The sequence below is a fragment of the Lissotriton vulgaris genome, chromosome 9 (genome assembly GCF_964263255.1).
Source record: "Lissotriton vulgaris chromosome 9, aLisVul1.2, whole genome shotgun sequence".
Lineage (NCBI taxonomy): Eukaryota > Metazoa > Chordata > Amphibia > Caudata > Salamandridae > Lissotriton > Lissotriton vulgaris.
This window is the reverse complement of record NC_141697.1, coordinates 19,646,245-19,790,423: the sequence shown is the minus strand read 5'-3', so window position 1 is coordinate 19,790,423 and position 144,179 is coordinate 19,646,245. Positions and strand designations below refer to the sequence as shown.

The 144,179-nt window shown below is 51.2% G+C and overlaps 1 protein-coding gene across 4 annotated transcripts; it reads left to right on the top strand.

Annotated features, from left to right (window-relative positions):
- The first annotated feature begins 44,774 nt into the window (after window positions 1-44,774).
- On the top strand, window positions 44,775-112,469 carry PSMA6 (proteasome 20S subunit alpha 6). 4 transcript variants are annotated; one of them, XM_086936932.1, is made up of 7 exons: window positions 44,775-44,920; window positions 70,708-70,802; window positions 79,465-79,546; window positions 93,450-93,605; window positions 94,295-94,473; window positions 106,648-106,742; window positions 112,316-112,469. In XM_086936932.1, the coding sequence occupies exons 1-7, from the start codon at window positions 44,845-44,847 to the stop codon at window positions 112,371-112,373; spliced, it is 741 nt and encodes a 246-aa protein (XP_086793058.1). In that variant the 5' UTR covers window positions 44,775-44,844; the 3' UTR covers window positions 112,374-112,469. The 4 variants fall into 4 exon arrangements, with proteins under 4 accessions (XP_086793058.1, XP_086793059.1, XP_086793060.1 ...); XM_086936934.1 differs by having other exon boundaries at window positions 44,805-44,916; XM_086936933.1 differs by lacking the exon at window positions 106,648-106,742 and having other exon boundaries at window positions 112,316-112,460.
- The last annotated feature ends 31,710 nt before the right edge of the window (window positions 112,470-144,179 follow it).

The following is a 144,179-nucleotide window of genomic DNA, read 5'->3' as shown; positions in this document are numbered from 1 at the left end:
CCAGCTCAGCAATCCTTTGCTCACTGTAGAGCAAGTCATTGTCCCAATAAATCCAGTGGGTCCCCGAGGTGTCTCCTGTGCTCTGGGCGAGGGCTTGCTGCCGGAGTCCCTCGAGGGAGGGACATGTCCTCTGCTCTTGTCGGAATTGTTCCTGGGTGGGTCCACCCTCTTGGCGCCACTGGGCTAGTTCGGGAAGGTCCCGGAGCCGATCGAGTCCTTCTGCATTTTGGTCTGGAGGGCTGGCTTCTAGGGTGGCTTCCTCTGGGACAATCGGGGGAGGAGGCTCTGGCCATTCGGTCTCTTCGGAACTGGGGATGGCGCGGGCGGCCATGGACCGGGTCATTACGCAGGCCCATTCAGGGAGGCCCAACATCCCCAGGTGCGCTCTTCTTTCGACGGCGGCCCAGGGGGAACTTTCGAGGTCGTTCCCCAGGAGGCAGTCCACGGGTGCATCATCGCGGACAGTTACTTTCAGCATTCCGGACACTCCTCCCCACTCGAAGGGGACGCATGCCATCCGACACAGCCTTTCTGAGTTGTCGGCCGACCGTACTGGGCAAAGGATGTTTGGCAAGATCTGGTCCGGGGTCACCAGATGACAGCGGACTGCGGTCACACTGGCCCCGGTGTCGCGGAGGGCTTCAGCCCGGCGCCCATTAATGTTTACCCACTGGCTGTATTTCTGCGTGTTGGCGGGCAGGGGGGCCCGCGGAATCATGTCTCTTTCCCCTAGGCAGACCAGGGACATGGCGGCTGGTTCCCACTCGGGCTGGTCTGGCTCGTACTCTTCAGTGTCTTCTTGGGTTTGCTCTTCTCCCAGGGCGGCGGCAGCGACCTGGCGGGGCATAGGGCTCTGGTTCTTCGGACAGTTGGGATCATTGGCGTAGTGGCCGGGTCGCTGGCATCGGTGACAAGTAACATTGGCTCAGAAACCTGGACGCATCGGGGGTTTCCCCTGCCGGCTGGGGGCGGGGCATTGTTGGCGGGAGCCACCGGGACGGTGTCCCTGGTCCGACCCTGGCCTCCTCCTCCCCCTCGGGGGCGATGGGGTCCTTGGGCGGCTCTGTTCTGGTCGCTGGGCCCGTTTCGGGCGACTCGGGTGCTTTCCCATCAGTCAGCTTCGGCGGCGAGTTGCCGAGGTTCAGTCAGTTTAATGTCGAGGAGGTGCTGCCTGAGCTCGACGAAGCAGTTGTTAGAAAGGTGTTCCCACACAATAAGGTCGAAGAGTTGCTCATAAGTGGTCACTTTGCTGCCCTTGATCCACCCCTCGAAGGCTCTGCTAAAAAAGTTCACGTACTCCACCCAAGTCGTACCCGGGATCCGTTTGCAGTCGCGGAACCGCTGGCGGTACATCTCGGGCGTGAGTCCGTATCGAGTGAGAAGGGCGGCTTTCATGTGGTCGTAGGATGTCATCTGATGATCCGGGAGTTGCAGCAGGGCGTCTCTCCCTTCGTTGACAAACCTCCCCCATAACCCGGCTCCCCAGTCGCTTCGGGGAATCCGGTGGGAGGTCATGGCTACCTCGTAGGCTTTGAACCATTGCTGGATATCATCGTTCCGGTAATACTCTCTGACGACATCCTTGGGGATGTGGACCTTTGGGTCTGTAGTGGCAGGAGTGTTCGGGCGCTCGGGGACCCCGAGATCTTTGTTCTGTTTCTGAATCTCTAGTTCCCTTAAGCCGCGCTCATGTTCGTAGGCTAGCTATTTCTCTTCTAACTCTCTCTGTCTTTGTTTCTCTTCTCGCTCCTCCCGGAGCCGCAAGTGTTCCAACGTTATTTTTTGTTCCGCTAATTTAAGTTCTCCATCTAGACGAAGTCGAGCCAGTTCTAATTCATGGAGCCTGCTCTTTTCCCGTTCTCGGACCTCCTCCGGGGAGAGACCCGATCTTCTTTCCTCCGTCGGAGTGGTGCTCGTTTCCGGTGCTTCGAGGCTTTGGTTTTGGGGTACGGCCGTACCTATCTCCGCCCAAGATTCCAGTGCATTTTTGAAGTCTTCTTTTGTGCTCAGTCCTGTGGTAGCAATGCCTAGTTCTATGCAGAATTGTTTTAGTTCTTGTTGGACAGGCCTCGTGGAAGGCCCGCTCCCTCCCCGCATGATAGGGCCCGGACACCGGCTCTCCCTGTATCCCCAGAAAGAACCATCCCGGCAACCCACCGAGGCAACCCGCAACCCGTCCCCAACGGGATGCCTGCTCCCGAACACCCCTGTATCGGCTGGCCCGGGCCTCCATCAGCAGCATTGCCCCGGCCCAGCCGCCATCTTGGACACTGCATCACAAGGCCGCGTGGCCTCGGCTCGACCCCAACCCTGGGCCTGGCCAGGCCCCGACATCGAGGCACCACCACCCACCCAGGAGGTGAAGAGACCACTTGGCAGGTCAATGGGAGAAAGGAGTGTCGATGGCTCTCCCCCGCCAGGTGCCGATCGCCCCCGGCCTCCCCGGGCGCTGGCTCCACCCCCCTGCTGGGTGTCTGGACTCCCTCATCCCGGACCTCCCGACCTCCAAGCGCGAGGGTCCGGACATCAAAGGAGACCAGACCTATAACTGGGGCTGCTCCAGAGCAGGAAGGCAGTTGTATCCTGGAGTCGAGAGACACCTTGAAGAAATCATCCCTGACGGACTGCTGGCGCTGCCGCAGCCTTGCCTTGTGAACCATCTCTGAAGCCTGCTGGCGCTGCCGCGGCCCTCTGCAACGTGCATCTTCGTCTTGGCCTGCTGGCGCTGCCGCGGCCCATCCTTGTGAACCATCGCTCCTGCCTGCTGGCGCTGCCGCGGCCCTCTGCAACGTGAAACCCTCATCCTAGCCTGCTGGCGCTGCCGCGGCCCTTCTTGCTGTGAACCATCATCGTAGCCTGCTGGTGCTGCCGCGGCCCTCCTTGCCGAGAACTATCATCGTCCTAGCCTGCTGGCGCTGCCGCGGCCCTCCTTGCCGAGAACTATCATCCAAGCCTGCTGGCGCTGCCGCGGCCCGACCTTACAGACCCCTGAGCTCGAGGATTGTGAGCTCCTTCTGCCGCCCCTGTACCGGACCGGTACCAAGACTGTCCCGCTACCCCTTACCCTAACAGAGACTAGAATTGGGAGGATCCTCGTGTCCTGCCCACTGTATCGTTGATATCCTTGCTTCAAGAACCCTATATAAAGTGTGTAGATCTCATCCTTGTGTGGTGTCCATTTGTGGGGGGGAAGTTACTTGTCTGTACGATCGCCGGAGACGGCCCTCACCGGAGGCCTCTCCCCCCTGTCCTCGGCCGCCCCTCTGGGTCTCCGTCTAACATTGGTGGCCAGCGGCGCGATCTAAACCAACGCGTAATCGTACAGAGAGTAACTCACCCCACGACTCAACCACAATGACAACAAAAGAGAGCGGAACCACAGAAAAATTCCAGATGGAGAAACTAGAAGAGTACAACCACAGAGAACTAAAGCAATTCTGCATAGAACTAGGCATTGCTACCACAGGACTGAGCACGAAAGAAGACTTCAAAAAGGCCCTGGAATCTTGGGCAGAGACGGGTACGGCCGTACCCCAAAACCAAAGCCTCGAGGCACCGGAAACGAGCACCACTCCGACGGAAGAAAGAAGATCGGGTCTCTCCTCAGAGGAGATCCGAGAACGGGAAAAAAGCCGGCTCCAGAATTGGAGCTGGCTCGACTGCGTTTGGATGGAGAACTGAAATTGGCGGAACAAAAAATAACGTTGGAACACTTGCGGCTCCGAGAGGAGCGGGAAGAGAAACAAAGACAGAGAGAGTTAGAAGAGAAAAAGCTAGCCTACGAACATGAACGCAACCTCAAAGAAATAGAGCTTCGGAAACAGAACAAAGATCTCGGGGTTCCCGAGCGCCCGAACACTCCTGCCACTACAGACCTTTAAGTCCACATCCCCAAGGATGTCGTCAGAGAGTATTACCGGAACGATGATATCCAGCAATGGTTCAAAGCCTATGAGGTAGCCATGACCTCCCACCGGATTCCCCGGAGCGACTGGGGAGCCGGATTATGGGGGAGGTTCGTCAACGAAGGGCGAGACGCCCTGCTGCAACTCCCGGACCATCAGATGACATCCTACGACCACATGAAAGCCGCCCTCCTCACTCGATACGGACTCACGCCCGAGATGTACCGCCAGCGGTTCCGCGACTGCAAACGGATCCCGGGTACAAATGGGTGGAGTACGTGAACTTCTTCAGCCGAGCATTCGAGGGGGGGATCAAGGGCAGCAAGGTGACCACTTACGAGCAACTCTTCGACCTTATTGTGTGGGAACACCTTTCTAACAACTGCTTCGTTGAGCTCAGGCAGCACCTCCTCGACAGTAAACTGACTGAACCTCGGCAACTCGCCGCCGAAGCTGACCGATGGGAAAGCACCCGAATTGCCCGAAACGGGCCCAGCGAACCGAACAGAACCAACCAAGGACCCCATTGCCCCCGAGGGGGAGGAGGAGGCCAGGGTCGGGGCAGAGACGCCGTCCCGGTGGCTACCGCCAGCAACGCCCCGCCCCCGGCCGGCAGGGGAAACCCCCCGATGCGTCCGGGGTTCCGGGCCAACGTTACTTGCCACAGATGCCAGCGACCCGGCCACTACGCCAATGATCCTAATTGCCCGAAGAAACAGAACCCTATGCCCCGCCAGGTCGCTGCCGCCGCCCTGGGGGAAGGGCAAACCCCAGAAGACCCTGAGGAGTACGAGGCGGACCAGCCCGAGTGGGAACCAGCCGCCATGTCCCTGGTCTGCCTAGGGGAAAGAGACATGATCCCGCGGGCCCCCCTACCCGCCAATACGCAGAAATACAGCCAGTGGGTCAACATTAATGGGCGCCGGGCTGAAGCCCTACGCGACACCGGGGCCAGTGTGACAGCAGTCCGCTGTCATCTGGTGACCCCGGATCAGATCTTGCCAAACATCCTTTGCCCCGTCCGGTCAGCCGACAACTCAGAAAGCCTGTGTCGGATGGCCTGTGTCCCCTTCGAGTGGGGAGGAGTGTCCGGAATGCTGAAAGTGACTGTCCGCGATGATGCACCTGTGGACTGCCTCCTGGGGAACGACCTCAAAAGTTCCCCCTGGGCAGCCATCGAAAGAAGAGAGCACCTGGGGATGTTGGGCCTCCCTGAATGGGCCTGCATAACGACCCGGCCCATGGCCGCTCGCGCCATCCCCAGTCCCGAAGAACCAGAATGGCCAGAGCCTCCTCCCCCGATCGTCCCAGAGGGAGCCGCCCTAAGAGCCAATCCCCCAGAACAAAACGAAGAAGGGCCCGTTCGACTCCAGGACCTTCCCGAACTGGCCCAGTGGCGTCAAGAGGGTGGTCCCACCCCGGAACAATTCCGACAGGATCAGAGAACATGTCCCTCCCTCGAGGGACTCCGGCAGCAAGCCCTCGCCCAGAGCGCAGGAGACACCTCAGGGGCCCACTGGATTTATTGGGACAATGACTTGCTCTACAGTGAGCAAAGAATTGCTGAGCTGGGGGCCAGTCGGGTGCTGGTGGTACCCCTCCGCTTCAGAGACTTCCTTTTGAACTTGGCACACGATGTCCCCCTCGCTGGGCACCTGGGGCAAGACAAAACGTACAACCGCTTGGTAACTCACTTCTACTGGCCCAAAATGCGAAATGATGTCTCCAACCACTGCCGGGCCTGCCCCACCTGCCAGGCCAGCGGGAAGAGCGGCCGAAAGATCAAAGCACCCTTGCAACCCTTTCCCGTCGTCACCACCCCGTTCGAACGGGTGGGAATAGACATTGTGGGGCCCCTGGACCCCCGAACGACACAGGGGCACCGGTTCATCCTGGTCCTGGTGGACCACGCCACCCGCTACCCCGAGGCCATTCCTCTTCGGACCGTGACAGCGCCTGTGGTAGGCCGAGCCCTGATGGGGATCTTCTCTCGAGTGGGCTTCCCCCGGGAAGTCATCAGAGACAGGGGCACGAACTTTATCTCGAAGTACATGAGGTCTCTCTGGCAACAGTGCGAGGTCACCTACAAATTCACGACCCCTTATCACCCGCAAGGAAATGGACTGGTCGAGCGGTTTAACCGCACTCTCAAGGGAATGATCATGGGCCTGGAAGAGCCCCTACGTCGCCAATGGGACGTACTGCTCCCGTGCCTCCTATTCGCCTATCGAGAAGTCCCCCAGAAATCCCTCGGCTTCAGCCCCTTTGAGCTCCTGTATGGACACCCAGTCCGGGGTCCCCTCAGCCTGGTCAAGGAAGGATGGGAGATGGCCCCCCAGAAGACTCCTCCAGATGTGTATAAGTATCTCCTGACCCTCCGCAACCAGACCCGGCGATTCAGGGAGCTCGCCAAAGCCAACCTTGAGGCCAGCCAGGAGGACATGAAGAAATGGTACGATCAGCATGCCTCCTCCATCGAGTTCGAACCGGGACAACAAGTCTGGGTGATGTCTCCGGTCGAACCCTGTGCCCTGCAGAACAAATGGACAGGACCCTTCAAGGTGATAGAGCGCAAGGGCCCCGTCACCTACCTGAGCGACATGGAGTCTCCCCGGAACCCCCTACGAGTCCTCCACGCCAACAGACTCAAACCCCACTTCGTACGCTCGGAACTCAGCCTACTGATGGCAACAGATAGTGGGACGGAGGAAGACTCCGAGCCCCTCCCTGACCTTCTGAGAACCCGTGAACAGGATGGCTCAGTGGAAGGGGTCAGACTCTCCGACGCTTTGACCCCGGAGCAACGCCAAGACTGTCGAGCTCTCCTGCTATAATTTGCAAACCTGTTCTCCCTCACCCCCGGGGTCACCCCCTGGTGCCTTCACGACGGCGACACCGGGGATAGTCCGCCTATTCGACACAGGGCGTACTGGGTGCCAGATCGGGTGCGCGCCTGCATCCAGAACGAAGTCACCAAAATGCTGGCGCTAGGAGTGATCGAACCATCCGACAGCCCCTGGGCCAGCCCAGTCGTACTGGTCCCCAAGGCTGCCGCCCCGGGCGTTGCCCCCGAGCTCCGGTTCTGTGTGGACTATCGGGGCCTGAACGCCGTTACCAGAACCGACGCTCACCCCATCCCCCGGGCAGATGAGCTAGTTGACCGCATGGGGGCTGCCCGCTACCTGAGCATCTTCGATCTAACAGCGGGCTACTGGCAAATCGGCCTCACCCCCAGGGCCCAAGAACGATCCGCCTTCTCTACCCCGGATGGCCACTACCACTTCAAAGTGATGCCATTCGGCATGAAAAACGCTCCAGCTACCTTCCAACGACTCGTGAACCAGGTACTGGCGGGCCTTTAAGAATTCAGCGCCGCCTACCTGGACGATATTGCTGTGTACAGTCGCCACTGGGTAGACCACCTCCACCACCTCCGAGAAGTCCTGCACGCCCTCCAGCAGGCCGGCCTCACCATAAAAGCCAGCAAATGCCAGATTGGCCAGGGGTCCGTGACCTACCTCGGACACCAAGTGGGGAGCGGTCTGGTGGCCCCCCTTCAGCTCAAGATCGCTGCCATCCAGTCCTGGCAACCCCCTGTCACCCAAACCGAGGTCCGAACCTTCCTGGGGCTCACCGGATACTACCGGCGGTTTGTAAAGGACTATGGCAGCATTATGGGGCCCCTCACGGAACTCACATCCAAGAAAAACCCCAAAACAGTCAACTGGACTCCGGACTGTCAAGCGGCCTTCAAGAAGTTGAAGACCGCCATGTGCACCGCCCCGTGCTCCAGGCCCCCGACTACAGCCGGGAATTAATAGTCCAGACGGACGCCTCAGATCATGGCGTTGGGGCAGTCCTCTCTCAACTCAACGCCGAGGGAGTCGATCAGCCAGTGGCCTTCATCATCCGATGCCTGCTGGCTCGAGAACAACGGTGGAGCACCATCGAGCGGGAGGCCTTCGCAGTGGTATGGGCCCTCAAGAAACTCCGGCCCTACCTCTTCGGTACTCACTTCAGGGTACAGACAGACCACCGACCCCTGCAGTGGCTGATGCAAATGCGGGGGGAAAACCCAAAACTGTTGCGATGGTCCATCTCCTTACAGGGGATGGACTTCACTGTGGAGCATCGTCCTGGCCAGGACCACGCCAACGCGGACGGCCTGTCACGCTTTTTCCGCCTCGGCGAGGAGAGTACCCAAGAGGATGGGTGACTCTCCCTGCATTCAGCTGGGGGGGACGCATGTTGGACAGGCCTCGTGGAAGGCCCGCTCCCTCCCCACATGATAGGGCCCGGACACCGGCTCTCCCTGTATCCCCAGAAAGAACCATCCCGGCAACCCACCGGGGCAACCCGCAACCCGTCCCCAACGGGACGCCTGCTCCCGAACACCCCTGTATCGGCTGGCCCGGGCCTCCACCAGCAGCATTGCCCCGGCCCAGCCGCCATCTTGGACACTGCATCACGAGGCCGCGTGGCCTCGGCTCGACCCCAACCCTGGGCCTGGCCAGGCCCCGACATCGAGGCACCACCACCCACCCAGGAGGTGAAGAGACCACTTGGCAGGTCAATGGGAGAAAGGAGTGTCGATGGCTCTCCCCCGCCAGGTGCCGATCGCCCCCGGCCTCCCCGGGCGCTGGCTCCACCCCCCTGCTGGGTGTCTGGACTCCCTCATCCCGGACCTCCCGACCTCCTAGCGCGAGGGTCCGGACATCAAAGGAGACCAGACCTATAACTGGGGCTGCTCCAGAGCAGGAAGGCAGTTGTATCCTGGAGTCGAGAGACACCTTGAAGAACTCATCCCTGACGGACTGCTGGCGCTGCCGCAGCCTTGCCTTGTGAACCATCCCTGAAGCCTGCTGGCGCTGCCGCGGCCCTCTGCAACGTGCATCTTCGTCTTGGCCTGCTGGCGCTGCCGCGGCCCATCCTTGTGAACCATCGCTCCTGCCTGCTGGCGCTGCCGCGGCCCTCTGCAACGTGAAACCCTCATCCTAGCCTGCTGGCGCTGCCGCGGCCCTTCTTGCTGTGAACCATCATCGTAGCCTGCTGGCGCTGCCCTCCTTGCCGAGAACTATCATCGTCCTAGCCTGCTGGCGCTGCCACGGCCCTCCTTGCCGAGAACTATCATCCTAGCCTGCTGGCGGTGCCACGGCCCGACCTTACAGACCCCTGAGCTCGAGGATTGTGAGCTCCTTCTGCCGCCCCTGTACCGTACCGGTACCAAGACTGTCCCGCTACCCCTTACCCTAACAGAGACTAGAATTGGGAGGATCCTCGTGTCCTGCCCCACTGTATCGTTGATAACCTTGCTTCAAGAACCCTATATAAAGTGTGTAGATCTCATCCTTGTGTGGTGTCCATTTGTGGGGGGGAAGTTACTTGTCTGTACGATCGCCGGAGACGGCCCTCACCGGAGGCCTCTCCCCCCTGTCCTCGGCCGACCCTCTGGGTCTCCGTCTAACAGTTCTCTGTGGTTGTATTCTTCTAGTTTTTCCATCTGGAATTTTTCTGTGGTTCCGCTCTCTTTTGTTGACATTGTGGTTGTGTCGTGGGGTGAGTTACTCTCTGTACGATTACGCGTTGGTTCGGATCGCGCCGCTGGCCACCAATGTTAGACTGAGACCCGGAGGGTCGGCCGAGTACAGGGGGGAGAGGCCTCCGGTGAGGGCCATCTCCGGCGATCGTACAGACAAGTAACTTCCCCCCCACAGATGGACACCACACAAGGATGAAGTATACACACTTTATATAAGGTTCTTGAGGCAAGGTTATCAGCGATACAGTGGGTTCAGGACACGAGGGTCCTCCCAATTCTAGTCTCTGTAGGGAAAGGGGTAGCGGGACAGTCTTGGTACCGGTCTGGTACAGGGTGCGCAAGAAGGAGCTCAAAATCCTCGAGCTTAGGGGTCTGCAAGGTCGGGCCGCGGCAGCGCCAGCAGGCTAGGATGATAGTTCTCGGCAAGGAGGGCCGCGGCAGCGCCAGCAGGCTAGGATGATAGTTCCCGGCAAGGAGGGCCGCGGCAGCGCCAGCAGGCTAGGATGATAGTTCTCGGCAAGGAGGGCCGCGGCAGCGCCAGCAGGCCAGGGTGAATGCTTTACGACGAGTAGGGCCGCGGCAGCGCCAGCAGGCTAGGATGACGATTCACGTTGCAGAGGGGCAGCGCCAGCAGGCCAAGGCGATGGTTCACAAGGATGTGCCGCGGCAGCGCCAGCAGGCTAAGACGAAGGTGCACGTTGCAGAGGGCCGCGGCAGCGCCAGCAGGCTTCAGAGATGGGTTCACAATGCAGGGCTGCGGCAGCGCCAGCAGTCCGTCAAGGATGAGTTCTTCTTGGTGTCTCTCGACTCCAGGATACAACTGACTTCCTGCTCTGGCGCTGCCCCAGTTATAAGTCTGGTCTCCTTTGATGTCCGGACCCTCGCACTTGGAGGTCGGGAGGTCCGGGATGAGGGAGTCCAGACACCCAGCAGGGGGGTGGAGCCAGCACCCGGGGATGCCGGGGGCGATCGACACCTGGCGGGGGAGAGCCGTTGACGCTCCTTCTCCCATTGACCTGCCAAGTGGTCTCTTCACCTTCTGGGTGGATGGTGGTGCCTCGATGTCGGGGCCTGGCCAGGCCCAGGGTTGGGGTCGAGCCGAGGCCACGCGGCCTCGTGATGCAGTGTCCAAAGATGGCGGCTGGGCCGGGGCAATAGTGCTGACGGGGGCCCGGGCTAGCCGATACTGGGGTGTTCGGGGGCTGGAGTTCCGTTGTGGACGGGTTGCGGGTTGCCTCGGTGGGTTGCCGGGATGGTTCTTGTCGAGAATACAGGGAGAGCAGGGGTCCGGTCCCCGTCAGGCGGGGAGGGAGCGGGCCTTCCACGAGGCCTGTCCAACATCCAGCCAGTTATAGCTGCAAAGTTTTCAGATTGATGATGTGTGACATTTCATGGTTTCAGTGCACGTTTGAGTGGCATTCTGCTGCCCAAATGTGTGGCACTTACCTTTTAACATGTGTGGCACTTTCCTTATACCATGTGTGGCACTTTCCTTATACCATGTGTGGCACTTGCTTTATACCATGTGTGGCACTTGTCTAATACATGTGTGGCACTTGCCTAATACATGTGTGGCACTTACCTTATACCATGTGTGGCACTTGCTTTATACCATGTGTGGCACTTGCCTTATACCATGTGTGGCACTTGCCTTATACCATGTGTGGCATTAACCTTATACCATGTGTGGCATTAACCTTACACCATGTGTGGCACTTGCCTTATACCATGTGTGGCACTTGCCTTATACCATGTGTGGCACTTGCCTTATACCATGTGTGGCACTTGCCTTATACCATGTGTGGCACTTACCTTATACCATGTGTGGCACTTGCCTTATACCATGTGTGGCACTTGCCTTATACCATGTGTGGCACTTACCTTATACCATGTGTGGCATTAACCTTATACCATGTGTGGCACTTGCCTTATACCATGTGTGGCATTAACCTTATACCATGTGTGGCACTTGCCTTATACCATGTGTGGCACTTACCTTATACCATGTGTGGCACTTACCTTATACCATGTGTGGCACTTGCCTTATACCATGTGTGGCACTTGCCTTATACCATGTGTGGCACTTACCTTATACCATGTGTGGCACTTACCTTATACCATGTGTGGCACTTACCTTATACCATGTGTGGCATTAACCTTATACCATGTGTGGCACTTGCCTTATACCATGTGTGGCACTTGCCTTATACCATGTGTGGCACTTGCCTTATACCATGTAACATACAAGTTTAAAATAATTACATGAACATTCCTAGCGCTTTCTAAGTCACAGGCAGGGACCTCAAAGCACCATAAATTAATAAGTCACTATTCCTGTAGGAAGCTGGCTCTTTATATGTTATACCTAACCGAGGTATACCGCGCAGAGTCCAGGGGTTCCCTTACTAGTGGAACTGGGCGTGCTCTGGCAATCCCAGGGTGCTCCTCTAGGGGGTGGTGTGGTTGAGCAGCTTCAGGATTATCAGAGATGAATGTTTGCCATCTGTAAATACACACAATAGTCAATAAACGAGACCCAAGAAGGAGATCCCCACTAATTTATACGAAATAACACATCTGTATATCATTTTAGGGACCTGGCTCATCAAAAGTACTTTTTAAAATAACAGGTTTGAAGAAAACAGGTTTTTGATACTTTAAATCGTAATTGAAGCACTTTGTGTGCAATGTTATCCCCGGAGGAAAACATGCACTGCATACAGTCACTTAATGGCGACTTACGTGACCCTTCCCTGGGACTTAAGGTGAGCCGAGGCAAGGTCCAAGGAAGCGCCAAGAGGTCACCTCTGGAGGCACCGGGCGTCTGGGTGCAAAGGTGTGTTTTTCAGCATCAGGTGATCTTGGAACTTTAAATCGCTATTGAAGCATTTCACTGTGATGTTATCCTACGGAGGAAAGACATGTATTGCTTTTGGGCACTTAACAGTGTCTTACAGGAATAATCTTCTGGACTTCAGGTGAGAAAGGTCCAAGGCAGCAGCAGTCGTTCACTTCGGAGAGCACTGGGGCGGCTGGGTGCAGAGGTGTCTCACCGCGTCGGTGCCCCATTCAAGTCAATGGAGATGTGGCAGTTGGAAAAGAGGCTGCTAGATTGGACTGGGGGACCAGTCGGACTGAACCAACAGGGGGCTCCACTCTTGCGATGCTCGGTGACATGAGGACATCTTTGGTCCTCTTCTCCAGGGGCGACAAGTGCGGATGTGTCTTTAGGGGTTGGGTTTCCGTCACTGGGAGCACTTGCAGTAGAGGGGGCCTGCAAACAGAGGCTGCCTTGTGGTGTCGGGAAGACCACCGTGGGCTTTGTCTCTGGATGGCCCGGGGACCACGCTGGCGCCACTTTAGCTCGTGCTAGGAATTGTAGGTGCAGTGATTACTTTGACTTGCATTTATCTTTCATTAAAGGGGGTGCATTATTAAATATATATATTTTGAAAGCTTCATTTTTTTATTAAACACTAAAGGCCCGATGTAGGTAATTTTATTTTACCACTTTTTAAATACCGAATGATACTGAATCGGTATTTAAGAAGTGGTAAAATAGAGGGGGGGGTGTAGGTAATACTGAATCGGTAAATACCGAATCTTAAGATTCGGTATTTACCGATTCTGTAAATACCGATTCGGTCATGCCCATTGATTCCTATGGGCCTTGAAGCCCATAGGAATCAATGGGCATTACCGAATCGGTATTTACAGAATCGGTAAATACCGATTCCAGCAAGGGTGCAGGGGGTGTCACTTTGACACCCTCTAGCACCCCAAATAAAGGCATGTGTGTCATGTGGCACACAGACATGCCATAAGGGCATGATTGTCTGTCACATGGCACAGGTGTACATGCACAAATGTGCATGCACACCTGGATTCAGTATTTTACCACCCAATTGGATTGGGTGGTAAAATATCGAATCTGAAAGGCCTGTAGCACTACAAACAGTGCTACCTACATCAGGAATTTACCTAATCGGTAAATGTACTGATTCTGTAAAATATAGCCCCCTACATCTCAATCACCAAATACCGGTCGGTAACGGCCGAATTCGGCCGTTACCGACCGGTATTTGGTGACCTACATCGGGCCCTAAATCTCTTGGCATTTTTCGCTGCAGCCTATCTTACACTGTGTGTATTACACTTATAAAACAATGGTTTGCATATTGACAGTGCCTTCTCCGTCGCAGGCTGGGGCGTCATAGCACTATAAATATACACCAGATTATTTCCGACTGCATCAACCAGGATTCAGTTCTGTCTCTCTCTTGTCACACACAGACACCTGCAGTGATTGCATTAACCAACTGAGGTTTCCTAACGTAAAAGAGTGCATTTCCCGATTACTTTAACTTACATTTACCTTTCATTTAAGATGGTGTTATTTTAGATGCGGAATTACCTGAAGGTGAAAGACCAACAAAATAGTTACAGAATACTTTGTCCTTTTCCGCCTTGCTTTTCATCCCGACCCCACACTTTGAAGCGGCCCCTATTGCACTCAGGGTGAGTTCAGTGCCCGCTGGGTTCACCCGTGCCACCCCGTGCCTCCTCGGTGAATGCCAGGCTAAGCCAGAGCATAGCTGGCAAGTTTTCACTTTGCTTATTTGTGTCATTTCAGTGTGCTGGTTGTTGACATTTCACTGCCACCTGTGTGACACGGAGGGACACTTTATTTTGATTAAAAGGTTTCCCCATCACATATTGAGGCAGGTTTCTCATTTTAGCCCCTTTTTAAGTAGTGCTCAGGAAAGGACCTTAAACCCGCTGCAATGCACTTGTTTCAGGTCTTCATACAAAGTCACTAACACATTTGATATTTTCTGGGAGGGTTGTTCTGGACAGATGTTTAGTCCCACAGTAGATCTCATCCTGCTTCTGTCGAGGGCAGCGGCATTACCTCACAACAGCAATGGACGCCTCGCTCTCCTACATAGCTGACGAGTGGCCCCACTAGCAGGAATGAAGTAGGAGGAGGGAATAAATCACCATTCAAAAGCTCTGCAGACCATCTTGTAGCGAGGAGGCAGATTTTTTCTTCTAAAGGGCTGTGCCTCCTATTTCAATGTATGTATGTGAGGTTCTGTCTTCCACTTCACTCACTGTTATAACACTTGAAATGACTGATCCAAGGGAGTCTGTCTGTCCAGGGGTACTTTGGCGCCTCGTCAGTGGTGGTAAGCGCTATATAAATACCAATTACAATTATTGCTGTCTTAGGGGTGATAGGCCCTACTGATAGCAATAAGCCCCCCTGAACCCCCTTCCCCAAGGTGTGAACCAGTGCAGTCTGTCTTGAACTCAGCAGACTGGGAACCAAACGCCCACATCTCAATAGTGTTTCTCTACATTCCTGTGAAGCTAAAGCCGGGCTGCCTGCCTGTTCAAAGCTAGGGGGCGTCACATCTCTAGATGGCACAATACAGCTAATAAAAAGAACTAAAAGTAAAGTTATAATTTGTTCATATTCTTCTCAAGGAATTCCAGGAGTTTCATAAAATGAGTGGAGCATACATGTCCCTTCAATGGACTCCATCTGGGGGGTGGAAATGTTATAATCCGCGTTCATAAACAGTGCCACAGTACCTCAGGGCAGGTGCCGTGTACATAATATGTTTTTTTTAATGATTTTTCCTTCCTCTAAAATCATCTAGGTTCAATTGTGAATTCAATAACACATGTTTGTGTTTATTCAAATGTAAACATAAGAAAAGGAATACTAACCCCTTAACTGCTACGCCTTTCCTCCTATCGGCACATTTTTTAAACTAGACATCTAGGGGAGTCCAGGGTGGTGTGCCTTGCATGGATACCATGAGGCAGGTTTTCTGACCCACAAGGCCCTGCAAACCTCAAACTTTGCCTGAAATCACGCATTTTCCTCACATTTCTGTGAGGGAAAAGTCTGGAATCTGCAGGAATCCACAAAATCCCTACCGCCCATCGTTACTTGACTTGTGCAGATAAAAACGCTGCCACACTTGTGTGGTTAGTTCCAGTGCCCGCAACAGGAACGGATCAAACCAAGGTCAATGGGAGCCCATCGGCTCTTTCTCCCAGGGCGCCAATCGTTATTGCAGTAAAAACAATCCTGGTGCTCAGGAGGGTCTTCCTGAGCCTCTGATGGGAAAAAAAATAAAGAGCCCCAGAGGGGCCTTTATAACTCTCCCGGTGCCGGCCAATGGCCGACAGACGCACTGGGGAGGTAGAGCAGCTGACTGCCCATCTTAAGAGGATAATGTCACTTATGGATTGTCAGTTTCAAACAAACTATAGGCTGAACTGAGCTAACCGGGGTGACGGATCCCCGGGGGTGTGGGGATATGGAGAAATGAGTTACTATAACCCGAGATGCACCTGGCCGGGCTGTTAACAAAGGTCTTCGTGCCAGGCTGTGGTGCCACCGGGCTGCTGACAGTGCGGATTGTAGGCTGAGGCACTTGGGCAAGCCTGCTGGTGATTGGGCTGATGACTGCACGGGCAGCAATGCAGAGCGACCTGAAGGGTGCTCACTGCTTTAGTTTATTATATCCTGCAGCACATTGTCGCACAATATGGAAGCTGTAATATGTTTTAGTGCAGTGATGCGGACACCAGCGCTAAAATGCCGCCCTTCCAAGTGCCACGCATCTCGAGTCAGACTAACGCGAACGCTGTAGACAAGGTAACCAATATAGACCATGAGCGACATTATTTCCGAGGAGAATAACACGAGAGATGTGATATATTACTGCCCTAAATTTGAGTCCCAGACAGGTTATATTTTGATCACATATTGTTACACAACCATCACTAATCAAATATTCAATTATGTCACGATGAATGTCAAGCAAAATAATATGTGTTGACATTTGCAATCTTATATCATGTTACGATATTACCGCTTGCCCTTCCTCTCACCTAACATGTGACAGCTGTATGTGTGCTTTTTAGATTCACCTAATACCTAAATAACTAAATTTTTTGATAACGTGGAGAAGCGAACCTACAATAACTAGTGGATGGATATAGTATTTGTGCCAAACGAATTATGTTTTACACTTCCTATTGTTTAAATTTCACCAACTAGTCTACAATCAAGATGTTAAAATAAAATGAGGTGTTAACATACACAACATTTTTTTGGGGAGATATACTTGTGCTGCCAACTTGGGGCCGCCTAGTCTATCTTCCAACTCTCGCCTGTTTTATTGACGATTTATATACACCTTCATATATTAATAGGATACATATGGCATTTAGACCAACAGAATACTTCACACCATGTATTATGGTATTTATGGGGGAGGGAGGGGTGCCACCATGAACACCCTGGTAGTAGCAAGTTGCCTCTCGGAAAGAGTCTGTGGCTCCTATACTTGGCTCCTGCTCCAAAGCGTCGCTTTCTGCTGCCTGCACTAAACTTGTAGAACGCGTAGGAAGCTTTGTTTACAAAATTATATTGTTAATGTCATCTGAGATACCACATATTTGGAAAACGATTACTTCTAAGATATTTTGAAACCACGAGGGCTGTGATTAGAGTGCCAACTTCACGCTGTCTCTAAGCGCTATTTCTAGTCCTGGGCATGTCACGCAGAAATAATGGCTGCCAGGTGTGTTAGTTTAATTAGGTGATTGGACATTATAAATAAAGAGGAGAGAGTGAGCTGGGGACTGACCTGGGACAACTTCGGTAATCTGAGGTAATCATATAGCAGATGTAAGTAGGTAATCTAATCAGTTTACTCCCTTTAAATCTGGTACTTTCAGCTTTACCGTTCACAGTGTAAACTTTGAAGATCGGGTACGGAGATGAAACAATAAAACAAAAATGAAACTTTCTGCAATGCACCATTTTTCTTTTTCCACTGCTTGCAATCAGATGTCAGTCACAGTGTCGCTCATGAGCACGGCCACTGCAATTATACTGCTGGAGAGGGCCAGGTCGTGCTGCAGGACTGCGTAAATTATGCAGAAAGAAAAGGCAAGTTATGCAGCTCATTTTGTGACAGTATTACATCATTATTTTGTCATTTTTAGGTCGAGCCTAGACAGTGCATGCCCTGTCTCTTCGAGGCATGTTGTAGCCACTCTATAGGCCTACAGCACGCCCATTACCTTTTCTCTTCACCCCTTCAATTGTCCTTCGAAAATGCTTGCTTGCTATTGGTTAATCCTTCCTCTTTGTACCCCCTATGTGTGTTTCTTTCCTCCCACAGAGCACCACCTGTTCCTTTGGTGGACTATTTTTTTCTTAGTTTCCTGCCCATGTTTGCTGTTGCTAGTAATCTTGTATCTGTGTTATGTACTCATCCGCAAAGGGTTTTGGTTTGCTGTGAGTGTTAGTGGGGTAGACCTATATGATCTAATCACTGAGAACAAATGGGATCTTGTGTTTCTAACAGAGACATGGCTAGATAATGAGTCTACACCCTACGCCCTTGAGGCAACTCCAGGAGGGTATACAATACATAGACTGGATAGACCCACAGGCAGAGGAGGCGGAATCGCAATTATAGCCCGTGAAAACTTACGATGCCAGCTAGATAGCTCTCCCATCCTGGACAGTGAGGCAGGGAGCTTCACTGTCAAAGTGAATAATAACTACACGCTAAAGGGCATACTAATTTACAGACCCCCAGGCCCCATAGCCAGGTTCGAGGAGAGTTTGGTTGAAGGAATCATGGAAACCGTACTGTGCACTGACAAGTTTCTGGTACTCGGGGATCTCAATCTTCATCTTGATAACCCCTCAGACAACGTCAGTAAGAATTTTGGCCAGGCACTGAAAGCCCTCCAACTTACCCAAATTGTTAGAGGCCCTACCCACCAACAGGGTCATCTGCTGGACCCCATATTTGTCAACTGGGGGGAAGCGGAAGCTATGACCCCAATTCCCATTCCATGGTCAGACCACTATTTGGTCCCTTTTTCCATATGAATCCCTGGAAGCAGACCCCCACAGCCACCAGCTATGTACCACCTCAAACGGAAATGGGCTACATTCTCTCAGTCCAAATTCTGTGCTGAATTAACGAAAGGAGGAAGCCCAGGAGGGAAGGATGCTGGCACAGCCAATGCTAACCTCTGCACACGCATTAATCAGGCACTAGACTGCACAGCCCCTTTGCTAAAAACCAAATCTGGGGGACGCATAAACAAAACTGCCCCGTGGTTCAACGCTGAACTAAGAGTTCAGAAAACCGCACTAAAAAGAACCGAAAGAGAATGGCGCAAGACTCTCTCTGAAGAAACCAGAAAGAATTATCTAACCGAGAGACGAACCTACCATGGACTAATCAGAAAGACAAAAACAGCATACTTTACGAATAGGATCAGTGAGGCTGGTAACTCGACGAAAGAGCTGTTTTCACTCTATAAAACTCTTTCAAGCGGAAACCCAGCTATTGCCCCCGATGACTGCTCGCCAGAATTGTGTGACAAAATTGCAGATTTTTTCTCATAAAATAACAAACATCTACTCAGCATTCCCTACGCAGTCCAAAACCGGGGCAGACTTTGTTGAAAGCCCAAGGCAGTGGGTAGATAAACCTAGACCTACCAACTTTACTACCCCTCCCACGGAAGATCTTCTAAAAATCTGCAGGTCGGTGAAGTCGGGCTCTCCGAGAGACCCTACCACACCTAAACGCCTGACGGATAGTCTAAGGGTACTAGAACCATACATTAGACATGTACTCGATGTATCTTTTACCACCAAGACAGTACCTAGGGATTGGAAAAAGGCGGTTGTTCTGCCCCTCAGGAAGAAACCTACCATCAGGTTTGAGAAACTTGACAATCTCCGCCCAATTTCACTCCTGCCCTACCTAGCCAAGGTGGCTGAAAAAACGGTCAATAAACAACTAATGGACTTCGTGGAAAAGGCTGCCTTATTGCATGACACCCAGTTCGGATTCCGCCCCCGCCACTCTACAGAGTCCGCACTGCTTACTGCAGTTGAGACCCTACGTCAGGGGGTAGATGAGGGACACACCATGGCCCTCATCCTACTGGGCCTGAGTGCAGCGTTCGACACTGTGGCGCACGACAACTTGCTACAGTGTCTGAACAACGGAGGTATATCCGAAGCTGCACTCCAATGGTTACAATCCTTCCTGACAGGGAGAAGCTTCCAGGTTCGCCAGGGCGACCACTACTCGAGAGACATAGGTTTGGGCCAGGGCGTCCCTCAGGGTTCGTCCCTGAGCCCAACCTTGTTTAATCTCTATGTCTCTCCAGTGGCTTCAATTGCCGTGAGTCACGGATTGAGCATCGTGTCATACGCCGATGACACGCAGCTGGCTATCTCCCTATCGCGTGCACCCGATCTTGCGATGGACAGTTTCAGGAACTGCATGCAAGAACTTGCAGCCTGGATGTCCACCAACTGCCTTAAGTTAAACGGCAACAAGACCGAGGTGCTCGTTGTGGGGGGGAACCCATCTGTTTGGTCATCGGCGTGGTGGCCTCCATGTCTGGATGAAGCTCCCATACCCAGCCAGGGAGTAAAAAACCTAGGCGTATGGCTCGACGCTGACCTATCTTTTGGACCCCAAATAGACCGAGTTGCAGGCGTCTGTTTTGGTGTCCTAAAAACCATAAGGAAGGTTCTTGACCTCCTTCCTATGTCAGCACGGAAAACACTGGTACACGCCCTTGTGACATCACGCCTAGACTACGGCAACCTACTTTACCTGGGTACCACCTGCAAAGCTATGAATCGCCTTCAGGTAATACAGAACGCGGCAGCCCGTCTCATCCTAAAAATCCCTAAACGATCAGACACCAAAGCCGCTCTCAAAACCCTCCACTGGTTGCCAGTAAGAAGCAGAGTGGAATTCAAAGCCCTCTGTACATGCCACCGCATCCTGGCTAAGAAATCACCTATCCCACTCCAGAACTTAGTGACAAGGTATACACCTGCACGCGAGCTGCGCTCCTCATATGAGGGCCTACTTCAGGTTCCCAGGGTCAAAAGAGCCCGTATGGGCGGACGCTCCTTCCGTTATCTGGCAGCGAAAAGCTGGAATTCCCTCCCTCTCCATCTCCGTCTGGATCCATCCGAATCCAGCTTCCGCAAGAACCTAAAAACACACCTGTTCTCCAGATAACGGATCACTGGTCTCCACCTCGCTCAGAGTTCTTCAGTTGCAGCGCGGGGACACGCTTTGGCGTAACCAAGCGCTTTATAAGCTACCCTTATTATTATTATTGTAAGCACTTTTGTAGGCACCTTTTTTCACTTGAAGTGAACTGTGGCGGCAGAGCCTGCTTCCCAGCCTTGTCTCAGCCACTCACAGGCCTCAACTCCTAACCCCATCCCTCTCAGCTCCGACTCCAGTCCGAGTCTTACACTCTCCTCTCACTTTCCTTCTGTTTGCCTAACTTCTGTCCTTCCCTGCCTTCCCACGGTCTGAATCAGACGGAGCCGCATTGCCCTTTTTTGTTTGCTGTTGTATACAAACACAATGTGGTGTGTGTGTCTGTGTGTGTGTGTGTGTCTATGTGTGTATGTGTGCGTGTGTGTGTGTGTGTGTGTGTCTGTGTCTGTTTCTTTGAGTCATTTCTAAACTCAATTATCCCTATGGATGTAAAATGTACAAGCAATTTACAAAGTCAAACTGAAATGCAAAATTTTCTTTTCACATGTTTGGATGTGAGTATATTTGCTTTTGTAACGTTATCCTGCAGTAAAGACCGCATTTTAGAGCCCAGATAACAAATCTTTTTCATGTATCACAGGTAATTGTGCATTTTCTGACAAGCTTATGTTTTTTACTCTGTGCCAGCTATGCAAGATTCTTCACTTTTTGGTAACATGCAAATTACTGTTTGCATACATTATTTAAATTTGGGTTTTGTTCTCAAAACATCTTATACTTGGAAATAAAACATTGCATATGCAATCTACATAAGTGTACATTATTTGTATACATGCATTGTGTACATGCATTAATATATCACCTATTGTATCTCTGCTCGGACCGTGACATGACTATTTCTTTTAATGAATGAACAAGGGGAGTGTGAAATTACTTCATGTGATGTAACTCTGTGCAATTTTATTACGCATTGCTTATACTTTTTACCCCAGCACTGTTTATTTGTGCCCTGGCCTTTTGGAGGTGTTTTTGGTGATAGTGAAAACTGCTGTCCACATACTCAGTAATTTTCATGGTTTGCCCGTGCATGCCATGCTCTTAATTCGTTTTTAGGTCTCGCCTGTCAATGCGCATGCACATTGAGTGGAGCGAGACTATAGGGGCTTAAACAGAGTTTAACCAGACTGGCGATTTGATGAAGTGCATGTGCGCTTTTAGCTCAATGCGCAAGCGCAATGAGTTAAAATGCGCGTGCACAGCATCAAATCGCCAGCCATCTGTTCCCCAGCAGCTCTTCCCGCTCCGCCCCACAAGCTTCCCCCAGCGTGCGCTCTGCCTCAGCCGCACTCCTCCCACACCTTTGAAGGGAGTGGAACATTTAGATGGGGAGTAAAACTGCTGTGTTCTCAAAGCTTGAGCTAGCCTGATCTCCTGCATTTCTTTCACTGTAGCCTTCCCTGGATTAACGTGTTTTGGTAGATTGAACATAATAATTGGTTTGTGAATGTTTTCGCACAGAATATCGGAATCCTTCCTGATTTATGCACAAATAATACGATGTATTGATCATGTCAATTATAGGAGGAGCATGAAACGCTGGCATATCCATGTCGAGGGTTCTCAATACCTGCTACGCATAAGAAAAAAGCAAACTATACCAGGCGTCCTGAGAAATGTATAGAAAAGACCAGGAGGACTGACATTAATAGCCATGCCAACTTTGAAATGTGCCCCCGTTATAAGTACGCAAAAGAAGGGGGTTGAGTGTTACTGCACACCTAATTTTATATAGTAAACCTCAATTTGGTCTGTACTCCGTGGTTAAATGTATGTACGCGTGCTACCGTGATCTAAGAGTGAGAAGACCCTTGTCACTCCAACTGTATGCAATGTGAAGAAGGCTCTGGACTACCAGAGTCTGAACACGGAGCACCGCTTGAAGGACAACTAACTGTTGTCTCCCTTATTTACAGTATAATTTTAAACAATAAACAAAATCGACTCAATTGTCATTCAAAGCTTAGTTCATTAGAAATATCATAATTGAAACAAAGCAATCTGATTGTTGCAAAAAAAGGTGATGAACATAATCAACAATTTCAACAAAGTAAATGTCCAATGTACTACATACAGTCTTTTAAGTATCAATCATCAACAGCTTTTTTTCGATACATCGATGACATTCTTGTCATCTGGAAAGGAAATCAAGCACAGTTGGAAGAAAGTATTGAACAGCTCAATTCACGGAACCCAAGAATACAATTCACACACAACATACAGAAACAGTGCATTCACTTTCTAGACATAGAAATCAAAAAAACGGAATCAGGACTAGTGACTTCGGTTTTCCGAAAACCTACAGATGTCAATAATGCTCTACATTTTTCCAGCGCACATCCCATGACGTTAAAACAACATCTGCTGTTATCTCAACTAATGAGAATCAAGAGAATCACATCGTAAAGCAGTACGTGTGACCAGGAGATACAAGCACAATGTTTAAGATTCTTAGACGGAGGATACCCTCAAGCCACCTTGGACAGAGCAGTATCTCTTATCCAAGAGAAACCAAGAGAAGAACTGTTAAAACCTCGACCTAGATCCATGCAAAAATGCGAAGTGTTTGTATTAAAACACTCTGTGAAAGCTACAAAAATCAAAAATATCATAAGAAACAGATGGGACATCATTGAAAATGAACCGGATTTCAAAGACTTGTTTCAAGGTCCCCCACTTTTTGCTCACACCAGACCTAGGAATCTAAGGGCCAGATGTAGGTGAAATAGATTTACCGATTTTAAATTACCGAATTTTACCGATTCGGTAATTAAAAATCGGTAAATCTATGGGGTCGACATGTAGGTATTCCAGATGTGCTGGAATACCGAATCGGATGAATTCGGTATTTACCGATCTGGTAAATACCGAATCGGTAATGCCCATTCAGTCCTATGGGCTTTGAAGCCCATAGGAATGAATGGGCATTACCGATTCGGTATTTACCGAATCGGTAAATACCGATTTTTCACAAAGGTGCAGGGGGTGTCACTTTGACACCCTCTGGCATCCCCAAAACAGGCTCAGGTGCCATGTGGCAGGCATAGATGCCCTAAGGGCAGGTCTGCCTGTCACATGGCATAGGTGTGCATGCACACATGTGCATGCACACCTGAATCGGTATTTTACCATCAAATTGGATTTGATGGTAAAATACCGATTCGGTGAGGCTCCTGGGACTCTGAAGAGTCACACCTACATATGGGTGGCTCAGATTCGGTAAATTTACCGATTTTTTATTTTACCGAATCGGTAATTTTACCGATTCGGTAAAATAATGCCCCCTACATGCCTATCACCTATTTACCGATCGGTAACGGCCGAAAATACCGATTTTCGGCCGTTACCAACCGACCTACATCGGGCCCCTAGGGAATTGTTGAAAACCAATCCCTCTAAACCTGTCACACACAAAGGCATGAGGAAATGTTACAATTGCGGACAATGCAGCAATGTAATTCAGGGCAATACTTTTGCACACCCTCAAACAGGCAAGATAATTAAACTACGTCACACATCTGATTGCAATACCGAACAGGTTATCTATGCTATAAAATGCCCTTGTGGCTTGGTATACGTCGCAAAATTAAGACCAGAATCGTAGAGCATAAGAGCCGGATACGCAATCACAATACTACCTCACCACTGGCAGTGCATTGGACTCAGGCATGTCATACCATACCACAGCTAAGATTCACAGTGCTAGAACGCATAGACACACACTCTGGAATAGACACACACACAGCTTTAGCACGCAGAGAAACATTCTGGATCAAACAGCTGGGAACGTGGCGCCAGCAGGTTTAAATGACCATTATGAAATGTTATGCTTTCTGTGAAATAACTGTTAGCTTAGACAGATATCATTGTACAGAATTTGCACTCATGCTTTACTTTACTTTACTCTCATGTACCCTTTTCATACGAGAGTAACCTTTCTTGCTTACTTTCTCTGCAATAATTTAAACAGGCCACCACATTATCTGTGGGTTTTATAATTCTCTAAACTCTCAAATCTCAATTGATCCACATTTTAGTGGCCATTCATTTACAAAACATTGCTTATCACGAAATACCCACATATATATCAGGATATCATTTCACTCATATCTAAATACCATTTCGATTTTCTTGACAAACATCATCATTTATTTGGGCAACGCAGCCAGTCCTGTTTTTTGAAACTGCGGGACTCGAACTCTGCTCACAACTCCGATTACCAGTGATCATATCCCTTTAAAACCGCAAAGGATCTTGGGATAGCGTCTTTCGAATGCGGAAGCGCGGACGGAGAATACGAGCACGGACCCGAGATTACAGGTAACCTCCTGTTATTGCCTTGCACACACATAGTGGCAACCACTTTCCCCAAACACTATTTACATTAGTTTTCACTTTTTATCTGCTATAGAACCGAAGGCACAGCTCAATAACAGGACATCATACGATATACACGAAGACTGTATACTTCACTCTGACACAGATTACGGGTAAGCGACTTATTTCTGTCACCTCACGCATACCTTAGCGTTTATACAACAGCCATATAAGTACAATTATTTTGTTATCCTCCAGACAGAATCATTACACGTCTTCATCGACGTGTATTAGCACTACACAGAGTTTAACTTCTTTTCTGTCTTATTGCCTTCAAACAAGGGTAAGAACACAGTTTATTTAACCCGGTTCGGGGTTGAGGTAGATCGCTCACTTTCACTTAACTCGTGGTTCAGAGCATGGATAACAAACCTCATTGCGTCCTCATTATTTTGCACTGGATACTACTCACGAGCATTATCATAAACATTTCTCACCCCTCGGGGGATTTCACATTTTTCACACTCCTTTTTCACACTCCTTTACCTTTATCTCTTCTCTCCACCACATTTCATTTCTAGCATGTTTCACTTATCACATGAGTGCAAATTCTATGTCATCACTTTGTAACAGGTGAAGTTCGTTTTGGGTATGACTATGCATACCATTTAGAAGTGACAGTAGTCAACTTTTGTGTTGTAGGCGTCCTGCGGATGATGATAACGATCGGAGGATTTTGCTGACTCTCACACATATGTTTTGTTCATTTATTGTCTTCCCCTGACGAAGGGTTCAAATGTAGGAACCCGAAATGCATTGGGATTTGGTTTTTTCGTTTTCTTAATCAGCATTTACCTCATTGTACAGTTGATGATTGATACTTAAAAGACTGTATGTAGTACATTGGACATTTACTTTGTTGAAATTGTTGATTATGTTCGTCCCCTTTTTTTGCAACAATCAGATGGCTTTGTTCCCGTTATAAGTACTACATGCACATTACAATGTTGGGAGAACACAGAGGTTCAGAATAAAGATGCGTTTAATAGTATTCTGCTTTCATTGCGTGCCTGTCCTCCACGTTGAAGGCCTTACTAGTGCATCCAAGCACATTTAAAGGGTGCAACCAAATAAAATGCTGCTGATGGCAGCACACAAGTGTGTGCTGCTGTTTGTGAGGTGCCTTTGAGAACCCTCGAGGTATTGTGGTCTGTTTTGTTAATTATCGTACTTTGGGTCATGTGACTCAAGATGAGGCAGAAACTCGAATTGCGTCATATCAGGACATTGCATTGCCTTTTCACAATCCTGTTCCCTTAAATGCACAAAGTAACTGCAAGCATGTAACCAACTGCTTAACTGCTGAGGAAATATATTGGCTTTGTAAGTAAAAGTGAATTTGTATAATCCCACACCGCATCCCTCTCACACATCGACCTTAACAGTGATGACGTGGAACTTCAGGAGACTGGGGGACAGGGTGAAGAGAGGCCTAGTCCTACAATATCTGAAGCGCTGCAAGTCAGCAATAATTCTATTACAGGAAACACACCTTGTTGGCATGACCTCGAAGGCGATGGATAGATGGGGGTACAGGTTCGTTGCGCATGCAGACTTCTCCTCCGGCTCAAGGGGGACGGGCATACTTATCCGAAAAAACTTTCAAATGGTGTGTCAACAGACTAAAATAGACAATCAGGGGCGCTTTGCAGCGGTGACGATACTATGGGAGGGCCAACTGTACAATTTTGTGTCCGTGTACGTCCCTCCTGGGCTGCACGCCACTGCACACACTGCCCTTGCTACCTTTCTCCTATCATTGCCGGCGGCGACGCTGGTGTTGGGGGGCGACTTCAATGACGCTCTAGACCATGAGATGGATAGACACCCTTATACTACAACGGCACGGGGAAGCTGGCGACTTGCTGGTTTATTAGATGCCTTGGGTCTGACGAACTGCTGGCGACATAAACATCCCCACGACAAACAATACACTTATTACTCTGCGACACATCACTGCTTATCACGTATAGACTACATTTTAATGTCCGGTGACGGGCTGCAGGATATTGAGGAGGTAGACATCCGCCCCAGGGGAATCTCTGATCACTCTCCGTTGCGACCCACACTCAAGACTCATCGCCCCAGTAGAGGCCGCGTTTTTCCTATATATGCAGGCTACCTTCAGAGCGCCCCTTTCAGGAAGTCCCTTTCCAACGCTGCTACACACTACTTTCAGGAGAATTTGGGCACCGTGGGCTCCCACAGTATTTTATGGGAGGCATATAAAACAGTTATACGTGGGCAGGCCATTGCATCCATAACTACCCTTAGGCGGACTCAGAATCAAGAACTTAGCGCCCTTGAGTGCGCTCTCAGGGATGCTATCTCTGATCACGAGGCCCACCCGTCCCAAGGAACTGCTCAAACGGTCCAACTCCGGCAGGTTGAATGGAGGGCATACCAAAGAGAAAGGGTGCTGGCTACAATTCGGGCCACCCGCCATAGGGTGTATGAGCTGGGGGATAAAGCCGGGAAGATGCTGGCTTGGCTCGACAATAAAGAAAAAGCAGGCAGGGTCATTGCGCAACTGCAATTGCCTGAGGGTAATCTGAACTCGGACCCCGGAGTTATAGTTGAACAGCTAGCTGACCACTTTGAGACAGTTTACGCTCCCCAAGCGTCATACACGGCAGATGAAGCGTACGACTACATTAAAGATTTGACAATCCCCTGCCTCTCACCTGAGGCGGCTCTTTCGTTGGAGGCGGACATTACTGTGGAGGAGGTATGGGAAGCGACTGACGCACTGGCGTCCGGCAAGGCCCTGGGACCCAACGGCCTCCCAGTGGAACTCTACAAGCAAACCGCTTCCATAACGCCCCCCCATTTACTCGGAATGTTCGTGGATAGCCCTAAAGTAGGAGAACTCCCTAGAGATCAACGCCTGGCCACGATTATCCCGATCCATAAACCCGGTAAAGCTCCGGAAGTCTGCGGCTCTTATCGTCCCATCTCTTTGCTAAACGCCGAGCCAAAGATCCTCGCCAAACTACTATCGCACCGCTTGGCCCCCCACCTTGCTACCTTGGTGCACCCTGACCAGTTCGGCTTTATGCCAAACCGTAACACCTCCCATAACCTGCGCCGTCTACAGGCGGTGCTAGCTCGTCAAGAGTACATACAGGAACCAGCAGTACTTCTCTCCCTTAACGCCACCATGGCGTTTGACACCGTGGAGTGGCCTTACCTGTTTGCGGTGCTACGCCACATGGGCTTTGGACCTAAGTTTTGTGCGTGGGTCCGCCTGCTTTATACCGGGCCTCTGGCCCAGATAGCAGCTAATGGTCACATCTCCAGGGACTTCCCGCTTGGACGTGGGACACGGCAGGGCTGTCCGCTGTCCCCCTTATTGTTCACGCTCGTCCTTGAGCCTCTGGCGATTTGGGTCCGGTGGGAGCCGTCCATCAAGGGTATCAGATGGTCCCCGTCATGGGAGGATCGGATATCACTCTATGCGGACGACATCCTTCTTTATCTGACCTCCCCTAAGAAATCGATTCTGGAATTGCTTAATGTCTGCGAGAAGTTCGGGAGAGTCTCTGGCTACAGAATTAACTGGGCTAAATCAGTACTATACATCCTTGCTGGTTGCCCGCCGCCACTCCCGGCTGATTGTCCACTGCGATACACTGACATTCCCTTCAAATATCTGGGAATTCACGTGTCGCCCGACCCGGACGAATTCCATGCACTGAATCTGAAACCCCCTTTGGAACGTTTCAATCGAGACGTAAGGTGTGACGGTCCCTCCCTCTCACCCTCCTGGGCAAAGCAGCGTTATTTAAAATGATGACATTGCCCTGGTTTCTTTACGTCCTTGAGAATACCCCGTTCCCAGTTCCCTCCTCCTATTTCAGGGCCATCGAAGCAGCGGTCTCTACTTTGCTGTGGGATGGGAAGCCAGCGAGGATTGCACAATGTAAACTAGTGAAGGATTGGTACGATGGGGGCATAGCGCTCCCTAATATCGAACTGTATTACTGGGCTGCCCATGTCAAGCAAATCAATTACTGGCTACACGCCCCACAGACAGAACCCGCCTTTATGGCGGACAGGCAAAGTCTCGAACCTAGGGGGTTATTAAGAAACCTATATAGTCGTAGGGCCCCAACTGACCTTCTGGGTCCAACTCGTCACACGGTTCAGCTTTGGTACAAGGCACATAGACATCTTCAGTGCGCGAACATTGTCACACAAATGACACCCCTATGGGGCTCACACAGGTTGGGCTTCATGGGCAATAGTAAAGGGTTTCGGGTATGGGACACCATAGGCATATCAGTGGTGGGTGACCTTTGGAAAAGAAACAACATAGTGGGCTTCGCATATCTACAAACCAAACACGATATGGCGCAGTCAGAGTACTTAAGGTACATGCAGATACGACACGCGCTTCTCTCAGCCGTTCCGGCGGGAACGAAACTGCAGGAGTCCACCCCTCTAGAAGACAGGCTACTGACAGAACATATGTCCCACAAAGCGACGTCCTACACATACAGGAAACTGGTTAACAATCTCCCTGACATGCTGTCCAAACTACGTCAGTCTTGGGTGAATGATATAGGTGAACTCGATGACTCGGAATGGCAGGAGGCTCTCTCGTCACCCCGAAAAACTGCGATTCCCTCCAGACTTAAGCTGGTTCAGTTAAAGGTGCTGCACCGCACGTACTATACCAGGACGGTCCTTTGCAGAATTGGGAGAGCCTCCCACGAATATTGTCTCCGGGGTTGCGGTGAAAGAGGGACGTTCTTCCATACTGTTTGGGACTGTAGCCAGGTAGCCATGTACTGGGCAGCGGTGATGCGAACCATCTCACAGACCATGGATGTCTCCCTGCTGCCCAACCCACGTCGCTGCCTATTGAATATTTGGGATGCAGAAGACCTGACCCATCGGCAGCAGGACTGGGCCATGCTAGGAATGTTGGTAGCGAAACGCAACATTGCGAGACTGTGGGGCTCTCACGTGCTGCCCACGCTGAGAAACTGGTGCACGGACATGGATGAAGCAATGGTGGCGGAGAAAGCAGTCTTTATTCATCGAGGGTGCCCCACAAAGTGGGGACAAATCTGGGGGGCTTGGAATAAATTTAGGGGGGACATATGCGAGCCTCCACGAGCTGACCCGGATGAGTGTCTTTCAGATTAGAGCACGGGTCTGAGTTGCATGTGTGTTGAAATGTGTCGACTGTTACGAGGTACTCCGTCCTGACTATATGCCGTTGGATGATGGAGGGTGGGTCAAGGGTGCACTGCCAATGGTTGCTACGTTGTTTACTTGAACATTGTTTTGTCGCTAGGAAAGAAATGAAGCTACTGATTCGTTTTTTTAAGTCTCGCTATTCGATGCGCATGCGCATTGAGCTTGCGGGGATATAGGGCTTTAACCAGAGTTAAACTGACTGGGCGATTTGATGCTGTGCCCGTGGCTTTTAGGTCAATGCGCAAGCGCATTGACCTAAAATGCGCTTGCACAGCATCAAATCGCCAGCCATCTGTTGCCCAGCTTGGTGCCGCTCCACCCCCTGCCGGATCAAAGGCTTTCACGCCGAGCGGCCGTGCTTTCAGTTTCACGGCCGCTCGGCCGGCCGTGTCTCCCTATTTTACTTTTTTTGCTTGTCTCAATAGTATTTTGCTTTTTTTTTAATGCTTGGGTTGTCTTTAGTGTTCTAGAAACATTAAAATAAATAAATAAATGAAAAACACTATTTAAATAGCAGTTGATTAATATAATTGATACATTTCAGTATGCCATAAAGTCTACTTGTTTATGTATAATTACAGTTTCGATAATAGCATGTACAACACACGCGTGGTAAAACGTACAGAGACTCGGATTATGTTTTATTACCATAACCGGAGGTGCGTTTTTTAAGATTCTCTCACTGAGATACGAACACATCACTGTTCAAACATGGCTGCTCCGCTCGCAGCCTCACAAGTTCGAATGCGCTTGCCCGTCTTCTATGTCTCTATAGTGTGCGTTCGGGGTATCTGATGCAGCAGTACTGGGTTTTGATCACATGAGATGAGTTTATGCTGGTAGAGCAGTAGCTGCACCCGAAGAAACAATGTTGAACATGAAGCCCCATTATAGCGTTCCCAAATTCCTGACCAAGATCTGGGCTTTGGTGGAAGATCCCAAGACTAACGACTTCATCTGTTGGAGCCAGGTGCGTGGACAGTCTCATGAGCGCAAAAACTCAATAGCCAGGTGCAGCCGTGAAAGACAACCACTTAAACATAACCTCCTCTCAGGAAAAGTGATGTGCACTAAACCAAAACCAGGCATTCTATCTAAACTTTTCTCGCCCAGTCAAATGCTTGCTGTTGGTTTGTTCAATCCTACACCTTCCTGGTTGAAAACATGGCTTTGCAATTTCAGTTTTTCAAACGAAACTTGAGGTCTATATTTGGCGTTGTTGTTTTCCGTATTTCCCAAAGTATCCACATTGATATTTTCCGTCTGTTTATATCTACTGTTTTGCATATAACAAGCAGGGGCATATAATAATATGTAGGACATAGTACGTGACTGTGACAAAGTCACCACATTTTAACCAGCCCCGTGCCAAGCCTCCCCACACCCCAACAGAGAGACAGACCGACACACAGTCTCTCTCCTAAACCTGTTTATTTCGTCCATCCACCACGACCCGTACTACTTAACAATGTGGTGCTTTAACGCAACCGTGTTTCAGGTTCCTTATTCAATACAGGATTGGTCTTAATTTCTACAGAGAGGCCGTCCTCGGTCCAGTAATGGAGGTGGTTCATACCCCTCCCATGGAGTAGAGGTCTCCCCGACCGCACATTTGCGTCGATGCCTGGTCATGGGTATGAAGCGATGCATACATGGAATTACAGTGCATAGCAAGACGCTTGTGGCAAAGAAAGGGTTGCCTGGTATTTCATCACACAAGAGGTTTGTCGGGCGATGTCACAGGGAAATGTGGGGGTGATGTCAGCGAAGGTTTGCCTGTTTGTATAACGAGGCTTTTCAATTACCGTCGAACTTTAATGTTAAGATGGTCACTTGTGAAACTGTGTTTCCTGGCTGCAACCCCCCCCCCGCCGCCATGCCCCCTCTCCTCCAGCTATCTGATAGTTCCCGACCAGCTCTTCACATCTCTCCGCCCTTTCTCTGTTTTCTCCTCCCGTAAGCGCAAGTGATGCCTTCTCTCTTTGCCTTCTGCATTTCTTGCCCCGCCCGACCTTGCCCCACTTATCCCCACCCCTTGAAAAGCTAGCCCACAAATTAGTCAGTGTCCTGTGCTCTGTTGTTACAAAAGAACACGCGAAGGGCTGAGGTGGGGAGGGACGGTACTTTTGTAATTGGCAATGCAAAAATACGCTTTCCCTTGCAGTAGTGGTAATGTTTCTTTGTTTACTGCCTCGATCCTGAATTGCACCCCACCATCCGCCTGTATGAAATAAAAACACTCAATTCAGGGAAAAAATGTGGGTCATATTTATTGCAAATATAAACCGTCACAGAAATTCCATACACATATGTTTGTAAAAATCCAAAACAAAGACATCTTTAGAGGTCTGCATTGCCCTAGTCATGAAGAAAATCAAAGTGTTTCCCACTAAGCAAGACTGTTAAACCAGTTTTCCGAAAAAAATATTTTGTTACGCTCTTTTGTGTAGACTGCCCTAAGGTGTCAATATCCTGAAGTTCGTCTCATCTACCCTACAACAAACGTGAGAGAACAGCTTACCCCCAATAACAAAAACCTTTGTTACTAAGTTAAAGAGAATGGATTTCAATAGTCTTGTTTCGATAACTACATGGATTGGAGAGCTGTTTGCGGAAAAGAGACTGAAGTCCCTTCTTCCTGGGTCTTATAGCTTCTCAAATATCTCATGTCACTTTAAATTGTATGGGAGTCACAGCACTTGATCTATCGCGGACCAGGATCTGGAATCACCCTTGGTCATAGTGGTTATTGGAGGAACATGATTCAAGCTTTCTCCGCTGAATTGGGAAGAGCCGGACATCCAGCTAAAGCTACCCACTCTTCTCCATACACTGTAATGTACCTTCAAGACTACAAGTCAGTCCTGGGGATCATAGGCAATAATTTAAAGTGTACAGTGATGTTTTTTGATACCATTCTTTACTACGCTCACTCTGAAGTTTCACAGGTGAAGTCCCACAAATTAAACAAAACAAATCGCTCTTTTGGCCTTGCGAGATCCCTGTGGGACCCCCCCCCCCCCCAAGAGACCCGGGAGGGAGGGCAGTTCTCCCCACATTGCTGCGGTGGGAAATTATAGGCCTTTACAAAAGAGGCAAATGAAAGGAAACCCTCAAAACCCTCTCACCCTCACTCAGCCTCACACCCTCACCCTCACAAACCCTCACCCCCCCTCACCCTCGCACCCTCTCACCATCACCCCCCCTCACCCTCACACACCCTCAGTCACCCTCACACCCTCACCCTCGCACCCCCTAATCCACACCCTCACTCACCCTCACACACGCTCACCCTCACACACCCTCACCCCCTCACTCACCCTCACACCCCCTCACTCACCCTCACACCCCCTCACTCACCCTCACACCCCCACTCACCCTCACCCCCCCACTCACCCTCACACCCCTCACCCTCACACCCCCTCACCCTCACACCCCCTCACCCCCACACCCCTCATCCCTCACCCCCCTCACCCCCCCTCAACCTCATCACCCCCATCCCACTCAGTGCTACAACACATATTGTGTTACAATAGGTGTCACATTTGCGAAAGATAAAACTATTGGCATTGTAAATAACAAAGCTATTAATTTCGCTATTTTCAAAACACGCACATAAATAAAAAGTGTCTTTTACAATACCAATAGATCAAACTTTCCTAATGCGAGACCTATTGCATTGCTGTGCTTCTCTCCCCTGCTGCACTCTCCTGCTCTCTAGAGATGTGGTCTAACGACCAGAGCTGCCATCTAAGTCACGTAAATACAAAACATGTTGCATTCCAAATGCCATAGGTGTCACATTCGCGAAAGTTATAACTATTGGCATTGTAAATGACACAGCTATCAATTTAGCTATTTTAAAACCAACAAATAAATAAAATATTTGTAATTTACAAGACCAATAGCTCCAACTTTTCTAATGCGAGACCTATTGCATTTCCAATGCTTGTCATTTATTGTAAGGTTTTGTTGTGGGGTAAAAACAGAAAACCATAGACCTAAGCCATATCGCACATTCCTATCGCCTGCATCACGGTACAGCATACTTTTATTCGCCGCCGGACCCTGGGTTGTCGGCTGAACGGCTGTGTAATCCTGATTATTTTGCTGATGACTTAATTGCTATCGCGGCCGGCCCAGGGGGTTGTAGGCCCTACACCGTACTATTTTTTCAAGTGTACAATAAAGGTCTTAAAAAAAAAAAAGTGAATTTGTAATTTCCTTAGCAAAACTGCGTTTGACTGTGCTTTCCCTATGAAATGGCACGGTCTAGGGGCTTGAGCAGCTCTTTGTCAGCGGTGTAGACAGAAACTATGATGAGTGGCGGGACTGCCATATGTCCACTGCTTGTGATCTGTAGCAGCGTATTTTGAACCCTGTAATCCCTCATCTCTTACCTCACAGGTGACGGAGATGGGACGACATAAATCTGTTGCTCCCCAACCTGCTCAGTTTCTTTTCTAATCGAGGGCAGCATTTTATTGCAGTTCATCCGTGCTGGCAAGTATACTTCATATTTCTGGTGCTGCAGGGGTAGAGCCGGCATTGGAGCAGTGCTGCAGTGCCTCCGCGCCCATGGACTGCATCTAGCAGTCTCCTGTCAAAGACCTATTCTGAACAATACCCATATTTGTATGAATGAATTAATAATTATTCATGAAGCATGCAGCTGCTTTGTGTGAATCATTCCTGGTGTTAAAGCATGTAAAAAGGGAACGACAACTTGGACGTCTCCAAAAAAATATATATGTCTTTAATGGAGCCTTAAAGGTTTCTTTCTGTATCCGAATATCTAAGTGCTTTGGGAAGCAGGTTCACGTTTTTTGCTGTCAAATAGGCGCAAGAGCATCCTCATAGCCTCTCCATGTGTATTTAGGGATAACTCCTAAGCCCTCGTTGGAAGAGCTTCGAGTTCTGATAGGAGCGCACTGTTTCTCTCTCCTTCGTAGATAGAGAGAGCTGCAAATATGCCAGGCCCTCTCAGCGATGGTCAGGGTTTTCAACATTATCCTCTGTTTAATGGGAGCCAATGTAGAGGCTTCAAGTTTTACATAGTATTGTCTTTTGGGGCATGCCAAAATAAGATAGGCCGCTGCATTTTGGACTAGTTGGAGTTTATTAAGAAGTCCTCTTGGTAGTCCAACTTTGCCATAATCATAGTGTGAATTACCATCTTGAGAGAATGGTCAGGTTAAAATACTAGAGTCGTCTTTCAGAGTTTTAAGAGGAAGATGCATGCAGCTGCAATATCCCACTTGGGGCTTAAATGATAGTTGATTGTTTGTTGAATACAACACCGAGGTTCCTAAGCTCTTCTTTCGGAACCGGAGGAGGACCAAAATCCTCTGGCTCTCACTCTAATTGACACTCTCACTCTAACGGACACTCTCACTCTAACTGACATTCTCACTCTAACTGACATTCTCACTCTAACTGACACTCCCACTCTAAGTACACTCTCTCTCACTGACACTCTCACTCTGACACTCTCACTCTAACTGACACACTCACTCTGACACTCTCACTCTAACTGACACACTCACTCTAACTGACACTCTCACTCGAACTGACACTCTCACTCGAACTGACACTCTCACTCGAACTGACACTCTCACTCTAAGTACACTCTCTCTCACTGACACTCTCACTCTAACTGACATTCTCACTCTAACTGACACTCCCACTCTAACTGACACTCTCACTCTGACACTCTCACTCTAACTGACACTCACTCGAACTGACACTCTCACTCGAACTGACACTCTCACTCTAAGTACACTCTCTCTCACTGACACTCTCACTCTGACACTCTCACTCTAACTGACACACTCACTCTAACTGACACTCTCACTCGAACTGACACTCTCACTCGAACTGACACTCACTCAAACTGACACTCTCACTCTAAGTACACTCTCTCTCACTGACACTCTCACTCTGACACTCTCACTCTAACTGACACACTCACTCTAACTGACACTCTCACTCTAACTGACACTCTCACTCTAACTGACACACTCACTCTAACTGACACTCCCACTCTAACTGACACACTCACTCTAACTGACACTCTCACTCTAACTGACACTCTCACTCTAAGTACACTCTCTCTCACTGACACTCTCACTCTGACACTCTCACTCTAACTGACACACTCACTCTAACTGACACTCTCACTCGAACTGACACTCTCACTCGAACTGACACTCACTCGAACTGACACTCTCACTCTAAGTACACTCTCTCTCACTGACACTCTCACTCTGACACTCTCACTCTAACTGACACTCCCACTCTAACTGACACACTCACTCTAACTGACACTCTCACTCTAACTGACACTCTCACTCTAACTGACACTCTCACTCTAACTGACACTCCCACTGTTGAGGGAGAAAGGAAGCCCTCTGGGGTGTGGTCACGAGTCGCAACCCACAAACCACCCTGCTGTGGTCAGGAGCCGTGGTCACAGGTCACCGACGCACACTTCACTGAGGAACAAGGAGCAATGATATGAGATGACAAAGATCACATTTGAAGTGGCATTTTATTTGTTAAGTCTTAAGTACATCAGAAAATGCATTTATTAATTGATCAGCCTGAGCAATGAAATGTTTAAAAGTCTGACTTTTAATCTGTCAGGATAAAAACAAAACGCATGTTCACATTCATTATGTCCTAGAAAACAGGCTGGAATGAGGACCTGTAAACCGGTATAATCTAAATCAGTAGGCGATTCAAAAAGGCTCAGAATACATTCAAAGAAAACATAGCGCCTACAAAGGTGCTTTTCTGAAGGAATTACCCAAGCAAGTTTAACATTCTAAAGAGATTCAAGGTGCAAAAGGACTGGGATCTTTCAAAAGGCACAATAGAAATTAGTTAGGGAAAGCAGAACACTTTATAAAGTCTAGTGCCTTGAAGCACTTTAACTATGGAGACTATCCCAGCAGGGCCTAATAGTTTAAGGGAACCTAAAAATGCAAGGAATTGGGTGTGAATGGAAAATACAGAGCAAGGACAGAGATTTAAAAAGACAAAAGTATTATCTGGCTTAGGAAGTCTACCACCTGAGAGAGAGGATTTGAAGTCCCAAGTCAGACAATCGGCTAGCCGGAGAGCTTGCATGCAAAGGTCGCATCAGCAGAGCTCTGGCTTCAGATTTGACGGGCTGAATCTAATATACCTGAAAAATGCAGAACTAACACTGTTCTGACGCCTTTTCTGACGCAGGTGGCTTTGACCTCATTGTCCTAGGACAGTGGGGGCGGTCAGGTGTCCCAATGGTTGGTTGGCCCTGCTTGACCCCAGAACATAGAAAAAGACTTCTTGTCCTGTACATTTCTAAAAATATATGTGCGAGCGGAACTTACGTGTTTCAGTGGAAAGTCCCTGAAATGTGTCAATCTGCCTCTGCACCAGCTGAGTCTTGTGTACGTGTGAGAGTGGGGTGTCTTGAAATGGCGCTTGTGAAAGGCTACTGTACTTTCCCAAAGTTGCTCAAGTTACCTCGCTGTGTCCTGCACACTAGAAAGGCACGTTTTAAAAATGATTTAGGCCCAGTGGATTTTGCTAACATAAGGTGTGACCTTTGGCCTTTTGCTCAGGCCCATAAACCTGAAATTCAGGGAATCTGTGGGATCCCATTTGCTGATTATACATAGCAAAAATTGTGGGATTTCAAGCATATTTTCAGATTTACTCTAGCAGGGCCAGTTAGGGCCTTCAAGCTACCAGGGTTGATAAAAAGGCCCCTCTATCACCACTCTAACTGACACACTCACTCTGACACTCTCACTCTGACTGACACTCTCACTCTGACTGACACTCTCACTCTAACTGACACTCTCACTGTAACTGACTCACTCTAACTGACACTCTCACTCTAACTGACACTCTCACTCTAACTGACACTCCCACTCTAACTGACACACTCACTCTAACTGACACTCTCACTCTAACTGACACTCTCACTCTAACTGACACTCTCACTCTAACTGACACTCTCACTCTAACTGACACTCCCACTCTAACTGACACACTCACTCTGACACTCTCACTCTGACTGACACTCTCACTCTGACTGACACTCTCACTCTGACTGACACTCTCACTCTAACTGACACTCTCACTGACACTCTCACTCTAACTGACACACTCACTCTAACTGACACTCTCACTCTAACTGACACTCTCAATCTAACTGAAACTCTCACTCTAACTGACACTCCCACTCTAACTGACACACTCACTCTGACACTCTCACTCTGACTGACACTCTCACTCTGACTGACACTCTCACTCTAACTGACACTCTCACTGACACTCTCACTGTAACTGACTCACTCTAACTGACACTCTCACTCTAACTGACACTCTCACTCTAACTGACACTCCCACTCTAACTGACACACTCACTCTAACTGACACTCTCACTCTAACTGACACTCTCACTCTAACTGACACTCTCACTCTAACTGACACTCTCACTCTAACTGACACTCCCACTCTAACTGACACACTCACTCTGACACTCTCACTCTGACTGACACTCTCACTCTGACTGACACTCTCACTCTAACTGACACTCTCACTGACACTCTCACTCTAACTGACACTCTCACTCTGACTGACACTCTCACTCTGACTGACACTCTCACTCTAACTGACACTCTCACTCTGACTGACACTCTCACTCTGACTGACACTCTCACTCTAACTGACACTCTCACTGTAACTGACACACTCACTCTAACTGACACTCTCACTGTAACTGACACTCTAACTGACACTCTCACTCTAACTGACACTCTCACTCTGACTGACACTCTCACTCTAACTGACACTCTCACTCTAACTGACACTCTCACTCTAACTGACACTCCCACTCTAACTGACACTCTCACTCTGACTGACACTCTCACTCTGACTGACACTCTCACTCTAACTGACACTCTCACTGTAACTGACACACTCACTCTAACTGACACTCTCACTCTGACTCTCCCCCTCCCACTCTGACTCTCTCCCACTCTGACTCTCCCACTCTTACTCTAAGTATTCTCCCACTCACTCACTGACTCTCCCACTCACTCACTGACTCTCCCACTCACTCTCCCACTCACTCACTCACTCACTGACTCTCCCACTCACTCACTGACTCTCCCACTCTCCCACTCACTCACTCACTCACTGACTCTCCCACTCACTCACTGACTCTCCCACTGACTCTCCCACTCTCCCACTGACTCTCCCACTCACTCACTCACTCACTCACTCACTCACTGACTCTCCTACTCACTCACTGACTCTCCCACTCACTCACTGACTCTCCCACTCTCCCACTGACTCTCCCACTCTCCCACTCACTCACTCACTAACTCACTCACTCACTGACTCTCCCACTCACTCACTGACTCTCCCACTCACTCACTGACTCTCCCACTCTCCCACTGACTCTCCCACTCACTCACTCACTCACTCACTCACTCTCAACACATATTGCACTACAAATGCAATAGGTGTCACATTTGCGAAAGGATAAGCTATTGGCATTGTAAATGACAATGCTATTAATGTATGTTTTCAAAACCAACACATAAAAAATGTCTTTTACAATGCCAATAGCTCAAACTTTCTTCACTGCCTTTGCCAGTGCTAGTTGGATTGTGTCGTAAGCACAGTCCATTGCAACCGCGGAGCCCAGCCATTTGAGGTGTTATTTTTTTTCATACAGGCATACAGCCAAAGGGTTTTTTAAAAAAAATATTGAGAGAGACCCCTTAGAACCAGGGGAATAGGGTACTGTTACACAGTGTAGTCTCGTTATCCCTTGGCTAAGTTCAATATAAGCTAAAGCCCAAATACTGGTCTTGGACACAAGCAAGTCCAAGTTCAATCATAAACATGGCAACATTATTTGTATAAAAGTATAGAGTATTCTATTAAAACAATTTATCAGTTCAGGGCTCTAGTCCCTCTTCCATTACTATGCCGTCTCCATCACATGGTCTTTGACCAATGGGCACCCGTTATATTCAGTGATTCTCCACTTCCTCGTAAGCACGCCAGGAAGCAAGACTACCGACTGACCCGGTAAGCTTAACTAATGAGGAATAGACGACTGTTATGCCTTACAATCTTGGCCAGGTTTAATGCTCCGTATCCCCTCTATAGGTTCCCTGGCCGCTGACGGATACTACCGTGTACCGTGGCTTCCCCCGCCTGACTGTGGTAAGATCCACACTGCCGGTTCTCCGGTTTCCAGTGCCCATTACATCACCCCATTAGTCCGATCACTTAATCTTCAATTATTTCTTTAGGGCGGCGGCTTAATTCAACACTTCTCCGTGGCTATCGTTTAGCCCAATCGGTAAGCCTTTCAACTCGGCTTTCACCGCCTGCCTCCGCATCGCTCAATTGATCCTGCAATTTGCCTTAGGAAGGTACACGATCTAAATATCTTTCAACAGCGCTGATTAATGCTGGCGTAGGCGTGTTGACACGCAATCCTCCAATGTGAGAATTGCCCGCACCGAGGCCACTTACGTGCATGCGCGGCACTCCTTTAACACCATCACTCGTCTAAGCGCCGACTTCACGTGGCTCTAGCCTGCCATAATCACAAGTACCCCCCATACCTCGTTCTATCATTGATACTCCTAAAATGGAATAGCTCACTGCTTAGCCACAATCACCCACGAGCCTTGAGCCCTTCGGCTGCTCTGCAGCATGACTCCACGCACAACTTGACCCACAACCGGTTGTTAAACACTTGAAATCAGCTGTACTACCGTATCAGTCACCTGCACGCTCGCTCGAGCCATTGGATTGGCTACTTTTCTCACCTAGGTAATTGCACATCGCGAACTGGTCTATCTAAGTCACTTATTGAGACTTCTTAATCAATGTTTTTAAATGTATATATCTCCCCCTTTTTTTCTCCCCCTTCTAGGCATTTAGAGGCTTATTTATTGTTAAGGCTTTCACTGAAAATGTCCTGATGATGGTCCCGTGATTTAATAGGGGTCCGAAACGCCGTCGACCTTTAAGTACCAAAACAAAAACGTGATTACTATGTGTTTTAAGGTGCTTTGTGGAAATATTCTGTACATTTGCATCCATGACAGAAAACTGTCTTTTGCCTTATAAAGCCCTTCTTTGCTTTCTATCTCCACTTTCTGTACCCGCTCTGTAAGTGCTGGACACAGGCTTGTGTTCCACACTGGCTGACTTGTGGAAGGTACTCTGTGTGATATAACCACTTCTAATTTAAGTAAAACTATGAAAGACCACTGTCCGGCTGGACATGTCTAACCTTAATATAGATTGACTCTGTCTATATTGTATTCTTTTCTAATTTTTGTATGCATGGAACCAATGTTGTTTGAAGATAAGTATGTTCCCCGAGGTCCCTGCTGACTGATTTGGGGCCCCTTGTTGTTGTAAAATTAAAGCTCTTATGAAGACTTGTTCTATGGATTCCTTTGAACTGTTGTAAGACCATCACTCAGGCATTAGCTACTAGCAGGCTGGTTTACGGGAACATGCTTTATGTGGGCATGTCAGACTACCTGTTCTACCGACTGCAAATGATTAAAAACGCTGCTGCCAACTTGTCTGTAATAAAAGCAAGTACAGCTCAGGATCAGAGTGCCTGAAGGAGCTTCGCTGGCTGCCTGTGCGCAGGGGAGCCAAGTTTAAACTCTTGTGTATTGCACATAGAGTATTACACAAGCTTGGCCCCCGAATACTGCAGGACAAAATTGATTTTTATATCCCTGCACAGCAACTTAGGTCTTGCAATCTCGCTCTAGCCAAAACTAAATGCATTAGGAAAGCTAGAGTGGGAGGCAGGTCCTTCTCCAATTTGGCGGCCGTCAATTGGAACGAACTCCCCCTAGACCGTTGCCGTATGGACGACTGTATGTCTTTCAGAAAGAAGCTGAAAACAACACTGTTGCCCAAGCTATAAACAACATTACCAGCCCTCTGCACATCTGGGTCCCCTCTTTAGTCCGTCGGGCATCTCCTCACTGTTGTATCAGGGCATTGCTTTCCAGCACTGTGATATCTCTCAGGATGATTGTTGCCCCTCAACCAATACTTTACCGACCAAGGCAACCAACCTAGACATCAATAACCTAATGGACTCCCCCTCACTCTGACCTGCAAGGATGGTGATTATCTGACGGTGTAAACCACCTGCGTCTTCCTCTCCTCACTGGATACTTAAGGATTTTATCTTTGCTTTTATCTTTATGCATCCTCATGCCCTGTGATGTTATGACATTTTTCCTTTATGTATGTAAAGCGCTCTGATACCCAAGGGTATAGCTAGCACCATATAAAACTTTAGAAATAAATAAATACAAATACAATGTCAGGCATAGGCACACTGAAAATATGGAACTGTCACATATATGCCCCTTGGTTCGCCCCCCCCCCCACTCCCCCAGGGTGTACACCAAGTTACACGTATAATAAAAGGCCGATTGAAGACTCATACTCAACATCCCTGTGCTTCTGTTCTACTCCACAGAATACAAAACAGTGTGGGTCATCTGGCACTCTTACGTGCCCATGGCTGCTAACAGAGCCCACAACATTGGGTAGAATGCGACATTCCCATTTCAACGTACAAGGGTGCGATGGTTTGGAAAGCCAGGGTTGCACTGGGGAGAATTGGGGAGCATCATTGAAGAATTCCACACCCGCTCAAAGGACCTGGACATTTTAGTAATTCAGCTAGGGGGAAACTACCTTCCAGTGATAGGGAGGGGTAAACTACTTCACATGTTAAGGAAGGATCTCACCAATTTAGCCAGGAGCATGGATACCACAGAAGTTGTATGGTCCGAGATCATTCCTAGCAGGGTATGGGCTGGTGCTTTCTGCCAAAACGGCATGGAATTGTCAAGGAAGAGGCTAAACAGCCTCATGGCTGAATTTCCAGGGGGGTGGGGGGGGGGGGGAGAGAAGGTTGAGGCAGCATCAGGCACACCCTGATTATCTTGCGGCAGCCGCGCTAATACAGTGCAGATGGGGTGTACCTATCGGACACTGGAACAGATGTCCTGCTACAGAATATGCTAGAAGCATTGAATGCAAGGGGCTGTTGGTAGACCTCAAGAATGGGGCTGCAGGTATGGCATGGGAGGCCTCACTGGCAGCGATAGCTCCCAGCAAGGCATGGCGGTACTTACAAAGCGATCCAAGAGGAATACAAAAACAGGATGCGAAGTGGGCACAGACCGCAAACGGGGCAGTTAGGACCCATGGGTCACTGGCAAGCTCCCCAAGGCCCTGTGTTCAGGTGAACCGGAAGTCAACAATTAATTACACAACTGAGGGCAGAGCCTGTGGCATGGAGGAAGTTGGGTACAGGTTACAGGGTCACCTTCACAGAGATGGGTGGGGGAACAGTCAATCCCGTTTGGCGGGGGAAGCACATTGGCTTGCCCAGGTAACAGAGGGTATACACTGGAAGTGAAGAGGCACCTGGTTGGGGTGGAAACGAACGCTTACCCGGAAGGAAATGTGTGGACACTGGAAGTGAAAGGTTACCCGGCCGGCTGGTTACCCAGGAGTGTGTGGGCACCGGAAGTGAAAGGGTCATCTGGTTGGGTTGGGAGCAGACGGTTACCCAAGGAGTGTGTGGCAACCGGAAGTAAAAGGTTACCTGGTCGGTCAGGAAGCAAAAGCTTGCCCGGAGTGAAAGGGAAGGGTTGCGTCCCCAGGTGATAGGTCACCAGGGCAAAGAGAGCTCCATTGAATGTAAGGCACAGTGCAGAGCTGATGGGGTAAGGACACAGGCTCACCGGACAAAATAATGGTGTGTAAAGGATCGCTTGTAAGTTGGAAATGCCTAATAACTGCAGCCTCAATTCTTCCATAAAAGACTAATTTGTTGTGGTCTGAATTTATTGGGATTCTGGTGGGGCGACCATGTAAGGGTGCCGCTGCTGAGCAGTCGGGATTACTGACACCCATGCTGCAGGAGCTATTGGGCCTCTCCTGGACATCAGTATTTAAGTTGTGCTGACTCAGGAGGATTCAGCAGTTTCTCCCTTCCTGATCCAAGATGGCCACCGTATCGTGACATCACAGGCATCCTTCCTCTATGTTTGCGCACCACAGCTCGCGCCTCACGTTGTAAACAGTGCGCGCTGAAGGATGGCCGCCATCTTGGGGAGCCGGCCGGTGCGGACCGTGAGCCTTGCAGTCGGCGGGCGCCGCCATCTTGAATTCGTCTTTATTGTGCTTTGTCTCCAGGGGCGATAGAACGGATGGTATTTTAAATGTTACTTTAAAAATCTGCCTACTTTGGTTTGCACGGCGCCTAGTCCGAAGGACACATCCATCGTGGTGGAATTACTCCCTGTTACGCAGTAATCACATTTTCAGCCTTGCCTCCCGTTTATCGCCCTCTACCAGCCCAGCTTCTCTTGTCTTATGTCAGGATTCCCTCCCCCCAGGCCGCGACGCCCCCCTCGGTCTGCGTGAAGTGGTCAGGCCCCTCAAAGACTCTCCAAGATGGCGGCGGCGCCGGCGCTGGTCCTTCTCCTGTGTCGATGGCTCCCCTTGGCCCCGGAAGAGTCTTGTTGTGCTTCCGCCTGTCTTCTTAAGCAGTCCCCGTTCCTGTAATCGCTGCATCATGTCCCGTGGCTCCAGCGCCGGCTTTGACCGGCACATCACCATCTTCAGCCCGGAGGGCCGGCTCTACCAAGTGGGTGAGTGCGGGAGACTCCGAGGGGCGAGAGGGGGTGAGTAGAGAGGGGCCCCTGGAGAGGGGGTGAGCAGAAAGGGTCCCCTGGTGAGGGGGTGAGCAGAGAGGGGCCCCTGGAGAGGGGGTGAGCAGAGAGGGGCCCCTGGAGAGGGGGTGAGCAGAGAGGGGCCCCTGGAGAGGGGGTGAGCAGAGAGGGGCCCCTGGGGGCGGGGAGTGAGCAGAGAGGGGCCCCTGGGGGAGATGAGTGACCAGAGAGGGGCCCCTGGAGAGGGGGTGAGCAGAGAGGGGACCCTGGAGAGGGGGTGAGCAGAGAGGGAGTGAGCAGAGAGGGGACCCTGGGGGAGGGGAGTGAGCAGAGAGGGGCCCCTGGAGAGGGGGTGAGCAGAGGGGGGCCCCTGGTGAGGGGGTGAGCCGAGAGGGGACCCTGGTGAGGGGAATGAGCAGAGAGGGGCCCCTGGTGAGGGGGTGAGCAGAGAGGGGCCCCTGGTGAGGGGGTGAGCAGAGAGGGGCCCCTGAGGGCGGGGAGTGAACAGAGAGGGGCCCCTGGGGGCGGGGAGTGAACAGAGAGGGGGTGAGCAGAGAGGGGCCCCTGGGGGAGGGGGGTGAGCAGAGAGGGGCCCCTGGGGGAGGGGAGTGAGCAGAGAGGGGTCCCTGGGGGAGGGGAGTGAGCAGAGAGGGGGTGAGCAGAGGGGGAGCCTGGCAGAGGGGGTGCTTGAGTTGTCTGCTAAGTGGGAGAGTCTGGGAGATACAATGGGGTGAGCAGAGAGGGGCCCCTGGGGGAGGGAGTGAGCAGAGAGGGGCCCCTGGGGGAGGGAGTGAGCAGAGAGGGCTCCTGTGGAGGGGTGGTTGTATTTGTCTGCGCTCTATGGGCACCGTCAGCCCGGCTCTACCAAGAGGGAGAGCCCGGGGTGCCCATGGGCGCCAGAGGGGTGCAGGAGGTGAACATGGGGCCCTCGCCTGTGTCCGAGCCTCATGAGTGCATCCTCCCCAGAACCTGAGCAGTGAAACAAAGGGAGTGTTTGTGTAAGGAGTGATGGACCCCCTGGGCAGACAGGGGGCTGAGAGTCCATGAGAGCAGGGGGTTGAGAGTCCATGAGAGCAGGGGTCCAGCAGCCGGAGTCCCTGGAGAGGGCAGGGAGAGGCCAGGACACCAGTGGCCCAGCGAGTTTGCATGTTGCTGCCTTGAATCTCCAGGGCTGGCCCTTTCTAAAGACTGAGCCTTGAGTGAGGAGACCAGGGGGGCCCTGAGGGGCTACATTGAGAGGCCATAGATCAGTCCGGTGGGCCTGAGCCCTTGTCACGCCATCGGCATTGAAAGTCTCTTTCCAACGAGCGAGTCTTTAAGAATAGAGTGATCGGCTGTTGGGGTTCAGATAAGGGGAATGGATACTTGTGGAATAATTGGGGGATAGGTACAGACCACTCTAGTTGAAAGCTCAAACCTGGCACATCCGCCTCTGCCCCTTCATTGTCTCAATAACCACCTTGATCCACGAATCTCCTGGCACTTCATGTTGACTGTTTCCTTTCAGGTCCTTATGTTCTTCTGAGTTTTATCATGCCCCTAGCAATGGGGTCCAAATTGTGTTGCTTATGCGGTCTGTCATTTATTCAGTCAGGTAGTTGTGCCAAAGGCATTTTTTACAATCAGTTTTGAGGACCCACCCCCAGGGGGCGTGGGATTAAGAGTGTTGACAGGGGAGTCACTTTGGAGGACCATGACAGGGCATACCACTGTATTCAGTCTTGCTGCAACATTGTCACCCAAGTGAATGATCCAGAAGTGAAGTAAAGAATGGGTGATGTGAATAACTTCCTAATGTTAGGAATCTTCCTTCCCTCATGTTAGGAAGCTGGATTACACAGCCCTAATATGAAGATGGCCCTAACGTGGCTTAATGACTGCAGTTTGGATTTAGGAGGCATCAGGGAACAGAAACAGCCTTAATATCATCCACTGATTATATCAGGCACACAGTGGATGAGGGACCGGGGGTAGTGCTGATCCTCTTGGATCTGTCCACATCATTTGATACTATTTCTCCTGCTTTGTTGCTGGACAGACTCGGGAGTCTTGGTATCTCACATCAAGCACTTGTCCTCATTTCTAACAGGGAGATCCCAAAGGGTAAGCTTAAAATCCTTACTCCCGGACTATGTTCTACCTTGTGGAGTCCCACGGTGATCTTCTCTGAGCCCTACTCTTTTCAATCTCTGTGGCACGCCTTGCAACTGTAGTCCATTCCTTTGGATTGGAGGTGGTGTCATATGCAGATGATACACAGATTATGGTTACCATCCCCAAGGGACAGGGCTCATTGTCAGAAAATGTCTTTGGATGTATGACTAGAGGGGCAGACTGGATGTCTGCTAACTTTCTGAAACTTAATGGAGAGAACTGAACTGATGATATTTGGATCAGGGGTTTCCAAGCTGAACAGTAGCTGCTGGCCTCATTCTTTGGGATACTGTCCTGCCCCGAGCATAAAGGCTGAGAACCTTGGAGTCTTGATGGATATTGAACTCCGTTTCAATATCCAAGTGAATCGCACCATTTCTACATGCTACTGGCACGTAAGGATGTTAAAAAAAAAAAAAAAAAATCTTCTGTTATCCAACGACCAGCTAGGATACAGGTATCGCTGGCCTTGGTAATGTCCAGACTTGATAACTGTAATGCTCTGTACCTGGCTGCTAATAAGGGCGTGCAGCACAAGCTCCAGGTACTGCAGAATGCTCTGGCAAGACTCATTCTGGACATTCCCAGAAAACAAACGGCCAGGAAGGGGCTAGAACGCCTGCGCTGGCTTCCTATTGAACAACACATTAGTTTTGAATTTCTCTCTGATTCGTAAGTCGTTGTATGCTCCCTACCCTTCAAGGTTGAAGACTATCTGCAATTGGCACTCTCCCAGCAGACCATTACGTTCTTCGCTCAAAATACAACCGTCGGCACCAAGAAGTAGTGGGAGGACATGGCATTCTCTGTAGCAGCAATTGGAATTCCCTACTCCTTACATTCAGATCTATCTCCGTTCTCCTCCCCTTCAGAAAAGCCCTCAAAACCTGGCTGTTTACAGCCTAGCGGTGATCTTTCTTTTCTACTTTCCGATGTATGTACGGCTGGTCTCTTGTGCCTTGATGCCTTCGGGTGAATGCTGCGCTTTATTAAATATCAAATCAATCAAAGTGGAGGTATATCTCCAAGCTGGGTTCGTCACAATGTCGGTCAAAGGAGAGAACATTAATGGGGTACATGTATAGATCAAACACATAGGGCCCGATTCACAGAATAAACTTTAGACTCAATCCTAAACTTTCTACTGTTTTGGTATTCACAGATTGCACCTACTACTTTTGGTATTCACAGAATGCACTTACTACTTTTGGCATTCACAGAATGAACTTACTCATTTCGGTATTCACAGAAGTTAGGACTCCTAACTTTAGGACTCCTAAATGCCTTCTGTGAATACCAAGTCTTAAAATTAGGATTTTTCTCAATTTAGTAGTAGTAAAATTAGGACTCCTAACTTTACTACTACTACTACTACATTGAGAAAAATCCAAATTTTAAGACTTTCGGTATTCACAGAAGGCATTTAGGAGTCCTAAAGTTAGGAGTCCTAACTTCTGTGAATACCAAAATGAGTAAGTTCATTCTGTGAATACCGAAAGTAGTAGGTGCAGTCTGTGAATACCAAAATAGTAGTAAGTTTCTGTGAATCGGGCCCATAGAATTGGAATTTGTATGCTCTACGCAGTCGCAGCTTAGATAGCTTTTACAAGGCCAAGATGCAAGTGCAGCAGGTTGCACCTTAGGGGTCGTAAAACTGAAAATCACAATTATTCCCGCTCTCACAAAGCACAATGTCTTTTGAGCCACAAGTTATTACCTGCAGAACCATAAAGTCCTTTATTGGAATACAGGGCTGTGATTATCCCCTGGATTTGCAAGGGCTATCCCCAGAAGCTTATGCTCCAGAGCCTAATTTGCTTCAAATGCTGTATTGTCACAGCGAGGTATTCTAACTGCCAGTTGCCTTTCGTAGTTCTCAAACCTGTGTTCTAGAGTAATGCCTTGTCTTTGGACATAGCTCTGGGGATTCACCCCCTTTAATTGTATGAGTCTTTCTTTCTCTTTTCCTTTAATCCAGAAAGTGACCACTATTGCACTTTATTTACACATTGATCTGGTTGGGTAAGACTCCTCCATTTGTCTTTTTGCCCTCTCCTAGTCATTAGTACGTGATAAATGATTTCAAACTTGCTGTGTATTTCACGCTGTAGGTCGCTACCCTTTGTCCTGATTAAGACCCCAGTTGATTTGTCTTAACCCCTCCCATGCTCGTGACGGAACTGTTCCGTCACGAGCCTCAGGTGGGCTGTGCTGGTGACGGAACGGTTCCGTCACAGCCCGCTCGCCGCGCCTGCGCGGCGCGAATTCCACGCCTGCGCTGACGTTCTAAAGAGCGGGCGGGGCCGTGACGGAACCGTTCCGTCACAAGCACAGCTCTCCCGCGGACCGTGGCGGAGCGGTTCCGTCACGAGCACGGGAGCACCGCGCGGCCCTGCCTCCCCCATAGCGCTGTGGCGGAATAGCCGCCGCAGCGAAGGGGATAATAAGGGTCAATGTTGACATTTCATGGGCCTACCCATTACTTTTAATTGAAGGCCTTCCAAATTCAAATGCTCGTATCATTGAGTTTGTGTTTGACTCATTCAGGCGTACAGCGGGTACTGGCCCCTGTACATTTTGCAAATACACTGCACCCGTCACTTGGAGCTACCGATCGTAGATTACAATGTGATGATCAGTCTTTTTGATTTCGAATCAAAACTGAACATCCTAATTTTTGTGGATTTCTCTTTGATTTCTTTCTTTGCTGAGATTGACTTATTGCTTATTTCATTTTTAGTTTGACCCATTACTTGTTAAATTGTATCCAAAAATTCCTGGCATAACATTTTTTCATTCATACTTAACTGACCTAAAATAAACCAGTATTGGCAATGCCAATAGGTCTGGCTTCTGAAGGAAAGTACGTTTTGTCACTGATGGGTGCAGACACTCAATAAGTCATCATACACACGCTCTATCACTCATCTTTGCACTCGTGCATTCATGCATCCATCAATCCTCTGACTTATCCTGCCATTTACCCCGACACAACCTGAATAAAACACACACAGAAACTTAACAGCATAAGCAGGTTAAATTAAGACTAGAAGTAGAAAAAAGAGAACATGCAGCCTTTTAAACATGGCAGGCATATGTTTGTAAAAACAAGACATAGTAGAGGGTATCAGTCTTTTGAAGGTATTGTAAGTAGTCTACTATTAGTTCTAAGCATGGCCACCACACTTGGAACTAGCCCGTTGGCCCTCTTGAAATGGTAAAACAATGATACTCTGTAGACAACAACATTCCATAATCCCTGGTTTAGAGCAAGTCTTGTGGAATGCGGCTCACTGCAGATGAAGCAAGCAACCTGTTAGCATTGCCAGGAGAGCTGTAGTATGCTTTTAAGAAACATTAAACTAAAAAGAGGAAAAGTAAATAAATGAAAGGCAAAGTTTTAAAACTAACTGGCTTTCCAACCAGCCCTGATACTGAAGTTCACTAATTTTCAGGTAAATGTGCACAGATGACCAGGAAATGTAATCATTTACAGGCCAAAAGAAGCAGTGACTTGGGCAGATTTCAGTTCACTGTCCTGAATGGAAAAAGAGTGTAAATGACGCTCAGACAGACCAATGGCAAAACCGAATAGACCTAAAGGCCCTTTATGTATTTATATGAAGATATATATTTATTTATATGGATTCATGTAGTTCATGATTTTTTTCATATATGACCCTGGAAGACATTTAAGAAGAAATTCTAGCTAGTATTAGTGAAGTGCAACACCAAAATTCATTTCCTACAGCACAGCATTCCAAACTGTGTGGCGCGACACGTTACTGTGTCTCGCCCCATACGTAGGTGTCACGCCTGGGATATTTCCACGGAAGTACGTAGCGTCGGTGCACCTTGCACATTGAGGAGCGAGCGGGATGTTCATTAGAGGTCGCTCAAGTGCCTCCGAGCAACTCTGTACCGCCATCCTAGTATCCAGGAATGTAATGAGTGGCGCATTCACCCCATCTAGAGTAACCCTGGGCTTCACGAAGAGACTCGCCGCACGCACAGTGCTCTCGCTCATGAAGGCGTCCAGCTTAATGTCTGATTTTATACAATTTGACTTTAAGGCTGAACATGTGGTGTTTTACATATAGGCCGACTGAAAGAATTCACTGACTAATTGTAGGCAAAGCAATCATACTTGCCCTCAAATTGATCTGTGATCTTATATCGTGGGTTTTGCATGCGGCCTCATTCAGCAAAAATGTTCCAAGATTGTTTTCTTAAAAGTGGCTGAAACTAGATGCATATTTACATTACAGCTAGTAATTTACTGCTCCTGTGAGGTTCCACTGACCTCTCATTTTCCACCTAACGTCTAGAATGTGCTGAATGTTGCTTTTTAATTTATGCTAAAGTAATTGTTCAGCCTTGTTTAGCAAACACCACTTCCGAAATACAGTATGGCTTTTCCCTCCATAACTTAACTCGCTTATCTCTCCTTTTCCTCGCCGTCTTATTTCTTAACTTGGAGATCTTAAAAACTCTGCAGTTCTTTTTTCTTATTCATTCGTTGCCTCGTCCTCAATTTCACTGCTGCCCTGTTCATCACAATGTTGAAGCTCGTCTGACACAACTTCACTACTCTTGCTCATTTGTTCTGTTTGATTTTGATTGTTCAACTGGCAGTGAGCCAGTTTAGACTCTGTGATGGATGCAGTCAGTTAGAAATCAGATTCATGATCTGTGCACATTGTCCAATGCCTTGTTGTAGCTGGGCGTTGGAGTATGCTATGCACTTTCATCAATCAATGTTTGTAAAATGTGCGAGATCTAAGCATAATGCATAAGTTTAATTCCGTCATCAGTGTCTTTAAAAATGTTTTTTAGGTCTCGCTATTCGATGCGCATGCGCATTGAGCTTGCGAGCATATAGGGCTTTAACCAGAGTTAAACTAACTGGGCGATTTGGTGCTGTGCCCGTGGCTTTTAGGTCAATGCGCAAGCGCATTGACCTAAAATGCGCGTGCACATCATCAAATCGCCAGTCAATCGCCAGCAGCACTCCTCCCCTGCTGCTTCACACCCTCATGCCGCTCTCCCCGCTCCGCCCCCTCCCCTGCCCGCCGTGTCGCATTTCTCCTCCCCCCTCCCCACAGCAATGCCCTCCGCCGGCCGTACATTCACTTAGACGGGCGCAGGCCGTTCAGAATTGGTTAACCTTGTAGATACCCTTGATACCTTACGGGACAAACACAACTAATATAATTAATTTAAACCCATAGCTGTTTTAACGACCAGGCGAAAATAAAGTGAGAAATACACGTGTTGGCTCTTCTGAAATGCAAATAGCAGTACAATTCAATACACATATTTTGCCTTCCCTAGAGGCATCGGGCCATTTACCTCTGGACCACGTGTGCAAAGGACCACAATTTACAAACATCCAAGCAGGCGGCCCCTGCCAGGAGGCAAACCCTCTCCACGTGCACGAGAAGCCCTGAGAATCAGGAGCTCAGATAGTGCACACATAGGCCGCAGTGGCCGGCTGCCAGCTCCCACACTCCTAGCGTACATTTATAAGCGCTGTAATGCAACCCTTCTCACACATTGTTCTTTGATTGATGGCAGCAGACACAGCCGGCACCCGGCATTAATGGGATACTTTGAATTACTTTACGCTGGCACTCGCTTTCCCTCAGTGAAAGTGTCCTGGCTCTACAAAAAGAAACCGGCTTTGTGGAGCTTTGGGTATATTTATCACCTGATAATTCCTACCCTCTGTGGGCTAGACGGCGGAGGTTCCGGGTGTTACCATTACTAAAATCGCCAGTTTAGAAACCGCTTAGCGTCCCCTCTGGGCATACATGGAATGTGCCGGTCCAGCTGTGGAAGAAATCACACACATCCTGCTTAAAACTGGCGCAAGGACACCCCGTCCAGCAACAGAGAACGACTGGGGAGCCAATCAACGTCCGGAACCGAGCGGAAGCTTCTCGGCGGCTTCCTGTGGAAGATTTGCAACGATGACAGGAGGAGCAATTAATAATTGTACAGCTGAATGACAAGAGCAACAATCCCACTGCGCGCTTGGAAGTTAGTTTCACAGCTCGGTAGACTCCGTTCGATTACATATTCTGCTCACCTGGAGCCCAACAAATGCAAATAAATATTAGAAACACTCCTAATGCGTAATTAGCGATGATGTGTCCACCCACCTTCCTGTTTTGCTGAAAGCTTCCATGAATCATTCCATAACTAGAGGGATCAGAGGGGGTCAGCATAAATAAATAAATGAATGTAATTACCTTTAAGTAACACGCCTTGGCTGAACTTGTGCGTCCTCCCTTGTGGCCATCTGACAACCAGGGTCACATGAAGGGCGCAGCCAAGTGTCCAGATATTCGCCCTACAATCAACCCTTGCAACAGATGCTATGTAGTGTAACAAATAAACAAGCGACACTCCAGATGGGCAGCTGTACAATTTTTTTTAATCAATACAACTGCATTTAATTAGACACTATTCCAAACACGTAACACAGAGGAACACATCCACCACATCCACCACCACCACATCCACATCCACCACCACCACATCCACATCCACCACCACCACCACCACCTCCACCACCACCTTCACATCCACCACCACCTTCACATCCACCACCACCTTCACATCCACCACCACCTTCACATCCACCACCACCTTCACATCCACCACCACCTTCACATCCACCACCACCACATCCACATCATCCACCACCACCTCCACATCCACATCATCCACCACCTCCACCACATCCACAATCACCACCAACACATCCACCACCACCACATCCCCCAGATCCACCATCACCACATCTCTCTGTGTGTGTGGCTCTGTGTGTGTAGGTGCAAATGCAATGTTCTTGGATTTTCGTCACAATAAAATACACTGAACATAATCTTCACAAAAGTTATTTACAAACGTTTAAGCTATTGCCATTATAAATTACAATAACTTTTATTTAAGTATTAATTATTTACAAAATTGAAAGCCATTGTTATTTGTAATATCAATACATCTAAGTCACGTAAATACAACACACATTGCATTACAAATGCTATAGGTGTCCCATTTGCGAAAGTTTAAACTATTGACATTGTAACTGACAAAGCTATTAATTTTGCTATTTTTAAAACCAACACAAATAAAAAAAAGTGTCATTTACAATACCAATCGCTCAAACTTTCCTAATGCGAGACCTATTGCATTTCCAATGCTTGTTTTTATCTTTTTGTGATTTTGGGCAAATCACCTAATCTCCCGGTGCCTAAAATGAATGTAATGCAACTGGTGCTTGTGTAAAGCGCTCTGACACCTTCTAGTCGAGTTTGTGCTACATTAAAAAAAACATTCGAATGTGGGGGTGGGTGGGGTTCTGTGTTACAGTTAGGGGCTCACGCGCATTACTGTGTCCCTCAATTTTTGTTCGCAAAAAGGTGTCGCCAACATGAAGTTTGGAAAGCTGTGCCCTACAGATTTGACAGTTTGTGTAACAAATTACCGATCCGTAGGCTTTGGCACAGAGAGAGAACAATTCCCTCTTAAATGCCTGTTTGTTTTTAACATGTGGTTTCACAATCCGTATGTCAAGCCTACTGCTTTTATTGTAACTTTTCATTGTAAATCATCAAAGCTATAACCTTTATCATTGACTTGTCACCTAGCAACTCGAGCCCAGTGTGCTGGTTTACAGGCCTCCCACAAGGTAACCGTTAAGTATGCTGAAGTAAAATTACAAATAAGTACAGCATACATTGGCAAAACAATATAGAATTCCTGCTAATAGAGCCGATTCCAGGATCGTAGCTCAAGCGATCTATTCACACAGTTTGTTCAGGTGGGTTACCAACACCAAAACCCCCGTCCTTCTACAGTAATCTGTGAGATTCCGAGTAACACAAGGCCTACCTACAGGGTTTAATACTGTTTAAGCACAAGCTACTTGCTTTTAACGCATACTTTTTACAACAACTATGGGTTGCATGCTTTCTCAGAACTTTTCATTATTAACTGATCACACCTAAGGAATCCACACGTGACACTATACAACCCAGGCCTACTGAAGTGTGCAGAAGCTGGCAACCACCGGGCACACATTTGAAAATTACTAATATGTACAAAATTACAGTTGGTAACACAACCATCAGCTCTTCTCAGAGCCTAACCAGAGTTATCCCCGGGATATTCTACTCGCAGGATTTGTCAGGCGGTGATCAAAACAAACCCTTGTCTACTTTGGTAGTCTGTCGGATTACATGCACCCAAATACCTTTCTACAGCCTGTAACATAATGTGATAACAATCCACTGGCTTTAACCTATGCATTTCAAAATTACTAAGATGGGCCTTCTGCCTTTTTATAATAAACAGGCCAGACCTATGGTATAGGGCAAAGCATTTCCCTGCACACTAATCAAGCCTTTAGCTTTTATCCTCGGCTTGTCTCCATAACCAGCTGAGGCCTACTGTACGGAGCGTAAGCTTACCCGCAACCATCTGGCATACAGTCATAACATTGCAATTATAGACCGAATTATAGTTCACAAAGTAGCATCTCTCCTAACAGGGTTTAACAAAGATTCTTGTAGTGGAAATCTTCAACACTCATAGTTTTTCAGAGAGGGTAACTTACACCAAAACCCTTGCCTTTTAAGGTAATTTGAGATTCCATGCAACAAAACCTATCTGAAGGCATTAATTCAGAGTAATAACATTACACTCCAAATGCCTATTGGCTTTTAACATACACTTTTCGTAATCAATACAAGACTCTTATAAAAGTAAAAATATATACAAAAGTTTGAATGGCAAAGCAAAAATACTCTCTCTAAGACTGCTCAAGACTATGGGCGAACAATGTGGACAGATCAAGACCATGGGCGAAGCTGGTAAGCTGGGGGATCCCAAATGCTCTCTTAAACATGATAATGCTTCTCCACACTGATACCTGGGTACAGGTAAAACTTGGCACAGGGATGCATTTGACAAGGAAAGTAAAAACAACGAAGGGCCTCAAACAAGGTTGCGTGCTGGCACCCATGTTTAATTTTTTCATGGCAGACCTCCCGCAATTACTCAACACCAGAAACTCTCACGCAGCCGGGATGAGGGGCACAACTCTGTCCAATCTCCTTTGAGGACAACACAATCTTGCTCAGCCTTACAGTAGTAGGCTTGCAACATCTTCTTAACAGCATGCAGGACTACGCTCATGCAAATAAGTTGTTAATCAACTTAAAGAAAACCAGAACTATGTCCATTGTTAGACGGAGACCCGGAGGGTGGGCCGAGCAAGGGGGAGAGGCCTCCTGGTGAGGGCCCCCTCCTTAGATCGTACGGACAAGCAACCACCCCCCCACAGATGGACGCCACACCAAGATAGGTTCTGTACACTTTTATAGGTATTCTTAGGCAGGGTAAACTTGACGATACAGCAAGACAAGGATACGATCTCACCAATTCTAGTGTCTGTGGGAAAGGGGGTAGCGGGAAAGTCTCAGTACCGGTCCGGTACAGGGGTAGCTGGCGTATAGCTCTCAATCCTCGAGCTGGAGGGTTCGCAAGTAGGGGCCGCGGCAGCGCCAGCAGGCTTCCATAGATGGTTCGCAAGGATGGGCCGCGGCAGCGCCAGCAGGCTTCCGAAGATGGTTCACGAAGAAGATGAGCCGCGGCAGCGCCAGCAGGCTTTCGATGGTGGTTCACGAAGAGGATGAGCCGCGGCAGCGCCAGCAGGCTTTCGATCATGGTTCACAAAGAGGGGCCGCAGCAGCGCCAGCAGGCCTCCAAGGATGAGTTTGTCTCGGTGTCTCTCGACTCCAGGATACAACTGCCTTCCTGCTCTGGAGCTACCCCAGTTATAGGTCTGGCGCCCTTTGATGTCCGGACCCTCGCACTTGGAGGTCGGGGGGTCCGGGATGAGGGAGTCCAGACACCCAGCAGGGGGGTGGAGCCAGCGCCCAGGGAGGCTGGGGGGTGATCGAAACCTGGCGGAGGGGAGCCATCGATACTCCTTCTTCCATTGACTCGCCAAGTGGTCTCCTTACCCCCTGTGTGGATGGTGGTGCCTCGATGTCGGGGCCTGGCTGGGCCTGAGGCGGAGGTTGACCCGTGGCCACGAGGCCTGGTCATGGAGGGTCCAAGATGGCGGCTGGGCCGGGGGGACGGTTGTTCGGGAAGGAACCCGGGCCAGCCGAGAATGTTGTTGTGATGGGCCGGGGCCCCGTCGGGGAAGAGCTGGGGGTTGACCCGGCGGCTGCAGGGGTGGTTCTTGTCCGGGGAACAGGGGTAGCAGTGATCCGTGGCCCGCCATGCGGGGAGGGGTCGGGCCTACCACGAGGCCTGTCCAACATCCATTAACAATAAAAGGAAGCCAGAGAGAAGCTGGCAGCTGGGCTGCACACGAATTAACTCAGCGGGAGTCTATAAATACAGAGGTGTTTACATTGAGAAGGAAGGATCATTTGTCCGACCACTAGAGGAGATTAAAAGAATGGGGCTGGTGCTAGCATTCACCATGTAAAGCTTAACATCTAAACTACTGGGCCCAACATTAAGCCCCCTACTAACAGTAGCGCTGGCCAAAATTCTTCCCACAATTACTTATGGTAGTGAAGCCTTAAGAGGGGGAGATGCAAAATTGTTGGACATAACCTTAGTAACAGCATACAGAACCGGCGCAAATTAGACTGGAATTCGGCCTACTGAAGCAATCATGGGCCAGATACGGCGCATATATCAACTGCTGGATCAAAATTAGACTATCTGCTCCCAAAACTCTAAATAAAATTATTTGGCAAGATCTTCAGCAGAGGAAGGATTCACCTGCAAGATGCTATCTTCAGGAGGCTCTAGCATGCACTGGACTCTTGGCCATTTGGAACACGCAGATCCACCCATCAGCTTTTAAGAAATAAGTGTGGAAATCCTTGAAAAAGCTGGCTTTGGTGGAAGACAAAGCAGCTTTTTCAGTAAGATCTCATGCCTGGATGACTCCGAACAACTACAAAGCCTTGGCCCCTCAAAAAAATGTCAATCTGGGCTACCCGAAACCACAAACTAAAATTCTTAAAACTTCGCCTTTGCTTGATCCCGTGCACTCAGAACCTTCCACCATAATAATAATCCTGTATTTGTAAAGTGCACAGCTACCCGTAAGTTTCCTGGCACTGGGGGCCGTCGGGAAGGTTAAGCAAGCTATTGCCCAGAGTCACATGGTGCTGGGCAGACCCCTGCCGCCAGTGGATCGATCAAACCGCAAACTCCGGCGTGAGTCGCCCTGGCCACTGCGTCACACCTCATCCACCATGGAAGAGGGAGCCATTCTAAGTGTCCCCTTAAACCAAAGGAATATTCGCTCAAGGAGACGAGCAGTTCTGGCATTTTTTGATCCAGCAACACCTCAATTATACTGTAGACTAGTGAGATTTCTAGATGCAGCTGAGAAAAAAATGCCATTGAACGCCTAAACTCCACCTAGGCAAAGTGCAAGCGGCGACTACTGCGCGCACTCCTAACTAAGACACGAGACTGCCACGTTGACCTGGGAAATGTCCAAATAAGCACTTGGACAATGTTCTCAATAACGTCTCCTTTTTGGTAGTAGTCCCGCCCAGACAGAGTATGAAGCCGGGCAGAACGCATAAGTTACATTGAGAACTGTGTATGAAGAACAAAGCAATTTTTACCTGATCGCAAATTAACTGTTTTAACCTTTTTTAAGGCGCTATGAATTGTTGCAAATATGTAATTTTATCTTATGATTTTATTGTATTATTTGAAACTCTTATTGCAGTGTTTTTAAGTAACTATGCAAATGTAATAAAATTAAATTCTATCTCTAAGAGATCCTAATAAGGCCTATTATAGTGCATATTGTCTATCCCCACAGTCCGTTCAGGTGAGTCACCAACACCAAACCCCTGCTTAATACAGTAATATGCGGAAGTCGGAGTAACATAGTAACTGCCTACAGGCTTTAGCACAGTGTAATGACCATCCTGTTGGGACTGTGTTACAACCCAGTGGCACCGCTCTGTTTGCTTAGGAAACCTCACTGCTTTATTTAGCCTCTTCCTAAATTTTAGTTTTTTTAATAATCTTTCCAATCAGTTTATTTCCCCCCACTCCTCCCCGCACTACTGACATTGGTTCCAGTTAAAAAATGTGCACCGACTTTTTCTATCTTTAGCAATATGAGGCTATGTATAGTGCTCCCAGAATGCTCTCTAATCGGATGCAGATATTTGCAGAAGCTGAAATCAAGTTTGATTCTTTGCTTTCATATAAAAACTTTCACAAAATAATGCAAAAACATTTTGCTAAACTACTGTCAAATTTTAGGCAACACTTCTTTGCAGCAGCATTTTGTAAAATGTGTTGATGTATGCTAGCATTTCCCCCAAATATTCATAATGGAAAATCAGTGTAACCAGTCTTAATAAGATTATGGGAATCATAAAAATAAACAAGCATTGGTAAAGCCAGAAGGTCTGAAATTGTTAGTTAACATTTTGGTTTTGTCAATGTGTGACTTGTTTTGGCATGTTTTTTGTAAAAAATGTATTGGTGTGGAAGCAGCTGCAGGACCCTCGCCATTATAACAAACACTGGCAAAAGCAAAAATTGTTTTGGACTCAAAAGGCACACATTGCCTCAGTAGTTCCTGGCACTAAACAAACATAACATAACATAACATGTGTATTTGTAAAGCGCACGTTCACCCAGCGGTTTCTTGGCGCTGAATAACAGATGTTTATTGTTACCCAACTCAATGGTACTCATTTTATCAACCTCAGATGGATGAAAGGCTGAGTGGACCCGCCGGGATTTGAACCTGTGACCATGAGGTCGAACACAGGCCCCTGCAGTGGACGCATTAGTCCACTGAGCCACCAAAACACCTATGTGCCGATGTGCTTCTTGTGAAAGAACAGAATGCTGTCACTCGCAGTGAAGCTAGCCGATAAACATAGAGAGAGACACATTTTTAATAAACACAAAAGGTCATGGTTAACCACATCGCTGCTTGAGAGATTCCTCTGCTGTGCTGCACAGCAATAAAAACGGGTGTGGTCATGAGGAGCTCAGCTCGTCAGGAGCATGGAAAGCGTTAACGCCAGACCTACTTAGGGACCCAATTATTAAATATAGTCTCAAAAGTGCACCCATGTCCTTGCATTAAGTGCAGATATACGGCTTTTGTGAATTCACAATACTTTACAGAAGTAGGCTAAGAAATAGTACTCCTAAAAAAGTGAACTGCATTTTAGCATGATCAAATCTGCAGGTGTAGATTTGCTCATGTGAAAATTTGATGATTTGCAAGTAGTGTTTCCTTCACTTTTTTTCCCAAACTTGGAAGAAGTTTTATGTCTGCCATTGTCAGGAGTACTTTTCCAACCTTTCTCAGTATGGTACTCTAAGTTTAGAGAAGAGTTGGTAAAAACCCGTAAAACATGCAAGATAGTAGGTTTGCACAGACTCAAGAGTATTCCAACCCTGGAAATGTTGCTTACTATTACCTTCAGCCCCCAGCATGTAGATCTACAGAAGCGTGGTAACATATGAGAACTGCTAGTATTCAAACCCTACTATGGTATGAGCCCTGGCATAGTCAGAGAGGATATTTCAGAACTCTTATATAATGAGATTGCTTTAATAATTTGTCGCCTCATTACATTGAACAAATGGACAAGTGGATTTTGTTACAGGACCAGTAGATTTATGAAGCAACCTGCCCCATGGACAAGTAGATATTTTATTAAATTCCACGCCCCTGAGTTGGACACTAATAGGAGAGTTGTTTGCTTTGAGCAAGTACCTATTCTCTGCTTGGATCCCAAGGAATGGACCTACACAATCTCCCTTGTAGATGCTTTTAGGAGCAGCTAAATTTTTTGCTGCTGGACTTTGGACTTATTGTTTTTACACTTTGACTCCTGTAACACACTTTTGATTTAAACATGGCACCTTAAGTTCTGTGTATTGCAGTTTCTCTGGTGTTAACTCACCACTTCAATGTACAAGATCCGGCCACTGTTTCTGTTATGGATTTGTTATTGTTGATGTATTGTCCATAAATGGGGAAACCGCATAATTATTGAACAATTATTTCTTTTCAAAAGGGGATTTTACAATTGATGGGTATTTGGAATAGCCTATGAGCAGATCCAGTACACAATGCCAATATAACTGCACCCATCTACAAGACCTTTGACATTGGCCATCTGTTATGCAACCCTTGGATACCAATCAGTCTAGTTCTTTTCCAAATTTAGCCTTTGCTCTTTTGTTCTGAATTATTCCGTTTTGATATGTATGTTTATGTTCAAAATTGGGCAAAATAAACAATCCATCCATAAAAGCCTATTGTCTTTAACTCCTGCTTTTCACAATAAGTAGGTCTGGTATACTGACTTGGTCATAATGTTTCGTAACTGATCATATCGATGGATGCTGTTTCCAATGAATTGATGAAAGCTTTACACTTCACCCAACACCAGGCTATTGGAGTGCACATAAACTGGCAACCATCAGGCACCAACATACAAATATGTAGAATAATACAGCTTTCAAAACAACATACAACCCCTCTCAACAGAGCCTAACGAGTCATCACCGTGAAACTCCCAGGGTTTGTCCGAGCGGGCGCCCAATGATGAAAAGCCCGTGCCTACTACATTAATCTGAGATTCCATGCAACACAATACCTATCTGTAGGCTTTAATGTAGAGTAAAAACCATCCACATGTTAATGCATATTGACTGTAACATGCTTTTCTCAATAACCTGTCTTACAGCCATTATCATCGGCTTGCCTCCATAACCAACTCAACCCTGCTGCACGGAGTCTAAACTTTGCCAATAACCAAAAGTTTTGAGTGTAAGCACCAAAATTCGCCCCAATCAAATCCTATACTCTGGTATTAACATGTGGTTGGAGCCTAAGCTCTTCTCTCCATAGGACCCTGAAAGCTCAGTTTTTGGAGATCCTGTAAAGCCCTGTGTGTGTGCGCCCCTGAAAGTTCAAGCTGAGGCAGCTGGATAAATAAACAAAAGGATCACAGCTGCGTGGAGAGCAAGCACTTTTTTAGTGGAAGCAATTAGCATCTGCCCAATCAAAACGTACTCCTGGCCCCAGCATGTAGGCAGAGCCAAAACCCCAATCCTGGTTATTCTCACATATTGTCTGATGACAGCTGGGCTGCCAAGCCAGACCATAAGACACTGGTCTGACCTTTTCAAGATTGTGCAATGGTTGTTTTTTTTATTTTAGTGTGCACATGCTACACAAATACTAAAAAATGCTGCCACCTGTACCTGCCTCACACGTATGCCTCCAAAGAAACATATGATTACAATTATTTGTGAAGCTTCCTAGAAGGCGGGTGGATTTATAACTGGTAATGAAACCACTTTTAGATTTAATGCACATCACAGGAAATAATTCTTATTGGTGCAAATAAAATGTGCTATTGACTTAGATTTACTGTAATCTGAAGACCTAGACCCAAGGCAAAGGGCCAGGGCGCATCACTAGAATCCGTGTGACATGGGGAGGCCAAATAAAACAAGTGGAGCAGGTCCTAAGACTTGGGAGGTACACTCTGCTTTTACAACCTGCCACAGCACTCTGCGCTGTGGTCTTTGGCCCAGCGACAGCTGCGCGAGGGAAAGTACAATTTACGCTGTTTAAGGGCAATATGCTAATGGCACTTTGAACTCTTCCTGTTCGTAATCTCCTGTGCCCCATCTCCCATTAAAAGGGCACGCTGACCATTTAAAAACAGATGGGACAGCGGACGCACAGCAAGCTTCGGTAGAAGTGCTTGGCGGCTACCGACGGCGGTGGGAATTTTGTGGGGGTTTAGCACTTCACTCTTTAAACTGAATGTGTTTTTAGAATTCCTGATATTAGTTTTTGAAAATACTGAAACTATTTTTAACTCGCTTGCACTTTTTCCCTGCCACTGCTCCGGTCTATTGCGGCAGGCAGCCGTTTGTGTGGAGGGCTGGATTGGCAGTTGTCGCCATATTGGGTGGATCCTCGTGACGCGCGCTGCCCATTTAAAAACAGATGGGACAGCGGACGCGCAGTGGGCGCGCCAAAGGCAAGCCCGCCTGCGTCCAGCGCCAGCCATGCTGCCCATCCGGACTATACTCCTTCAAAGGTTTGGTCTAGGCATGAACTGTTGAAGTTGTCCAGGGGAAGCTGCAATCGGCACCCTAATGTTACTCGTTGTACCAGTAAACGAGGTGAAGCCGGCCAAGATTGGCATTATAAGGCATGATCCTTTTCTTTCATTAATGGACAATCGAAGGTCGCAACTATAAAGACATTATTACAAAAACTCTGCCTAACACCCGTATTCCAACCGAGGGGCCCATTATTAAAGCGTTCCTTATAAATTGTCGATCCCTCCCTAAACAAAGAGATGACATATGGCTCACATTTGAATCTCAGACTGTAGACATCCTGTTTTTTACGGAAACTTGGTTGAGGGACTGCTCCAACCTGGATATATTGTGGTTATTCCAGAAGGCTACAAAATAGTTGCAGCTAACTGGACAGGCAACAGAAGAGGGGGATTGCTGTTATCTTAAGGGACCACTGGGAAATCTCGCATAAAAGAATTGATCAGACCAGACAAATTGAAGCAATGTCCTTCAGCCTTAAAATATCCCCCACTTTCGCAGCAGGTCTACTGGTTTATAGACCTCCGAACTCTGAGGAAATCTGAACTGTTGGGGATGTGCGATTTGATCGCTGATATCTCACTGAGACACTCAAAGTTCATTGTTCTTGGTGACTTCAATGTGCACATGGGCAATGTGAACTGTCCCTTAGCCTCTCAGTTCTCAGACTCCCTAATGGGACTAAACCTCACCCAATTGGTCGCACTTCCAACTCACAATGCTGGTCATCTACTTGACCTGATTTTTACAAATATCTCAACTTTAAAGGTGGCAGATCCTGTTATACTTGTATGGTCAGATCATAGCCTTATACCATTTACATTCCTCGGTCCAAGCAATAAAGACCCAGTGAAAAATTCACACGAAGAAAAAAGGAATTGGAGGAAAGTCTCGCTAGAATCTATGGGACCGGCACTCTCTAATACCCCATGCTGTTAACAGGAGAACCCAGCCAGGACGCCTCTTCCTTCAGTGACTGGGTGACCACTGCTCTTGATAAAGTGGCCCGATCAGAATTACAAAACAGATTAAAAGCAAACCATCTGCCCCCTGGTTTACAGATTAACTCCGCAAAGAGAAGTCTCCTGTAAAAAAATTGGAACGGATATGGCGCAAAAACTATGACACTAAGAACTCTTATAGAGCAGCACTAAAACAATTTTTAAAAACTCAAATGTCAGGCCATTAGGGGCTTTCTTGATGCTCAAATCACCTCCTCAGACAACTCTTCCAAAGAAGTGTTTAGGCCATGAAATGTATTCTCGCCCCTTCGGCCTCCCTGTGCGAGGACCTTGCTATTTTTTTCAGGATAAAATCCATGCAATATATTCGGCATTTATTCCTACAACCCCCCAATTCCGCCTAAACACTGCCCAGTCGCCTGGTGCAACTTTCACCAATTCAGCGCTGAAGCCTCTCTTAAACAACTTTTGAAAGTCCAATCCGGATCGCCGACTGATCCGTGTCCAGCCAAGTTCTTCACCTCCCTTGCCCCACTACTCCCCTCTCTTCTCTCCCCCTCCCCCGCCCCATTAATAATACCTCCTTGAATACAGACACCTATCCATCTTGTTGGAAAATTGGCTCAATACAGCCCATCCTAAAGTAGATGCTGAACTAAAAAACTACAGGCCGATCTCCCTCTTACCAGTTGGAAAAAGAAGTGCAGAAACAACATTCATTATACTGATGGAGCTGTAATTTCTTCTGGTAATTTCTCAATGCAAAACCCTCATGCTACCTCTATTTTACCGCTGAAAAGGTGTTGGGCTCTTCACACCATGTAAACCTGAACAGTCAAAATGCAATTAATATTTTAAGCCAATAAAGAGTTGAGTATTTTAATGGGTTTTATTTTCTAGTCAAAAGTTAATTTTTCTTTGTCCCTTTATTCATTAGTAAAATATCAATCCGGTTACAGAATTTTGAAAACAGGAAAAATAGCATTAATACACAACACATTAGTCTGCATATAAGCATTACATGTAGGAAATAAAATGTGGTGCAAAATATCAGTCAAAATTCTTAACAGTTTCTAAGAAAAGAAAAATAGTCTTGCAAAGCTAATCAATAATTAAATAGTTGGCAAAATTCTCACATCAAGAGAAATAAATGCATAAGTCAAATCTTTTTAGACTTAATTAGTCAAAGCATAAACTTAAAGTTTAGCATCTAATTCTATCCTAATCCACTGCATTCTGCTCCTGTCTGTGTCTAAAGAGCAAAACTGCCCGCCCTTCACAGGACCTCAAAGGAGTGTGGCCTGCAATGCCAAAATATGACGTACAAGGACTCTTTGGAAAAAAAACTTCCCCTCTGCTCGAAAGCAATCTCCACCCTATCAGCTATCTCCCGGGACGTTCTCGTATCTAACCCATGTGAATGAAGCAAAGCCTAAGCCAAAATGAGCAAAAGGCCAACCACACATACAGAGAGGTCATTCTTTATACTCTAATTCTTGGCAGTCTACACAAAAATGTTGTATCTTCAGGAAAACTTGTATGCGATTGGTCAGTCATAATAGCATGACATCTCACTATCCTTACTCATTGAAAATTCTAGAGCATACCAGTCTTAACAAAAGAAGCATACATGAGTAAATACATTTTATATATATATATATTTGCAACATCTGCTAGGAAAAATGTTTCATTGGAATTCTCTTCCTTCCACAGCGCAGTAGGACGGATATTTAACTAACTGGTACATTGGCACATTCACAAGAATGTACAAAATTCAAGATGGCCTTGATTTCCTCGTGGCTTGAGGAAAGCTGATTTGCAAGTCATAGCCTTGATGGATTCACAGGCAGCCATGTTCTTAGGCCCCAAAAATAAAACAAACACTAAGAATATTAATTTCAGGGGGAGGAGCCAAGATGGCGACCTGAACGGACGCTCGATTCCCGGCTCCGCAAGCTAGTGCGTTCTGCACCCACATCCTGCTCGCAAATCCGTGATTGACCAGCCGCGGAATGTAGCCACGACCGCACTGATACTCTGGGTGTTCCTCCGGAGTCACTGCCTGCCGGATTCCCGAAGATAGCGCCGTGCCGGGCGATGGGCTCCACGGCCGCGCTCTGAGACCGGCGCCGCTCCCTGCCGTCGCGGACCCTCAGGACGGCTGCCGCCTGCTGAGACCCTGGGAATGCGATCATCCCTGTTTCTTGGAGCCGGTACTGGGGGCTTGGGACGAAATATCAGCGCTGCACCCGAGAGCCCCGTCTCGGCGGGCCGAAGTGTTGAGGAGCGGTGTTCGCTTCAGTTCTCGCTCCTTTGGCCGACGCTGTAGCTGACCCGCGGCGGCCATTGGGCGGGTCGCCATACGACTTGTTCCCTGCTTGCTGCGAGGCGAAACCCCCCCCCCCCCCCCCCGAAACCCCCCCGTACACCCCTCCTGTTTCGCTTGACTCCCACGACTAGCCCTAAGCTCCCTGGGTCCGATTTGGCTTCATCCTGGTGTGCAGCCCCCCCCCCCCCCCTGGACGACCGAAATGGCGGCTGCCTCTTCCACAGCGCCGATGGCGAACTCGCCCCCTGGTATTATCTCGCCGCCCGACGGTGAACTGGAGGCTCCATTGCAACACCCGCCGAGTAAGGAGCGGCAGCCTAACGCTCAGAGGGAGCTGACATGCCGGGATATTGTGGATGCGCTCGTCGAGCTTAGGGCGGAATGGCGGACACTCTCAGTACGGCTTGGGGACCGGATGGACGGAGCGGCGCAACAGCTGCAGCGGGACTGTGTGGCTGATCCTTGGCACCGTGTGAGATCGACCTTCCCAGCTGACACGGACACGGAGGAGAATGCGGAGCCGGCCGCTGCAGGTGAGGTGGCGGTTGTTTCCCGAAGCTGCGATTCCAGCACAGGACAGCTCGCGGACTTTGATGGGGATACATTGTTGCAGTTCTCTGCGGAACTTGGAACTTTGTTTCTAGGATTGGTGTTGTGCTCCCGACCTTCACTGCCGCTACATATGTATCCCCTTGCATTTACTGCCTCCCGAGTGCCCTTTCTCCAGCTTTGGCCCGGATTTCGAATCTGGTATTCGGGGATACTTTTTCTGCTTGTTTGCTGCTCGGCTGCTGCTGCTGGATGTCCATCTTGCCTCTTCTTCCCTCCTCCTCATCGGCGGTGGCCATTTTGCTTTCAGGTACTATGTGGAACTGGCCCCCCTCGGTTGCCGAGTCTGGAGGGACTCTCGCGCTCTGGCCAGGGCTGATACACTGAGCTTTGTGACCGGGACTGAAAGGTTGGCGGGGACTCGGAACGGAACACTTGCGAATATATGTTGAAATGTGCGACTTTATAGGCCTCGCCCCGTCTCATATTTTACCGAGGTTGCAACTGCTTACTAGAATTTCCGGGGCGGTGGTGGATTGCATGGCGGGACTGTCCGGTAATATTTACAACTAGGCTTTACTCAATGTGATCGATACAGTGGCGGGCGGTGGTGGGTTGGGACTGTTTCGGTTTCCCTTGCCTGTTTCCTCAGAATTGCTCCTTTTCTCCTACATGACGCTGGTTGTTTACTCCGCAAGGCGCTAGGGTTGCAGGTGGCTGGGAGTCCGGGAGATCGGCGACTGGGTGGGCTCCTCCCCGCCTCCTTTTTTTGGGAGTGGTAGATTAGCTTGTCCTTTTCTCCCTCCCTATAGTCAAAAGTGACATTTTCTTTCTTTTCATCTTTCTTCCTCCTTTTGGCGTTTCTTGCTGTCTCCTTTCCTCTCTTCCGACTTCTCTTCTTCCTAAATTTCGGGTTTATAGGGCGACAGGCACGCTGCTAGAGGGGGGGTAGGCCATAGCCTCTGCATGTGTGTAGGGTGGGGGGTTATACTTCCTTTATGTTAGTTTCTATGGGACCTGTTTTATTCCTTTATGATTTCACCTTTTTGCCCATGGTAGGGAGTGCTGGGTGTTGGGTGGCAGTGGTAACATGACTGGGTTATAGGCGCTACTCTGTAGCATGGATATTGTGTAACCATCCTGCCTGGCGGGGACTTGATTGTTGATACGCGAATTGCTTGCTGTAGTTGCTAATGTCGTGTCCCACCTACATGGACCTTGTTCTTATTTCTTATTTTATTAGTACGGAACACTACGGCCTGTGCGATAGTTGCATAACAAAAAACTTTAAAATGTAACCTTCATTCATCCTGTGCCACGGTGCTGCGATATCCTCCAGTTTTTCTTCCTTTCAATGTTAGCGGTTCTGATGCAGTACTGTGTCGCCATAATGTAAGCTGTAGTGCTCAACTGAGTGTTCGTGGCCGGCCGGATGGTTGTAGGCCCGTATTTGTTACTTTTCCTTGTGCACAATAAAGGTTTTCAAAAAATTTTTTAAAAAAAAGAATATTAATTTCATGTAAATCAGCCCATTAGGTTCCCCAACTCCATAATAATACCCATTAAAAATGTTTACCTAGCCAAGCTATTAGTTTCAAGCAGCTTTTCTATTATTTATGACGATATGCAAAATAAATGTGCAATGTGCAACATAACATTTTTATGCTTTAGTGTAAAATTTAAAAGGACACACAGTTAATACAGCGCACACAGCAACATGCTTTAGTGTTTTAGATGGATTTTCATGCAAAAAGCATTTAGCCCCATGTGTAGTGTTTGGTGCATTTTTAATTCACACACAAGCCAAAGTCTTTTAAGACGGGAATAGTGAATTTAGATTGCAATGGATGAGTTGGGAAGAGAGAAACACATTCTATTAATCTTCAAAGCTAAAAAGGCCACTTTTCTCTACACAAACAGATGTTAATTCAGCAAAAGCATTTCAGACTGAATAGGCCTCACTTTCATGTTTTTCATGTGCCATGTTTTTAACTTGCACCAAAATGTGCGTGGCAATTTAAATGCAGTCTGTCTGAAGCACAAAAAATAAAACAATGCCTGACTGCAGAGGAAATCTGCTCCATCAATACCTTGAATCGAACAATCTTCTGCATGACTCTGTCTGGTTCCAGGGCCGGTTACAGCACTCAGACCACTCTACTGGAAGTGGCAGAAACGATACGAGAATCCCTGGATCGCGGCAATTCTATGTTGGTGCTGCTGGATTTGTCTGCAGAATTTGACACTGTCTCACACCTGATCCTATTGGAGAAGCTTGAGCAGCTGGGCATTGGGCACATTGTCCTTAAATGGTTCCCCTCCTTTCTTAAAGGACGATCCCAGAAAATCTGTTTACATCCTCATGTCTCCACTGCCTGTCCACTCATATGTGGAGTCCCACAGGGTTCGGCTCTTAGTCCAACCCTTTTTAAGGTCTACCTCGCCCCACTTGCCTCAATCCTCGAGCACCATGGTGTCATGGTGGTTTCCTACGCTGACGACACCCAGCTCGTTTTCTCTTTTAAGGACCACTCGGAGGCTGCTTTTATTTAAAGTTAAATACGGACAAAACTGAGGTTATGTTTTTTTAATCAGCCGTCACCCCCTAAAGCCGAACTGTGGTGGCCTGTGGAACTGAATCCTCCCCCCTACACCAGTTCGTTCGGCGAGAAACCTAGGATTCAAATTTGAAGCCACCCTCTCAGGCAATGCCCAGATAGGCCAAGTCTCGTCCTCATGCTTCTGGAAGCTGAAAACCCTAAAGAGATTTGTGTATCTCTTACCAATGGACTGCAGAAAAACGGTGGGGCACGCTCCAATTGCTTCTCAACTGGACTATACGAACAGTCTTTACTTGGGTCTTCCAGACTATCTCATTAGAAAGCTGCAGGTAATTCAAGTCGGCCGCGCTGCTCATTAGAAATATACCTTTTCGTCATCGCATTTCTCCACATCTGCGCAGCCTACATTGGTTGACTATCCAAAATCGGGTCCAGTTGGCTTTCAGGTCCACTAATGACAGTGGTCCTGATTACCTAAAACTAAGACTTCCCAAATATACCCAAAACAGGACTCTGAGATCGAATTTCCAGGGATTTCTTAGTATTTCCACGTTTAAAAAAAAAAAAAAGCAGACTAGGCGGTCGCTCTTTCTCTTGCATAACCGCCTCTGCCTGGAATTCCATGCCGGAGCATCTCTCAAAGGCCAACTCTGAATTGATATTTAGGAAGAATCTTAAAACCTGGCTTTTAAGTCTACCCTAGATCCCCCCACCCCCCCTTCTCAATTTACTCTCCAGATCTCTCTCAACTCGCTGGCAGCGCTGCGACACCTCCATTGGAGGTAGCTGTTGCGCTTTACAAAATGGAATAATAAAACATTACAACTTCATCATCTGTGGGCTTCTCTAAGAGAAGACAGCCCTAACTCCCCTTTGGAAGGGCTGCTTTCCCTCTTGCCCCCCCCCCCCCCCCCCCTCCCCCGTGACCACCCTATCTGGATACATTGTGCAGTGTTGTTCAATAACCGCTAAGCCTTGTGTTGTGCTTGTGTGCTGTCACTGACTGCTCTTCTTTCTTTGCAGAGTATGCCTTCAAGGCTATTAATCAGGGCGGCCTGACGTCCGTGGCTGTGCGGGGCAAGGACTGTGCGGTGCTGGTCACACAGAAGAAGGTGCCGGTGAGTTATAGCTTCAGGGCGCTTTTGTTTATTCATTAAATCAGCTGAACTGACCTTATAATTGCAGCAAACGGATACAAAAAATTGAGCTTCCAACAAGCGTCTGATTGTCCATACATCCTTGGCAGTGGCAGCTTGTGTGTTTAGCATACGGTGGGACATTACTGCTACAACTGTATAATACTTTAATTCAGAATGGATCCAGCATGGGTAAGGGCAGCGCAGGCTTCCCTCATACATGGAGCAGTTTTTGAATGGTCCTCATCATGCCAAGTGAATTCAAACATGTACATCACAGGCAACAGTAGGTCAAGCGACACACCCCACACCTCCCGCCCCTAGTGTCAGGACGTGTGTGTCCACACACATGAGTACAGCATGGGCACGAGGCAGTAATATTGCACACTAGCCAGGTGTAATGAGGCAAGAGCAGTACAATCCTTAATAACACTGAATATTTATTCGCTTGTTCCAAGTTTGGTGATACTCTATGTGAGAAGTTGGCCTGATATTCAGTGTTCACTATTCTAGTGATCACTATGTATCAGTCCAAACAACCCTTATGGTGATTGGTTGTAAGTCAACCGATAGACCAGCTATCCTAGTAGCATGGACAAGAGCAGTCTTCGGGCTAAATTCTAGAGGGCGTGTTAAGCCAGCTGTTATACCATCACATATACCCCTTGAACACCAAGTGAAAGGACACCACACAAGTGTTATGAAAATAAACAGTGTATTTATTTAGATCACAACAGCCCTGTACTCTTTATGAGGACAGGGTACTAAGCACACAACAAAACTCTTACGAAAATACTTTAAGTTGCACAATTTACACAAATGCCCGAGGGGCACGAAAAACCATATACTATGAAAGTGGAATGCGAAATTACTAGCAGGTAAGTACTGGACTAATAGGCTTTGGAATCGCTAGGACTACGTTACTGAACCTTAAGATTACTAGTAGGAGGCCTAGGGGACTCGGGTGCAGAGTGTGCACTCTCACGCGGGATGCGGGACAAAGTCTATGGAGGCTAGTAAAAGCAAAGTTAGTGTTCTCGGGCGAACCCGACTAGGTAGGTCAAAAACGAAAGTGGATCTGGACCCTTGGATAGTGAGGCTATGCTGGGGCACCGAAATGCCGAAGTTACCTAGCCCAGGGGCTGCGGCTGCATAGGTCTGAAAAGACGTCGGGAATCCTCGTTGACTAACCAGGAGCCTGAAGAAAGAGTTGCTGGCAGGCGACCAGTGAAGATTGTTCGAAGTGATCCAAGCCTGGATCGAAGATGGATGACACCTGAAAGCAGAGGGGACCAAGTTCTTAATCACTAGCCAGTGATCAGATGGGCACCAGGATGGCACCGGATGGTAGTCACCTCGACCAGGTGAGTGGGCGACGCTGGGCTCTGCAGTCTCACGGACCAGGAGGCGTTGTCGGCGACCAGGATGGAGGTGCGAGCTGTCCCACGATGGTTGATGCTGTCGACGTCGCTGGACCCAGGATTGGGGCAACAAGTCTTGGCAAATTCAAGCCCACGCGGTGGACCAGTAGGGTCCGGGGTGCTCCTCTTTTGGAAGGGAGCAAGGGCCAGTCTGGAGCAACCATACCAGCAGTGTTGTCGTTGATCGTCGTCGGGAAGGCCACAAGCCAGCGGGCTAGTAGCCAGACAACGCGGTGGGCAGCCAAAAAGCAGAAGGGCCCCACGCAGATCTCGTGGATGCTGGGGGGGGGCTGGTCTTCGGTGCTGGAGCTGCTCAGGGTCGGGGCTTCTCGGACCCCAAAGCACTCACCAGAGGATCCCTCGGCGGTCGTGCTGGATAGAAGTTGTGCAGTTCTGATGATGGCCGGTCCCTCGGTTTCGTCGCACCTACGGTTCTCAGCTTAGCTGTAGAGGTCAGAGGTGCCAGGGAAGCCGGGTCTCGTCGAGCTGGTCAGTCGGATTCCGGAGGAAGGACGTGCAGCAAACCGCAGAGTTCTTAGATGGTGCCTGCGGATGCAGGGTGATTACTCCTTAGCCACAAGGGAGAAATCTTGAGAAGAGCCGAGAGTTCCTTTCGTAGAAAGTAGTTTCTTGAATCAAAGATGATCTAATTTGGAAGGGTCCCTGCTCCTGCCTTTATCCTAAAGAAAGGGGTGGGTACGCGACTAGGTCCTGCCCTAGGGGTGGGACCTGGAAGGGGGGGTGGTTACACCCCTCTCCCATGCCGGACTTTCCCCAGGCCAGGGGCTGGTGTGCCCCTGGAACTGGTTCTAGCCGGCAGATGCGTAGTGAGCACCGGGGTGCCACTTGCAGTCACCTTCCTGTAAAGCCCTGCCTACCCAGGATACACAAAACCCTGTCTGGGATGGTGCTAGCACCGCCCCTGACAGGAAACCCTTTGTCCAAGCTCCCCTCGCTGGAAGGACTCCCAGCTGCAGGGGGTCAGACTCGTGTCTGTGGTGGCAGCATCCATTTTGTGATGCTGAGGCTTGAGTTAACTTTAACCGGGGTTCACAGTTACATACATGTCGTGTCCCTCTAGAAGGGTGGAATGCTAACCCCGTCGCCAGAATTGGCAAGGGGTTAGTATTCCAATTCGTATGACACCTTACTCAACATGTTTTGTTAAAGCAATACCAAAGATGGCATTTAACCGCGAGGATTATAATGCACTTAAGAGTATATGGTATGCGTTATCATGGAACAGCTATTAGGACTTGGTTCCGCAAGCTGCAAACGGGCTCAGCTCATGCCAGAGCACCATCTCACACGATTCCAAGCACTCTGCCTGCAGGATTGTCGAGGCCTGCCATAGGAGTGACTGATAGGAATCTCTGTGTCCATTTTTAGGGTTAGATATAGGTATACTATATCTAAAGCAAAGGGTGATTACACCACCTTGCCCCAGCTGTCGTGCAGCCAGTTGTGTCCGATTTAGATGGCCATCCAGGGGTTGCATAATACATACTGCAGCCCCTGGTAGGCCCTGGGTACACCTATGCCCTGAGTTACAGGGTCTGATAAGGTGGCCCAGTACCAATTGGAAATGTACCTAAGGTACATGGAATCCATTTTAGAGAGAGCAGTAGGCCTGGGGTCCTGATTGGCAGGGTCCCAGGCCAACTAAGTCGGAAAACCAGCAAAACACCAGGCAAAAAGTTGGGGGCAACCATAGTCGGGTATCCACCTTCCTACACTCTAGTGTTTAGCTCTTGTGGGGAATGCCTGTGGTTAACTCATGTACCAGGGGGAATGAATTAAATACATTCCAGCTTTTGTGGCAGTTGAAATGTGTAAGTGGGAAATTAAGTTAGGGGCCAATATTCAACGTAAGTGTAGGAAGCTGCCATTGTATGTAGCGTACCAATGTTGGTGCCTAAACGGTTAATTGGCACTGAAACAACACTTTGCACAACTCAATTGTTGGAAAGGTTGGAGAAAAATGATTGACTTTCAAACATCTGCTAATACATACATTTTCATCTCGAGTCCATTCTATTTTAAGTAAATTCAACTGAGCCAAAGCTTTTGATGTACGTTGGGTTGCATACTGCAGAGCTCCTTGCAGGTGGCTGACGCGTTACCTGTAGCTCAGGAGCGTCTTCTTGTATGAGCCTAGATCAGCGCGCGCTCATCCGCATCCCCACGGTGACCCAAAAGCAGCAGAGATGCAACTCCGTGGCATGCTGCTCCTCTCCCATGCATGGTTGCCTGGGACGAGACTTACTATGTTCAGAGCAAAGTACTTTGTGCATTATGCCTTCAATGGCTTCTCTCCTCTCTTGACCAACGTGATCTCCACCACCATGTACAACTATGCGATGTGGCCCGGCTCCGTCCATACGTGTCCCCTCTAGCTACTCTTTATAGTGAAGCTTGTGTGGCCTGTAATTAAGAAATCGTTCCCTCCAAAAACAAACCTAACGTGACGACCATTTTGCATTATGGCAAGTTCTAAAAAGATAAAAGCAGTGTCACATTCACCCCTTTTTTTTTTTTTTTTTTTTTTTTTTTTTTTAAAGTAGGTATCCCCATTTACAATATTATGTTGTACACTAGAATGTTTTGTGGTTACACGCACACACCAATATCGTCTCTCCAATATTGAGTAAGACTTTGAGCAAACACATCCCACGTAACGCCTCCATACAGGAGAATGTGCCGCAAGCAGCCTTTCCAGTCAGTCCAAAGAACTTCCGGAACCTGATGGAAACGTGAGTGCTGTGAGACCCTGTGCCGGGCATGGATTGGTGCAGAAACTATGCCAGACTTCTTATTCGCGAGCTGGTGTGGCCTTCCCTCACTCTTCTTGACGACCCTCCCTACAGTGTGTGGAGAGCGGACAGGTTAGTAAGGCTTCTCAAGTTAGTGCCAGCAAAGAGATGGGTGGGCTGTCGAAGGCAGATGCCTTTAGGATTGCACCCCACACCTGTAAATTCGGTCTTAGTAGAGAGATAGCTCGGTTGTCTGCCCCTTGAGCCTCTGATCGAACAGGGCAGTAAACTCTAGAGCAAGATCTGGGCAGCTCTGGAAGTAGGTAAGTCTGAAAGCTCTGAGTCTCCAGTAGGATAGCTCTGCTGGGTGCGACTGGAGCAGATGCACGCTTTTTTACCATATTCCATTATTTTTAGAGTCGCTCGCCAGACGTGTATACAAAGAGCTTGGATCCGCTCTGTTGCTTACCATTTGTGGGTTCGCGTTGCACGCTTCTTTACAGCCATTTGTCACTGCAGGCCTAACATTTCCGTTCCTCTCTGTGGAGCAGAGACTAAGCACCAACTGATTCAACTTAATCAATGCCTGGCTGCTGCTCCTGACCTGATTACTATTTTGTTCTGTCTAACTTTTAGTGCCCTGCCCACAGAAGGCAAATGACTGGTAACGTTTACAACAGCACAAACAAATTAGCTGAGATTTATTTCCTATAGTTTATTTTGCCACACATTCTATTCTCACTTTGCACTCGTGTTCTTCTGTTTTTGCTTGTGGGCGAGTTTCTCAAAGAGGATTGTGTTATTGCAAAGCGACCTTGTTCCATTTTTGTGGGTAATTTCTGACATGCTTTAACACATAATGGTGCAGTACACCCCAATCCACCCCACTCCAATCTGCTCCACTGAATCCAATCTACCCCATTCCATTCCACTCATCCCACTTAAATACTCTCACTATTCTACCCAACTCTACCACAATCCACCCCAGTTCATGCCCCCTCTCAATCCAAAACAGCCCACCCCACCCCACTCAAATTCACCCCACTCCTAACCAACCCACTATATAATCCAATCCGCCCCAAACCAAACCAATTCATTCCATGCCACTCCAATCCACCTCGGACCCTCGCCCCATTTCAATCCACTCCACTGTCCTTTAGTCCAACCCAGCCGACACTACCTCAATCTACCCCCTCCCTCTACGCCAGTCTGCCACTAAACCACTGAACTCTACTCGACGACACTACTCCCTCCACCCCCCCAACCCCACCCACACACTACACGCCACTAACTTTCAGCCGTGCTGACCAGCAGCCACACCGGTGTGCATCCTGCGACACCACATTACCAAAGCCAACAGCTCCTGTATAGGCGAGAGCTATTGGATTTGCTAAAGCTTGTTTTTTTCTTGCGGGCATGGAAAAGTAGCTGCTTCTGTAATTTACGCTCCTCTTTGGTACAGACAGGAAGCCCCCCCCCCGCACCCCGCACCCCTGTATTGAGTCTGGTGGGTGCGTTTCTTCACACCCTGCACCCATGTGGGTTGTTACTCAGTGTGCCCTGTGCGGGGGATGGAGGTACAGGTCCGAGTCGGCTGATTGTTGGTGTGTGTGTGTGTGGGGGGGGGTGGGGGGGGGGGGGGGTCACCGTGACCGGGGTGGGGCTTTCCGAGGATGTGGGGCGAGGCTTGGAGGAAGTTCAGGTCTTCGAAAATTCCCTGGAAAGCCTCGTGCTCGAAGGCGTGTGAGCATTGAAGGGGGGGGGGGGGGGGAGCTACCGCCCCCCCTCCTCCCTCCCCACAGCGCTTCCTCCTCTCAGCCCGGGCGGTGGAAAGTCCCCGCCGGGCCTGTCTATCCGTTGTCTCCGGTCCGACCTGTTTGTGGCAGCTCTGGTTTCAGTAATGGGCCCCTGAGTCCCAGCGCAGTGCGGGCCCCTGACGGACAGTGCTTCCCTCTGAGGCCCTGGCTGCAGACCCCGCCCTGGCTGCAGACCCCACCCCTGCTTCCCTCTGGGGCCCTGGCTGCAGGGCCTCCCACCCGTTCTTCCTTCTAGTACCCTGGCTGCAGGGCCACACACCCCCTGCTTTCCCTTGAGGCCATGGCTGCAGCCCCCCACCCCCTGCTTCGCTCTGGGGCCCTGGCTGCAGCCCCCCCCCCCCACCCCTGCTTCCCTCCGAGGCCATGGCTGCAGCCCCCCACCCCTGCTTCCCTCCGAGGCCATGGCTGCAGCCCCCCCACCCCCTGCTTCCCTCTGGGGCCATGGCTGCAGCCCCCCACCCCCTGCTTCCCCTTGAGGCCCTGGCTGCAGCCCCCCACCCCCTACTTCCCCTTGAGGCCCTGGCTGCAGCCCCACCACCCCCTGCTTCGCTCTGAGGCCATGGCTGCAGCCCCCCACCCCCTGCTTCCCCTTGAGGCCCTGGCTGCAGCCCCCTCCCACCCCTGCTTCCCTCCGAGGCCATGGCTGCACCCCCCCCCACCCCTGCTTCCCTCCGAGGCCATGGCTGCAGCCCCTCACCCCCTGCTTCCCTCTGGGGCCCTGGCTGCAGCCCCCCACCCCCTGCTTCCCCTTGAGGCCATGGCTGCAGCCCCCCCCATCCCCTGCTTCGCTCTGGGGCCCTGGCTGCAGCCCCCCACCCCCTGCTTCCCTCTGGGGCCCTGGCTGCAGCCCCCCACTGCATGCTTCCCTCTGGGGCCCTGGCTGCAGGGCCACACACCCCTTGCTTCCCTCCGAGGCCATGGCTGCAGCCCCCCACCCCCTGCTTCCCTCTGGGGCCCTGGCTGCAGCCCCCCACCCCCTGCTTCCCCTTGAGGCCCTGGCTGAAGCCCCACCACCCCCTGCTTCGCTCTGAGGCCATGGCTGCAGCCCCCCACCCCCTGCTTCCCCTTGAGGCCCTGGCTGCAGCCCCCCACCCCCTGCTTCCCCTTGAGGCCCTGGCTGCAGCCCCACCACCCCCTGCTTCGCTCTGAGGCCATGGCTGCAGCCCCCCACCCCCTGCTTCCCCTTGAGGCCCTGGCTGCAGCCCCCCCCACCCCCTGCTTCCCCTTGAGGCCCTGGCTGCAGCCCCCCCCACCCCTGCTTCCCTCCGAGGCCATGGCTGCAGCCCCCCCACCCCTGCTTTCCTCCGAGGCCATGGCTGCAGCCCCCCACCCCCTGCTTCCCTCTGGGGCCCTGGCTGCAGCCCCCCACCCCCTGCTTCCCCTTGAGGCCATGGCTGCAGCCCCCCCCCCATCCCCTGCTTCGCTCTGGGGCCCTGGCTGCAGCCCCCCACCCCCTGCTTCCCTCTGGGGCCCTGGCTGCAGCCCCCCACTGCATGCTTCCCTCTGGGGCCCTGGCTGCAGGGCCACACACCCCTTGCTTCCCTCTGGGGCCCTGGCTGCAGCCCCCCACCCCCTGCTTCCCCTTGAGGCCCTGGCTGCAGCCCCCCCACCCCTGCTTCCCTCCGAGGCCATGGCTGCAGCCCCCCCACCCCTGCTTCCCTCCGAGGCCATGGCTGCAGCCCCCCACCCCCTGCTTCCCTCTGGGGCCCTGGCTGCAGCCCCCCACCCCCTGCTTCCCCTTGAGGCCATGGCTGCAGCCCCCCCATCCCCTGCTTCGCTCTGGGGCCCTGGCTGCAGCCCCCCACCCCCTGCTTCCCTCTGGGGCCCTGGCTGCAGCCCCCCACTGCATGCTTCCCTCTGGGGCCCTGGCTGCAGGGCCACAAACCCCTTGCTTCCCTCCGAGGCCATGGCTGCAGCCCCCCCCACCCCTGCTTCCCTCCGAGGCCATGGCTGCAGCCCCCCCCACCCCTGCTTCCCTCCGAGGCCATGGCTGCAGCCCCCCCCCCACCCCCTGCTTCCCTCCGGGGCCATGGCTGCAGCCCCCCACCCCCTGCTTCGTTTTGGGGCCCTGGCTGCAGCCCCCACCCCCTGCTTCCCTCTGGGGCCCTGGCTGCAGCCCCCCACCCCGTGCTTCCCTCTGGGGCCCTGGCTACAGCCCACCCCCCCCCCCTCCCCCATCCCCGTGCTTCCCTCTGGGGCCCTGCAGCCTCCCACCCCGTTCTTCCCTCTGATGCTCTGACTGCAGGGCCCGTGCGTCTCTCTGTGCCTCCTCCTTCTGTAGGTTCCGTCGGCCCCCCTGCTCTTCCCTGCGCTGCTGGTGTTTGTTTTCCTGGTGATGGAAACTCCCAGGCGGGGATTTCCCGCTTCTTGAAGATGAAGTTTGTGTCTGGGCCCTGGGGCTGTGTGCGAGGTGCACACTGTGCGTGTCTACAGCCCTCCCGCCCCCCCCTTGCATCCAGTGTAAGGTGCGCACTGTGCGTGTCTACAGCCCTCCCGCCCCCCCTTGCATCCAGTGTAAGGTGCACACTGTGCGTGTCTACAGCCCTCCCACCCCCCCCCCCCCTTGCATCCAGTGTGAGGTGCACACAATGATTAGTGTTCTCCACCTACCCCAGCATAGGTAATGTAATGTGTTTTTTTTTTGTCTCTTTAGGACAAGTTGCTGGATTACAGCACGGTCAGCCACCTCTTCCGCATCACGGAGAACATCGGCTGTGTGATGACGGGGATGACAGGTATGGTAATGAGGGGCCCCCGGGGGTGGGGGGGCTTGTCCGAGTGGAGGTACGGTTCGGCTAGAAGGTGTCCTCGGCGTTGGGGCGCGCTCCAGGGTGGGGGTACAGGTACTATCGGGTGTCATCAGGGTATGTGTGGCCTCTAGTGTGGGGTACAGATCCAGTTAGATACCGCTGGGTGTGGGAGCTCTCCAGAGTGGGGGACAGTTATGGTTAGGTGTCCTCTGGATGAGTTATGGTTAGGTGTCCTCTGGGTGTGGGAGCTCTCAAGGGTGGGGGTACAGTTATGGTTAGGTGTCCTCTGGGCGTGGGAGCTCTCCAGAGTGGGGAGCAGTTATGGTTAGGTGTCCTCTGGGTGTGGGAGCTCTCCAGAGTGGGGTACAGTTATGGTTAGGTGTCCTCTGGGTGTGGGAGCTCTCCAGAGTGGGGAGCAGTTATGGTTAGGTGTCCTCTGGGTGTGGGAGCTCTCCAGGGTGGGGTACAGTTATGGTTAGGTGTCCTCTGGGTGTGGGAGCTCTCCAGAGTGGGGAGCAGTTATGGTTAGGTGTCCTCTGGGTGTGGGAGCTCTCCAGGGTGGGGTACAGTTATGGTTAGGTGTCCTCTGGGTGTGGGAGCTCTCCAGAGTGGGGAGCAGTTATGGTTAGGTGTCCTCTGGGTGTGGGAGCTCTCCAGGGTGGGGTACAGTTATGGTTAGGTGTCCTCTGGGTGTGGGAGCTCTCCAGAGTGGGGAGCAGTTATGGTTAGGTGTCCTCTGGGTGTGGGAGCTCTCCAGAGTGGGGTACAGTTATGGTTAGGTGTCCTCTGGGCGTGGGAGCTCTCCAGAGTGGGGAGCAGTTATGGTTAGGTGTCCTCTGGGTGTGGGAGCTCTCCAGGGTGGGGTACAGTTATGGTTAGGTGTCCTCTGGGTGTGGGAGCTCTCCAGGGTGGGGGTACAGTTATGGTTAGGTGTCCTCTGGGTGTGGGAGCTCTCCAGAGTGGGGTACAGTTATGGTTAGGTGTCCTCTGGATGAGTTATGGTTAGTTGTCCTCTGGGTGTGGGAGCTCTCCAGGGTGGGGGTGCAGTTATGGTTAGGTGTCCTCTGGGTGTGGGAGCTCTCCAGGGTGGGGGTACAGTTATGGTTAGGTGTCCTCTGGGTGTGGGAGCTCTCCAGAGTGGGGTACAGTTATGGCTAGGAGTCCTCTGGGCGTAGGAGCTCTCCGGGGTGGGGGTACAGTTATGGTTAGGTGTCCTCTGGGTGTGGGAGCTCTCCAGAGTGGGGTACAGTTATGGTTAGGTGTCCTCTGGGTGTGGGAGCTCTCCAGAGTGGGGTACAGTTATGGTTAGGTGTCCTCTGGGTGTGGGAGCTCTCCAGGGTGGGGGACAGTTATGGTTGGGTGTCCTCTGGGTGTGGGAGCTCTCCAGAGTGGGGGTGCAGTTATGGTTAGGTGTCCTCTGGGTGTGGGAGCTCTCCAGGGTGGGGGGCAGTTATGGTTAGGTGTCCTCTGGGTGTGGCAGCTCTCCAGGTTGGGGGCAGTTATGGTTAGGTGTCCTCTGGGCGTGGGAGCTCTCCAGAGTGGGGGTACAGTTATGGTTAGGTGTCCTCTGGATGAGTTATTGTTAGGTGTGGGAGCTCTCAAGGGTGGGGGTACAGTTATGGTTAGGTGTCCTCCAGTGTGTGGGAGCTCTCCAGGGTGGGGGGCAGTTATGGTTAGGTGTTCTCTGGGTGTGGCAGCTCTCCAGGTTGGGGGGCAGTTATGGTTAGGTGTCCTCTGGGCATGGGAGCTCTCCAGAGTAAGGGTACAGTTATGGTTAGGTGTCCTCTGGGTGTTGGAGCTCTCTAGAGTAAGGGTACCGTTATAGTTAGGTGTTCTCTGGGTGTGGGAGCTCTCTAGAGTAAGGGTACAGTTATGGTTAGGTGTCCTCTGGGTGTGGGAGCTCTCCAGAGTAAGGGTACAGTTATGGTTAGGTGTCCTCTGGGTGTGGGAGCTCTCCAGGGTGGGGGTACAGTTATGGTTAGGTGTCCTCTGGGTGTGGGAGCTCTCCAGAGTGGGGTACAGTTATGGTTAGGTGTCCTCTGGGTGTGGGAGCTCTCCAGAGTGGGGGACAGTTATGGTTAGGTGTCCTCTGGGTGTGGGAGCTCTCCACCGTTGGGTGCGTGTGGTGGTCCGTGCGCTCCCTGGGGTGGACGTGAAGCGGGGACTACCCTGGATATGTTTGGTTCTTTATTGGGGGTACCGGTGTGAACTGCAGCTCACTCGGGCAGTGTCGTTTAAAGCTCGGCCTCTGTACTCTGCGAGTCAGGCCTCCATCGCCGCTTCCCATGAGAGCGGAGCGGCGAGACACTCCCTTGCACTCCGCCAAACCCGGGCGCCTTCCGCTCAGTGGTTAGGTGTCCTCTGGGTGTGGGTGCTCTCCAGAGTAAGGGTACAGTTATGGTTAGGTGTCCTCTGGGTGTGGGAGCTCTCCAGGGTGGGGGTGCAGTTATGGTTGGGTGTCCTCTGGGTGTGGGAGCTCTCCAGAGTGGGGTACAGTTATGGTTAGGTGTCCTCTGGGCGTAGGAGCTCTCCAGAGTAAGGGTACAGTTATGGTTAGGTGTCCTCTGGGTGTTGGAGCTCTCTAGAGTAAGGGTACAGTTATGGTTAGGTGTCCTCTGGGTGTGGGAGCTCTCCAGGGTGGGGGTACAGTTATGGTTAGGTGTCCTCTGGGTGTGGGAGCTCTCCAGAGTGGGGTACAGTTATGGTTGGGTGTCCTCTGGGTGTGGGAGCTCTCCAGAGTGGGGTACAGTTATGGTTAGGTGTCCTCTGGGTGTGGGAGCTCTCCAGAGTGGGGGACAGTTATGGTTAGGTGTCCTCTGGGTGTGGGAGCTCTCCAGAGTGGGGGACAGTTATGGTTAGGTGTCCTCTGGGTGTTGGAGCTCTCTAGAGTAAGGGTACAGTTATGGTTAGGTGTCCTCTGGGTGTGGGAGCTCTCCAGAGTAAGGGTACAGCTATGGTTAGGTGTCCTCTGGGTGTGGGAGCTCTCCAGGGTGGGGGTACAGTTATGGTTAGGTGTCCTCTGGGTGTGGGAGCTCTCCAGAGTGGGGTACAGTTATGGTTGGGTGTCCTCTGGGTCTGGGAGCTCTCCAGAGTGGGGTACAGTTATGGTTAGGTGTCCTCTGGGTGTGGGAGCTCTCCAGAGTGGGGGACAGTTATGGTTAGGTGTCCTCTGGGTGTGGGAGCTCTCCAGAGTGGGGGACAGTTATGGTTAGGTGTCCTCTGGGTGTGGGAGCTCTCCAGAGTGGGGGACAGTTATGGTTAGGTGTCCTCTGGGTGTGGGAGCTCTCCACCGTTGGGTGCGTGTGGTGGTCCGTGCGCTCCCTGGGGTGGACGTGAAGCGGGGACTACCCTGGATATGTTTGGTTCTTTATTGGGGGTACCGGTGTGAACTGCAGCTCACTCGGGCAGTGTCATTTAAAGCTCGGCCTCTGTACTCTGCGAGTCAGGCCTCCATCGCCGCTTCCCATGAGAGCGGAGCGGCGAGACACTCCCTTGCACTCCGCCAAACCCGGGCGCCTTCACCTCAGTGGTTAGGTGTCCTCTGGGTGTGGGAGCTCTCCAGAGTAAGGGTACAGTTATGGTTAGGTGTCCTCTGGGTGTGGGAGCTCTCCAGGGTGGGGGTGCAGTTATGGTTGGGTGTCCTCTGGGTGTGGGAGCTCTCCAGAGTGGGGTACAGTTATGGTTAGGTGTCCTCTGGGCGTGGGAGCTCTCCAGAGTAAGGGTACAGTTATGGTTAGGTGTCCTCTGGGTGTTGGAGCTCTCTAGAGTAAGGGTACAGTTATGGTTAGGTGTCCTCTGGGTGTGGGAGCTCTCCAGAGTAAGGGTACAGTTATGGTTAGGTGTCCTCTGGGTGTGGGAGCTCTCCAGGGTGGGGGTACAGTTATGGTTAGGTGTCCTCTGGATGAGTTATGGTTAGGTGTCCTCTGGGTGTGGGAGCTCTCCAGGGTGGGGGTGCAGTTATGGTTAGGTGTCCTCTGGGTGTGGGAGCTCTCCAGGGTGGGGGTGCAGTTATGGTTAGGTGTCCTCTGGGTGTGGGAGCTCTCCAGAGTAAGGGTACAGTTATGGTTAGGTGTCCTCTGGGTGTGGGAGCTCTCCAGGGTGGGGGACAGTTATGGTTGGGTGTCCTCTGGGTGTGGGAGCTCTCCAGAGTGGGGGTGCAGTTATGGTTAGGTGTCCTCTGGGTGTGGGAGCTCTCCAGGGTGGGGGTGCAGTTATGGTTGGGTGTCCTCTGGGTGTGGGAGCTCTCCAGAGTGGGGTACAGTTATGGTTGGGTGTCCTCTGGGCGTGGGAGCTCTCCAGAGTAAGGGTACAGTTATGGTTAGGTGTCCTCTGGGTGTTGGAGCTCTCTAGAGTAAGGGTACAGTTATGGTTAGGTGTCCTCTGGGTGTGGGAGCTCTCCAGAGTAAGGGTACAGTTATGGTTAGGTGTCCTCTGGGTGTGGGAGCTCTCCAGGGTGGGGGTACAGTTATGGTTAGGTGTCCTCTGGATGAGTTATGGTTAGGTGTCCTCTGGGTGTGGGAGCTCTCCAGGGTGGGGGTGCAGTTATGGTTAGGTGTCCTCTGGGTGTGGGAGCTCTCCAGAGTGGGGGTGCAGTTATGGTTAGGTGTCCTCTGGGTGTGGGAGCTCTCCAGGGTGGGGGTGCAGTTATGGTTGGGTGTCCTCTGGGTGTGGGAGCTCTCCAGAGTGGGGTACAGTTATGGTTGGGTGTCCTCTGGGCGTGGGAGCTCTCCGGAGTAAGGGTACAGTTATGGTTAGGTGTCCTCTGGGTGTTGGAGCTCTCTAGAGTAAGGGTACAGTTATGGTTAGGTGTCCTCTGGGTGTGGGAGCTCTCCAGAGTAAGGGTACAGTTATGGTTAGGTGTCCTCTGGGTGTGGGAGCTCTCCAGGGTGGGGGTACAGTTATGGTTAGGTGTCCTCTGGATGAGTTATGGTTAGGTGTCCTCTGGGTGTGGGAGCTCTCCAGGGTGGGGGTGCAGTTATGGTTAGGTGTCCTCTGGGCGTGGGAGCTCTCCAGAGTGGGGGGCAGTTATGGTTAGGTGTCCTCTGGGTGTGGGAGCTCTCCAGGGTGGGGGTACAGTTATGGTTAGGTGTCCTCTGGGTGTGGGAGCTCTCCAGGGTGGGGGTGCAGTTATGGTTAGGTGTCCTCTGGGTGTGGGAGCTCTCCAGGGTGGGGGAGCAGTTATGGTTAGGTGTCCTCTGGGTGTGGGAGCTCTCCAGAGTGGGGTACAGTTATGGTTAGGTGTCCTCTGGGTGTGAGAGCTCTCCAGGGTGGGGGTCAGTTGTGGTTAGGTGTCCTCTGGGCGTGGGAGCTCTCCAGAGTGGGGTACAGTTATGGTTAGGTGTCCTCTGGGCGTGGGAGCTCTCCACAGTTGGGTGCATGTGGTGGTCCGTGCGCTCCCTGGGGTGGACGTGAAGCGGGGACTGCCCTGGATATGTTTGGTTCTTTATTGGGGGTACCCGTGTGAACTGCAGCTCACTCGGGCAGTGTCGTTTAAAGCTCGGCCTCTGTACTCTGCGAGTCAGGCCTCCATCGCCGCTTCTCATGAGAGCGGAGCGGCGAGACACCCCCTTGCACTCCGCCAAACCCGGGCGCCTTCCGCTCAGTGAAGGGTGAAGTTTATTTTATTTTTGCATAGGTCGTTAAAACAATTGCAACACATAGTACAACATTCTTAGAACATCATTGTTAAAACCCTTAAAAAAGCTCATGAAATAGGAATTCCTTACAGTTTAAAAAGATAAATCGGTGAAACTGGTTGAAGCGCTCTCTTTTACACCAGCTGCTGGAGAGGACTGATCCCGTATTAATGTGCTCTCGTCCTGTTCAACCGTGTACTGTTCATCGCGTGGACTCTTCTTACACTAAGGTGTCCCCGGTGCTAGATGGACATGTTCAGTCCGATGTCATTGGGTCCTATTGCCCTTCTGTTAACGGCCGGCTCTATTCCGTTTACACCAGTTTTGGCGTTCCCTGCTCGGCCGCCGTCAGAAGGTTCACACATCTGCGGTTTAGTTTGGTGTTTGACGGATTCAGGCATGCGAGCACCGCTTGCCTTCTGGTGCAAATCTTTTTGCTTAAAGTGGTCTTTGAGGAGCAGGTGTCGTGCTTGTTGCAGCTCCTCGCATAAACCGGTTACGTGAAGATGTCACCATTATTGGAATTGCGTAGCCTGCTGGTCTCTTTTCCGTCTTTACTCCGCGTTCTGCTCGGTGGGGGCAGCCGCCTTTACAATGAGATTTTTACCACATTGGAACTTTACCACGCATTTTTAGCACTCGTTTTTACCACATGTATGATTTTACAACTCATGCCTATACCTCACATTTAAGGTAAGTTGGTGGGGTTTTCCACTGGTTTTATATAAACATTGCGTAGTAACCTCATACATTGTAAAAGCATAAGCATTGTAAAAAAAAAATGGGTAAGAAAATGTGTGGTTAAGGCAGAGGTCCTCAAATTTTTTTGCTCCGAGCCCCCCTAAGCATAATGTTTTAATGTCAAGCCCCCCCCTCCAAAACTTGACGGTAAGGATTGGGTGAGTGGGCAAGAAAGGGCTGAGCGTAGGGGGCATGGATTATGAAATCATTTTATGAGTTATTTTACGATAGCTTATGAACCACACTAATTATGAGCCTTCAAAAACAGCAAATGACAGAGAAAAACAGTTATTGATTCCAAAATACTGCCCCTATAATTGAGGTTTTGTGAGCCCCTCGCACTACTGGACCTCAAAGCAACTACACTTGCTGCAGAAATGATAACTTCAGTCCTGAGTAGCAGGCGATCTCCTCTGACTCTTATACCCTTCGCCACTATGCAGGACCGTCATTCTATTCTGAAAACAGGCCCTTTCAGGAAAAAAAGAGCTCCCACATGTGGTCTTTCTTTATCTGCAATGGTGTCCTTGGTCCTAATGTTAGGAAATAAACTCCCATGCACCTTTTTTAAAGTGAAAAAGTCATTGTGTTTAAGTGAGCCCCTCGGACCTCTGGTTCACTAATGTTAGCTACTGCCTGGCAAAGAGGGCCGTCTCCTCTGCCGTTTGTTAAAAACATGGACTGCCATCTCTCTGAGGCCAAACAAAGGTGTCTCCCCTGCATTCATTATTCCCCTCCTATGGGCTATTGCGCTGAGCCCAAATCAACACCGACAAGTGTACAGCAAAGAAGGCTGTTACACTACATCCTCTAACCAACCACCGTTAATTGAGTACTCACTTAATTTCAGGGCCACTGGAATCATACGTTTCTGAGGCAGAAGCGTTTTCTGCATTGCAATGGATGTACCACATTTGCTCCATAGCCCATCATCTGCTGCATAATCTGCAGATTTTACCGAAATAATGTGATTCTAGTTCAAAGGGATTAACAGTGACTTAAGACGTGGCTCGTGACATGTTCGAGAGCAGTAGAAGGCCCTTCATAAAGGCTGATTGGTCGTCTTGAAGTTGCTTATTGATATATTTGGGTTTTAAATTGGTACTAAAGAGGTATAATATTTCACCTTAGTGTCATCATGACTAAAAATGAAATAAAGCTAACCACAAAATGTGACAGATTATGCTGCATAATTTACCTTTTCTTCCTGCATAACTTGATCCTCTTACCACAATTCCAATGGCCCTGCTTAATGCGTCAAAGTGACAAATACTTTTTTAGAGGTATTGTAAGGGTGTGATACTTCAGAACATGCTTACATCAGAGACAGTCTGATCATTTATGACTGAAGGCTATATTTTGTAGGAGAGTGTTTTTATTTCAAACTCTGCATGATATTGCAGCAGCCTATGATGGACTGTGTGTATTGCAACTTGATTTTATTTTTCAGGGAATCGTTTGCTCATTATTTCATATATAGTTAGCTGACAGCGAAAAAACTAAATACTCAGACTAGTTAATTATTTTCCTTTAGGCAACTTCTTGACACTCTGTGACCTCCTTCACAGCACTTCAGTATGCGTGTAAATGAAGACAGCCAGGAAATGAAGCAGATAAATAAGGCTTCAGTTCCAGGCCATCTTCATTTACATGTAATTGCAGAGGCGTGCGCGCCCCCCTTGGAAACCATCCACGGACCCCCAGGGGGCGCGCCCCACAGTCTGTAGACCTCTGGGTTAAGGCATGCGCTGTATTTCCCTGCGTTCTTCCGTCGGACAACCCTCCGTGTCGTATGCACCTTACGTGCACGCCACCAAATCCAGCAGCATTCCACGCATCCGTCTGTCCCGTTCCAGGATCACACTCAGCTTGTCTGTCTGTCCCATGCAAGCTTCACACCCAGCTCTTTGGTCTGTCGTCTTCAAGCTTCGCATACAGCTGCTGTCGGTCTGTCCAGCCACGGATCGTACCCAGCTGCCGTCGGTCTGTCCTGTCAAGGATCCTACCCATCTGCAGTCAGTCTGTCCCCTTCAAGGATTGTTCCCAGCTGTCGTCAGTCTGTCCCTGCTGTTGTCGGTTTGTCCCCTGTAAGGATCGCACCCAGCTCAACCCTGTCTATTCTATTTCAATCGGAGGACTTCTGGAAGGCCGTCGGGCCTAACAGCCCTGGTCCACCTCGCAGTCGATGGAACGGACGCCATTCAACTTCTGTCCCCAGTGCCACGCAGAGTACCCGCGCACTGATTTACACGAAATGTTCAACTTGTACTTATCTCTGGAACACAACTAACAAGACTGTGACACGTGCAGATCATTTCAATCGAAGTAAACGCTCCCTGATCATATGACTTGACGTTGTGAAATGCAAAGCCAGAACGTCTACTACACACTGAATATCTTCGGTGAAGGATCTGAGCAAGAAGAATTCGATGCACAACGGGAGTTGGAGGAAGAGCCTGTATCTATTCCGGATTCCGACTCGAGATGGAAGACATACCGTAAGGTAAACGTCCCATGAGTCCCGAATACCCCACTGAAATCCAACCCAGACCAAACAAAAGGCTTCGGTTCCACCTCTGCCTTCGGTCCACAGTCGCCACCATGAAGTTGTTTCTGAAGCCCCGCCTGCCAGCTTGTCATCGACAGTCGGCCAAAGACAGACTGGCACAGAGCCGAAACCATCAGGCTCTAAGCCAAAGACTGCTTCAAAGCTGAAACCCTCAACGCCAAATTTTAAAACTGCTTTGGAACCCCAAGCTTCCATGCTGAAAAGTCCTTCGACCCCCGGCACCGAAGTCATTGGTGTTGAAACCAAAAAATGCTCCTTCAAAGCTGCAAGATCCGATTTTTTTTTGATGTCCCACCTTCCAAATCGAACCCAAAACAAAAGGTACTTTACATTAATCCTGATACAGGACATCTTGTTGCCAAACTGCCTCAAAAGTGCAAACCTGAGTCGGGGGACCTACGTTATACGATTCCTTTAAAGAAGAAGAATCTTTTTACCAACTCTACTTCTCCTCCTGCACCACATTCCTCTGCACATTCACCACCTTCTCCAACATTAAAATATTTACTTATCACACCAACTAGCTCTCCACCACCAGCCTGATGATGATGGCGATCAAAACCACACCCTCCGACAATAATGCTGCCTCGCAACAATCAATAGGCTTCTTTAGAGGAGGATATAGTGGGAACACTGGCAAAGGTAGGGGCACAGGGTCCACGTCACGTCATTTCCCCTCCCCTAACAAGCAGCGACTTACCCATCCTTCCCTTGACCATTTAACACCTGTCGGGACGTCTTCTACAATTCCACCTCATTTGGCAATCCTTAACTACAGACAAAAGGGTGTTCGGAATTATCTAAAGTGATTATTGCCCAGAGATTACCACCAATGCTCAAACATTCCACCTCTTTCTCACAATGTCACCAGAACATTAACGCCTGCTCAAACAGAAAGTCTAATCCCTTTTGCTTAAAGGAGCCATAGAGCCTGTACCGTTACAATATCAAGGGTCCGGCGTATAGTCCATGTACTTTCTAATCCCCAAAAAGGACGGCTCCTTGAGACCTAGTCTGGACCTCGGAACTAAACCACTACATACTGTCAAAACATTTCCATATGGTGAAACTTCAACAAGTGCTCCCACTTCTACAGCAGTGCGACTTCATGTCCACTCTGGACTTAAAAGATGCATATTTCCACATTCTATTTCACCCCACTTATCACAAATTTCTCAGATTTGTGATAGTGGGTCAACATTACCAATTCAAAGTACTACCGTTTGGAGTCCCCACTCATCTGAGAAAACAGAATATACATGTCTTCCCATACTTGGACGACTGGATCATCAAAGCCAGCACTTACCAAAAGGGTCTCCAACGCACTCTAGCCACAATTCACTTCTTACACCAACTGCGGTTTACAGTGAGTGCGTTAACGTCTCATCTCCTGCCTTCCAATCCTATCTGGGAGCCACCATAGACATTCCGAGCTCTAGCCTCTCCCAATGCAGCCAGGATTCTCAGTATTCAGTCCCTTCTCACTCCGTTTCAGCTCATCCAATCATTACCAGCAAGAGTGTTCATGCAACTGCTGGGAATGATGGCATCTTGCATCGTAACTGTTCCCATGCAAGACTTCACATGCATCCCCTTCAAGAATGCTTGGGAGGTCAGTGTAACCCGTCACAGGGTCAATTGGCCGATCTAGTGTTGGTAGACCGCTGCACCCATCGCTCTCTGTAGTGGTGGAATCCACAACCTTTATCCAAAGGGATGCCCTTCACCAACCCTGTTCCACAGACCGTGCTAACAGCAGACGCATCGCTCACTGGTTGGGGTGCTCACCTAAACAATCACAATCCGAGGGTTGTGGAGTCTAAAGTACCAGAGTCTCCATATAAATCACCTAGAGCTACTAGCAGTGTTTCTAGTGCTCAGAGCTTTTCAAATTCACCTTATAGGCAAAGTTGTCCTAGTCCGCACAGACATGACAGCTATGTACTATATACAGAAACAGGGCAGGACACACTCCAACTGGCACGCCTAGCACAAGCCATTTGGAAATGGGCCATACACAAGATTTATCTCCTGGCAGAACATCTTCCAGGAGTAAATCAGATTGCAGACCTTCTCAGCAGACCGAAGCCATGAGTGGAAACTTCATCCTCAAATTCTCCTCCCCTACTTTCAGGAATGGGGATATCCTCACTTAGACCTGTTAGCCACAGCTCAAATCGCAAAATGCCCAAGCTTCGCCGCCAGGTTCCTACACCCGCTCTCCAAAGGCAATGCCCTATGGATGAATTGGTCAGGGATATTTGCCTACGCTTATCCACCTTTCCCACTTATTCCACTGGTAGTTTGGAAGCTCAGGCAAGCATTCCTTACACTAATTCTCTTAGAGCCTTGGTTCATCCTGCTGGAGCTCTCAGTAGTTCCACACCAAAAGCTGCATCTCCCCTCCAGTATCCTCAGTCGGAGCTGTTGAGAAATCGGGCATCCAAATCCCAAAGAACTCAACCTGGCGATCTGGCTCCTGAAGTCAGTTTGGTTATTTACAATTAACACCAGACCGTATGAATATTCTAAGAGGCGAGACAGCCTACTACTAGAGCATGTTATGCAGCAAAATGGAAGCAGTTTATCTATTGTAACAATACCAATCTCAATCCTCTTGATGCTTCAGCGCAAAATCTGTTACATTCACAGTAATCTGGACTAGCCTACACATCCATTTGCTTACATCTAGCAGCAGTAGCTGTAAACGTACAGAATAGACAACACAGATCTCTATTCAGAGTACCAGTGATTAAAGCCTTTCTGGAAGGATTAAAAAGAATACTACCAAGAGTCCTACCTGCACCAGAGTGGAACTTAAACCTAGTCCTTACAAGGCTTATGGGTTCACCATTTGAGCCAGTGCATAGGTGTCTATGCCAAATCCTCTCATGGAAAGTTGCTTTCCTCATAGCAATAAATTCACTAAGTAGACTTTGTGAACGCCAAAAATTAACTACACCAGAGCCCTTCTTTGAGTTTCACAAAGACCGAGTAGGTCTTCGAACCAATCCTAAAGTAGTTTCTGCTTTTCATATCAATCAGTTGAGTTACCTGTGTCTTTTCCTCAACCTGATTCTGTAGCAGAACGAGCTTTACACACACTTGCAAAACAAAGCAGCTCTTTGTTGCTGCCTCTCCACCACCCAGAGGCAATCCCATATCTAAATCGGGCACTGCAATATGGATCGTAAAATGTATCCAAACATGTTATGTGAAAGCAAACAGAACTTTGCTAATACCCCCTAGAGCGCATCCCACCTGCAAAATAGGGGCTGCTATGGCCTTCTTGGAGAATGTTCCCCTAGCTGACATTTGTAAAGCAGCAACATGGTCTACTCTGCACCCATTTACCAAACCGCATTGTGTAGATGTGTTAGCGAGGCAACAAGATAATGTATGCCAGGCAGTACTTAAAACACTGTTTCAAACTACTACAGGTCAGCCACCGCTTTGGGAGGATACTGTTGTATAGTCTATGCAAAGCATGTGATCTACAGCTCACATGCCTCGAACGCATAATGTTATCTACCCAGTAAGCGTCTGTTCTTGACATGTAGAGCTGTAGATTCACATGCGCCCACCCGCTGCCCCGAACACCTGTACTTGTTGCAGTTCTTCCTACTTTCATACATATGCATGGCCTCTCTATTCTAAACTTGCATACTCTATTCTCACTCTATGTGGGGTAAAATCTAAAAATGGAGTCTATGACTATGCACACTATCACCGAACAGAGGAGTCCCCTTACCTCGTGATTAGGAAAGACTTCTTCGAAGAAAAACAACTTGCAAACATCCGGACCCAACACTAGATGGCAGGAGTATGCAAAGCATGTGAATCTACAGCTCTACATGCCAAGAACAGATACGTACTGGGTAAGTAACATTATCCTTTCTGAGTCCGTCTGAGTATGAGCTAGTGATGGGGGTTCCTGGGTGGAGTCAACCCTTTCCCTCAAACCTCATTCTTGCTTGGTGCACACCTTAGCCGTCCTTTAAGATAACTGAGGTACATACATCCAGTCCTGATCGCAGCTAACATTTTCACACGTGCACCAAGGCAGTGCCGGGCGCAGTGCAGTCGTTGTGCAAGTTCTAGGTTCAGTAGTGGCAGAGGTATCGTTGTTCCACCAAGCTGGACAGATGTGTGAGCTGTAAACATCAGCTGGTGCAGCGACTCCAGTCACAGGGACCGATCTCCCATTACCACCTTAACAGATGAGACTGTGTCCCAGAGTATCTCCCTGTGGGCCATCAATGCTTCACGGTCATTCCGCGTGTTCCGGCAGCAGTGCAAGATGAGGCCAGCAGCCACACGGTCCCATCAGTGCATGTAGGCGCCTCTGCTTTGCCTGCACTCCCCTTCTTTCACTCTCTCGAGAGCTCTGTGTGCAGTCTCTTGCTTTCCTTCCTCCTCTCCGAAGCCTGCTTGTAGCCTGCCTGTTTGTCTCCAGACTGGTGTCTGCCATCTCTCTCTCTCCCTTGGCGCTGCACTGTTCCTCTAAGCTCTTACGGCAGTCTCTTGTTTACTATCTCCTTTTACCTGCTTGGGGTGTCTCCTCTCTGACTCCTGAGTTCTGCAGAGCCAATGCTCCTTCCCTCCCTCTGCCGCCCTATCCCTCCCCAGGATCCCACCTTCGGATGCTGGTTGCAGTCTGGGGTGTTTGCAGAGCGCATGCTGTGGCTATGTGCTCTGCTCCACTTGTGGCGTCTGTTCTAGAGGAGGGAGGAGCCAGTGTTACTCTGTGGCGGTGAGTTTCTCGTGTTGGGTTGATGCTGTGATACTCCCGTGGTACCCAGTCTCCAGGGGGTCTGGGGGGTAGATGCATGTCATGTGCGTGGGAACTGATTGTCTCGAGGGTGGCCTTTTGAGTGCTTGGGTTGAGGGATGAGAAGGTTACTGATCCCATAGCCTTTACCTGGCCTGTATTTCCTCCCAGCCGACAGTCGCTCGCAGGTGCAGAGAGCGCGCTACGAAGCCGCCAACTGGAAGTACAAGTACGGTTATGAGATCCCCGTGGACATGCTGTGCAAGAGGATGGCCGACATCTCGCAGGTGTACACGCAGAACGCGGAGATGAGGCCTCTCGGCTGCTGTGAGTACTATTGGGGCTCCGTGGGGTGGAGGTTGAGGAGAGGTGGGATGGGAAGATGAAGCAGAGGGGCCGCCTGAGTAAACCAGGTGAGGGATGGGAGGAGTAAGGGCAGGTCTCTTGGGAAAGAGTGCGGGTTCGTGGGTGGGTTGGAGAGGGCTACTAACCTGTACCAGGTGGAGGATGGGAGGAGTTAGGGCAGGTCTCTTGGGAAGGAGTGCGGGTTGAGAGGGCTACTAACCTGTACCACGTGAAGGATAGGAGTTCGTTTTTATCCCAGGTAATGTTATCCTCGCTGGTAGTGGCATCACTCGTGCGCCTTCGCACACGGTTTTGGGTCTGGCTGATTGCCATTGGTCTGGTGTCAGTGTTCACAACAGCCAAAGACTGGTTCCATGAAGCATTGGCGTGAGCTGATGGTGACACTTTATTGGGCAGGAGGACCCTGGTGTGTTTGAACACTGGGTGTAGGGAGTGACTTTTGGAGGATGCAACCAGGTGCAGCCGGGTCATTGGACCAGGAGGTTGTAAGGGATGGTGGCCGAGCTTTGGATGTGGCTAAGAGCCGAGGTGTCTCCTCAGGAGTTCTTTGTCAAGAAGTTCACTTGTAAAACTGGAGTAGAGCTGATGGCTTCATTTCCGGGGGTCCGTGTGACTTGCGAGGTGTTCATCTGTTTGTCTCCTCTCTGCAGGTATGATTCTCATAGGAGTGGACGAGGAGCACGGGGCCCAGGTGTACAAGTGTGACCCCGCCGGATACTACTGTGGTTTCAAAGCCACTGCCGCCGGCGTAAAACAAACAGAGGCCACCAGCTTCTTGGAAAAGAAAGTGAAGAAGAAATACGACTGGAGCTTCGAGCAGACCGTGGAGGTGAGAGCGGGAGCTTGGGTGGGTTAGACCCTGGCAGAGGTAGCACAATGGAAAAAATAAAATTATTTTGCAGCACTTACCTTGCTGCTGGTCCCACCGCCGCGTCTCTGCTCCTTGATCCTGCTCTTCCTGTGGGACAGGAAGCCATGCTTCCCTGACCAACCACAAAGCTGAAATGCAGCGTTGATAGGTTTTTAGCGTCCTGGTTTGACACTCAAACATGGAATGTGTGGCCTGGACTTGTTCTCCACACAGGCTGCAATGGAGAACGGGGGAAATGCGCATGACTGGTTTGGGTGGCCTGAGAGGGAGGACCAAACAGTCATTGCGCAAACCACTCCTCCCCTGCCCTGCTTGCAGAGCAGAGCAGCCCCGCCCACCCGCTAAGGAAACCTAAAGTGATAACTCTGTTCTTATCATTTTATATTTCCTTCCCTTTCCACTGCTCTTGAGCAGTGGGCGACGCAGAGTGCAGCTTCCTTTCTTCATCTGACCTTTAGCGGGAATTGTACACATTTTCTGTCCTGGGCAGGTGAATTGGGGAGTCTGGTCCTTTCGTGAGGAGGTGGCAGCACCCTCTCTGTGCAGGCTGCTCCCCCCCCCCCCTCCTCCTCTGTGTGCGGGCTGCCCCCCCAGCCTCTCTCTGTGTGCGGGCTGCCCCCCCAGCCTCTCTCTGTGTGCGGGCTGCCCCCCAGCCTCTCTCTGTGTGCGGGCTGCCCCCCCAGCCTCTCTCTGTGTGTGGGCTGCCCCCCCAGCCTCTCTCTGTGTGTGGGCTGCCCCCCCAGCCTCTCTCTGTGTGCGGGCTGCCCCCCCAGCCTCTCTCTGTGTGCGGGCTGCCCCCCCAGCCTCTCTGTGTGCGGGCTGCCCCCCCAGCCTCTCTCTGTGTGCGGGCTGCTCCCCCTCCTCCTCTGTGTGCGGGCTGCCCCCCCAGCCTCTCTCTGTGTGCGGGCTGCCCCCCCAGCCTCTCTCTGTGTGCGGGCTGCCCCCCAGCCTCTCTCTGTGTGCGGGCTGCCCCCCCAGCCTCTCTCTGTGTGTGGGCTGCCCCCCCAGCCTCTCTCTGTGTGTGGGCTGCCCCCCCAGCCTCTCTCTGTGTGCGGGCTGCCCCCCCAGCCTCTCTCTGTGTGCGGGCTGCCCCCCCAGCCTCTCTGTGTGCGGGCTGCCCCCCCAGCCTCTCTCTGTGTGCGGGCTGCCCCCCCAGCCTCTCTCTGTGTGTGGGCTGCCCCCCCAGCCTCTCTCTGTGTGTGGGCTGCCCCCCCAGCCTCTCTCTGTGTGTGGGCTGCCCCCCCAGCCTCTCTCTGTGTGCGGGCTGCCCCCCCAGCCTCTCTCTGTGTGCGGGCTGCCCCCCCCCCCCCTCCTCTCTCTGTGTGCGGGCTGCCCCCCCCTCCTCTCTCTGTGTGCGGGCTGCCCCCCCCCCTCCTCTCTCTGTGTGCGGGCTGCCCCCCCCCTCCTCTCTCTGTGTGCGTGCTGCCCCCCCTCCTCCTCTCTCTGTGTGCGTGCTGCCCCCCTCCTCCTCTCTCTGTGTGCGGGCTGCCCCCCCTCCTCCTCTCTCTGTGTGCGGGCTGCCCCACCCCTCCTCTCTCTGTGTGCGGGCTGCCCCCCTCCTCTCTCTGTGTGCGGGCTGCCCCCCCCCTCCTTTCTCTGTGTGCGGGCTGCCCCCCCCCTCCTTTCTCTGTGTGCGGGCTGCCCCCCCAGCCTCTCTCTGTGTGTGGGCTGCCCCCCCAGCCTCTCTCTGTGTGTGGGCTGCCCCCCCAGCCTCTCTCTGTGTGCGGGCTGCCCCCCCAGCCTCTCTCTGTGTGTGGGCTGCCCCCCCAGCCTCTCTCTGTGTGTGGGCTGCCCCCCCAGCCTCTCTCTGTGTGCGGGCTGCCCCCCCAGCCTCTCTCTGTGTGCGGGCTGCCCCCCCAGCCTCTCTCTGTGTGCGGGCTGCCCCCCCCCCTCCTCTCTCTGTGTGCGGGCTGCCCCCCCCTCCTCTCTCTGTGTGCGGGCTGCCCCCCCCCCCTCCTCTCTCTGTGTGCGGGCTGCCCCCCCCTCCTCTCTCTGTGTGCGGGCTGCGCCCCCCCCCATGTTGGACAGGCCACATGACGGGCCGCTCTCCCCCGGCTCGACCAGGCCCGAGCCCAGTCACGCAAGCACCACACACCACCATTGCACGCCCTACGTCCCCTCAGGGACCCCTGCCCTCGAACATGATAACCTCGTGGGTCCGATCCACTGCCGGCCCATGCACCCAGCCCGGGCCGCCATCTTGGACGCCTCGCCACGAGGCCGCCTGGCCCCCGATCGACCTCAACCCTGGGCCTAGCCCAGCCTCAGACAATCCGGCACCACCCTCCACCCAGGAGGTGAGCGGGCTACTTGGCAAGTCAATGGGAGAGAGAGGTGCCGATGGCTCTCCCCCCGCCCAGTGCCGCTCGCCCATCGCCTCCCCGGGCGCTGGCTCCACCCCCCTGCTGGGTGTCTGGACTCCCTCATCCCGGACCTCCCGACCTCCAAGTGCGAGGGTCCGGACATCAAAGCACGCCAGCCCTATAACTGGGACAGCTCCAGAGCAGGAAGTCAGTTGTATCTTGGAGTCGAGAGACGTAAGAGGAACTCATCCTGGACGGACTACTGGCGCTGCCGTAGCTCTGTCCTGTGCACCACCGTCCTGCCTGTTGGCGCTGCCACAGCCGTCGTAACCTTCATTCTTCACCGTCGTCCGGATCTGCTGGCGAGGCCGCGGACCGTTGTAACCATCATCTTCATCGGGACCTGCTTGGCTTCCCCACGGCCCGTCGACCATCCTTCATCCATCTCGGGACCTGCTTGGCTCCTCCACGGCCCGATCAGCAACCACGCCGAGCTCGAGGATTGAGAGCTATTTAACTCATTGGTAACTAAGACTGTCCCGCTACCCTTTCTCCTCAACCAGAGATCAGAACCGAGGGGACCCCTGAGTCCAGACCTCCTTGTATCATAGCGACGTAACCTAAGAATTGCATATAAAGTCTCGTTAACCTTCAATCTTGTGTGGTGTCCGTCTGTGGGGGGGAAGTTACTTACCTGTACAGTCGTTGGAGACGGCTCTCCCTGGAGACCTCTCCCCGTAATCTCGGCCGACCCTCCCGGTCCGTCTAACATTGGTGGCCAGCGGCGCGATCCGAATCACCGCATAACGTACAGAGAGTAGCTCACCCCACAACGAACAACAATGTCGACTAAAGAGAGCGGATCAACTGAGAAGTTCCAAATGGAAAAACTAGAGGAATACAGCCATCGTGAACTAAAGCAGTTCTGCATCGAACTAGGTATCGCTACCACCGGACTAAGTACCAAGGACGATTTTAAGCATGCCCTAGAATCTTGGGCAGAGACCGGGGATGTCGAAACCCCTGAGCAAAGCACCGCGAAAAATACCAACACGGCCCCTGAGGGGCAAAGAACCAGTCTCTCGCAAGACGAGATCCAAGAAAGAGAAAAAGCCCGACTACACGAACTCGAAATGGCCCGACTCAAGATGGACATAGAACTCAAATTGGCCGAGCAAAAAATAAACTTAGAGCACCTTCGCCTCCGAGAAGAAAGAGAGGAGAAACAGAGGCAAAGGGAGCTCGAGGAAAAAAGACTAACGTACGAGCACGAACGGAACCTAGCCGAGATCAACCTGCGCAAACAAAATAAAGAGTTAGGGGTGCCCGACAGACCGTCCACCCCAGGGACCGCGGAGAAAAAAGTGCACATCCCCAAGGATGTGGTCCGAGAATATTTTCGAGAAGACGACATCCAGCAATGGTTTAAGGCCTATGAAATCGCGATGACTGCGCACCGGATCGATAGAACCGACTGGGGAGCCGGCCTATGGGGCAAATTCCTCAATGAGGGCCGCGATACTCTGTTACAGCTCCCAGACCACCAGATGACCTCCTACGACCATATGAAAGCGGCCCTCCTCACCCGCTATGGCCTCACGCCCGAGATGTACCGTCAGAGGTTCCGAGACTGCACACGCATTCCAGGTACAACTTGGGTGGACTATGTAACGTACTTTAGCCGAGCCTTCGAAGGCTGGATCAGAGGGAACAACGTCACGACCTACGAGCAGCTGTTCAATCTGATGGTATGGGAGCATCTGTCCAACAATTGCTTCATTGAACTACGCCAACACCTCCTCGACAGCAAGTTAACCGATCCCCGGCAGCTCGCAGCCGAAGCTGACCGGTGGGAGATCACCAGAGTGGGCCGGAATGGGTCCTACGAGCAGAACAGGAACAACAATGGTCACTACCGACCCAGAGGAGGAGGAGGGGGCCAAGGACGAGGAAGAGACAATACTCCGGCCGCCCCCGCTACCAGCACCACCCCCCCGGCCAACCGGGGCAGCACCCCGGCGCGACCGGGATACAGAGCCAATGTTACATGTCACCGATGCCAACGAGTCGGCCACTATGCAAACGACCCAAGCTGCCCGCAGTATCAGAGTCCAAGACCCCGCCAGGTGGCCGCCGCGGCACTAGGGGAAGAACAGATCTCCGAGGAACAAGAAACAGGCGAGCAAGAGTATCAAGAGTGGGAGCCAGCCGCCATGACTCTCGCGTGCTTAGGGGGAAGAGACATGGTCCCGCGGGTCCCCCTACCCGCTAACACCCAGAAGTACAGCCAATGGGTGAGCATCAATGGACAACGGGCCGAAGCCCTTCGAGACACCGGGGCCAGTGTGACAGCCGTCCGCTGTCATCTGGTGACCCCAGAACAATACCTACCGAACGTTCTCTGCCCTGTGCGATCAGCCGACAACTCGGAAAGTCTGTGTCGGATGGCCTGCGTCCCCTTTGAGTGGGGAGGGGTCTCCGGCATGTTGAAGGTAACGGTCCGAGACGACGCCCCCGTGGAATGCCTCCTCGGAAATGACCTGGAAAGCTCCCCGTGGGCAGCCGTGGAGCGAAAAGAACACTTGGGGATGTTGGGCGTCCCAGACTGGGCGTGCGTCACCACCCGGTCCATGGCCGCCCGTGCCAACCATCACCCGGAAGAACCAGAATGGCCGGCGCCACCGCCTCCGGTCGCCCCCGCCGAGACCCCCGACCATGGCATCCCCCTCGAACTTGCTCAACCTTCCGACCTCGCTAATCTTGATCAGTGGGCTCAAGAAGGGGGACCCACACAAGAACAATTTCGTCAGGAACAGAAGACCTGTCCCTCCCTTGAGGGACTCCGACAACAAGCGCTCGCCCAAAGCGCCGGGGATACCTCCGGAACTCATTGGGTCTACTGGGACAATGATCTATTGTACAGCGAGCAACGAATCGCCGAGCTGGGGGCCAACCGAGTACTAGTGGTGCCCCTCCGCTTTAGAGACTTCCTGCTAAACCTGGCCCACGATGCCCCCCTGGCAGGGCACCTGGGACAGGATAAAACCTACAGCCGCCTAGTGACCCACTTCTTCTGGCCCAAAATGAGAAACGATGTGCACCAGCATTGCCGATCTTGCCCCACGTGCCAAGCCAGTGGGAAGAGCGGCCGCAAATTAAAGGCTCCCCTGCAACCCTTTCCAGTAGTCACAACCCCATTTGAGAGGGTCGGGATAGACATTGTGGGACCCCTGGACCCGCGTACAAGACAAGGCCATCGCTTCATCCTGGTACTAGTGGACCACGCCACCCGCTACCCTGAGGCTATTCCTCTCCGGACCGTGACAGCCCCAGTGGTCGGCCGGGCCCTGATGGGGATCTTCTCCCGTGTGGGGTTCCCCCGAGAAGTCGTCAGTGACAGAGGCACGAACTTCATTTCTAAATATATGAAGTCCCTCTGGCAACAGTGTGGGGTCACCTACCGCTTCACGACCCCCTATCACCCCCAAGGAAACGGACTTGTTGAGCGGTTCAATCGCACGCTAAAAGGGATGATCGGGGGATTGGAAGAGCCCCTCCGTCGCCAGTGGGACGTGCTGCTGCCGTGCCTCCTCTTCGCCTACCGGGAGGTCCCACAGAAGTCCCTAGGCTTCAGCCCCTTCGAGCTGCTCTATGGGCACCCAGTACGGGGGCCACTCAGCCTGATCAAAGAAGGCTGGGAGATGCCTCCGGCCAAGAGTCCTCCAGATGTCTTCCGGTACCTCCTCACCCTCCGCAACCAGTCCCGGCGGTTCAGAGACCTAGCAAAAGCCAACCTAGAGGCCAGTCAAGAGGACATGAAGAAATGGTATGACCAGAACGCCTCATCCATTGAATTCGAGCCGGGGCAACAGGTCTGGGTAATGTCCCCCACCGAACCGTGCGCTCTCCAAGACAAATGGACGGGACCCTTCAAGGTAATCGAGCGCAAGGGTCCTGCCACCTATCTGATCGATATGGAGTCCGCCCGGAATCCGCTCCGAGTCCTCCACACCAACAGACTGAAACCCCACTTTGCACGAACAGAACTCAGCCTCTTGATGGCCACAGACAATGGGGTTGAAGACGACTCCGAGCCTCTCCCTGACCTCTTGCGGACCCAGGAGCAAGACGGCTCCGTGGATGGGGTCCGACTCTCGGAGACCCTCACCAGAGAACAACGGCAAGAGTGCCAAGCCCTCCTATCACGGTTCGCCAGTCTGTTCTCCCTCACCCCGGGTGTCACTTCCTGGTGTGTGCACGATGTGGACACCGGAGACAGCCCTCCTATCCGCCACCGGGCCTACCGCGTACCTGATCGGGTACGGGCCTGCATCCAGGCGGAAGTAGCTAAGATGCTCACGCTCGGGGTCATCGAGCCCTCAGACAGTCCATGGGCCAGCCCGGTCGTACTGGTCCCCAAAGCAGCCGCCCCCGGGACCACACCAGAACTCCGGTTCTGTGTCGACTACCGGGGTCTGAATGAAGTCACCAGAACGGACGCACACCCCATCCCCCGGGCAGATGAACTGGTCGACCGAATGGGCGCTGCCCGCTACCTCAGCATCTTCGACCTGACGGCAGGTTATTGGCAGATCGGCCTCACACCCCGAGCACAAGAACGCTCTGCCTTCTCCACCCCCGATGGCCACTATCACTTTACGGTCATGCCCTTCGGCATGAAGAACGCCCCAGCGACGTTCCAACGGCTCGTCAATCAGGTCCTGGCGGGGCTCGAAGAGTTCAGCGCCGCCTACCTGGACGACATCGCTGTGTACAGCCACCATTGGACCGAGCACCTCCACCACCTCCAAGCAGTGCTGCAAGCCCTTCAGCGAGCTGGCCTCACGATCAAGGCCAGCAAATGCCAAATTGGACAAGGGTCGGTGACCTACCTCGGACACCAGGTGGGAAGCGGCCTAGTGGCCCCCCTACAGCTGAAAATTGCCGCCATCCAGAACTGGCGACCCCCTATCACTCAAACTGAGGTGCGAGCCTTCCTGGGCCTCACGGGCTACTACCGAAGGTTCGTGAAAGATTATGGTACCATCGTGGGGCCTCTCACCGAACTCACGTCAAAAAATCAGCCCAAGAAGGTGAACTGGACCCCAGAGTGTCAAGCGGCATTCGAACAGTTAAAGGCCGCCATGTGTTCCGCTCCTGTGCTCCAGGCCCCAGACTACAGCCGGGAGTTCGTCGTCCAGACGGACGCCTCCGACCAGGGCATTGGGGCGGTCCTGTCCCAAGTGAACACCGAAGGCCTCGATCAACCGGTGGCCTTCATCAGCCGGAGACTCCTACCCCGGGAACAACGCTGGAGCACCATAGAGAGGGAAGCCTTCGCTGTGGTATGGGCCCTCAAGAAGCTCCGGCCCTACCTTTTTGGCACCCACTTTCGGGTGCAGACTGACCACCGACCCCTGCAGTGGTTGATGCATATGCGGGGGGAAAACCCAAAATTGCTACGCTGGTCCATCTCCTTACAAGGTATGGACTTCACAGTCGAACACCGGCCTGGGTCCGACCACGCCAACGCCGATGGCCTGTCCCGGTTTTTCCGCCTCGACGAAGAGAGTCCCCAAGAGGATGGGTAACTCTCCCCGCCTTCAGCTGGGGGGGGACGCATGTTGGACAGGCCACATGACGGGCCGCTCTCCCCCGGCTCGACCAGGCCCGAGCCCAGTCACGCAAGCACCACACACCACCATTGCACGCCCTACGTCCCCTCAGGGACCCCTGCCCTCGAACATGATAACCTCGTGGGTCCGATCCACTGCCGGCCCATGCACCCAGCCCGGGCCGCCATCTTGGACGCCTCGCCACGAGGCCGCCTGGCCCCCGATCGACCTCAACCCTGGGCCTAGCCCAGCCTCAGACAATCCGGCACCACCCTCCACCCAGGAGGTGAGCGGGCTACTTGGCAAGTCAATGGGAGAGAGAGGTGCCGATGGCTCTCCCCCCGCCCAGTGCCGCTCGCCCATCGCCTCCCCGGGCGCTGGCTCCACCCCCCTGCTGGGTGTCTGGACTCCCTCATCCCGGACCTCCCGACCTCCAAGTGCGAGGGTCCGGACATCAAAGCACGCCAGCCCTATAACTGGGACAGCTCCAGAGCAGGAAGTCAGTTGTATCTTGGAGTCGAGAGACGTAAGAGGAACTCATCCTGGACGGACTACTGGCGCTGCCGTAGCTCTGTCCTGTGCACCACCGTCCTGCCTGTTGGCGCTGCCACAGCCGTCGTAACCTTCATTCTTCACCGTCGTCCGGATCTGCTGGCGAGGCCGCGGACCGTTGTAACCATCATCTTCATCGGGACCTGCTTGGCTTCTCCACGGCCCGTCGACCATCCTTCATCCATCTCGGGACCTGCTTGGCTCCTCCACGGCCCGATCAGCAACCACGCCGAGCTCGAGGATTGAGAGCTATTTAACTCATTGGTAACTAAGACTGTCCCGCTACCCTTTCTCCTCAACCAGAGATCAGAACCGAGGGGACCCCTGAGTCCAGACCTCCTTGTATCATAGCGACGTAACCTAAGAATTGCATATAAAGTCTCGTTAACCTTCAATCTTGTGTGGTGTCCGTCTGTGGGGGGGAAGTTACTTACCTGTACAGTCGTTGGAGACGGCTCTCCCTGGAGACCTCTCCCCGTAATCTCGGCCGACCCTCCCGGTCCGTCTAACACCCCTCCTCTCTCTGTGTGCGGGCTGCCCCCCCTCCTCCTCTCTCTGTGTGCGTGCTGCCCCCCTCCTCCTCTCTCTGTGTGCGGGCTGCCCCCCCTCCTCCTCTCTCTGTGTGCGGGCTGCCCCCCTCCTCTCTCTGTGTGCGGGCTGCCCCCCCCCTCCTTTCTCTGTGTGCGGGCTGCCCCCCCCCTCCTTTCTCTGTGTGCGGGCTGCCCCCCCCTCCTCCTCTCTCTGTGTGCGGGCTGCCCCCCCTCCTCCTCTCTCTGTGTGCGGGCTGCCCCCCCCTCCTCTCTCTGTGTGCGGGCTGCCCCCCCCCCCCCTCCTCTCTCTGTGTGCGGGCTGCCCCCCCCTCATCACTATCCCGACACCATGCTGTCCCTTAAACTACCCCTTCCACTGCCCTGAAACCTACTGACCTCCCCCAGCCCAAACAACTACTCTGTCCTACCATTCCCCTCCCACTGCCCTAAGACCCAAAACCCTGACACCCTCTACCCCCGCGCTGTCCCTTAAACTACCCCAACCACTTTCACTGCCCTCAAACCTACCCGACTCTCCTCCACAGCCCTAAAAGCTAACCCTACTACCCATTCCCTTCCACTGCCCTAAGGCCTAAAACCCTCCCCCTTTACTTGCAACACCCCGACCCCCTGCGCTGTCTCTTAGACTACCCCTTCTACTGCCCTGAAACCTACCCTGTGCCCCCCCTGCCAGCCCCACTCACCTCACCGTCTTTTTGCTTACGTCTAGCCAGTGCTAGACCGCTCACTGCCTTTTCCACGCATATGCATGGTTTAGGCATTTGTGTGGTTGCATTTGCTTGGTCTGATCACACATGGTTAAGACCGCAGTGTTCTGACTGTTCTCCATCGAGTGCCAGCGCCTGGCATGTCCTTCCAGTGATGCCGTCCAGTCCCTGGTTTATTGGTGGCGCAAACACGTGGATGGCAAGGCGCTTTATGGGGCCTATGTCCTGCTAGTATTAAAGCTGGCAACCCTGTATCTGATGTTGCTGTTTCTCCCGTGGCATGAACTGACTGAGGGGCACCCAGTTGTTTATTCCAAGTACCCATTCATCCGCAGCTGCGGGATTTGCTGCTGTCCAGATACACTGCTCCTGGATTGGATGCCAGACCCTGAAGTTTAGGAAACTTTCATCCGCTCCCCTTCAGAGCCATCTACAAAACCTGTCTCTAATCCTCATACTTCAGCAATTTCTCCCGCAAAATATTTTTTTTCCAAAGTTGTTCTGTAGGAGAACCCTGCATCCTTGTGCGAGGGTGTGGTGGTCTGGCTCGCTCTGCCTCGTGGGGCTTGTACATGCTTTCATCCCAGTCCAGACCTAGCCATGTTGTGGAACAGGGAGAGCTGGGGTCCGAATGCTCAGTATGGACTTGTCGCTGAAGGAAAACCCACAAGTCCTGCTAAAAGTGATCGCTCCTGCGTGTGCAGGAGGCTGTGAATGGGTGTTTGTTGTCCGGGTGAGGGGCAGTGAGTGAGTGCAGCAAATCCATTGTCCGGGTGAGAGACCGTGAGTGAGTGCAGCAGATCTGTTGTCTGGGTGAGGGGCAGTAAGTGCAGCCAATCCGTTGTCTGGGTGAGGGGCAGTGAGCGGGTGAGTGCAGCCGATCCGTTGTCCGGGTGAGAGACAGTAAATGCAGCGGATCCGTTGTCTGGGTGAGGGGCAGTGAGCGGGTGAGTGCAGCCGATCCGTTGTCTGGGTGAGGGGCAGTGAGCGGGTGAGTGCAGCCGATCCGTTGTCTGGGTGAGGGGCAGTGAGCGGGTGAGTGCAGCCGATCCGTTGTCTGGGTGAGGGGCAGTGAGCGGGTGAGTGCAGCCGATCTGTTGCCTGGGCGAGGGGCAGTGAGTGCAGCCGATCTGTTGCCTGGGCGAGGGGCAGTGAGTGCAGCCGATCTGTTGCCTGGGCGAGGGGCAGTGAGTGCAGCCGATCTGTTGCCTGGGCGAGGGGCAGTGAGTGCAGCCGATCTGTTGCCTGGGCGAGGGGCAGTGAGTGCAGCCGATCTGTTGCCTGGGCGAGAGACAGTGAGTGCAGCCGATCCGTTGCCTGGGCGTGGGGCAGTGAGTGAGTGCAGCCGATCCGTTGTCTGGGTGTGGAGCTGTGGGTGAGTGCAGCCGATCCGTTGTCTGGGTGTGGAGCTGTGGGTGAGGGCAGCCGATCCGTTGTCTGGGTGTGGAGCTGTGAGTGAGAGCAGCCGATCCGTTGTCTGGGTGTGGAGCTGTGGGTGAGGGCAGCCGATCCGTTGTCTGGGTGTGGAGCTGTGAGTGAGAGCAGCCGATCCGTTGTCTGGGTGTGGAGCTGTGAGTGAGAGCAGCCGATCCGTTGTCTGGGTGTGGAGCTGTGAGTGAGAGCAGCCGATCCGTTGTCTGGGTGTGGAGCTGTGAGTGAGAGCAGCCGATCCGTTGTCTGGGTGTGGAGCTGTGAGTGAGAGCAGCCGATCCGTTGTCTGGGTGTGGAGCTGTGGGTGAGGGCAGCCGATCCGTTGTCTGGGTGTGGAGCTGTGAGTGAGTGCAGCCGATCCATTGTCTGGGTGTGGAGCTGTGAGTGAGTGCAGCTGATCCGTTGTTCGGGTGTGGAGCTGTGAGTGAGTGCAGCTGATCTGTTGTTCCGGTGTGGAGCTGTGAGTGAGTGCAGCTGAACCATTGTCCAGGTGAGGAGCGGGGAGTGAGTTCTCAGATCTGTGTCCCACCAGCGTTTTATATTTAGTTAACGAAAGCTTTAACCCTTGTGTGTTAGAGCCTGGCAGACACAGTTGATATGTTTGGAAGAAAGGTGTACCAACCCTTTTTAAGTGGAGCCCTGCATCTCTGTACGTAGTGACGTCACCCGATTTATAGGGGGTTTTGCTGTGTCCCTCTGGAATAGACCTAGTCAGGGGGGTTCTCTGTGGGAAGGTCAGGGGCTGCCTGTTGGAGTCCAGGGCCTAGCAGCTAAAACTACCCAGTGCTTATAAACGGTGTTTTGAAGCGCTGGTAGCGCTGCGAAGCGTCATGAATGGAGCTGGAGGTGCTGCGGGTAAAGACCTCAAGCTCCGCCCGGCCAGTCCTTGAGTCGCCTTACCAGCCATGATATTTGAATTGTTTAAAAGCAAATGCCCCTCTTTCCCCTCACTCTTTTCTTTTTTGGTTTTCAGACTGCAATCACCTGCTTGTCTACAGTGCTGTCCATCGACTTCAAGCCCTCAGAGCTGGAGGTGGGCGTGGTAACCGTGGAAAACCCCAAATTCAGGTGAGTCCATTTTGCCAGGTTGTCTTAGTGTTTGTTCGAGACTGGCTTAGCTGCTGATCTCTGGTACTTTGGCCGTTCCATGTGCGTCTGCAGTGCTTGCAGCGACCGTCTCTGGTGGGCCCATTGGATCTGTGGCAGTCCACTCCCCATCATGCATGCTTGTCTCTGCGTAAAGATGCTCCTTTTTAGGTCGAGCCTACTAGACCTTGTATGCACTGTCTGTGACGAGACATACAAGCACGTAGAGGGCCTTGGAGTCCAGCTATTGGTGTGCCTTTCCTGTCGCTCTCAATCACCTGTTTCTTATTTAATAGTCTGTCAATCTTGTATTTGTCCCTCCACTGACGCAATCTCTTTACCATCTCTCTTGATTGGCTGGCTTGTCTGCTTTCACTGCTTGTGTATTACTTTTTTTTGTATGTGTTTTTGTATGTGTTCTCCAGCTGTCTCCCCGTGTACTTCTCCCCCCCCGCGTTGCTGTTTGTTGCCAGTGTGCTTCTCCTTGCCTCCATCCATGTTGTGCTCATTTTATTTATTTATTTATTTATTTATGAAACTTATAAAGCGCACAAATGCCCAAGGGCGTCTCGGCGCTAGTAACAGTATACTAAGACTCGAGAAGGCGAGCAGCGGGGAGTTATTGATTGAATAACCATGTTTTGATTTTTCTGCGAAAAATCATTAAGGATTCGGAGGATCTCATCTCCAGGTCCAATGAGTTCCATAGTTTTGTGGTAGACATCACAAAACGTCTGTCACCCCAGGAAGCCGTTCTGGCATTGGCAGACCGTAGTGGTCTATTGGGGACATGAAATGATAGGGCATTTAAAAGAAAGCGAGGTCCTTGGTTGTGGGTTGCTTTATAAGCAATGCACAAAGCCTTGAAAAGCCGCTCGTCCTTGTGAACTTCCACCTCCCCCTTCCGATTACTTTCTTGCCCCTCCTGCTCCATGTTGCGTTCTCACCTGTTGCTTCTCCCCCTCACTCCCGCCCTCTGTGTTCCTTCCTCCCACCTGCGCCTTACTTCTCTCTCGCCGGTTGCTTCTCCTCCCAACCCTCCGCGTTGCTTCCTCCCCAGCCCACGCTTTTGTTACCTCCACCTCGAAACACATGCTTAAAAAAAAGAAATGCATGATTTGAGGCAGTGTAAAATCCGTGGGCGAGTTGAGGCAGTGTAAAAACCGTGGGCGAGTTGAGGCAGTGTAAAATCCATGGGCTCCCCAATGTACTATTTGCAGCTGTTGTAACCTGAGTGGCAAGAGTTAGTTTTGAAAATTGTTGGACTTGGCCCGCAGGGCAGGTTCACCCCTAGACTTTTTGCCTTATTTGTGACCCTGTGTCAGTGATTTTTGGGTCTCTGCGCACTTTTCCCTGGGCCCCAGAGTGAAAGTGCGTGCATGTAGTATGGCTGGCCTGCCCTCCCATAGGAATGCATGGGGAATGTGTGTCCCTGGTAGTTCCTGATGCGTGGGGAGTACAAGCTCGAGTTTAGTATGTGTAAACTCGTGAGAGTGAATGCTGCGAGATGGTGTCTGCGGCATGTATGTGTCTAGAAGGGAAGTGCTACTTCTGGACATTGAGATATGTGTGCAGTGAGGGTGCTGGAGCGTGATTGGCTGGAGCTGGCTGGGATGCCAGGCTCCATGAGTCATGATGGGTCTGCCCCGGTGGTGAGTGGGAGATTAGCATGAGTGATGTATGGGAGGAGTGTACCTGTGTCCTGGATGGGCTGGGTTTTCCCCACACAATGCTGGCTCCGCCCCCCTGTGGTGTGTCTAATGTCCCTAGCCCTGCCAGTGAATGAAATGGGTGGTTGGGCCATCAAGAGTGCTCCAAAGCCAGCTGAAACTGGTTTTCCCCCCACCCTGCACCTTGAAACAAAGGATTTCACTGTATAAAAATGGGGCTGTGTCCCCACAGAGGTTGTTCTCTGCCAGGGTCCTACTTGAGGGGGCTGCTGCTGCTGCTGGGCCAGAGGACCGCCACTTGGAGTGTCTCCCTGTCTGGAGACCCAGTGTGCTGGCTCTGGGCCCAGCCTTGCCCCCCCCTACATTCCACAAGGAACTTTCCTGGGACCCTGCCCTGCTGAGGGCACCTGGAAGCGCTGGGATTATTGCTAGCGCTAGGAGCGCTGTGGATTTCCCTCCGGGCGCCTGGGAGCGCTTCCCTTGATTTGCGGGGCTGTATCAGCCCCCTAGCGCTGAGAGCGCGCTCGATTTCCTGCCAGCGCCTCAGGGCGCTTTATTGTCCCGAGCCGGTGCCCACCCGGCATTTGCCGTCTAGGTTGCCGATTTTGAAGCCCCTGGCGAGTGCCCACCTCGCCAGGGACCATGCCGCTATTTTCGTGCCCATTGTGGCGAGAGCCCACCTCGCCTTGTATTTAAATTGGAGCATCGAGTTCACCGCCGCAGCCCGAGGTGTTTAGAGACGTTGCCGGGCTGCTGCCAAGTGCGACCCGGAAGTGCCCGCCTCCCTGCTCGGGGCCGCGCTGCCATTGGCGGACACCCGAGGCAGGAAGCCAGGCAAGTTGCAGCGTGACGGGGCCAGGCGGGGAAGCAGGAAGCAGCCTGCACGTCCAGCCGAGGCTCCCAAGTGAGGGAGAGCCCCGGACCTTCCGCCAGCCCCAGAGGAGGGAGAGAGTCCTGCCGCCACCGAGGAGAGTCCCGAGGAGCGGGAGCTCTCCAGCCGGCCGCCAGCAGCCGGTGAGTGCCGAAAGGGGGGAGGAAGCCCCCTGTGTGCTTCGGTGCCTGCGAAAGGCACTGCAGTGATTGAAGCCCCCAAGGGCTCCGGGGGCAATTTGTGATTTCTTTGTGCCCCGAGAGGCTCCAAGTATCCCGGGGGTGACAGAGCGGCCCCGGTTGGCAGCGGGCCGCTCCGACGTCCATTCCGAGTCCACGAAGGACTCCAACGGCCCCGCATTTTTAATTAGGAGCCCCGAGGCTCCTGGGGGCAATTTTGTATTTTGCAAGCCCAGAGAGGCTCAAAATCGCCACAGTTGTTTGTAGAGCCCACGAGGGGCTCAGGCGCACTATTGTTGGTTGAGCCAGAGAGGCTCCTGGGAGGCTCAAGGGGACAGTTGTTTACTCAGAGCCTGTGAGGCTCCCCCATCGTGTTGGCCCCATCATTGTGCTACCCAGTTGCCCAGCACTTTGTGGGCAACTGCTCCGTTTAGGCCCCCTGACACTTGGACACAGGGCGTCCTAGCCCTAGAGAGGCCAGTTGGCCTAGGGACAGTCACAGGTGGTGACTAATGTGAGTTCTGGCGCATTTAGGATTTATGTGCCCAGGTGATTTTGCGCAATTGTTATTGTTACACCTCTGAATGTATTGTTGGTGCATCATGTGTTTTCCTCCCTTACACCTCTGAATGAATGTTATGCATTGCATCATGTGTTATGTTCTTACACCCCTACAGGTATGGTGATATGTAGGTGGTTGTTTTCTCCCTAGTACAGGTGGTGCTAGTGAGGTCCTGTTACCAGTGATTACTGGATGTGTGCTCTATGTTTATATTGTGTGCTACACTGATTTTACTTTCTAAAGTGCTATTTCTGAAAGTATTGCTTCTAAAAGTGCTGATACCCTTGACAGTGGTCCAAGTGGCCCTGTCCTGTACAAATATCCCTTGTAAATTCCGCCCGTGCCTGTTGGCACAGTGTAACAAGATGTGTGTTTTATCTGATGTATATTTATTATAATACAAAGGCTATTTTTACATAACCTTGTGTGGAGTTTTCCTTTGTGGTGGGCCTTTGGTTGTTGTTACTGGGGTGCGTGCGCAAATACTTAACTTACATCGCCTCCAAGTTTAGCCTTGCTGCTCGCGCCACGTTACCTAGAGGGCGAGTGGGGGTTGCCTTGGCGTGTGACTCCCTTGCCCTGACTTTGGGAATGGTGATCCCTGACTGACCTCGACGCGAGTCTTGGCCAGCCAGGGTCCCGTTTCCAACAAAAATCTAACGAGATTCACCGAAGACCGCTTTAAAGATGCCCCTGGTTGTGCACCGCCAGGCTGTGTAAACCAGTCACCTTCAGGATCTGTGTAAACTGTTGGGATTAACAGGCTGACTGGAAGCTGTAGTGGGGCCAGTGTGTTATGTGCGGATGGTGGATCTCTATAAACGTATAGGATTCTACAATGTTCTCTTAATAGATGTCCTCTTACGGGGTTATAGATACCCATAGGATTCAAATAAGTTTGCTGTAAAATTGTCCTGGGTTGCAAGTGAGGGTCTCTATAACCATGAGATTAACAGATTTACTTCAGCGGTCTCCTAGGTTGTGCAGCTTTGGCCCTGTAAACTATAGGATTCACAAATGTTGTGCAACATGGATGAGCTTTAAAGCAAATCCATGAATTACAGAAGAATATAAAGTCTCCCATTTCACAACCCAAGAGCTTTACAGCAAACCTTGGTGAATTCTGTGGTATGTAGAGTTGCGTGCTGTGCATCTCCGAACATCTACAAAGAAGACATTTGTGAATCCTAGCTGCTCTCGTTTGCTCGGCATGCTGTCCGATAAACCCATGGGATTCACCAGTGTCCTCTTTGTAGATTTCCTGAGCGGCGCAGCACGAAGCGCTATATATCCAAGGGATTCACTGGTTTGCTCTGAAGCTTGCACGGATTCAGCAGTGCGAGGCTCCATAAACATAAGAGATTTGCAGGTTTGATGTGAAGCTCTCCCAGTTTACAAAGTGGGAGGCTCTATAAACCGGAGATTCACAGGTTTGCTAGAATGTCTCCAGGTTGTGCAGCGCAGTGGCCTAAAAATTAAAAGGTTTTTCTTTTTTCTAGACCTCCTGCTTCGCAACTCATGACATCTATAAATCCATAAGGTGCACTTTTTTGCTTCAAAGCTCTCCCAGATTGCACAGTGCAGCACTGCCGTTATAAACCTTTTGGATTTGCCAACTTCCTCTTTGTAGTTGTCCTGAGTTGCATGGGGCAAGGCTTTTCTTTATCCATAGGATTCAACAATGTTAATTTAAAACCCTCCAGGCTGTATATTTCAAGATCCTGGACGTCTGTGGGATTCCCCAATCGTTGCTTTGAAGCTCTCCCGGGTTGTGTATTTCAAGGCTCTCTATACCCATAGGATTCACCAGTGTTTGCTTTGAAGCTCACCCGGGTTGCGTATTTCAAGGCTCTCTATACCCATAGGATTCACCAGTATTTGCTTTGAAGCTCTCCCGGGTTGTGTATTTCAAGGCTTTCTATACCCATAGGATTCACCAGTGTTTGCTTTGAAGCTCACTCTGGTTGGGCAGTGCAAGGTTCTCTATACCCATAGAATTCACCAGTGTTTGCTTTGAAGCTCTCCCACGTTGTGTAGATCAAGGCTCTATAGACCTCCGAGCTTCATCAGTGTTTGCTTTGAAGCTCTCCCGGGTTGCACAGCCTCAGACTCTAAACCTGTGGGGTTCACTGATGTCTGTTTTGAACCTTTTCCTGATTGTGCAGTGCAAGGATCTAAAAATATATTGGTCCTCTGTCTAGGTATTCCAAGTTGCGCTGCGCACAGCTTTATTATTACCTTGGCTTTATCTATGTTCCGTTTGTTTCTTCCAGAATCCTCACAGAAACGGAGATCGACGTGCACTTGGTAGCTCTCGCTGAGCGGGACTAGACTCCAGTTTCCTTTCCTCTTCTCTGTGCCCCTTACCTGCCGCCCCTTGCTACACTTTGTTTTACGCTCTAGAAATAAACTGGTTTTGGAAAAGTTTGTTGTAGCTGTAGTCCTTTATTGGCACATTGTGGGATGAGCGTATGAATGGATGGTACAGTTGGAGAGATGAATTGTGGTGTGTAGAGGAAAGATGGCACAGAATTGTGGAGGAGCGGGTGATACCACTGCAGAGGCAGATTGTTGTGTGTGGAGTAATAGAGGGCACATCTGGAGAGGTGGATTGTGTGGTGAAACAGATGGTACCACGGGAGAGGCAGATTGTTGTGGAGTATTGAATGGCACTGCTGGAGAAGCAGATTGTAGTGTGTGGGGCATTAAATGGCAGAGCTGGAGAAGCAGATTGTATTGTGTGTACACTATTGAATGGTACTGCTACAGAGGCGGATTGAGGCATGAGGTGGAATATATGGTGTAGATGGAGAGGCAGATCATGGTGTGGAGGAACAGATGGTACCGCTGACGAGACAGATGTATGAATGAACGGATGGTGAGGCAAAATGTATGTATGTATAAACCGTTTTGTAACGCGCTCCGTTACTTGGGAGTATCCTGGCACGAATAGGGAAAGGCAGAGAAAAGAGCAGCAAGAAAACATCTTAGGTTACACTCCTGAACAGATGAGTTTTCAGGTTTTTCTTGAATTGAGCCACAGATTGCATGGACCGCAAATGGAGAGGGAGAGCGTTCCAGGCCCGAGCCGCGACCACGGCAATCGATTGACCGCCGAGCCTGGCTCGCTTAAAACGGGGAAGAGACAATTTAAACAGTAGATGATCTGAGGGTACGGGCGGGGGCATAGAAGGCAAATCTGTTTCTCAAATATGCAGGGCCTAGATCGTGAATTGCTCTAAACGCAAGCACCAAGGATTTAAACAGGATACGCTGTGATACGGGGAGCCAAAATGGTGAATGAATGAATGAATGAATGGATGGTACAAATGGTGAGGCAGATTGTGTGAATGAGGCAGATTGTGGTGTGTGTGTAGTAAAGGATGGTATTGTTTGAGAGCTAGATAGCGGTGTGTGGAGGAACGGATGGTACAGCTGGAGAGAGAGTGGTATGTGTGGAGGAAAGGATGGTACAGCTGGAGCTGCAGAGTGGACGTGGTGGGCTCTGCTCCTTTGAGCTGGATGACACCCCTAGGAGTCTGGACCCTGTACTTTGTGTTTGGGGGAAGCCTGATCAGTTTGGGTGTGTCTTTCTTTTATGACCTGTTGATGCTGCAGCAGGAAGTTGTGAAGGAAAATCTAGTTGGAAAAGTTGCCCAAGCTTTCAGAGCTGGCTGTTTGCCAACAGACTGAACAACTAATGCAGACGGTGTCCAAAGCCATAGCCTTGTGCTCTTCCACCTCTAGCGGCTAGGCGGAGGTCTTAATACTTCACTTGTGGAAAAATGGGGCAAATGCAGGTGGGAAGGGGGTGGGGGCTCGGGAGCTGGTGTGTGTGTGTGTGTGGTGTCAGTGCGTGTGTGTGGTGTCAGTGCGTGTGTGTGGTGTCAGTGCGTGTGTGTGGTGTCAGTGCGTGTGTGTGTGGTGTCAGTGCGTGTGTGTGTGGTGTCAGTGCGTGTGTGTGTGGTGTCAGTGCGTGTGTGTGTGGTGTCTGTGAGTGTGTGTGTGGTGTCAGTGCGTGTGTGTGTGGTGTCAGTGTGTGTGGTGTCGGTGCGTGGGTGTGTGGTGTCGGTGTGTGGTGTCGGTGTGTGGTGTCGGTGCGTGGGTGTGTGGTGTCGGTGCGTGGGTGTGTGGTGTCGGTGCGTGGGTGTGTGGTGTCGGTGTGTGGTGTCGGTGCGTGGGTGTGTGGTGTCGGTGCGTGGGTGTGGTGTCGGTGCGTGGGTGTGTGGTGTCGGTGTGTGGTGTCGGTGTGTGGTGTCGGTGTGTGGTGTCGGTGTGTGGTGTCGGTGCGTGGGTGTGTGGTGTCGGTGCGTGGGTGTGTGGTGTCGGTGCGTGGGTGTGTGGTGTCAGTGCTGGCTCTTGGACTGTCCACTTTGGGGGACAGACGGTATGAATGGCAAGCTATTAAAAAGTTGTATCGCAAATACCTGCTCACCATTAAACCAAGTTGGGGCAAGTTTATCAAGATGGGTTTATAAATGTTCTGCCCCATGAGAAAATGTTGTAAAAATTAAATATTTTCAATCATACTTCTTAACCGACATTGACTAAAAAGCCTCAGCACTTATGTGCCAAGCAGGCCCGACCCTCCCCATGGACGCTTGGCAGAAGTACTCTTAATGCTAAAAAGCCATTGTTGCTGCCGTGTTTTTTTTTTTCGTTTTTTTTTTAATACTACATTTTAAAACCTAGTTCTAAACCAATGGCACAAAGTTACAAGCTTCTGGGGGGCAGATACGGATATTGTAGCAGCATTCACCCGCGCAGTCAGTAAATGTCTCCATAATCCCAATAAACGTAATCGTATAAAAAAGAAAGCAGTATGCCCACTCTACGAGGCGCATGACCCCGAAACTTTTGCATGCTTTTTGGCACACCTTCTCCATTTGTATCTCCTTTTCGGCATACAACAGAAGTTCCTAACTTCACTCCAGCTAGCCAACGGGGGTAGGCTTGGTGACACCAGTGCTGAGCAATGCCCTGTTTGCAGGCATTGGGTATCTTGGCAGCTAAGCAGCCTATGGTGCATAGTATCTAGGCAACCATCCATTATCCCCATATGTACCACATTAGGCTCCAGCTCAGAAAATACCTGCAGTACGCATGCAATCTGTGCGTGGGCCGAGGTCTTTTATGCTTTTATACGCGGGCAAGGCCAAATGACTGGGTAGAACAGTGGTTCCCAAACTTTTTAGACCCGTGGCTCCCTTGACCTAGTTGGCAGTTGGCCGTGGCTCCCCACCATTGTTTTACCCGCGCACCGGGGTGCCGCGGGGCACCCTTTGGGAACCACTGGTCTACATGAAGAATCAAGCCTAGACGTGATGAAGGATTCAGAGAGTCGCCATCACTGTCATAAAACTTTATTTGCAATCACAAAGATCTTATAAAGTACATCTCAATGCATACATAGAGTAGTATAAAGCACTCCCACTAAAAGTAACCAGGCTAGAGAAAGGCTCAAGGAGCTCTGTGGCGTTACAAGAAGTTTACGTGAGGTGGGCTCCGACCATGGGTATCCGCAGAAATGTTTTCGGGGGGGGAGGGAATTTTTAACTTCATCACCATCCTCCTTGCACTCTTTCCCCCTCCACCTTGCACCCTCCCCCCCTTCCCCCCTTCCCCTTGTACCCTACTTCACCTCAGCCTTGCACCCTTTTCTACCTTGCACCTTTCTCCCCTCTGCCTAGCACCCTTCTCCCTTCTCCCCTCTGCCTTGCACCCTTCTCCCCTCTGCCTTGCACCCTTCTCCCCTCTGCCTTGCACCCTTCTCCCCTCTGCCTTGCACCCTTCTCCCCTCTGCCTTGCACCCTTCTCCCCTCTGCCTTGCACCCTTCTCCCCTCTGCCTTGCGCCCTTCTCCCCTCTGCCTTGCGCCCTTCTCCCCTCTGCCTTGCGCCCTTCTCCCCTCTGCCTTGCGCCCTTCTCCCCTCTGCCTTGCGCCCTTCTCCCCTCTGCCTTGCGCCCTTCTCCCCTCTGCCTTGCGCCCTTCTCCCTGCCTAGCACCCTTCTCCCCTCTGCCTAGCGCCCTTCTCCCCTCTGCCTTGCACCCTTCTCGCCTTGCACCCTTCTCCCCTCTGCCTTGCACCCTTCTCTCCTCCGCCTTGCACCCTTCTCTCCTCCGCCTTGCACCCTTCTCTCCTCTGCCTTGCACCCTTCTCCCCTGCCTTGCACCCTTCTCCCCTGTCTTGCACCCTTCTCCCCCTCCTCGTTGCACCCTTCTCTCCTCTGCCTTGCACCCTTCTCCCCTCTGCCTTGCACCCTTCTCCCCTCTGCCTTGCACCCTTCTCCCCTCTGCCTTGCACCCTTCTCCCCTCTGCCTTGCACCCTACTCCCCTCTGCCTTGCACCCTACTCCCCTCTGCCTTGCACCCTACTCCCCTCTGCCTTGCACCCTACTCCCCTCTGCCTTGCACCCTACTCCCCTCTGCCTTGCACCCTACTCCCCTCTGCCTTGCACCCTACTCCCCTCTGCCTTGCACCCTACTCCCCTCTGCCTTGCACCCTACTCCCCTCTGCCTTGCACCCTACTCCCCTCTGCCTTGCACCCTACTCCCCTCTGCCTTGCACCCTACTCCCCTCTGCCTTGCATCCTTTTCTACCTTGCACCCATCTCCCCTCTGCCTTGCACCCTTTTCTACCTTGCACCCATCTCCCCTCTGCCTTGCACCCTTCTCCCCTCTGCCTTGCACCCTTCTCCCCTCTGCCTTGCACCCTTCTCCCCTCTGCCTTGCACCCTTCTCCCCTCTGCCTTGCACCCTTCTCCCCTCTGCCTTGCACCCTTCTCCCCTCTGCCTTGCACCCTTCTCCCCTCTGCCTTGCACCCTTTTCTACCTTGCACCCTTCTCCCCTCTGCCTTGCACCCTTCTCCCCTCTACCTTGCACCCTTCTCCACTCTGCCTTGCACCCTTCTCCCCTCTACCTTGCACCCTTCTCCACTCTGCCTTGCACCCTTTTCTACCTTGCACCCTTCTCCCCTCTGCCTTGCACCCTTCTCCCCTCTGCCTTGCACCCTTCTCCCCTCTGCCTTGCACCCTTCTCCCCTTTGCCTTGCACCCTTCTCCCCTCACACTCCAACATGCAGCAGTCACGAGTGACGACCCCTCAACGAATGTAAATCTGCCCCTTAATCTCTCCATATCTAAAAAAGGAACATGTCCTTATGAAATGTCATTAGTGCTCATGTAAAGCACTCCAAAATGTTTGGGTTGGGTTTGCTCTATATAAAAATTGAGGGGGAAAAATGAAAAAATTCGTTTCATTTACTCTTTCAATGCTATTTGCATCTAAATAACCAAAGGTGCTCGTGATTCCACAAGGAGCATGACCCTCTCCTGTGCTGCAACACCACTGACTGGCATCTCTTTCACAGCTCATCAGCAGCTGAAAGAGTTGATTGCCTTTTTAAATGGTTAGATCTGCCAGGCGCTTATGGGCATCATCTTTTGCCTTTCAGTAAGAAGTGCCTGGATCTTCATTGGCAGGCGGGCCTCACAGCTATGTCTGTAGCCGAGTCCCCCGTCGCCGTGATGCTCTGCTTCAGAAAGGCAGAGACTAGGGGCAGAGCAACCAATTAATCACGGAGGCGAGGGGGGCGAAAGTGACACATTCTCAGGTCTTTCACACTTCCTTTCCCACATGTGCGCGGCGCCCCTGGCTCCTGATAACGGCGCACCAGGGCGCCGCGGCGCACAGTTTGGGAACCACAGGGGTAGAAGGATCCCATGAAGTCGTCACATCTGCAACTTGATGCACTCGGGAGCTCCATGTTCGAGGCATGTCTGCTGATTCACATGCTTTGCGTACTCCAGCCATCAAGTGTTAGATCCGGATTTTTTAAAGTTGTTTTTCTTCGTAGAAGTCTTTGAGTCGCATAGTAATGTGATTTCCTCCTCCTTGGTAATAGACCGTATTCTATCCAACAATGGAGTCAATGCCCATACACACTGCTATGACTGCCAGGCCAATAGCTGTGTGAATTGATAGGCGAGGGGGTTAAAAGAAGTTTAGTATAGAGGCTTTAACACCAGTAGATATGCACAAGGCTGATACTGAAATGTGCATATTTACATATAAGTGCATTGATGTATCTTCTGTGGGTGTTCAGATCACTGAAATCTGACAGGCATTCGAGCAAGAGTGCATATTTATTGGTTAAATAAACCAGGAAATATACTAATTTCAGCTTCACTTTACCACACAACCCAAAATAAATATAGATAAATACAGACTGAAATATCAAAAAATAAATTCCATAAAACCAGGAGCCCTTGTTATGTTATACTCGATACCAAATCCGAAGTTATACTTGATACCAACTCAATGATAATTCTCTGATGGAACGGACTCCATTTCAGTTCTGCTCTTGGTGCCACTCCAGGTATCCATGCACTGACTTTCACAAAGTCCTCAATCGGTGTTTGTCCCCTGAGCACAAATAAAACAACTCTGAGGCATGTCTGTCATTTCGATCCAAGACCACCTTGTGGCATGTCTGGTTCGATGTAGAGCAATGCAGAGGCAAAATATTGAATATACTCCAGATATCTTTGGAAGACATAGAAGCATTGGCTGCCAAAGGGGCCTTCTTCGTTCTAGATTCCGACTCTGAGTTGAAGATCAATCTAGAGTCCCATTATCTTCCACCGGGTCACGGTGCCTTGAGTACCAAAAGCATCCATCTGCCCACACAAACAATCCATTCCTGTAAAACAAAAGGCTTCTTGGCCACCACTGCTGTCTGGCTATGGTAGCATATGAGGGTAAGCTTTGAACGCCCCGCCCTCTCGCTTGGCTGCCGAAAGCAAAGACAGTCTTCCTGCTACACTCTGAGCCGGGACAACAACTCTTCGGCTCCCAAATAATCGGATCCGAAAGAAGAGTCCTCCCATTCTGAAACCTATGGCACCGAAACAGAAATCGGCTCCTACAACACTCCCAAAGCCGATTTTACCAAACATGCAGGACAGATTGACTCAAAATTAAAAAGACTACATATTCATTCAGAGACGGGACGCAGTATAAAAATAACTACGTCTGTATCATCTTATAAGACCTCTTTCCAACAGAAAATTGACTATACAATTACTTTTCAAGAAGAAAAGACATAACCACCAGTCCACCTCCTCCAGCATCACATTCACCTGTATCATTGGTGTATCATTCACCTCAAAACAATCTAAAAATCGCACCTCGGAGGTCTCCACACACAGACCTAGATGTATATACTGGGAATGTAGATATGGGGGATGATAACTATGTAGTACCATCAAACCCCTGGCTGGATTATGATTAGGCTGTGGGGTTTTAGGTTTAAACCTATAATAACTGATAATGGCCCTCACCAGTGTTAACATATAAGCACTGAAAAAACACCTGCACAACCACCAACTAAATGCCATTCCAAGAAAGGAAAAAAAGTGAGTGATTTTTTTTTCTTCCTGAAGGGGCAAATACAATGTAACTTTGTTATACAAGCTAGCAGCAAGAAAGACTGGGCTAACATTATTCTGCTTGAGTTTTGATGTTTAGGGATGCCACTAAAATATTGTTTCTTCTTCCTTTTGCTTTTTTCAGTTTTGTGGTCTTTGGTCTAAAGATGCAGGGTTCAGAACCATGTTTTAGGTCTCATTTAATTATTTTATAACCTGTATAGCATCAGGAAATATCAAAATCATATTTGATATTTTGGCTGCGTTTGATTCTTTCACTGATAGGTAAAATGGCTGGTTTCATAAGAATGTTTCCTAATGCGTGTCATCACACTTACCCACAGAGAATGGGTAAAAACCCTTAATACATCAGCCTACAGTTGTTTCTAGTAGGTCAGTATTGATAGTAGGTGTATTACCAGCACCTCAGGCTTTAAACACTCAATGCAAAGTATAGCGACACGTTTAGGTTTTAAGAGCACAATCACCAAGCATCTGGGATAGTGGTTAAAACATGACACCAGCCTTTTAGAAAAAAAATGGAACACAGTGTCACTTGGAATGCCCTGCAAAACGGGTTCTTTCCTAGTTACACAAAGATTGGAGTGATATTGTTTGTATTTGCAGTGATTCAGCTACGTATATAAAAAAGTTGTGTGATGACCTGTCAAAATTGATACCCGAGCTGAACTGATTCCCTGTATGAGATCCTTGCCACTTGTTAGATGGTATGCTGAACGCATCTTTACAATCTTCAGAGTTAATGAGGGATACTATTGACGTTTTAGTTCATTCTGGTACTCCTTGAGAGTAGGCCGGGTGACCCCTTTAGTGACTTTGGCACTGCAGCATGTTCCATGTTAGAGTGCTTGCCACTTGGTAAGCAATGTTGAAGAGCAATTCAGGAACGTTTATTCTACAATGTATGAGAAATGGCTTGCAATGATGCATAGAAATGTCCCTTCACCACCAATGGCATTTGAAGTCCATGAAACCTCAGTGGTACTCTGTACAAGGTCTAGATCCCTTCAGTAAAGAGGAATTTTCTCCATAGTTTCAAAAGTGCTGCCCCAATTTTGACGGCTTTGATAACTCTGAGGGCATTTGCGCCCAGTTCAATGCATAAGTTGCAGAACCTGTTGCAGAAAATCACATTCTTCAAGACCACCAGTAGTTTACATTGAAAGCTATGTCAGTAACCAGAGTTAGCAAATTGTGTACTGGCTGTTTTGGCATTCCCTGTCTCAAGTACCAATTTTGAAGAGGCCTTTTCACAGATACAAGTTTACATGGGAAGGAAAGAGCGAGCGTGCATGACCAAACACTCACGGAATAAGTATTTTATGGTGTACTACGATAAGTTTAATTTGCAAAAATCTATTTGGACCTCATACACTATACATTCTGTCTACATACCATGTTCTATCCGTGCAGAAAGCAAGCAATAATAAAAGCTAAATTTTCCATAAACACCGTAAAAACACTTTTTTTTTTCTTTCGTTTTTAGTGGCGCGAAAATGTGTAACCACTGATAACTGTTTTTTAAGGTATTGAAATCACTGGAAAAAACCCCACCAGAATTTTCGAAAAATAGAAACTGAAAACAGGAAAGCCTGATTATGATAAAGGCCCTCCAGGAGAAACATCCTGCAAAACCCTCCCCTCTTGATAACGCCTCCTATCAGGAGCTTATAACTAGGGCAGCTGCATATCATGGGGTCACAGTATACAAAGAAACTATGGTGGAAGATTTTTTTATTCGAAACATTAGGGGCTACACGCATCTGCCTCTTCCGATGTTAAAAGGTATGATGCGCCATGCAGAGGATATTTTTATAAACCCTCTATGTGCATGCATTATTACACCTAGGGTGGACATAAAGTATAAACCGCCACAATCTGACCCAATTTTTATTTGAGGTCCGCTTCCGCTAGACTCACTAGTTGTGGTTAATCCTAGCAAAGGAGCACATTCACAAACCACAGCTTTAGCACAACCTCCAGACTAGGAGTCAAAACTCCTAGATGCCTCAATCAAACAAATTGCTGCATAATCGGCCAATCCTTGGCAGATAGCCAATACACAGCGTTTACTTGCCAGGTATGACCGTGCGCACTGGGTTGAAGTGGAGAATTACTCTAATATCTTCCTAAGCAGAATAAGAAAAAGTGACAAGACTTTGTGCAGGCGGGAACATTCTTCCATTAGATGTGCACTAGACGCTACTCATAGAGCTTCCAGAGGGATCAATACCAGTGTCCTCCTAAGAAGGCATCCCTGGCTGCATATCTCTGGGTGTAACCCAGAAGCTCAATAGATGTTCTTAAATGTACCTTTCAATAAACAGCATCTTTTCAGCCCACAAATAGACGAGGCCTTAGAGAAGATGGAAAAAAAGGTACTGAAGTGGCTAAATTTATGGGAGCACTTCAGACACCTGCTAGTAGAGGCTCTTTTCACCGCTTTTCTTACAGAGGAGGTTCAAAAACCACTTCCATAGATTCTTCCACATCTTCATACTGGCCACAAAATCAATCCTCTCCACCCAGAGGATTTTACAGGGGTAACCTCTCCAAAGAGCGGGGTAAAGGTACATCAACCTGTACCTACCAACCTGGCAACAAACAGTGACTTCATAATCATTCCTCCAATCGTCCTACACCTGTCTGGTCGACTACAGCAAGTGTCTTCACACTTGGCAGTCAATAACAGACAAGCGTCTGTTTGATATTATTTAGCATGGTTATTGCCTGGAGATCACCAGCAACCCTCACAATATTCCACCTAGCACTTGTAGGCTTTCTCTGGAACATCAACAACTGCTCAAGTAGGATATACTAGCTCCATTAATAAAATGAGCTATGGAGCCAGTTTCAATGCAACATCCGGGGTTTGCTCCCTGTACTTTCTAATTCCCCAAAAAGATGGCTGTTTACGGCCTATTTTAGATTTAAGGCCTTTAAACCGATACATACTGTCAGAATACTTCCATAAGGCCACTCTTCAACAAAAACTTTTGCTTATACAGCAGCACGACTTCATGTCCGTACTAGACTTAAATGACGCCTACTTTCACATCCCAATCCACCCAGCACATCACAAATATATCCGATTTGTCATAGCAGAGAACCATTATCAATTCAAAGACCTTCTATAAAGTTGATGATGAAATCTGGAGCATGGACAGGATGGGCAGAGCTAAGGGTGGAATGTTAGTTTATGAAAAGTGACCAGTGTTGGATTGGGAGCTGTACTGTGTGCAGCTGAATTTGATAGGGGTATCTGTTCACAATAAACCCACTTGGAGAAGAAAATGGCTGATTTTATTACTACTTATAGTGGCAATGAGGGTGCATATAAAGACTGGTCTGATCCTGACAAAGGCTGCCTGTAATTGCATATTTTATCACCTGTGTTGTGTTTTAAATTTGTGGTTTTCCCTGCCCATAATTGCCTCCATTTCGTGTTGAATTGTGGGATTTGCAGTCCAACCTCTGTAGTTTGTCCCTCTCATTCCTGGGTGACAATTCTGTTTTCCCTCCAAATTTCTCCTTTTCTCTGTGCTAAGACTTGTATGTTAAAACCATGAACTCCCAGCCACCATTTTGTGTTCACAACCCCCCCCCCCCAGCAAAAGGGATTTTTCTACATCCGGGCCTGTGCACTTCGTTTTTTGGCCAGCAGGGGAAGTAAAGCTTTATTCAATCAATCATGGCATTTGTATAGCGCACTACTCACCCGGAGGGTCTCAAGGCGCTTAGGGGAAGGGGGGTCTGCTATTGCTCGAACAGCCAGGTCTTGAGTTGTCTCCTGAAGGCGAGATGGTCCTGGGTCAGCCGGAGGTGGGTGGGGAGGGAGTTCCACGTCTTGGCCGCCAGGTAGGAAAAGGATCTTCCTCCGGCGGTGGGTCTTTGGATGCGTGGTACGGCGGCGAGGGCGAGGCTTGTCGAACGTAGCTGGCGGGTGGGCGTGTAGAAGGTCAGGCGGTCGTTGAGGTACTTGGGGCCCAGGTCGTGGAGGGACTTGTGGGTGAGGAGTCTGAACGTGATTCTCTTGCTGATGGGGAGCCAGTGCAGGTCCCTTAGGTGTCCGGAGATGTGGCTGCGTCGGGGGATGTCCAGGATGAGTCTGGCGGAGGCGTTCTGGATGCGTTGGAGTTGTTTCTGTAGCTTGGCTGTGGTTCCGGCGTAGAGGGTGTTTCCGTAGTCCAGTCAGCTCGTGACGAGTGCCTGGGTGACCGTCTTCCTGGTTTCGGTCGGGATCCATCGGAAGATCTTACGGAATGTGCGTAGGGTGTTGAAGCATGATGAGGAGACTGCGTTAACTTGTCTGGTCATCGAGAGGGAGGAGTACAGGATGAAGCCCAGGTTGCATGCGTGGTCTGTTGGCTTGGGTGCGCAGCCTAGGGCCGGGGGCCACCAGGTGTCGTCCCAGGCGGAGGGCGATGGTCCTAGGATGAGGACTTCCGTCTTGTCTGAGTTCAGTTTCAGGCGGCTGTTCTTCATCCACTCGGCGACGTCTTTCATCCCTTCGTGTAGGCTAGTTCTGGCGTTGGCGGGGTCACTGGTGAGGGAGAGGATCAGTTGGGTGTCGTCGGTGTAGGAGGTGATGTTGAGGTTGTGTTGGCCTGCGATGGCTGCCAGGGGTCTCATGTAGACGTTGAAGAGGGTGGGGCTGACTGATGACTGATGCTGACTGCCCCCCCCCCCCCCCCCCAACCCCACGCCCATTATCACACTGGACATGATTATGTCCACCCTCCTCCAAATGAAAGAAGAACTACACTCCATCAAAGAGTTGCTCATCACATACCCCAGACACCCCCCTCCCACCACCACTCACACCTAATAACACATCCCCCCTCACCTCCTACTTGCCCTACCACACACCACTCCACACACCGGACCTCTATCCCCCCTCGCAATACCACCAATCGCAATCACATTACCACCAAGCGTAATACTCCCTCTACACCGAACAACACTTCCTCCGCACCTCCTACTCGCCTTATCACACAACTCTCCCCACACTGGACCTCTACCACCTCTCGCAATACCACCAATCGCCCCAGACGCACTACCAACACGATTTCAGACCATGACGTACACACCCTTCTCCACTCTTACATCCGGGCTCCCCAAAATCGACTAGCCACCAACCACATGTCCATCCCAACGATTATCTCTAACCCCCTCAGGCACCAAAAGGATAACAGAGGCGCCGTCCCCAACAACCTCACTAATGTACCCCTCATTATAGAACCGTCCTCCACCCTTTGCACCCCTAGCCTTAAATGCATACTTCTCAACTGCAGATCGGCCCAAAGACATTCCACGGAGGTCGCCGATCTCATCATGTCTCTGGAACCGGATCTAGTCATTCTGACTGAAACATGGCTATCTGATTCCTCTACACCTATCTTGGATATCCTAGTCCCCCCCCAACTACTGTATCATTAGACTTGACAGGACCAAAAAGACAGGCGGTGGAATTGCCTGTATCTACAGAAGCAACCTCTCAGTCTCTAAAGCGTCCGCCCCCTCCCTTACTTCCTGTGAATACTTCTGCCTTGATGTCATCAGCGAAAGCAAACCGGTATGCACACTACACATTATATACCACCCACCTGGGGACAAGCTCTCCTTTGTCCAACAACTCATGGATACAATATCAGCCAACTCAGGACGGCAGAACATCCAAATTTTCCTTGGCGACTACAATCTCCACTGGAATGACAGCAGTGACACAGTGGTAAACAGCCTCAAAAGCTTCCTCAACGCACTTGATCTCAACCAATTATGCAATAGCCCGACCCATGAGAGGTTCTATCCTCGACCTTATCTCCAAAGAGGACGCTATTCAACTTGAGTCAATCCAACCTTGTGACTGGTCAGATCATCATATTGTCTCCTTCCTCTTCAATGAAAAAATTAAATGTAACCCAGTTCAACCCTCTAAGCCCAAAGTTTGGAAAAGAGACTTGAAGAAACTCAACCCAAATTCCTTACCGCCTAACAGCTGCAATCTCCTACGCCCCCCCCCCCCCCTCTTCCGGCGCTACGGACGTTCAACTCCTAACTGACCACTATCTCAATGCTATGTCCACAATAATCAATGAGGCGGCACCCATGCAACTGAAAAGAGTCTCGTCCAAGATTTCCAACCCATGGTATGACGGGAGCCTCAATGAGGCTAGACGGGCCATGCGAATGGCAGAGCGCACTTGGAGGTCCGCCCCTTCTGCGGTGCACCTAAAAAGTCTAAAGAAACAGAGAAACGCCTACTTCAGGAAAATAAAACGCTCAAAAAGAGATTTCTTCAGCCTCCAGCTCGCCCAAGCAAAAAACCGCCCAAGAAAATTGTTTGAGTTAATCAGAACACAATCCAAAGAACAACCCCAGACACTCAGCACCATGGGCGTTACACCTTCCTGCGAAGACTTCTCTGCCTTCTTCATCCAAAAAACTGAAAACATAAGAAGCGATCTCCTCAATGACGCAACCCTTTACTCGAACCCCCAACACACAGCAGTGCCTGAACCAAAGAACAATGCTACTTGGTCATCCTGTGGCACCTACTCCGAAGAAGAAATTGGCAGATTGCTCAGCACCCTGAAACCATCCAATCACCTCACTGACCCCCTTCCTGTTTACGCTTGTTGGACAGGCCACATGACGGGCCGCTCTCCCCCGGCTCGACCAGGCCCGAGCCCAGTCACGCAAGCACCACACACCACCATTGCACGCCCTACGTCCCCTCAGGGACCCCTGCCCTCGAACATGATAACCTCGTGGGTCCGATCCACTGCCGGCCCATGCACCCAGCCCGGGCCGCCATCTTGGACGCCTCGCCACGAGGCCGCCTGGCCCCCGATCGACCTCAACCCTGGGCCTAGCCCAGCCTCAGACAATCCGGCACCACCCTCCACCCAGGAGGTGAGCGGGCTACTTGGCAAGTCAATGGGAGAGAGAGGTGCCGATGGCTCTCCCCCCGCCCAGTGCCGCTCGCCCATCGCCTCCCCGGGCGCTGGCTCCACCCCCCTGCTGGGTGTCTGGACTCCCTCATCCCGGACCTCCCGACCTCCAAGTGCGAGGGTCCGGACATCAAAGCACGCCAGCCCTATAACTGGGACAGCTCCAGAGCAGGAAGTCAGTTGTATCTTGGAGTCGAGAGACGTAAGAGGAACTCATCCTGGACGGACTACTGGCGCTGCCGTAGCTCTGTCCTGTGCACCATCGTCCTGCCTGTTGGCGCTGCCACAGCCGTCGTAACCTTCATTCTTCACCGTCGTCCGGATCTGCTGGCGAGGCCGCGGACCGTTGTAACCATCATCTTCATCGGGACCTGCTTGGCTTCTCCACGGCCCGTCGACCATCCTTCATCCATCTCGGGACCTGCTTGGCTCCTCCACGGCCCGATCAGCAACCACGCCGAGCTCGAGGATTGAGAGCTATTTAACTCATTGGTAACTAAGACTGTCCCGCTACCCTTTCTCCTCAACCAGAGATCAGAACCGAGGGGACCCCTGAGTCCAGACCTCCTTGTATCATAGCGACGTAACCTAAGAATTGCATATAAAGTCTCGTTAACCTTCAATCTTGTGTGGTGTCCGTCTGTGGGGGGGAAGTTACTTACCTGTACAGTCGTTGGAGACGGCTCTCCCTGGAGACCTCTCCCCGTAATCTCGGCCGACCCTCCCGGTCCGTCTAACATTGGTGGCCAGCGGCGCGATCCGAATCACCGCATAACGTACAGAGAGTAGCTCACCCCACAACGAACAACAATGTCGACTAAAGAGAGCGGATCAACTGAGAAGTTCCAAATGGAAAAACTAGAGGAATACAGCCATCGTGAACTAAAGCAGTTCTGCATCGAACTAGGTATCGCTACCACCGGACTAAGTACCAAGGACGATTTTAAGCATGCCCTAGAATCTTGGGCAGAGACCGGGGATGTCGAAACCCCTGAGCAAAGCACCGCGAAAAATACCAACACGGCCCCTGAGGGGCAAAGAACCAGTCTCTCGCAAGACGAGATCCAAGAAAGAGAAAAAGCCCGACTACACGAACTCGAAATGGCCCGACTCAAGATGGACATAGAACTCAAATTGGCCGAGCAAAAAATAAACTTAGAGCACCTTCGCCTCCGAGAAGAAAGAGAGGAGAAACAGAGGCAAAGGGAGCTCGAGGAAAAAAGACTAACGTACGAGCACGAACGGAACCTAGCCGAGATCAACCTGCGCAAACAAAATAAAGAGTTAGGGGTGCCCGACAGACCGTCCACCCCAGGGACCGCGGAGAAAAAAGTGCACATCCCCAAGGATGTGGTCCGAGAATATTTTCGAGAAGACGACATCCAGCAATGGTTTAAGGCCTATGAAATCGCGATGACTGCGCACCGGATCGATAGAACCGACTGGGGAGCCGGCCTATGGGGCAAATTCCTCAATGAGGGCCGCGATACTCTGTTACAGCTCCCAGACCACCAGATGACCTCCTACGACCATATGAAAGCGGCCCTCCTCACCCGCTATGGCCTCACGCCCGAGATGTACCGTCAGAGGTTCCGAGACTGCACACGCATTCCAGGTACAACTTGGGTGGACTATGTAACGTACTTTAGCCGAGCCTTCGAAGGCTGGATCAGAGGGAACAACGTCACGACCTACGAGCAGCTGTTCAATCTGATGGTATGGGAGCATCTGTCCAACAATTGCTTCATTGAACTACGCCAACACCTCCTCGACAGCAAGTTAACCGATCCCCGGCAGCTCGCAGCCGAAGCTGACCGGTGGGAGATCACCAGAGTGGGCCGGAATGGGTCCTACGAGCAGAACAGGAACAACAATGGTCACTACCGACCCAGAGGAGGAGGAGGGGGCCAAGGACGAGGAAGAGACAATACTCCGGCCGCCCCCGCTACCAGCACCACCCCCCCGGCCAACCGGGGCAGCACCCCGGCGCGACCGGGATACAGAGCCAATGTTACATGTCACCGATGCCAACGAGTCGGCCACTATGCAAACGACCCAAGCTGCCCGCAGTATCAGAGTCCAAGACCCCGCCAGGTGGCCGCCGCGGCACTAGGGGAAGAACAGATCTCCGAGGAACAAGAAACAGGCGAGCAAGAGTATCAAGAGTGGGAGCCAGCCGCCATGACTCTCGCGTGCTTAGGGGGAAGAGACATGGTCCCGCGGGTCCCCCTACCCGCTAACACCCAGAAGTACAGCCAATGGGTGAGCATCAATGGACAACGGGCCGAAGCCCTTCGAGACACCGGGGCCAGTGTGACAGCCGTCCGCTGTCATCTGGTGACCCCAGAACAATATCTACCGAACGTTCTCTGCCCTGTGCGATCAGCCGACAACTCGGAAAGTCTGTGTCGGATGGCCTGCGTCCCCTTTGAGTGGGGAGGGGTCTCCGGCATGTTGAAGGTAACGGTCCGAGACGACGCCCCCGTGGAATGCCTCCTCGGAAATGACCTGGAAAGCTCCCCGTGGGCAGCCGTGGAGCGAAAAGAACACTTGGGGATGTTGGGCGTCCCAGACTGGGCGTGCGTCACCACCCGGTCCATGGCCGCCCGTGCCAACCATCACCCGGAAGAACCAGAATGGCCGGCGCCACCGCCTCCGGTCGCCCCCGCCGAGACCCCCGACCATGGCATCCCCCTCGAACTTGCTCAACCTTCCGACCTCGCTAATCTTGATCAGTGGGCTCAAGAAGGGGGACCCACACAAGAACAATTTCGTCAGGAACAGAAGACCTGTCCCTCCCTTGAGGGACTCCGACAACAAGCGCTCGCCCAAAGCGCCGGGGATACCTCCGGAACTCATTGGGTCTACTGGGACAATGATCTATTGTACAGCGAGCAACGAATCGCCGAGCTGGGGGCCAACCGAGTACTAGTGGTGCCCCTCCGCTTTAGAGACTTCCTGCTAAACCTGGCCCACGATGCCCCCCTGGCAGGGCACCTGGGACAGGATAAAACCTACAGCCGCCTAGTGACCCACTTCTTCTGGCCCAAAATGAGAAACGATGTGCACCAGCATTGCCGATCTTGCCCCACGTGCCAAGCCAGTGGGAAGAGCGGCCGCAAATTAAAGGCTCCCCTGCAACCCTTTCCAGTAGTCACAACCCCATTTGAGAGGGTCGGGATAGACATTGTGGGACCCCTGGACCCGCGTACAAGACAAGGCCATCGCTTCATCCTGGTACTAGTGGACCACGCCACCCGCTACCCTGAGGCTATTCCTCTCCGGACCGTGACAGCCCCAGTGGTCGGCCGGGCCCTGATGGGGATCTTCTCCCGTGTGGGGTTCCCCCGAGAAGTCGTCAGTGACAGAGGCACGAACTTCATTTCTAAATATATGAAGTCCCTCTGGCAACAGTGTGGGGTCACCTACCGCTTCACGACCCCCTATCACCCCCAAGGAAACGGACTTGTTGAGCGGTTCAATCGCACGCTAAAAGGGATGATCGGGGGATTGGAAGAGCCCCTCCGTCGCCAGTGGGACGTGCTGCTGCCGTGCCTCCTCTTCGCCTACCGGGAGGTCCCACAGAAGTCCCTAGGCTTCAGCCCCTTCGAGCTGCTCTATGGGCACCCAGTACGGGGGCCACTCAGCCTGATCAAAGAAGGCTGGGAGATGCCTCCGGCCAAGAGTCCTCCAGATGTCTTCCGGTACCTCCTCACCCTCCGCAACCAGTCCCGGCGGTTCAGAGACCTAGCAAAAGCCAACCTAGAGGCCAGTCAAGAGGACATGAAGAAATGGTATGACCAGAACGCCTCATCCATTGAATTCGAGCCGGGGCAACAGGTCTGGGTAATGTCCCCCACCGAACCGTGCGCTCTCCAAGACAAATGGACGGGACCCTTCAAGGTAATCGAGCGCAAGGGTCCTGCCACCTATCTGATCGATATGGAGTCCGCCCGGAATCCGCTCCGAGTCCTCCACACCAACAGACTGAAACCCCACTTTGCACGAACAGAACTCAGCCTCTTGATGGCCACAGACAATGGGGTTGAAGACGACTCCGAGCCTCTCCCTGACCTCTTGCGGACCCAGGAGCAAGACGGCTCCGTGGATGGGGTCCGACTCTCGGAGACCCTCACCAGAGAACAACGGCAAGAGTGCCAAGCCCTCCTATCACGGTTCGCCAGTCTGTTCTCCCTCACCCCGGGTGTCACTTCCTGGTGTGTGCACGATGTGGACACCGGAGACAGCCCTCCTATCCGCCACCGGGCCTACCGCGTACCTGATCGGGTACGGGCCTGCATCCAGGCGGAAGTAGCTAAGATGCTCACGCTCGGGGTCATCGAGCCCTCAGACAGTCCATGGGCCAGCCCGGTCGTACTGGTCCCCAAAGCAGCCGCCCCCGGGACCACACCAGAACTCCGGTTCTGTGTCGACTACCGGGGTCTGAATGAAGTCACCAGAACGGACGCACACCCCATCCCCCGGGCAGATGAACTGGTCGACCGAATGGGCGCTGCCCGCTACCTCAGCATCTTCGACCTGACGGCAGGTTATTGGCAGATCGGCCTCACACCCCGAGCACAAGAACGCTCTGCCTTCTCCACCCCCGATGGCCACTATCACTTTACGGTCATGCCCTTCGGCATGAAGAACGCCCCAGCGACGTTCCAACGGCTCGTCAATCAGGTCCTGGCGGGGCTCGAAGAGTTCAGCGCCGCCTACCTGGACGACATCGCTGTGTACAGCCACCATTGGACCGAGCACCTCCACCACCTCCAAGCAGTGCTGCAAGCCCTTCAGCGAGCTGGCCTCACGATCAAGGCCAGCAAATGCCAAATTGGACAAGGGTCGGTGACCTACCTCGGACACCAGGTGGGAAGCGGCCTAGTGGCCCCCCTACAGCTGAAAATTGCCGCCATCCAGAACTGGCGACCCCCTATCACTCAAACTGAGGTGCGAGCCTTCCTGGGCCTCACGGGCTACTACCGAAGGTTCGTGAAAGATTATGGTACCATCGTGGGGCCTCTCACCGAACTCACGTCAAAAAATCAGCCCAAGAAGGTGAACTGGACCCCAGAGTGTCAAGCGGCATTCGAACAGTTAAAGGCCGCCATGTGTTCCGCTCCTGTGCTCCAGGCCCCAGACTACAGCCGGGAGTTCGTCGTCCAGACGGACGCCTCCGACCAGGGCATTGGGGCGGTCCTGTCCCAAGTGAACACCGAAGGCCTCGATCAACCGGTGGCCTTCATCAGCCGGAGACTCCTACCCCGGGAACAACGCTGGAGCACCATAGAGAGGGAAGCCTTCGCTGTGGTATGGGCCCTCAAGAAGCTCCGGCCCTACCTTTTTGGCACCCACTTTCGGGTGCAGACTGACCACCGACCCCTGCAGTGGTTGATGCATATGCGGGGGGAAAACCCAAAATTGCTACGCTGGTCCATCTCCTTACAAGGTATGGACTTCACAGTCGAACACCGGCCTGGGTCCGACCACGCCAACGCCGATGGCCTGTCCCGGTTTTTCCGCCTCGACGAAGAGAGTCCCCAAGAGGATGGGTAACTCTCCCCGCCTTCAGCTGGGGGGGACGCATGTTGGACAGGCCACATGACGGGCCGCTCTCCCCCGGCTCGACCAGGCCCGAGCCCAGTCACGCAAGCACCACACACCACCATTGCACGCCCTACGTCCCCTCAGGGACCCCTGCCCTCGAACATGATAACCTCGTGGGTCCGATCCACTGCCGGCCCATGCACCCAGCCCGGGCCGCCATCTTGGACGCCTCGCCACGAGGCCGCCTGGCCCCCGATCGACCTCAACCCTGGGCCTAGCCCAGCCTCAGACAATCCGGCACCACCCTCCACCCAGGAGGTGAGCGGGCTACTTGGCAAGTCAATGGGAGAGAGAGGTGCCGATGGCTCTCCCCCCGCCCAGTGCCGCTCGCCCATCGCCTCCCCGGGCGCTGGCTCCACCCCCCTGCTGGGTGTCTGGACTCCCTCATCCCGGACCTCCCGACCTCCAAGTGCGAGGGTCCGGACATCAAAGCACGCCAGCCCTATAACTGGGACAGCTCCAGAGCAGGAAGTCAGTTGTATCTTGGAGTCGAGAGACGTAAGAGGAACTCATCCTGGACGGACTACTGGCGCTGCCGTAGCTCTGTCCTGTGCACCATCGTCCTGCCTGTTGGCGCTGCCACAGCCGTCGTAACCTTCATTCTTCACCGTCGTCCGGATCTGCTGGCGAGGCCGCGGACCGTTGTAACCATCATCTTCATCGGGACCTGCTTGGCTTCTCCACGGCCCGTCGACCATCCTTCATCCATCTCGGGACCTGCTTGGCTCCTCCACGGCCCGATCAGCAACCACGCCGAGCTCGAGGATTGAGAGCTATTTAACTCATTGGTAACTAAGACTGTCCCGCTACCCTTTCTCCTCAACCAGAGATCAGAACCGAGGGGACCCCTGAGTCCAGACCTCCTTGTATCATAGCGACGTAACCTAAGAATTGCATATAAAGTCTCGTTAACCTTCAATCTTGTGTGGTGTCCGTCTGTGGGGGGGAAGTTACTTACCTGTACAGTCGTTGGAGACGGCTCTCCCTGGAGACCTCTCCCCGTAATCTCGGCCGACCCTCCCGGTCCGTCTAACAACGCTGTAAAATACTTTACCCCTTTGCTCCTCCCACTCTGGACTAAGATTATCAATAGCTCTCTTCAACAAGGATCCATCCCCAACGCCCTCAAAGTCGGGCAAGTCACACCGCTACTAAAAAAAACAGCAAACCCCACTGATCTAAACAATTACTGCCCTATTACAAATATTCCCACCCTCGCTAAACTGTTGGAAAAATGCGTACAGCTACAACTGACTAAACACATAGATAAGTTTGATCTCCTCAACGCTCATCAGTCAGGCTTCCGAGCAGGGCACAGTACCGAAACTGCCATGAGTCGCATAGTGGACGACGCCCTCCAAATCCTAGACCAAAACGATACCTGCCTCCTCATCCTTCTGGATCTCTCCTCAGCATTCGATACAGTTAAACATGAGAACTTACTCGAACTGTTAAACACAAGAATGGGCATATCTGGGACTGTTCTCAAGTGGTTCACCTCCTTTCTACACAACCGGTCACAAAGATTCAAAAGTAACAACCTGTTGTCCTCTCCGGTACCGGTATCGCTAGGCGTCCCTCAAGGATCCTCCCTCTCCCAACACTGTTCAACCTAGTTATGGAACCTCTCACTACTTTGCTACAGACATCCAATGTTCACTTTCACATGTATGCCGACGACACCCAACTTTATCTCAAAATACAATCTCCCAAGGACATCATGCTTCTGAACACCACGATCAGAAACACCCAATCCTGGCTTGCAGAGAATCACCTCAAACTCAATGCGCTGAAGACTGAGTTCCTCCTGATCTCACCTCCCGCAAAAATCTCCACGGCTCAAACCTGGCTTAAGCACTTAACGGCTCTAAATGTACAACCTATCGTCGTAGACTCAGCAAAATCTTTAGGCATAATACTTGACGCCAATCTCAACATGCAGCAGCACATCAGCAAGGCAACCAAAGGAGCGAACTTCCAAATCAACACCTTGAGAAAACTTAAACCCTTCCTTCCTGCCAAAGACTTCCAAACTGCAGTACAATCTATAGTCATCCCGCACATAGAATACGGTAGCACCGCCCTCTGCGGGCTCCCCCTAACTACAACGGCACCCCTAAGAGCGTCCCTTAACGCTGCAGCGAGACTCATCACTGGCTCAAAAAAACACACTCATATTTCCCCTGACTTTAAATACCTGAACTGGCTATCTTTTGAAGCCAGAATACATCTGAAAATCGCCTGCATGACACACAAGGCTGTACACATGAACTCACCCGCCTACCTCACTCAAAAGCTGACAATTTCGGGTGGCTCTAGAACTACTAGAAGCACAAACAATCTTCTGCAGAAGCCTCGAAGATTTTGGAAGGAAAAAACCTATAAACGCTCCTTTTCAGGAATGGCACCCAGGATCTGGAACTCACTCCCACCTGAAACCAGGCTCATCTCCTCCAACAAACTTTTTAAGAAAGAAGTAAAAGCGATCCTCATGGCTAAATACACATGATCTACTATTCTGTATTTCTCATGAATCTGCTCTGTAAGACCTGCCTGACCCCCGTGGCCTATTTGTATTACTGGTATTATCGACTTACTTGATTGTATACGTTCCCTCTTTGTATATTGTTATATTGTTGACGCACCTGTTTGACCTTGTATATTGTTATGTTGACGCACCTGTTTGACTTTGCACACTGTACCTACGCGACGTCGAAGATCCCCACTTTTGTACTACTGATGCACCTGTGGGACTATACATCCTGCACTCACCCACCTCAACTATGACCACCTTTATGCTATCTCCAAAAATATTAAACGCGCTTAAGCAAGTATATGCTCCTTATTTTTGTACTTTATATTATTGGCACAACTGTTTGACTATGCACCGTGTACCGACACTACCTCACCTATGACCTACCTCATGTTTTTGACCTACCTATGTAACTAAGCACCTTGTATCTAACTACCTCAACTATTACATTGTATTACTCTTTCACCCCGTGTCCTTGTAAAGCGCTCTTGTTAGAATTGGGGGTCTCTGGTTGGCGCAAGTATGCACTTGTGACAAGCAGGGACCCTCTCCTCTAAGTCAGGGCGAAGGATGACCCCTTTAGAATGACCCTTACTCACCCTCTAGGTGCGTGGCGTGAGCAGACAAGGCTATTCTCCAGGCGTTGTTTAGTTAAGCATTTGTAATCACACACACAGTAAAATACACCAATCCCCCCACAAATGGACACCAGGCTGTGAGTATATAAAAATACGCTTCTTTATGTAAAATATATATATCTCTATGCAGTTCAGACTTAGTACAAGACCAAATAACGTTTGTGTAGCACCACAGATTGTAAATAGGCAAGCTGCTCTTTCAAATGTTCCACCAACAGTTCTTTGTTGTAGGTTAAATTGCACTTTCAGTCTTTAAAACGGATGTTTCTGTTAAAATTCCTTCTTTTTTAAAGTCAGTTCCTCAACGTTCTGTCAGTGTCTTTGCCCTTTAAACGAAAGCCTCTCTCTGTTCTGGGGCTTTGGAACTCTCCCCGGCCTTCGGCGTGCCTGGCAGCGCCTCTCCTGCCTCTTCGCGGTGAAACTGACCCGGCCCCTACCAACGCTCACGCATCGGGCGTGAGCACGCCTGTGCCGGCCCCGGCTCTTCCTCTCGGCTCGAGGACAGAGTTAAAGGCGGGCCGGCCCAGCGGTGCAGGAGGGCTCCGGGAGCAGTGCGGGCGGCAGGGGGAGGCTCAGAGTCCCTGACGGGGAGTGCAGACGAAGCCTTCAGCTTTCACTCACCCGTGGGGGCTCCGGGCACTCGGCGACTTCCCCGGCTTCCAAGGATTCCAGCGGGAGGGGCTGGAGCGCGCTCACGGCTGCAGGCAGGCACACAGAGCAGAGCGGTGCGAGTCTGGTGAAAGGAACGGCTCGCACCGCGGGGGATATTAACAGTACCTTGGCACTTGCAGGCAGGAGTGGCAATCAAGGGGAAGACAAACGTTGCGGGCCCCTAGCCCGGGGTGACTTCACGAACACTTCCTTTTTCTTCAGCGGGGATCGGCACAGGCTTGTGCGACTCCGGCGATCGGGGGCTCTTTTGGATCTTGACGCCAGCGGGCGTGTGCAATCAGGCAGGCGCGACCCTTGGCACGACGGTGTGGGGGTCTCCTCAGCGGGGGCGGCGCGGCCTGACAAGCCTCCAAGATCACGAAGCGGGGTCACAGGGCACGGACTGTGCAGCTGTCGACCCGGCGTAGATCACAATCTTTGGAGGGAATTCCGGCAGGAGGGGGGAGAGCGCTTCAGGGCTTCCAGTAGCAGGCAAGGGGCAGAGGAGCAGGTAGCCAAGCCTGGGGGTAGAGAGCGACTCCGGTCGGAGCGAGGCTCTCACAGGGCAGAGGCTGGCAAGCTCCCGAGTGCCACAGCCCTAGGAGGGGCGATGAGGGGCGCAGTCTGGCTCCAGCGGGATGCACACACGGCTCGAATGTCAGGACGAGCAAAAGCACCAAGGACCCACTAGTCCTGGGGTCCAGTTCAGGGGGCAAGCTCAATCAAGCCCTTGGAGAATGTTTAGAGCACAAAGCAACAAAGTCTTTTTAGCAAGTCTTCTCTCCTTTCTCAGAAAGGCAAGCAGCAGGCCAGTCCTTCCAGCGTCTCTTCTCCTTCTGGTCGGGCCGAGGTCCTTTGTGGTAAAACAGGATTCTGATTTACAAGGAGCAGGGCTCCTACTTTTATACACAGTTTCTTTTGTTCTCACAGGCCAGGGGGGCCTTTGCATAACTGCTCTCAGCCTCTGAGCACTTGTTGGGGGTACTTCTGGCTTCTGCATTCAGTGTGAGGGCAGGCACATCAGACGCTCCACAGGAGGTGGAGCCAGCATTGTGTGGACAGGGGCAGCCAGGAGTACCTTGATGATGGGGCTTCGCCCTTCCTGGGCCAGGCGCAGGCTGAGTCATCAGTCGCTCCCCAGGGGGGCGGAGCCAGCATTGTGGTGGCAGAGCACAGCCAGATTAAGAGTCATGGGGCACTCCTACCTCCCACTAAGGTGTAATCCTTGCATTCACCACCTGTCATCCCCCAGCCCTGTCACTCACACATCCCAGACAGGCAGATACCCATACTGCAGAGGCGGGCTGAAATGGTTAGGCAAGCAAATGCTAACTTTCTAAAAGTAGCATTTGCAAACACAGGATATTAAAATAAACTTTACTAAAAGAAATATTTTATTATTCTGAGTTCAGGCATACTAAACATTAATTTCCACCATGTTCCCTGAGTCTGCTGGGATTATAGAGTGTAATAATTCCAGCAGCCCATCCTGGCCTAAGGGGAGCAGGTAGCCTTACAATAGTGAAAAACGAATTTGGCTGTAATTCACTATTAGGACATGCCACACACATCAGGGCATGTCCTACCTTACACTTACAATGCACCCTGCCCTAGGGCCTACCATAGGGGTGACTAATATGAAGTTAAGGGAAGGTTTAGGGGCTGGCAAGTGTGTGCACTTGCCCAGCCAGCATGACAGTACCAGACTGCACGCAGGTTCTGCAATGGCAGACCCTAGACACACTTTACAAGGCTGCTTCTGTGGGTGGCGCAACCAGCGCTGCAGGCCCACTAGCAGTATTGGTATTTACAAGCCCTGGCACTCCTGGTGCCCTTTACTGGGGACTGACAGTAAATCCAATGAACCAATAAGGAACATCAATCACAGTTACACTTTATACAGGGAGAGCATATGCACTTTAGCACTGGTCAGCAGTGGTAAAGTGCCCAGAGTCATTAAACCAACAAAAACAGGTCAGAGAGAGTATTGGAGGAAGGCAAAAAGTTTAGGGATGACCCTGCCAAGAGGGTCAGGTCCAACACAACCCCCTTCCAGCCAAAACGCAGGGTAGACCAATCACCACTGTGATGGGCTTCCCTGCTTTGGGCGATAGAACCTGGACCTGGCCCGCAACAGCAGGGGCACATTCCAGTTCTACGCCAATCTGAACCTATTTCAAATCCTCTGTCCATACTCTCAGGGTTCACCCAGCGAATCCATGGGGCACCCTTCTCTTTCTCTGTGGACACCACCTGTGCAGCCTCTAACCTTAACTGGCTCACAGGTGTGTCCCAACAGACAGTCATCAAATCCAAGTGGCCACTGACAGTAGTCAGGGCTGAGACCCAGGCCTCATGCCTCTCAGGGCTCTCAAACCTCTGTGGCCTCAGAGAGCTGGGGGCAGTAGCCCCAGGTGCTTGGCACCTTTTGTCCATTCTCTCTTCTGTCAGTCCAGGTATGATATCCTGGCACTGACCCACAAGCCCCAGGCCTGTACCTGGCGGCTGGACCAAACACGGTGGTGGCCTCTCCCACACCCGGTCCTCCTCCTTTGGGCTCTGTACCCTCCCACCTGGAGTGGTACCCCCTTCCAGAATTGTCAGGGCACCGGTGGCGGGGGACCTGCACAATTCGCCCACCAGTTCAGGGGTGCTATCCTGCAACTGGGGCACCAGGTCAGGGGGGGACACCCTGCACCTGGCCCTCTCTCCTAGGGTCTAAACCCTCAAACTGCACCGGGGTCAGAGGCAAGGACTCCCGCCCTCTGCACCCCCTTCCAGAGTACTGCCCACTCCCCACTGGAGTGGTACCCCTAGAAGTGACATGGGTCTGGACACTGATTAGTGTTCCCACCCTCCAGGTCAGACAACACCTGAACCTGGCTCTCCAACTCAGGGACCCAACCCTGCAGTTGAACCCTTGCCTGGCGCGCCAGGACTTCCCGGGGAGCACGCATGCCCCCCTGAGGGTGGCACATAGCTCATGTGCTGTGCGACAGTCTGCCTGGCGCAGATCTCCCAGCCCCTGTCCCTCTGACAGTGCGGGAAGATCCCCCAGGACAGAAGTGGTGTCCCCATGGTCATTCACTGGGGACGCAGCCCTGCTGGCTGGCCCCTGACCCACTGGTTCTTCCACTGGGGACTCTCTCCCCCTCTCGCCTCTCTTTCTGGACTTCTGCACCCTCCCAACTGGAGCGGTACTGCCAGATACCAGAACTACTGGACCTCTGTTTACAGAGCCTCCACGTTCTCTAGCCACTGGGGGATCCCCCTCAGAGGGTGACTCCTCCGGACAGCCTAGGCTCCCCACCTGGTGTTCCCTTAAAGAACCATCCAGGCTCTGAGACTGAGGTTGGGCACTACCGGGACAAATCCCATTCTCACTCCTTCCCCTTAAGGACAGGACGTGAGGCCCTACACCCCTCTCACTACTACAGGACCTAGCTGGGCTACTCTGCGCCACTTCCACCACCCTGGGCTGGAAGATACATGAGCCACTCCCCACAGGATCACACCCCAATGCCTCTCCAGACCCTCTGGAATCCACCACAAGGTCTGCCTCCAACGTGAGCTCCCTGGGGTCAGAGAACTCACTCTCAAACAGGTGTTGGCATAGCTCTGGAAAACTGGGACTTAAAGTATGCTCTCCCAGAATTGGATCTCACAGCCCCCTAGCAGGGTTAACCAAACTATCCTTCACCTCTCCATCCAGTGCCTCACACACATACTCCACACCATTCTTCTGAGACTGGCCAGACAGTAGCGGACTGTCTCTGTCACACAACCCACACTCTTCTGGGCGGTCCTTACACTCACCCACCAGGACCTCAACCATGGGGGAATCCCTCCCACCACTAGGACCATGAACTCCTATGCCAGCCACCCTATTCCCTTCAGGGACGCTGCGCACTACTGGAGCTACCTCATGCCCTTGAACCTCCTGGTGTAAGTTAACCCCCTCCAAGTCAGGTGCCATATCTCTAGGTGCGCGCACTATGCTGTCAGCACTAGATACCTGAATGTTGCTGCCACCAGCTGAGCTGGACTCCACCTCCAACTCAGCAAAGCTCCATCTGCGAGCTACACAAATCTCTGGATGTTGGGCTGAAGCCCTCCTGGCTTCAAGCTCCAAATCAAGTTCTCTCATCCTCAAGTAGTGAGCTCTTTGGCGTTCTTGCGCTTCCATTGCCAATTTCTGCTTCTTCATTTCCAATTGTCCTTTTAATCCCGCCATCTCCATTTCATGTGCCCTGGTTGCTGCCCTGTCTGCCAACTCCTCTGGCGACAGGCATCTGGTTGCTGCCTTTTCCATCCTCACTGAACCAGGCATGACGTTTCACCAGCACATGGAGATCTCACAGCAAAATTAAACAAATGGAAATCTGTGGCTGCGTTATTGGTCTGCTCTCACTATGTGGTGATCAGCAATTTACTGTATGTAAACCACAAATGCAAATTCGCAAATCCTCACCGCTGCGTCCAATGATAGAATTGGGGGTCTCTGGTTGGCGCAAGTATGCACTTGTGACAAGCAGGGACCCTCTCCTCTAAGTCAGGGCGAAGGATGACCCCTTTAGAATGACCCTTACTCACCCTCTAGGTGCGTGGCGTGAGCAGACAAGGCTATTCTCCAGGCGTTGTTTAGTTAAGCATTTGTAATCACACACACAGTAAAATACACCAATCCCCCCACAAATGGACACCAGGCTGTGAGTATATAAAAATACGCTTCTTTATGTAAAATATATATATCTCTATGCAGTTCAGACTTAGTACAAGACCAAATAACGTTTGTGTAGCACCACAGATTGTAAATAGGCAAGCTGCTCTTTCAAATGTTCCACCAACAGTTCTTTGTTGTAGGTTAAATTGCACTTTCAGTCTTTAAAACGGATGTTTCTGTTAAAATTCCTTCTTTTTTAAAGTCAGTTCCTCAGCGTTCTGTCAGTGTCTTTGCCCTTTAAACGAAAGCCTCTCTCCGTTCTGGGGCTTTGGAACTCTCCCCGGCCTTCGGCGTGCCTGGCAGCGCCTCTCCTGCCTCTTCGCGGTGAAACTGACCCGGCCCCTACCAACGCTCACGCATCGGGCGTGAGCACGCCTGTGCCGGCCCCGGCTCTTCCTCTCGGCTCGAGGACAGAGTTAAAGGTGGGCCGGCCCAGCGGTGCAGGAGGGCTCCGGGAGCAGTGCGGGCGGCAGGGGGAGGCTCGGAGTCCCTGACGGGGAGTGCAGACGAAGCCTTCAGCTTTCACTCACCCGTGGGGGCTCCGGGCACTCGGCGACTTCCCCGGCTTCCAAGGATTCCAGCGGGAGGGACTGGAGCGCGCTCACGGCTGCAGGCAGGCACACAGAGCTGAGCGGTGCGAGTCTGGTGAAAGGAACGGCTCGCACCGCGGGGGATATTAACAGTACCTTGGCACTTGCAGGCAGGAGTGGCAATCAAGGGGAAGACAAACGTTGCGGGCCCCTAGCCCGGGGTGACTTCACGAACACTTCCTTTTTCTTCAGCGGGGGTCGGCGCAGGCTTGTGCGACTCCGGCGATCGGGGGCTCTTTTGGATCTTGACGCCAGCGGGCGTGTGCAATCAGGCAGGCGCGGCCCGCGACCCTTGGCACGACGGTGTGGGGGTCTCCTCAGCGGGGGCGGCGCGGCCTGACAAGCCTCCAAGATCACGAAGCGGGGTCACAGGGCACGGACTGTGCAGCTGTCGACCCGGCGTAGATCACAATCTTTGGAGGGAATTCCGGCAGGAGGTGGGAGAGCGCTTCAGGGCTTCCAGTAGCAGGCAAGGGGCAGAGGAGCAGGTAGCCAAGCCTGGGGGCAGAGAGCGACTCCGGTCGGAGCGAGGCTCTCACAGGGCAGAGGCTGGCAAGCTCCCGAGTGCCACAGCCCTAGGAGGGGCGATGAGGGGCGCAGTCTGGCTCCAGCGGGATGCACACACGGCTCGAATGTCAGGACGAGCAAAAGCACCAAGGACCCACTAGTCCTGGGGTCCAGTTCAGGGGGCAAGCTCAATCAAGCCCTTGGAGAATGTTTAGAGCACAAAGCAACAAAGTCTTTTTAGCAAGTCTTCTCTCCTTTCTCAGAAAGGCAAGCAGCAGGCCAGTCCTTCCAGCGTCTCTTCTCCTTCTGGTCGGGCCGAGGTCCTTTGTGGTAAAACAGGATTCTGATTTACAAGGAGCAGGGCTCCTACTTTTATACACAGTTTATTTTGTTCTCACAGGCCAGGGGGGCCTTTGCATAACTGCTCTCAGCCTCTGAGCACTTGTTGGGGGTACTTCTGGCTTCTGCATTCAGTGTGAGGGCAGGCACATCAGACGCTCCACAGGAGGTGGAGCCAGCATTGTGTGGACAGGGGCAGCCAGGAGTACCTTGATGATGGGGCTTCGCCCTTCCTGGGCCAGGCGCAGGCTGAGCCATCAGTCGCTCCCCAGGGGGGCGGAGCCAGCATTATGGTGGCAGAGCACAGCCAGATTAAGAGTCAAGGGGCACTCCTACCTCCCACTAAGGTGTAATCCTTGCATTCACCACCTGTCATCCCCCAGCCCTGTCACTCACACATCTCAGACAGTCAGATACCCATACTGCAGAGGCGGGCTGAAATGGTTAGGCAAGCAAATGCTAAGTTTCTAAAAGTAGCATTTGCAAACACAGGATATTAAAATAAACTTTACTAAAAGAAATATTTTATTATTCTGAGTTCAGGCATACTAAACATTAATTTCTACCATGTTCCCTGAGTCTGCTGGGATTATAGAGTGTAATAATTCCAGCAGCCCATCCTGGCCTAAGGGGAGCAGGTAGCCTTACAATAGTGAAAAACGAATTTGGCTGTAATTCACTATTAGGACATGCCACACACATCAGGGCATGTCCTACCTTACACTTACAATGCACCCTGCCCTAGGGCCCACCATAGGGGTGACTAATATGAAGTTAAGGGAAGGTTTAGGGGCTGGCAAGTGTGTGCACTTGCCCAGCCAGCATGGCAGTACCAGACTGCACGCAGGTTCTGCAATGGCAGACCCTAGACACATTTTACAAGGCTGCTTCTGTGGGTGGCGCAACCAGCGCTGCAGGCCCACTAGCAGTATTGGTATTTACAAGCCCTGGCACTCCTGGTGCCCTTTACTGGGGACTGACAGTAAATCCAATGAACCAATAAGGAACATCAATCACAGTTACACTTTATACAGGGAGAGCATATGCACTTTAGCACTGGTCAGCAGTGGTAAAGTGCCCAGAGTCATTAAACCTACAAAAACAGGTCAGAGAGAGTATTGGAGGAAGGCAAAAAGTTTAGGGATGACCCTGCCAAGAGGGTCAGGTCCAACAGCTCTGATATCTGCAAAGATCTTGTTCGCGCTATATAAAACTTTCAAAATAAATAAATAAAATAGATGACTTCGGTGGCCTCGGATCGAAATGGGGGAAGGCGGACTCTGTGTTCTTCCGGCGAGGAACGAGATGATCCATTCCAGAGCCTTCTCTTGGACACCTGTGTTGCTGAGGCGTTGGACTAGGGTGCGGTGGCAGACCGAGTCGACGCTGCGGAGAGATCCAGGAGGATGAGGGCCGCTGTTTCCCCGTTGTCGAGCAGGGTTCTGATGTCGGTGGCTGCGATGAGGGCGGTCTCGGTGCAGTGGTTGGCTCGGAAACCGGACTGCGAGGGGTCAAGGGATCCGTTCGTCTCGAGGAAGGCGGCCAGCTGTCTGTTGACGGTCTTCTTGATGACTTTGGCAGGAAAAGGGAGGAGCGAGATGGGGTGAAAGTTCTTGAGGTCGGTGGGGTCTGCTGTTGGTTTCTTCAGTAGGGCGCTGAGCTCAGCGTGCTTCCAGCTCTCCGGGAAGGTGGTGGTATTGAAGGAGATGTTGATGATGTCCCGCAGTTGGGGTGCGATGATGGAGTCGGACTTGTTGAAGACGTGGTGGGGGCAGGGGTCGGTCGGAGATCCGGAGTGGATGGTGTTCATCGTGCGGGCTGTGTCTTCGGTGGTCACTGTGGTCCAGGTGCGGAGGGTGGCGGTGGGGGGCGTTGGTTCGACGGTGGGGAGCGTGGCTGGTGCACCGAAGCTGTTGTGGATGTCGGCGATCTTGCGGTGGAAGAACGAGGCGAGAGTCGCAGAGATCTTGAGAAGGAGTGATGTCGTTGTTGCCTGTGCTGGGGTTGGAGAACTCCTTGACGATGCTGAAGAGTTCCTTGCTGTCGTGGGCATTGTTGTCCAGTCGTTCCTTCAGTGTTTTCTTCTTGGTAGTGCGGATGAGCTGGTGGTGCTTTTGGGTGGCTTGTTTGAGGGTGGTCATGT

Coding starts and splice junctions, on each gene's coding strand:
- PSMA6 (XM_086936932.1), top strand. CDS start 44,845: ATGTCCCGTGGCTCCAGCGCCGGCTTTGACCGGCACATCACCATCTTC. Junction 44,921..70,707: donor GGGCCGGCTCTACCAAGTGG/GTGAGTGCGGGA, acceptor CTTTCTTTGCAG/AGTATGCCTTCAAGGCTATT. Junction 70,803..79,464: donor TCACACAGAAGAAGGTGCCG/GTGAGTTATAGC, acceptor TTGTCTCTTTAG/GACAAGTTGCTGGATTACAG.